Source organism: Scaptodrosophila lebanonensis, unplaced genomic scaffold (genome assembly GCF_003285725.1).
Source record: "Scaptodrosophila lebanonensis strain 11010-0011.00,11010-0021.00 unplaced genomic scaffold, SlebRS2 tig00000136-arrow-arrow-pilon, whole genome shotgun sequence".
NCBI classification, from domain to species: domain Eukaryota; kingdom Metazoa; phylum Arthropoda; class Insecta; order Diptera; family Drosophilidae; genus Scaptodrosophila; species Scaptodrosophila lebanonensis.
Genome location: NW_022060586.1, coordinates 474,924 through 619,102, shown reverse-complemented (window position 1 = coordinate 619,102; position 144,179 = coordinate 474,924). Strand labels below are relative to the sequence as shown.

At 37.8% G+C, this 144,179-nt stretch overlaps 12 protein-coding genes across 37 annotated transcripts; 4 read left to right on the top strand and 8 right to left on the bottom strand.

Annotated features, from left to right (window-relative positions):
- Window positions 1-8,409: 8,409 nt before the first annotated feature.
- LOC115629163 (thioredoxin domain-containing protein 17) lies at window positions 8,410-9,715 on the bottom strand. Its single transcript, XM_030525537.1, has 2 exons — window positions 9,393-9,715; window positions 8,410-8,817 (listed from the first exon to the last, which is right to left on the bottom strand). The coding sequence occupies exons 1-2, from the start codon at window positions 9,532-9,534 to the stop codon at window positions 8,543-8,545; spliced, it is 417 nt and encodes a 138-aa protein (XP_030381397.1). The 5' UTR covers window positions 9,535-9,715; the 3' UTR covers window positions 8,410-8,542.
- Window positions 9,716-12,696: 2,981 nt separating this feature from the next.
- LOC115629172 (follicle cell protein 3C-1) lies at window positions 12,697-13,841 on the top strand. Its single transcript, XM_030525546.1, has 3 exons — window positions 12,697-12,729; window positions 12,806-13,530; window positions 13,600-13,841. The coding sequence occupies exons 1-3, from the start codon at window positions 12,726-12,728 to the stop codon at window positions 13,783-13,785; spliced, it is 915 nt and encodes a 304-aa protein (XP_030381406.1). The 5' UTR covers window positions 12,697-12,725; the 3' UTR covers window positions 13,786-13,841.
- A 726-nt stretch (window positions 13,842-14,567) lies between these two features.
- LOC115629152 (UPF0729 protein GD16342) lies at window positions 14,568-15,461 on the top strand. 2 transcript variants are annotated; one of them, XM_030525517.1, is made up of 2 exons: window positions 14,568-14,754; window positions 14,821-15,461. In XM_030525517.1, exon 2 carries the CDS (start codon window positions 14,831-14,833, stop codon window positions 15,158-15,160), a length of 330 nt encoding a protein of 109 aa, XP_030381377.1. In that variant the 5' UTR covers window positions 14,568-14,754; window positions 14,821-14,830; the 3' UTR covers window positions 15,161-15,461. The 2 variants fall into 2 exon arrangements, with proteins under 2 accessions (XP_030381377.1, XP_030381376.1); XM_030525516.1 differs by having other exon boundaries at window positions 14,572-14,754; window positions 14,812-15,461.
- Window positions 15,462-17,102: 1,641 nt separating this feature from the next.
- LOC115629140 lies at window positions 17,103-20,454 on the bottom strand. 5 transcript variants are annotated; one of them, XM_030525490.1, is made up of 3 exons: window positions 19,363-20,454; window positions 17,455-19,278; window positions 17,103-17,394 (listed from the first exon to the last, which is right to left on the bottom strand). In XM_030525490.1, exon 2 carries the CDS (start codon window positions 19,088-19,090, stop codon window positions 18,134-18,136), a length of 957 nt encoding a protein of 318 aa, XP_030381350.1. In that variant the 5' UTR covers window positions 19,091-19,278; window positions 19,363-20,454; the 3' UTR covers window positions 17,103-17,394; window positions 17,455-18,133. The 5 variants fall into 5 exon arrangements, with proteins under 5 accessions (XP_030381350.1, XP_030381351.1, XP_030381348.1 ...); XM_030525491.1 differs by having other exon boundaries at window positions 19,377-20,454; XM_030525488.1 differs by having other exon boundaries at window positions 20,228-20,454.
- A 3,859-nt stretch (window positions 20,455-24,313) lies between these two features.
- LOC115629186 (troponin T, skeletal muscle) lies at window positions 24,314-33,828 on the bottom strand. Of its 16 annotated transcripts, none has more exons than XM_030525587.1 (10): window positions 33,731-33,828; window positions 30,980-31,027; window positions 29,623-29,664; window positions 27,890-27,913; window positions 26,738-27,110; window positions 25,982-26,200; window positions 25,825-25,917; window positions 25,667-25,747; window positions 25,486-25,564; window positions 24,314-24,786 (listed from the first exon to the last, which is right to left on the bottom strand). In XM_030525587.1, the coding sequence occupies exons 2-10, from the start codon at window positions 31,000-31,002 to the stop codon at window positions 24,530-24,532; spliced, it is 1,191 nt and encodes a 396-aa protein (XP_030381447.1). In that variant the 5' UTR covers window positions 31,003-31,027; window positions 33,731-33,828; the 3' UTR covers window positions 24,314-24,529. The 16 variants fall into 16 exon arrangements, with proteins under 16 accessions (XP_030381447.1, XP_030381446.1, XP_030381432.1 ...); XM_030525586.1 differs by lacking the exon at window positions 25,486-25,564 and adding an exon at window positions 25,020-25,098 and having other exon boundaries at window positions 26,741-27,110; window positions 33,731-33,827; XM_030525572.1 differs by lacking the exon at window positions 25,486-25,564 and adding an exon at window positions 25,020-25,098 and having other exon boundaries at window positions 33,731-33,825.
- Window positions 33,829-49,114: 15,286 nt separating this feature from the next.
- On the top strand, window positions 49,115-52,417 carry LOC115629139 (exosome complex component RRP45). Its single transcript, XM_030525487.1, has 4 exons — window positions 49,115-49,608; window positions 49,673-50,266; window positions 51,973-52,146; window positions 52,212-52,417. The coding sequence occupies exons 1-4, from the start codon at window positions 49,152-49,154 to the stop codon at window positions 52,250-52,252; spliced, it is 1,266 nt and encodes a 421-aa protein (XP_030381347.1). The 5' UTR covers window positions 49,115-49,151; the 3' UTR covers window positions 52,253-52,417.
- Window positions 52,418-54,734: 2,317 nt separating this feature from the next.
- LOC115629123 (histone deacetylase complex subunit SAP30 homolog) lies at window positions 54,735-56,842 on the bottom strand. Its single transcript, XM_030525460.1, has 2 exons — window positions 56,237-56,842; window positions 54,735-56,141 (listed from the first exon to the last, which is right to left on the bottom strand). Exons 1-2 carry the CDS (start codon window positions 56,630-56,632, stop codon window positions 56,013-56,015), a joined length of 525 nt encoding a protein of 174 aa, XP_030381320.1. The 5' UTR covers window positions 56,633-56,842; the 3' UTR covers window positions 54,735-56,012.
- A 6,838-nt stretch (window positions 56,843-63,680) lies between these two features.
- On the top strand, window positions 63,681-90,041 carry LOC115629130 (plastin-2). 3 transcript variants are annotated; one of them, XM_030525471.1, is made up of 6 exons: window positions 80,761-80,873; window positions 81,265-81,450; window positions 85,002-86,112; window positions 87,543-87,821; window positions 87,904-88,157; window positions 89,381-90,041. In XM_030525471.1, exons 2-6 carry the CDS (start codon window positions 81,373-81,375, stop codon window positions 89,585-89,587), a joined length of 1,929 nt encoding a protein of 642 aa, XP_030381331.1. In that variant the 5' UTR covers window positions 80,761-80,873; window positions 81,265-81,372; the 3' UTR covers window positions 89,588-90,041. The 3 variants fall into 3 exon arrangements, with proteins under 3 accessions (XP_030381332.1, XP_030381331.1, XP_030381330.1); XM_030525472.1 differs by lacking the exons at window positions 80,761-80,873; window positions 81,265-81,450 and adding an exon at window positions 63,681-64,526; XM_030525470.1 differs by lacking the exon at window positions 80,761-80,873 and having other exon boundaries at window positions 81,075-81,450.
- Window positions 90,042-92,794: 2,753 nt separating this feature from the next.
- LOC115629133 lies at window positions 92,795-94,234 on the bottom strand. Its single transcript, XM_030525475.1, has one exon. The coding sequence runs from the start codon at window positions 94,182-94,184 to the stop codon at window positions 92,931-92,933; it is 1,254 nt and encodes a 417-aa protein (XP_030381335.1). The 5' UTR covers window positions 94,185-94,234; the 3' UTR covers window positions 92,795-92,930.
- Window positions 94,235-94,361: 127 nt separating this feature from the next.
- LOC115629134 (receptor-binding cancer antigen expressed on SiSo cells) lies at window positions 94,362-95,431 on the bottom strand. 2 transcript variants are annotated; one of them, XM_030525476.1, is made up of 3 exons: window positions 95,022-95,431; window positions 94,806-94,943; window positions 94,362-94,741 (listed from the first exon to the last, which is right to left on the bottom strand). In XM_030525476.1, the coding sequence occupies exons 1-3, from the start codon at window positions 95,343-95,345 to the stop codon at window positions 94,559-94,561; spliced, it is 645 nt and encodes a 214-aa protein (XP_030381336.1). In that variant the 5' UTR covers window positions 95,346-95,431; the 3' UTR covers window positions 94,362-94,558. The 2 variants fall into 2 exon arrangements, with proteins under 2 accessions (XP_030381336.1, XP_030381337.1); XM_030525477.1 differs by lacking the exon at window positions 94,362-94,741 and having other exon boundaries at window positions 94,919-94,961.
- A 1,080-nt stretch (window positions 95,432-96,511) lies between these two features.
- LOC115629143 (monocarboxylate transporter 7) lies at window positions 96,512-99,863 on the bottom strand. 2 transcript variants are annotated; one of them, XM_030525495.1, is made up of 5 exons: window positions 99,764-99,863; window positions 98,210-99,280; window positions 97,171-97,315; window positions 96,989-97,109; window positions 96,512-96,898 (listed from the first exon to the last, which is right to left on the bottom strand). In XM_030525495.1, the coding sequence occupies exons 1-5, from the start codon at window positions 99,845-99,847 to the stop codon at window positions 96,643-96,645; spliced, it is 1,677 nt and encodes a 558-aa protein (XP_030381355.1). In that variant the 5' UTR covers window positions 99,848-99,863; the 3' UTR covers window positions 96,512-96,642. The 2 variants fall into 2 exon arrangements, with proteins under 2 accessions (XP_030381355.1, XP_030381357.1); XM_030525497.1 differs by having other exon boundaries at window positions 96,811-96,898; window positions 96,975-97,109.
- Window positions 99,864-109,531: 9,668 nt separating this feature from the next.
- LOC115629151 lies at window positions 109,532-134,415 on the bottom strand. 2 transcript variants are annotated; one of them, XM_030525514.1, is made up of 5 exons: window positions 134,297-134,415; window positions 129,782-130,638; window positions 111,541-112,981; window positions 109,976-110,167; window positions 109,532-109,913 (listed from the first exon to the last, which is right to left on the bottom strand). In XM_030525514.1, exons 2-5 carry the CDS (start codon window positions 129,860-129,862, stop codon window positions 109,720-109,722), a joined length of 1,908 nt encoding a protein of 635 aa, XP_030381374.1. In that variant the 5' UTR covers window positions 129,863-130,638; window positions 134,297-134,415; the 3' UTR covers window positions 109,532-109,719. The 2 variants fall into 2 exon arrangements, with proteins under 2 accessions (XP_030381374.1, XP_030381375.1); XM_030525515.1 differs by lacking the exon at window positions 134,297-134,415 and adding an exon at window positions 131,188-131,445.
- Between the last annotated feature and the right edge of the window lie 9,764 nt (window positions 134,416-144,179).

Sequence of the window (144,179 nt, the reverse complement as noted above, 5' to 3'; positions counted from 1 at the left end):
AACCATGCGCAGTCTATGCCGCAGCAACGCTGGCAGAACACAAGCACATGTGTTAGAGCAAAGCTCACCTGGCCAAGAAGGACATCTCATCTGGTAAAGCTGAGGCGAACCAAAATCTTCATGGTGGTGGGGGCACTCACGGGACACTGTCCGATTGGCAGACACGCAGTGAGACTAGGCATCCCAAATAATGATTTCTGCAGAAGCTGTACAGACGAAGCTACTGTCCAGCACTGAGCAGGCGTAGATTACTTACTCTAGGGAAACCCTTTTTAAGCGATCTCTCTGAAACAACCAAAATGGAGCTCGCGAGCTTAATACGATTTTTAAATACCACCGAGTGGGTAAGGATCGACTAAACTCTTGAGATTATATGGCATCACAATGGTCCTCAAGCCCCCAGCCATTTCAACCTAAACTAGCCTAACTTAACCATGGTTCCTGTATTAAGACAATGTCCGTTTCGCCCGTTGCTAGACGAAGCAGTACGACAGTACTTGCTGTCTTATTATGATGCAGGTCTATTTGGAGGACCTTCCCTCGCTCTCCTCCTTGAGCGTCGCATCGGCCTCCTCGTTGGCGTCCTCGAGAAGCGCGTGCTCGGTATAGAACCGACCTAGTGTTGCCCCATAGTCGGAATCGGGTGAGAGATCCGTGTAGATCCGCAGTCATGGACGTCAACGTTCATTTCGTCTTCTCTGGCCGGTTTAATCGCATTACTGCTTTAGGCCAGGTTGCAGATGGCTTCAGTATTGACCTTGTAAACATTAAAAACATGTAAACATGTAAAACACATGACCGAATCCAAAGTTCACCCTTCCTTTATATTTATTTAGTTGCTCACGACAATCGTTGTTCAACAATATAACGACCTGTATTTTCCCTTTGTTTGTGGCATCGGCGCTAATGACGTTCCAGCCCTGCGTATCCAAGTTTGGGTTACAGAACTGGAGGATCTTTAGCCGGTCCGCCGGCGCAGTCGATTTTTCCGGGATCCATGCGCGTGCTCTGGGCGGGATGGGATGTCTTTGGCATCGACAACTGCCATTTGTGCTCCTGGATACGCCTCTCGGACCATCCACCTTCGCAAATGATTTTGACCATTTCTTTCCCTGAGTCTTCTCCTTTTTCGACCGTGCATTAGGGTCCTCCCCTGAGATCTAAATCGTTTAAGGATGATGGTCTGACGTAAGTAGGAACCTTATGTGCCTGTCATGTGCAGGAGGACACGAGCATTCGCTTGCTCCCACTGCCTTCAATCGCCACACAGTTAGAGTAGATGCATTTCCTAACGAGGATGTATGTTCTTGTCCTACTTCCTCTTATTACAGAAACATTGTTTTCCGACGCTATCGAAGGCTCCTGGACTAAGGTCACGTCGGCAAAACCTCTAGGGCTAAGCGGAGCTCTGCGGCTTGCTCCAATGCAGTTTTACCGGGAGTATCTGCAGTGCTGTACGAACCCATTATCTCTGGTCGCGCGGCTCTTGTCCCCGTTTCGTGAGCAGGCCCAAATCTTATATACCCTGTACTCAATTATCGTTATAAGCTCCATGCATGCATCATATGTAAGGTACCTCTGAATGATGCAGCATCTTGAGAGAAATGTTTGGAATTCCATCAACCCCTCGCACTTTCTTCAGTTTCGGTCCTCTGCTCCAGGCTTTTATGTCTTCAATTGTGACACTTGTGATGTAGTCTGTGGACTCTCAGGTTTGCACCGATCTGGTTATTCCCACCTCTTTTGGCGATTGAAATTCGTTGCGGAAGCTACTTAGCTGGGTGGTTCTCAGCGTCATCACACATCTCCTTGTAAGAGCTTACGTTCCACTATGGTTTTTTTTGGCAGAAACTCGAAATATTAAGATATTTACCCAACATTTAGTTTGTACGCATATTTTAATACCTCGAGACGACATACCAAGTTTGGTTCAGTTTGGGCCACTATTTCATATAGCTGCCATATAACCGGTATGGCCGATTTTCACTAACTTCAGTATTTTTAACTTTATGGAACCAGAAACTGGCCTATGCATGCAATATATTTTAGTTCACAAAATATAAATAATTGAATATGAGTTTATTTTATTTTTTTGGTTTTTACCCCTCCCCCCTCTTACAGGCTACAGAGTTTCTTTAATGCTGTCCACATTTCAAAAGCTACATAAGCAAAACTTTGCATACGTAATTTATATAGAATCATCTATCTTTGTTTCAAATTTCAATCAAATCGGTAATCGAGTTTTTAGAAAAGTTATTAGCGAAAACATTTCACTCTAGTGCTACGCCCACAAGCACAGCATCAAGCTACCTCATCTTCTTCTTTTTGCTTCCGCTAGGGGCGTATATAACTCAGTGCTTGAAGTTTGTCTGGGTACAGGGTATTTCACTGTCGGGATTGCTCGACTGTAGCGTTTTCTATCACGTCTCAAAATCGCCATCAGCATCAACAATCATGTTAAAAGCAAAACAATTTGTGTTTTTCAGTTCGATTACAAATTGGCATGTGTTTTTTAATATAATTGGAGAAGGATTTTACTTTTACCGATATTAACATAGTATTGTATTCACCTAAGATGCTTACGTTAATTTTCTGCAATATATTCTGCTTAAATGCGTCTTCCGAGTCTTTGTTGCTGCTACAAATGTCAACAATGTTTGCATGCCCAAACAGTTTTGTAGTAGTTTTGCTGCAACAAACGCAATTTTACAGAAAACGTGCTAATTGGGACGAAGTTCTTTAGTAATTCCATAATAAACATATATTGGTTAGTATTTTCACATTTATAACTTTTTGCAACTCTTTACCATTCAAAAGTACTATTCCACGAAACACAGCGCAACTTATAAAGGTTAATTAAAAAAAAAAAAAACACATGAACAACACATGGCACAATTACACGAACACACTTCATCGCTTAAAAACAGTTTTGGATTATCATTTTACATACCTTGATTAACGTTTTCCATTATATAACTTAACTTTTGTTGGTTCTTTTCTTAATTCTGCAAGCTCTGAAAGTTTACCAAAAATTGCTGTCAAAATCACAAATACATGTGTTTCACACAATCAGGTAACTTTGAATGAGCGCCAAGAAAATTGTGTTGCCATATCAGCAGGATTAATTTAATTTTCGCTTAATTAAACAATTTATAATAAAATAAAAATAAAATTTTTCATATTTGGACAACAGCTGCCAGGGCTTTCAGCTCGCTCATGTATGATTTTGATTATATTCTAGAATAAATGCCTATATTTTTGAGGAATTCTTTTATTGATTGTATGTTGTCTATAGTTGGTGATTTTAGAGCGGTTTCTGGTGTAATGGTCATTTGGGATCTGTAAGGCGTCAGGCATTTACTTGTATGTGACTATTTTAGTAGTAGTTCGTGTGTAAGCTTAAATTTAACTTAGGCTTTTAGTTGCGAATTTAATCGAAACTAACAACCAAATTTAATTTATAATATTTGTCAATGTTTATAGATTATATGATGTAAATTTCAGCTGCCAGAATCTGCCAAACGCTGCGGTATCTTCAACACAACAAAGCGGCCTCCCAGTTTTTGGTAGCTTGTCTTGTTTGTGTGACTGTACTTTTTTGTGCTGTGTGTTGTGATTATCGGCTTTGTTTCTTTCATGCATTTTATTGTGTTGTGTTGGTGGATGGTAAAGTTTGCAATGTCTTAACCAAATCTTCATCATCAAAGTGCTATGCTATATGCAACGCGAAACCCACAGAAATGAACAATATTAAGAAATGTTTGGAAAGGAAAGTTATAAAAGATCGATTTGAATTCGGATTGCCACCCCTTCATACTATACATATAGAGTGAAAACTATCTTGGCCAAACACTCACGGTCGGCCAATTTTTGTCCGCCCAAGGGAAAGGGGATACTTAAATACTTTATACATCGAATGTTTTAGAACAAGTAAAAACGCTAAAGTCGGGTGTCCCGACTTTGAAATATTCTGTACATATGTTTAAAATAATTATAGAAAATAAAAAAAATTAAGAAAATTACAAAAAAAATTTGGATCTATTTTACTTCTCTCGGTATTCGATCTCGGTATAATTGCACATATACAAAGCAATTGCGTCTATGTGAGTGTATGAATGTCTATGCGCGTCTATTCGTGTATGTGTAAACATGTTTGCAGTCAACCAAAGCACCAGCATCAACAACAGCCGCGTGCAGCGCTTGGGCAGCAAATATATTTATGGCTATAACTTCTTGTTAAATCATCGGTCTATCATAGTGAAACTTGGCATACGGACACATAATCGCTAGCTGGGGGAATTTGCAGTTTTGAGTTCGAAAAAAATAAACAAACTCGTATAGCGTACACATAAGGCATCTTTATGGTGTCCCTATCTCTTATAGTCTCTGAGATCCAGGTGTTCATACGGACAGACGGACAGACAGACATAGATCGACTCGTCTTGTCACGCTGATCAAGAATATATATACTTTGTGGGGTCTGCCATGCCTCCTTCTGCCTGTTACATTTTCAGCTCCCGCAAACCTAATATACTATACTTTTGTACATTTTATGTACAGAGTATAAAAAGTGTCCGCCGAAGAGACTGTCCGGATGAAAGAGGTGTCCATTAAGGGAGTTTTCACTGTATCCGATTTTTTTTGTATTTTTTTACAGGTATCATACAAACTTGATATACAAGTCTGACAAGTTAGATTCCCCGAAGGAAAAGCCAATGTTATGGAAAGGAAAACAAAATTCAAGCCTAAAAGTGGTGGAAGTGGAATATCAAATGGTGGAAATACTGCCAGACCTACTTGTAGATAGAGATCTTATTGAAAGACTAGCAGGTATTGCCCGTCTTAACCCGGCTCAATATGTTTCCAATTGTATTTATTTTGTGTGTGCATAACCTACCCATATGTTTTCACCTTAAAGGTTACCAGTAGGAAGGCATTTAAGGTATTTAAATGAACATTTTCTGTTCTTGACAAAAAATTGTTCAGTAGTCCGTTACATTTTTGTTCTTGACAAACTATTTCGTTAAACGAACATGACCACTATAACTAATATTTTTTAAAGCTCGTTTTCCCCCCGTTGGAGCTAGAATTTTCCAAAAGCCTTTCTTAGTGTGCTCCTACACTATGATGGGTACTATGAAACGATACTTGAGTCCAAATTTAAATTCACATTTGAGTCTTTTCGTGCCATATTGAGTCAATACGGCCACGCACAAACTCGGAATATGAAACACGGCACTCGTGTCAATGCCGTGCAGCGATGAGCCACGATCAAAAAGCACTGGCACCGATACCATCAAAATATCGAAGTTTGAATGCAATAAGCAGAATATTTAAATAACAAAATCTAATTATTTATTGAGATCAATAAGAACAAATCATATACATACATACATCTGCCCGCAATGCGAAGCAGAATATGCGTAGCTCCGTTATTCGGTTTCTGCTTTACTATCGCTTACGCAGTCGTTGTCTAGCGACGGTAACTGTAACATTTTGGCGTTTTGCCTTTGCAATTAACATTAAATGGTCAAAACGAAAGAAGAAGAGCGAGCTAATGACTTGCAGTTGTTGTTGTTTTTAGAGCATTATTTTTTTTTACAATCAAACAACTGTGTTCGATTGCCCAATGTATACATTAATACGAATGTACATACATGCTATATTCATACACAGGCATACATACATATGTATGTTACTTTTTCAACCGTACGTAGAGAACCGCACACATAGACACGAACTGTTGCTTGTTGTGTGTGTGAGTGTGTGTATGTGATGTCCCCAACTATTTGATATTTGTTGTTGCTGCATAAAGTTATTAATGAAAACCCTAATGCCAAATGCACTAAACAAAGAAAAAATTACTTTTAAAAATGTTATATAATTTTCAATTAATTAACATTTCTTGCTCTGTCAGTGCAAGACGAATGTACATACATACATATGTATATATGTACATATGTACATACATAGATGTGCACATATGTATGGACATTCACACATTAGTGTCTCACATGTTGCTTTGGCTATTTCAATCGTTTGCACGCAACTACACGAACAGCTGTTTGTATGTGTGTATATGTATACTTAGTTGTCCCCAACTGTTTGATATTTTGTATTGTTTGTTCTGCCTGCTTTTGTAAAATGCATATTTTGAAAATCCTTGAATGCAAAGTTGTAGATTTAGTTACGTAGATTACATTATCCAAATTTTAAATCGATCGGACTAAATTTATAACAAAAACTTTTCATTTGAATAAATATTAAAACCCCAATAATTCAAGCTCCAACACAAATTTCGAAAATCCGAATTTGTGCCCCAAGAAAACCCCAATAATTCAAGCTCCAACAAAAAATTTAAAAAACCAAGTATGCAGTTTTGTTTGTATCCTTTAATTGATTTTAGAAACTAAGTTTTAAGTCGATCGGTTGAAAAATGCGGATTTTTCAAACAAACTTTGGAGCTCGTTTTCCCCCCTTTGGAGCTCGAATTTTCCAAAATCCCATCTTAGTGCTCATCTACACCGTGATAGGATACTTGAGCCCAAATTTCAGCATCCTAGCTTTTACCGTTTGGGCTGTGGGCTGTTGACGCGGTTTGCTTTTGTGCCCCAACATTTTTTTTACAGGAAAACTCCCATATTTTAGGCCCCAAAAAATATCAAAAAACCAAGTATACAGTTTTTCTTGGAATTGGAATTGGAGTATACAAACTAAGTTTAAAGTTAATCAGATGAAAACTGTAGATTTTTCATACAAACGTTGGAGCCTGTTTTCCCCCTTTGGAGCTCGAGTTTTCCAAAATCCCTTCTTAGTGGGGACCTAGACTATGAAAGGATAATTGAGTCCAAATTTCAGCTTCCTAGCCGTTTGGGCTGTGCGTTGATCACCAATCATTCAGTCAGTCAGGACAAACTGTTTTATATATATAGATGTGCTATAACATTTCAATCGCTCTGTTCATATTATAATATTAATATTGGGAAATTTAAGACATTCTCACTCACAGCACTTACAACTGCATATTCCTGGTACTACCTTTCACCTACCGTTAATAAAATTGTAATTCAGAGACTTTCAATTATTGAAAATGCTCTCGCGCCAATTGGGGAATTGTCTGAGTCGAGAAATAAGGATATAAATAAAAAACAAAACACGTAAAATTTGTCGTGTCGCAACAAATGAAGATTTGATCAATCATCTATTCTTTACATCAAATCTGTTTTTAACGGGACAACAAAAGTTACCACCTAAGCATAAGTCAGTTTTAAACAAATCAGTTTTTGATCTGTTAGAATGATATATTAAATACTATGCTCCGGTCTACTACAATAAAATATCATACGTCTTTTTATACCCTGTACCCAAAAGGGAAAAGGGCATACTAGTTTTTTGCGAATGTATGTAACACACAGAAGGAGGCGTGGCAGACCCCCACGTTCCCCTAAGCCCTAGGCAGGTCAAGTTTGTTTTTTTATTCTGATACACCCCCCACATTTAATATTATTTGAGTGTGATGTGTCATTTACATGAAGGTATACGTCGCAGGAGGCCTGATTTGTGGGAAGACTTCCCCACTGCGCTCGTTCTTCGTGAACATTTCGGCAAAAAGAAGACGCATATCGTTTAACAACCACCGTATTTCCCTAATTTAGCTCCTGACTTGGGAGGGCTTCTCTGGCGCTTTGCCACGACTGAGGAGATTCAAGTCGAATCGAACGAGATACTAAAGGGCAAATCAGAAAAGGATTTTTCTGACTGTTCTCCGGATTGGCATAAATATGTGCATTGTATGCAGAGGGAATACTGGAATGAATATAAAAATGATGTTGATGAATAAATAAAGATTTTTAAACTTATAACTAACTTCACGGTAGAAGGTTTGTTTATTTGGGATTTAGTTGTTTGTTTGTTTATTAGGAATTTTTCGGAACGCCGTTCGTATAAACATCTAGATCTCAGAGACTATAAGAGAGAGACACCAAATTTTGCGCACAGATGCCTTATATGTAGGCAGTACAAGTTACTTCCAGTTAGTACTTATGTGTCGGGTAGTCAAGTAATGTACAGAGTTTAAAATATACTTCAATATTTATTACAACTATTTTAAATAATTATAAAGTAATAGTAATATGTATGGACCTTACCGGTCAACGACAGTTGAAAAAGTTACAGATCTCGGATCAATTGAATGTTCAATTTCACTTTTCATTATTTATCTAAAGTTACAGTGTTTATTTTATTTTATTTATTTATTTTTTTTTTTTTTTTGAATAATTATACCTACTTGCCATTAAGGCCATTGTACCTTTACGTGACGACTACGTACAAGTATTCTGAATATTTGGAGGTGGTGGTGCAGGCATCATGGTTGGTTTGTGATTTTGATAAGCAACTAAAACCAAATTGTACAATTTAGTCTTTATTATAAAATTTCTCACTTTATATATTATAAAAATACAAAACAAAAAAAATTATTTAAACATTTAAATATGGATATAAAAATATTGATCGGCACTTGCCAAAAAACGTTGAGCTGCATTTAACGTCCTAGTCCGGGTATGCTTGTAGAGCTATCTGACTTGGCTTCCTCGAAGAACATTTCGACAAGTGATGGATTGCCGCACTGGTTTCCGTCAAGACGTTCGACGCCCTTCCAGCGTAGCATGGACGGTATAGAATTAATACTAATAGGGGGCTGTCTGAACTTATTATCTTTCATATCTTTCCAGGCATCTCTGTTCCCAACATCCACAACCAAAATAATAGAATCCGATAAGGCGTGCTTGCGTATGCCAGACAGAATTGTGGGCTCGGCTGCAATAACAGAATGAACGGATTCATATTATCTATTATAACACTTTTATGTCCTGCACCCAAAGGATAAATGGAGAGGCGCATGTACCATATATTACATCGGGAAATTGTCTGCATGTACATATGTACATACATACATACATATGTGTCAAGTATAGAGTTAAATGAAATCAACATCAATGGCAACGGCTGTTGGCAGGGCTTGGGCAGATATGCATTTAAGGCTATCACTTCCTTTTCAATAGACCTATTACATGTTACTTGATATTGGTTCTAATTGCCAAATTTGGGTAAACAGTTCCATGAATTGTGCATTGAATCAGAAAAAAAAGTACAAGCTTGTCCCCTTTCAACCTTAGAAGAACTATTCAAGTTCGTATACTTCATGAGATCGGTGCACTTATACAGACAGCCAGACAAACGATCGGACAGCCCCCTATATCGACACACTGATAAGAATGATAAGGCCTTCTCCTGTATGTGTTACATTTTTTAACTAATAGTATACCCTTTTACTTTTTGGACACAGGACTAAATGGCAGTAAGTTTCGTTGTGCTATCACCCCTTGACATACCATCCACGCAATCTGGACACCAACTCTTCCCCGTCTTGTCCTTTTCACCAGTAAAGTAAAGGTAGACTAGGCTTTTGGCTTCGAGCTTCTTCAGCATCTCCATCGTCTGCTCGTAGCCTTTCGCCTCAAAAAATTCGGGCATTTGTCCTATTGTTTTTTCAGCTTCCTGTAGTTCGAAGTGTGAGGCTCCGGACCGTTGTTGACTTATCGCTCTACGATTTACGATGTGCAGTTAACGATAAGACGCTTCTCCATATACGACTATCCCTGATAGCTAACAATTAGAAATGTTTTATGTGCTTACTATCGCAAATGAAAAGTAGAACGCCGGCAACTTGTGGTTTGCAGAATCAGCTGGCCGTTGGTATTTTATGATAACTGAGGCGGTATTTCCCACCCGCGATGAAAATACATTCTTCACAGATTACGAAATGAATAAGAAATTATGTGTAGTCTTAAAAGTAAATAAATAGCTCAGTAGAACAATGTGTTTTAAATGATTTCCATCCCTCCCAGTGTGTGTTTTTTTATTGTGGTATTTTTGTTATCGTCTACACACAGCTGCAACTTTTAAGTTTGGTTGCAGCATTTGCTAAATAATTGAACGCGGCGTTGCCATCTATGGGGAGACGGTCTACTGCGGAAATCGGCACGGCCTTTGCAAAATTCAAATGGATTTTGCCAGCATTTAACCCCAATTCTCACACTTTTACGTTTTACTTTTCAAAAGCCAAAATAGATGCTGTCAGAACTTCGTTTGCTTTTGAAAACGGTTCTGTTATAGAACATTGTTAAAATCTTGAATTATACTAGTAAGTATGTTTCGATTGGTGTCCTTCGTTAAAGTAAGTTAACCTGTCACATTCAACAAATAAAATAAATAAATATCATGTTCTCTATACGTTTAGAGTATTTCAGAATTTCGTTCATTCTAATATTTGTCCAATGCAATGGTTTTGTTTATAATAAAATAAATGACTCTATCTTGTGTTTTTATGTGTAAAGAAACTTTTTCTAAATTCAACATACTTTTATAAGAGTTCCCTGTTAGTGCAAAGAAAATTTGAAACAGCTACTACCCTGATCTTGAGCAGAAATCAATATTTGAAACAAATTTTAGTTAGACATTTTCATGCTTTTTTCGGTATTAAAGAAAAGTTCTCATCAACGTGAATTTTGCAAGTTTTTCCTTCATCCCGGAGCTACGACCTCATCTAATATTATTACACTACAAAAATAAAATTAATAATTGTACAAACCATATTATTGTCCACTTAATTTGAAGACTAAACAAATATACAATGCGGCCTTTGCATTTTAAATTTATAGTAGAACATGTTGTGTTCGTTTTTCTTAGGATTCCATAGGATTCCATAGACAGCTATGAAGTACATAAAAATCGTGTGCATTATTCATGCAACTTCCCTAAGAGTTGTGCCATTAATATAAAATAAACAAGAGAGTATGTTACCGTTGAGCAAGCTCGACAGTGAAATACCCTACCAAACAAATTTTTGCCGCTCGGTTAAATGCGCGCATAACAGGCTATGGGTGTATTTGGATTTTTAAACGTTGCTCCAATGAGTTGAACTGCTATTTACTTACAAGTATGTCTCCCGTGTAAATATATTCTTTATACGTTTGGTGTATGCAGTAAAAGAAGCCCCAGGAATGTATTGCGTCTGTCCAAAAGCAATTTCTACTTTGTCACGACCTGGTTTAAGCTGGGATCCCAACCTTCGCTTCCCATTGTATTCCAGAAGGCTTTTGCTTTTAAATCTTCCAGCATTAACAATCCCTAGGACTGTTCCTGGTGCAATTTTTCTCCACAGACTGATTATTAGTTATCTTCTTACCATATTTTTTAATTTGTTAGGTCTGGCATTAGACCTATGGCAAATAAAGTTCCCTTAACGTGTCGGAGGCGTTAATAGACTTTATTGTGCATTTATTTCTTATATTTTAAGTAGAAATTATTATTTGTTATCTATATTTATATTGTAATCTATATCGAACATCCATATTCGTTGATGAATTTAACAAAAAAAACGAATTGTTTTTAAATAATAGTTTCCGATCTGAACAAGATTGAACTTGTTAGCACGGTTAGATTCATAAGAACCACAGGGTGGTTGAATTAATGGATATAGATAGAGATTATATGGTAGCACAATGGGCCTTCATAGGCCTAAGTGGGAGGGAGACCTAACCTAACCTAAATAGCAATAATAAAGAAGAACAACAGCAAACACACTTCTGCAGTACTGATTTAAAATTGTTTCGCTTATAACTTTTCTTAAGAAAGATGTACCTATTTGAATATAATTTTAATTAAATTAAAAATTAATTAAATGTAAAACAAAGGTTGGTAATCAAATAAAAATGATGTGTGAAGAGTTTAGTGTATGTTGCTGTGGAATCAAGTCAAAGTCCAAAAAAAAACCTTGCCTAAGGACTAGGAGAGTCCAAATACCATGCTTGATCAATATGCTTTCAGTCGATTTCGGAATTCAGAAATCTATCAAGACGGATGGACAGACGAACGGACATGTGTAGATCGTCATGCTGATCAAGAATAATTATACTTCGTCAGAGATTATTTCTGCTGCCTGTTACAGACTTTGCACAAACTTATGGCTTTTTATAATAGCGTTTCGGGTCATGGTGGATACCTGTTATTTTTAAGCTCCTTTCTCTTCACGGTACTCTCCATACTAACACTTTTTCATAGCTTCACTGTCCCAATCGATATGTCCATCATTTTGAGATTCAACGAGGTCAACTATTTTGTAGATTCTGGGCCTCAATCTCATGTATGTACGAGTATATATTTCATCAAATCATTGCTCAATAATCCGACGTACTAGATCCATTTCGACTGTTATTTTTCGTATTCATAATTGAGCTGAATAAGTGGTTGGACTTGAACTGTGAAATGGAATTATCATATGAGCAGAATATAGGAAATATGAATACATGACACAAACTCTTACAAAAGAAAAAGTGGCATAGAATAATAGGTAATCATGTGAGAATTTAACACTCAACTAATGCCAAGGGTATGCACTCGTACTTGATGGCATAGAAAAAGTTGCAACTCGTTCAAAAGTAGAGAACAGGCCGATAATCTTGCGCCCTGACCCAAATTTGCTGGAACTTGAACTTGATGCGCAAATTGGCGACGCGGCGGTGCCCAGTCCAGTAACGGAGGTCAGTTGCGAGAAAATTGCAGACGCATCACAAAAATTTTGAATAAAACGCGACGCTAAAGATCTACCGCTCCACAGACAGTCAAGAGACGAGATCGACGTAGCAGCAAGCACAGCAAATAAGATGTGTACGGCTTTTGGAAAAACAATCCTCCCGACCAAAGTCACATTCATTTTCCCTATTTTTACTGTTTCTTCTTTTAGTTACCAACAGGGGTCTCACATTCGCGTTGATTGTGCTCGCTGCCTTGGCGTGGCAGCAGCTGGTGGCCAGTAAGATCGCCTATAAGAAGCCCATTTATGGCAAGACAAACTATATTAAGGAGAAGCGATATAAGCTTAAAGGGGATCCATTGCCCAAAAGTATTACGTCCACATCGACGACGACGACAACGACTTCGCCATCATCGACTTTGCCATCATCGACTTCCATAAGCAGTTCCACAAGCACGGCGGCGCCCTCTACAGCGCTGGATGAGTCTGGTTCAGTAGAGTTCATCATAAAGACAACGCCAAGAGCAGTGAGCACAGCCGCGGTGGGATTGGCGGCATCTGCAGCTGAGGCTAGTGGCACAACCACTGAGGCCACTGCCGATGAAGAGAACAGCAGCGGCAGCACCAGTCGTAATGATGATAGTAGCATAACAGCCACAACAGCCGACTTCTTGAGTACAACGCCTAGTAATATGATCAGCACCTTGCCCTTGCCTCCAACGCCAGCAATGGCAGCACTTCCGTTGGTGCAGCAGACACCACTAGGGGACAAACGACCGAGCAATCAGCCTGTGCCCTGCACCTGCGGCGTGTTTCTATCCTCGCAAATACACAATGGTGTGCCGGAAAATCCACTGATATTGAACGAGCTGGATCGCGTGTATCCCTGCAATCCAATCGGAAGAAAACAATGTCAGACCAAATGCCTGGAAGCGGTAAGTGTTCGAATATTTTTATTTATGCGTATTTTGTGTTGCTTCACATTTAACGACGCCCCATTCTAGATTGTGCAACATTTGCCCAACTCGGCGAATATTGTGTGCGGCACACTAGGACACGATTGTCACAAGGAGCGTGCCTATTTGTTCATCAAGAATTGCCAGAATCAGTGGTGGAACACGAATCTGCAAGCGGGACGAGAATACTGTTGCAAGGATGGTGTGCCGTATCGCTGTCCCTTACTGGGTTGATGATTGGTAGCATTACATTGATAGTGTCTATGAAAATAAAGAGAAAACTACCAAAAGCATAGAGTTTTTCTTTACCTTCAAAACTTTTAATCAGTAAACGGCATATGTACAAGTATGTATATGTATGTATCTATGTACGTTCTATTCCTGTTATATCCACACTCATATTTTATTACTTCACTGTGGCTGTGATCGACCAAACCCAAGAATTATCCACAGAGGGACACTAGTACATAGCGTCAAGTGTTAGTTAAATGAAGCTTGTGATCTGTATTCATAACTTCATTTTAAAATAGTTCGTAAACGACTTACCCATGTAGATATACGTATACACATACATATGTATATAGTACATGTGTATTAATACAGGCATCATGAAATTTGTATTTAAGTAGCTATTTTTGTAAGCAATTGGCAACGTAAGCAATAACATTAAGGAATTCAATTTATTTACATCGATGTTTGAGTGTCTTGACTTGGAAGCTAGCCAAGGTAATCCAGGAATGCACCGTGGCACACGTCTAACGAACTGCACCACCTCAAGGTCCTGTAATGGGATACATACACATACATACATGTACATATTCAACATACATATGTAGATACATATATTCAAAACCGAATTGACAACTTTTTTCCAGTTTTCAGGTTTTTAGTTACCCTATGTAAAAACGTATAGACATTTTTCATTGTACTATATATTTTCAAGGCGCCAATTGTCTTCTGTGTAATTCTTTTTAATGCCTTAATAAAAATGTTTTGAATTGTTTCGATTTAACACAAAACTTAAACAAAATCAAAGTCCAACAGTTTCAGTATCGCACAACTGTTTTCGCGCATTGGTCGCACTATATTCGGTATTTAAATACCGTCCTATCGATACATCGAACAGCGCCATCGATAGCCAGCAGCTGACAATGAAAATAAAATAGCAAACAAGAGCACGGAACACGAAACCGAAAATTTAAGGTGAGTTGCTTACTGTGTATAATAGGGATGTTAACACAATATACGCATTTTTATTAGTATACATAGAACTGACAAAATGGTTTGCGTGCCTTGTTTCATCATCCCGCTTTTGCTCTACATTTGGCACAAGTTTGTGCAGCCCATAATTTTACGGTACTGGAACCCGTGGGAGAAAAAGGACGCACAAGGCAATGTGGTTAAAGCAGGACCTGAGTTTCCCTTTGCATGCAAAGGTGGCGTTTGCCCATTTGTTCCAAGTGGCAATAAACCAAAAACGGAGGACGGTGCTCAAGATGCTGCTCCATCATCAACTTCTGCTGAGGGAGGCAATGACGTACCAACAACAGCAACGACGACGGCAAAAGTAGCAGTGGAGGCAGCAGCAGAGTCCAAAAAGCAAATTTAGATTTAGCGTGTGTGCGGTTTTTTTTTTTTTGCCTGGCCTTTTAGTTTAATTACACACATATGTATGTAACAAACAGTGTGCTCATTCCATTTACAACAGCGCCAACATATGTACATACATACGTGCATATACATACATACATGTTGAGTGTGTCCTTGATACCTTGACATGCAAAAACATTCGAGGATATACATACATACATGCATATATGTATATGTATGTATGTAAGCGTAGAAGGCGTTCGTTGGCATGCAACCACATGAACTAGTTGAATAAAACCAAAAATTTTTATACGAAGTTACTTGTACTGTTGTTGGTTCACAATGCATGACCTTCAATAAGCAATTATACATATTTAATGTATATGCGTGGCAGACCAAATATATCAAATACATATATGTATGTATGTATATACTTATATTCTTCATCAGCATGACAAGACCAATCAATCTAGCCCTGTCTGTTTGTCTGTACCCAAAGGGTGAAAGGCTATACTAGTGTTGTGCGAATGTATGTAACAGGCAAAAGGAGGCGTGGCAGACCCCACAAAGTACATATATTCTTGATCAGGGTGACAAGCCGAGTCGATATAGCTATGTCCGCCTGTATGAGCGCAAGGATCTCAGAAGGTACAAGAGCTAGAATGACCAAACTTGGTATCCAGGTTCCCCTGGCAGCCCTAGGCAGGTCAAGTATGTTTTTTTTATTCTGATACACCCCCCACTCCCATGCAATTCGTGTTTTTTGTTTATAAATTCCGTAATTCTTGGAAGGAGGGGGGACAACGAATATTTTTGAGTGTAATTTTGAACAATTTGTATAAGGTACAGGTATACAAATTTTGTCCTTAATCCTTCTGAAAAAGACAAGACTACAGCCTAAGTTTTATTTTTGATCACAAATAATCATTGTTATAGCTCTTATAAGATCATTTCGCTCATACAGACGAACGGACAGACAGGCGGGCTATGTCGACTCGTCTTGACATCCTAACCAAGGATATATGTATTTACTTTAAGGAGTCTGCCACGCCTCCTTCCGCCTGTAACATACATTCGCGTTTGTGAATGAAAATAAAAAACTTAATTCATTGATTAATTAATCAGTGAAAAATTCGCCTTGACTCACTGATTAAGGACATTGTTGAGGAACGCTTTGCAGCACTACCTACTTATATTTAAATGTAACAGCCAAACTTAAAATGTTCACTAACACAGGCGTGCATTCGCCGTACATTCGCCTTTTCGCTTCACGCGTGAGTATTAGCATGACCGCCGATCCGATCGAACGATCAGTCCACTATTAACACAAACTGATAATAAACATAAGTGACAATTTAAACGCATTGACATTTTCGTATTATTCATTCACAATCAGATATGCATATATAAATGTTGTCCTTAATTGTTTTATTTTTGATCAAAAAAATAAAACTCAAAGAATAATCATTATTTTATAAGTTTTATTTATTTTGCTCATCTATAATGATTAATAAAATTGAAAAATAATCAATATTGTGTCATTTTTTTTTAAACACACAATGATTACAGTCCCTGTACCCCAAGGGTAAAAGTGCGAATGTATTGTATGTAGTAAACAAAAGGAGATGTGACAGACTCCCCAAAGTAAATATAATCAAATAAATTTATTTTGAAAGGTAAATTCTCAAGCCTGAAAACAAGCTATTGCGCTATATGCTTTGATCTCTAAGAGCTGCACAATATGTTCTCAAGAGGATTTTGTTACCGGTGCAATATTTGCATATTCAGACTCCAAAAAACGAGAAAGGAATGCTAGAGTTGAGCGGACTAAACTATTAAATACCCTGTTCCCACTCCCAACAAAAATAAAGTAAAATAAATCATTTTAAAAAATAGTTTTAAAAATGTTTTCAAATTTAATCAATTAATTAAATTAAATAAAAACAGTGGAATAAATAAAGTCGGGTGTAAAATACTCTGCCATTAGGTACACGTCCGCCCCGAGCACTACCGAAAACGTAGTTGGTGGGTTGGAACATCCCATTTGGATATCGCGCAAAAAATTCCCACGCAGTTGACCAGGTTTGCTCCTTTGTCGATGAATCAAGTCTGTACGTAGATGGAGAACGTCTGTAAATTTGTGGAACGAAGTGGTGGTTTCCAAATCGGGGCCAATCGCACGATATCCGCCTTCCCTGCCTGACAACTGAGGCTATCAGTTTGAACCGGAGGCCAGTTGGCAATGGAAGGAAACTGTTGTAAGGAAAAAAAGATATTTAGTTTAAACGAGATGAATAACATATACATACATACATGAATGACTAAGTAACTGGAACAGGACTGAATACGAACATCTTACCAGGATACCAGGATACCAAAAAAGCTTTGTACCAGTATTACAGCGTTTGCGTTGTGCCAAGAAGATAAACTGCTCCATGATGCCGACGTTGCTTACAGCCGCGATTGATCTTAAAGATAGGGCTACTGGACGGTTGTGATCCTTTGGACCTTGAGACACTTTCCGTTTCAGGAGTAGGCGGCTTGGAGGGCGTCTTCTGTGCCTTCTTCTCGCCCTTTTTGTGGCGGAAGTCAGGTGATTGCTTTTGGTGACTCACACGCGAGTGCATTGCAGATGGTGTGGAGGGTGCACCAAAGAGGGACATCCGTGAAGATCTCCCTGACATCGGTGAGCATGGTCGTCCAGGTGGAGAGCTATTTGACAGGCTGGAGAGCGCAGGAACGCGCTGATGCAAAAATGTGGGTGGTAGCTGCGACTGTGGACTTTTGAATGGACTCCGGGGCGAGCGGAACGTACGGAATCTGGCGGAAATGGCGAAAGTAATTATTCACACTGGATTGTGGATTTAGCGTTGTGAACTGTATGAATCGAAGTCGGAGTAGTAGCAGCCGTAGCGGGCGTGGATGCAAGTGTTGCTGGGATCGTTGAGAAGTGGATGGATTCGATTCAATGTAGCAGCTACAGCATGCGTAGCTATGCTTGTAGCTGGGATCCTGATGGAGGAGCACCACGATGCAGAAGTGTATTGTGGCGCTTTTTACACGTTAAACAGTTATGGACACTTTTGCAATTTTTCCACTGATGCCCTCTGGCAAAGCAGTTAAAGCAGAGTTTTTGCTGTTTAATGACGGCTGCCCTCTCGTTGACGGACTTTTGGAGGAAACGAGGACAGAATCGGATAGGATGAGTTTCCTTTGAGCATAGCTTGCACGTCTGAGCCTTTATGCCGACCTTAGCTTCGTGTGATGGTTGAAAAAACTCAATTGCCTCTAGAGTTTGGTAGCGATGTATCAGGAATGTGTTCATCTCACGCCAAGTTGGAATATCAGTCTTGCTCTGTAGAGAGTGCTCCCATAGCGAGAGCGTCAGTCTGGGCAACTTTGAGGAACACAAGAAGACCAGCAGGCAGTCCCAGTTCTCTGTGCTAATACTGCAATGCTCAAGAGTCGTTAAGCATCCCTGGATTGTGCTTTGAAGTTCCTTTAAGGCAGATACCGACTCTTGAGCTAAGGGGGAGAGATTGGACAAAATCTTGAGTTGGCTATTGACCAATCGTCTCTTATCAAGACCCTTTGTCTCGACTGATGGGAGGCTGCAGACCCTGGACTGGAAGGCGGGTGCTGGAGCAGTACTAGGAACGGACGCCTTCTCAATCTGCTCAGTGAGCATAGTGGCACACCGCTCATAGACTAAATAGCAGTATTCATATTTCGCCTGCACCGCTTGTATGCCGAGGGCGCTCGACTCCGATTGCTTCAGAGCCCGCTTACAGCGGTGACTCTCTTGAGCGATTTTATCCCACAGGATTCGGACTTCGTCTAGTTGGGCTTTGAGCAAGACAAGCGACGCATCTGAGGCGCACGACGAAGTAATTCGCGTCTCGAATTGGCTAAGGTTATCGGTAGCCGAATTGAATTCGTTTAACGCCATTGGATGTTTTTGGAAAACCTGAGTATTCGGAGTAGTTTTTATTCTACTATTCTTGTATATCAGATATTGGCTTTGCGTTGTGTCCAAACAGTCGTTGATTTCAAACCACACAACCGGAGGTTTGTCCTTTTTATTTGATTGTATTGGAATGGATGGAAATCGACAGGAGGGACGCTGAAATCGGCACACTATTCTTGTAGATAAGTGTGCCAGATGATTGGCATTAAATAATAAATAATTATTTGTAAGATAAATATGTAGACAGCAATCACCTCAGGAAACGTACATGCTCGCGTTGCGAAAGGGTATTTCAACGCACAGCTGTTCTTGGCTCCTCCCCCAAACGCGCAGCAAGTACCGTACTACGATGCGTTTATGTATGTACATATGTGTGTGTGTGTGTGCGTTGGCTTGCTGCAGGGACTGCTTACACAAAGAGCAAGCGCAAAAAAACGGGAACAGAGCGGAAGCGATAAGAAACGCTGCTGAGCCGCGTCGCTGGCTTATGGCTTATTCAAGCGTCGGAAATATTAGCAGACAGCTGAAGAGCACGGCTTTTAGGGACGGGGGAGGCGAGGAAATATAACTAACGTTTTGGTTTCTTTATTTGGGCTATGTAGTATGTATGTACGTACATACATACATATGTATGTATGTATATAAGAATGCAATTTTAGTGCAGCGGCTTCGGAAAGCTGAGAGAAGTAAGACCAAATGCGCGTCGTGTATGTGAAAGCTTTAAAGCAAAGATTTATTTTCGAACTGAAGCGTTTATAAAAGCTTAATAATCGTGAGCCAACAAACCAAGTCTTTGCACTCACACACGTTTGAGCTTATACACGGCCTGGCTCGATTTGGAAATTGGAACTTCGCGCTTGAAACTGCAGTCTGCGCTCCTCTCGAAGGAAAGGAAAAAATAAGATGGCGACTTATATACATATACCTATACGCATATATGTATGTATATATATTTATATACATATGTGTAGAGAATAAGCTACATGTAAGTCACTGCAATTTTATCTTTTCACTCTTGCACTTGCACTTGCAAAACGTTTATGTTTCGGAACGCACTTTTCGGAGTGCGTCAGAGCAACAAATTTGGATATATCTAATTGGTATTGCAGTTTGGAGTACTTATCAATCCAATCCAGTTTCCCACAAAGCTAGCTGGAGCGAGACGATTATAGGGTACCCGGCTCGCAGGACCATGTAATGTGGAGCTATAGTTGCTGGCCTCTTTCCCTATTAGATTAGAAGTCGACTGATGTCGTGTTGTTGATGATGGATGTTTATTTGTTGTGTTGATGATGATATGATGTGGCTTAAGTAGGTATAGTGTATAATGTGTGGTTCAATGTGGTTTGTGACGTATGATGTCAAAAAAAAAAAGCTACAGCTTGCGCTGCAGGTAGGAAACGAACTAACTGCAAGGCGCTAGGGAGAGTGCGAACGCAGCTCAAGGCGGACGCATGCGAGACAGCTTCGGCTGTGGTGGATTTCGAAGCCTGACCTACTTAACCCCTTACTTCTCGCGTCAACATTTATATTGAAAGGAATATCTAATAAGCCTTACATGTCTGAAGAAACAATAACTACTTAATACTTTTTGAGGTCCCATATGTCTGAGACCTGTCCTCGATTCTTGGACTGCCTTTTTGGGATTTCTTCAATTGGTAATTGATATTCCATATTCTTGACTAGTTTCGTCCAGGCAGATGTACGGAGGGAAATATGTAGATACATTTCTCTCGCCGTTTTTATACCCTGTAGGGTAAAAAGGGAAAAATTAAAATACATAGGTTCTTTTCCCAGCCTAACAACACAGCGAACCCCCGCAGGAAATCCCTGATGTCTCTGAAAACCATCGTACTTGAAGTACAATGTACGGATGTACATATGTTTTTACACGGTGGATTGGTTCCTAAAAAGGTAGTGTTATAAAAAATTAATTAATTAACTGACTTAGATGAAATTTGAAACAAAAGTAAAGTTAAAAAATTTAAATGTTGATTAAATAATGCACGATGCATTTCAAAAATAACTTATGCATATGATCAATGAAAAAACTTCAACAAATCCAACTCAGATCCATTTTAAGGCGAAAACTTGCGTTATAATATTGAACGTGTGGTCGACTTTATATGGCAAAATTTTTTCTAGGGGGGGCAACGCCCCCCCCCCCCCCTGCCTACGCCCTTGGTCTCTGAGATCCAGGTGTTCACACGGACGGACGGACAGGCGCACAAAAGGACAGAGGGACAGACTGACAGACAGACAGGGCTAGATCGACTCGTATTGTCATGCTGATCAAGAATATATATACTTTGTGGGTTATGCCACGCCTCCTTCTGCCTCTTACATTTTTTATATCCCGAAAACCTTGTACATTTCATGTACAGAGTAAAAACAAGTAAAAAAGCTACAGTCGGGTGTCCCAACTTCGAAATACTCTGTACATATGTTTAGAATAATTCTAGAAATTAAAAAAATTAAGAAAATTAAAAAAAAAAATTTGATCGATTTTACCTCTTTCGGTATTCGAACTCACGTAAAGGGGGTATAATTGCACATTTACATAGCAATTGCGTCTGTGTGAGTGTATGTGTGTATGTCTATGCGCGTGCAAGCATGTTCGCAGTCAACCAAAGCACCAGCATCAACAACAGCCGCGGGCAGCGGTTGGGCAGCGCTTGAGCAGCGCTGGAGCAGCAAATATATTTATGGCTTTACCTTCTTGTTAAATCGGTTTATCATAATACGGACACATAATAACTAACTGGGGGTATTTGCAAAATTTTAGTTCGAAATTCCAAGAATTACGGGAGTTAGAGAAAATCGTGATTTGCGGGGAGAGGGGGGAGGGAGGGAAATCCAAAAAACACATTTTCTGCGTATTCACATAAGGCATCTTGGCACCCTAGGTCTTATAGTTTTCGAGATATAGACGATTATACGAACGGCGTTACGGAAAAATCCCCATAGGGGGGAAGTGTGGGGCAAAATCAAAATATAAAACAAACTCGTATAGCGTACACACATGAGGCATCTTTTGTGTCTCTAGCTCTTATAGTCTCTGAGATCCAGATGTTCATACGGACGGACAGACAGACGGACAGACAGGGCTGCCACGCCTCCTTCTGCCTGTTACATTTTTCAGCTCCCGCAAACCTAATATACTTCTGTACATTTCATGTACAGAGTATAAAAAGACATCGACCATATGTTATTTTGAATCTTTAGTACAATTCAATAAAGTCGGATTAAAGCCGTGCAACCATATATAAAATTTTGAATTTTCAAACCATATTAAATCAAAACAGTGTAAGAACAGATTTCGGCGCATATATTTTTATACTCTGTACATGAAATGTACAAGAGTATATTAGGTTTGCGGGAGCTGAAAAATGTAACAGGCAGAAGGAGGCGTGGCAGACCCCACAAAGTATATATATTCTTGATCAGCATGACGAGACGAGTCGATCTAGCCCTGTCTGTCTGTCTGTCCGTCTGTCCGTCTGTCCGTCCGTATGAACACCTGGATCTCAGAGACTATAAGAGATAGAGACACCAAATTTTGCACGAAGATGCGTTATGTGTGTATTCTATACGAGTTTGTTTTATTTTTTTGATTTTCCCCCCCACTTCCCCCCTATGGGGGTTTTCCCGATTTTCCATTCGTATAATCGCCTATATCTCGGAGACTATAAGACCTAGGAACACCAAATTTTAGTCCCAGATGCCTTATGTGAATACGCAGAAAATGTATATTTTGGAATTCCCCTCCCTCCCCCCTCTACCCCGCAAATCGTAACTCCCGTAATTCTTGGAATTTCGAACTAAAATTTTGGAAATACCCCCAGTTAGTTATTATGTGTCCGTATGCCAAATTTCATTATGATAGACCGATTTAACAAGAAGTTATAGCCATAAATAAATTTGCTGATGCAGCGCTGCTGCAGCGCTGCTCAAGCGCTGCCCGCGGCTGTTGTTGATGTTGCTGTTTGGTTGACTGCGAAAATGCTTACACAGACACGAATTGATGCGCATAGGCATACATACACTCACACAGACGCAATTGCTATGTAAATGTGCAATTATACACCCTTTACGTGAGTTCGAATACCGAGAGAGGTAAAATCGATCAAATTTTTTTTTTTATTTTCTTAATTTTTTTTATTTTCTATAATTATTGTAAACATATGTACAGAGTATTTCAAAGTCGGGACACCCGACTTTAGCTTTTTTACTTGTTTTATTTAAGTTAAATATATTATACAATAATATACTTAAGGGGTAAGAAATTTTAAGAAAATATTGTTATACCACCTACAATATTAGAGGGGAAGAAGGCCTCGGCCATAATTTGTTTGCAATACCAACCTTTCGTACTTGTAGTTGTGACCTGACAGTAGTCAGGCAAATCAATTATAAAGTAGTATTCGCATCGAGCAAATTTATCAAAGGGGAATGCTGTAGGAAGCTCCTACTTCAGATAAGTAATGGAGTTTCTATAAATTCGTTAGTTGTCGATTTCTAATGTTATTGAACAGAAATTTTACTGTGACATTGCTGATGGTAAACGGCAGTGAAGACAGAGTCTCTGCAAGTTGACGTTATAATCAACATTTTAATTTCTAGATGAGTTTGTTTTGGTGTTGTTGATATTTTCTCCTGTTTCATAAGAAAAAGTGTGTTTGCTTGTTCGCTCATATTTTGAATAAGATCATAATATGTAACTACAAGTATTTATTCCATTCTTTTAATTTTGTTTAAAGGTAATTTTTACGACAACATTTAACTATTTATTCTTCTTCCTCTTCTCCCTCTTAATACTGTTGCTCTTCGTCTTCATATTCCTCAGCCTCCACATCCTCCTCCTCAACGACCTCGTCCTCAACTTCCTCGCCTTCAGGTCACTCGCCAAACCATTGTTGTTTGCAGTTTGGCTGTAGAAAGTATAGAATTAAGGCCATTAACTACTTGTAGTGTTAATTGACATCTATCCTGCAAAAATCATAAGAACATGGAGAACAAAGAAAACAAGCACAGCAAAGCCCGACAACAGACTTTTTTTTGTTACTTTGCTGATGATAAACGGCAGTGAAGACATAGTCTCTGCAAATTTTGATGGGCAATCTACATCGTTTCTCAGTCACGCGAGACAGCAGCAAAAAAAAACTGTAAATATGATGGCGTTATAAGCAACACTTTAATTTCTAGTTGATTTTGTTTTGGTGTTGTTGATATTTTATTTGGAAGAACTATATATTTTGTTTAATAAAAAAGTGTGTTTCTTCTTGTTTGCTTTTTCATTCATATTTTGAATAAGCTCATAATAACTATTTAGTTCATTCTTTTAATTTTATTAAAATTTTTGGCTTTGATTTTCTTGATTAATTTTGTTTAAATGTAATTTTTACGAAAAAATTTATTTATTTATTCTTCTTCCTCCTCTTCTTCCTCTTCCTCCTCCTCTTCTTCCTCTTCCTCTTCCTCTTCTTCCTCCTCTTCTTCTTCCTCCTCCTCTTCATCTTCCTCAGCCTCCTCATCCTCCTCCTCAACGACCTCCTCCTCAACTTCGTCTTCGTCCTCGACGATGTCCTCATCGGCCTTGGCATCTTCCTCGCCTTCAGGTGTTTCGGGCTCACCGGCCTTCTTGCCTGGTCGCTCGCCGAACCATTTTGGCAGTTTGGCTGTGGAAAGTACAGAATTAAAGCCATTAACAAGTGTCGATCGGCATGTGTCCGGCAAAAATCACAAGAATGCAGAGAACATAGAGAACAAAGAAAACATAGAAAGCATAGCACGACAATAGACAAAATGGTTTCTGTTTCTCTTTGTTTCTCCTTCGAATGTTGTCACTTGGTGTCTTCTGCCAAGCGGTTTGTAGTTTGCGGTTGTGGCACTTATACTCGTATTTACATACATTTTTGGCGGCCGGTGTATTGTTCCTTCTTCTCGTTCCAGATCTTCTCGTTCACATCCTTGCTGATCTCATCCCAGCCCTGTATTCATATGTATGTATGTGTGTGCAAGCATATGTGTGGGTGTGTGTGTCGATATTTATAAAACATAGCACATAGTACAAACATAGAAAGAGAAAACAAAAATACAAGGTGACATTTAGTGTAAGTGTGGAACCCAGTTTTATCCTAAATGCGCGTCTACTCGTATCCAAACGCCGACATTATCTCCCGCATATATATTTATGTAGAAATGTATATAGAAACATAAGAAATTGTGGACAAAATGACGTAATGAGCCAGGCCACCTTTTTTGGTGCCTTTGTACGATTCAAAAACATTGAACATAGCACAGAAGACACACATACATAGAAGACATATTTAACACAAGTACTAAGGAAAGATAGAGGTTTGCGCTTTGGCGCTTACATTTTGTGCGTTGCATAAATCTTTCCTGTCTTTCTTGCCATGTCTTTTCTAAGGTTTCCGCATACACCGTATTATAACCCTACGGCGAAATATAGCAAACAGAACGACCCAACTTATAGCATAAGCTATACAATAACAATCCAAAAGAATTGCCTCGACAATCTGACATCTGAATACTTACACCTTCGAAGAGTTTCTTCTTGTCATCGTATGAGCGTGTATCGACACGTCGCTCATATTTGGAGGCGACTTGAATTTTGGGCTATAAGTAAAAATGACAATAAAAACGCGATTGTTGATTATTATTGTGTGCTTGTGCCTAGTGATCGAATGACTTACCGGGTATTTGCCAGTCAAAGCTTCTGGGTCGAGACCCTTCTTCAAGGCTTTGTGCCTGAGCTGTTGCTTCTGTCTTTCCTTCAACTCTTTCAACTGTAAAAGTCGATGTTTAGATAATGGGTACGGGTTTTGGACTGAAAGCCACAAAGTTACTCACATCGTAGTCCTGACGCTTCTGCCTTTCTTCCAAGTCATACTTCTCAGTTTCCAATTTGACAATCAGCTCCCACAATTCCTGGGCCTTCTCGCGCAATTTACCTTCATTGAAGCCTTCGATGGCGAGTGGCTTAATGCGGAACGACAACGAGATCTTCTTCTCCTCCTCCAATTGTTCCTTAGTCTTGTTACGTTCCATGGCAGCAGACGAGAGTCCCAACTATATGCACGTAAAATTTCGTTTTATGTTCAAAGTAGAGACACATTTCGTTGTGTTTTACAGTCATTACAGTCGTTTCAACGTTACGCGTAATTTATCATTAACACGATTGTATTATGTTTTAATAGCACGATTGGTACAGTTTACAGTGAGAGACAAAAGTTGTCACACACGAAGAGACGAACGGATGGAAGACGTAAGGAAGATTCGAATACGTGATTGGTTTGAGAAATTTGAAGTGCAATTACGTGAAGATGACAAAAAAAAAACAACAAAAAGAAATAGAAACGGAGAATTGTTGTTTCAGTAGAGTGTAGTTGTGTTGTTGTTGTTGTAGTTGAAGCAGAATATAACATGTAGTTTGCATGAGGCGAACAACCAATAAAAATAAGAAATGATAAGTTCAAATGAAAAAAATCGACGAATGGAAGGCAATGAACGAAACAAAAAAAAACAAAGAGGTAGAGGTAGAAAAAAGACGAGATGGTTTTTGGATGCGTATCAGTTGGCTGCATTTATGGGATCTCATATAATTACCACGCCTGCCTCCTTCTTGGCAATGGTGAAGTTGGGTCCCTTCTTGTCCTTGTCCTTCATGGCTTGCAGCATGGCCTGGCGCTTCTTCTCGGCTTCCTCGAGACGCATGCGCTTCTCTTCGATTTCACGCTGCTTCTTCTCTTCGGCCTCACGCACTCGGCGCTCTTCCTCCTCCTTTTTGCGCTGAGCCATTTTCTGCTCCTCCTCAGCACGGGAAATCTTGCGCTTAGCCTGCTTCTCCTTGAGTTTCTTCAACTCATCCTCCTCCTTGGCTCTCTGTTTGCGCCATTCGCTGATGTATTCTTTCAGCTGCTCATCAAGATCGGAGCGCTTCTGATCCTGACGCTTGATGAACTCTGGATCGCCCTCACCTCTGCACACGCCAACCGCAGCGAGCACGAGTGGGAATTTGAATGCAAAGAATGCAACGATTAGTAAGGACCACTCAATACATATTCTGTCTCTCAGTTTACTAGTACATAAATAAGTACATACTAGTATGTACATACATATGTATGTAATACAAATTAAGTAGCGCTACAGCCTATTTCTAACAATACATTATACATACATACATACAAAAATAAGTACAGAAGTAATTCTAAAATTAATTACATGGTAGATATTTCGTGTGTTTTAATTTGCATAAGTACTATAGTATAGGTACGCGGATTACTGCAGCTGCTGCTTTTGGCTAGTTAAGAATTTTACAATTAGTGGCCAGCTGTTGGTGCAAGAGCGTTAACGATATCTGTGCTAGGTCCAGATCTGCAGAGCCTTGCAAATCCACTTAATATCGACTGTTTTGTTTTATTCATTTGCGTTGTTGTTGTTGTTGTTTTATGTGCGTTATGTTTTAGACTACTCTCTAGTTAAAAATTAAAGGCAAAAACACAAAAACTTTTTGCGGGCATTGGCATTCTTATTGTCGTTTAGCGCACTGTGGTAAGTTGTGGTGAGTTGTGGTGAGTTGAGCCAAGGCATCATACGTATGGATATGTGTTGAGTAGTGCGTTCTACAATGGTGAGCTTGGGTGAGTACGAGCTTCAAAGCTACGCTCAGAGGTTAATGGGCTCTCTTATAACATAACACTAAGGGTTTAGTAAGTTAATTTTTTTAATTTGTACACAATTCGTATGGCATAGACTTACTCGGCTGGTGTCTGAGGTGGTTTTCTATACGTGAGGCATTGAGGTGGCAACAAACATGGAGGTGGTGTTGTGGTTTTTTTTTTTTTTTGGTTTTGTGTTTCAAAAATTCGATGAACGATACGCAAAAACACATGTTGGGTTATCATTTTTTTTCATTTATATATAATAAATATATATAACAAAAAAGTTTTTTTTTTGTACAAACAAAAATTGTATACCAAAAAAATTTTGGAAAGAGAGAGAAAAATATTTCTGTTTAAAAAAATTTTGTAAAATGTAACAAAACAAAAATATCAAAAACAATAATAATAAAGTAAGTACGTATTTGTTGTTGTTTCTGTAGTTTGTTCTATGTATTATTTCTGTTGCATGTTTTTGTAAAAACTAAAACTAAATTCCAAGCAACGAGTTGTAAAAGCTCTTTTTACAAATGTCTTGTAACTGTTTTTAAGACCGATCTGTTAAATGTTGGTCAACTGAGCAATCAACAAGAAAAATAACGACTTTATACAAAATGATTGAAGGGTTGCTAAACGATTGATTTTGTTGTTGTTGTTGTTTTCATGGAAATGGTATCGGAGCTTGAGTTTGGCAAAATTTTGAAAAGGTAGATTTTGTTGGAAATAAATGTTTTATTTAAACACAAGGATCATTTAGGTTGCCGAAGGGAGCCCTATAAAATAATCTGTTCAACTTCATTTGACTTGATTTGATTTGATTTGGTCCAGCCTTCCATAAAATTTCCATAACTAATCACTCAAATCGATCTAATCACAGCAAGGAGTTTCACATTCTGTAAATGCGAATTAGCATTGACCTCTTCCTTCTAAAACTATACATATGGTGGTTTGTCACTTTATTCATTTTCTGTTAAGGCTTAAAAGTTCTTGGGACAAATAGGAGAATCGATTGTATTTAATTAATCAATTTATTCACGCAATTACTTACTTCCTGCAATAAGAAAGAAAAACAGAGAAATAAAAGAGAGAGAGAGGGAAAGAGAGAAAAGAAACATGATTTACAACTTTTTATATCTTAGATTGCAATATTGACGAACAAAAAGCCAGGCTAGCTACAGGCGAAATTTTCGTTTTTTAAGATTTCGAATATTGCTTTTAATTGCTTTACTTTTGGGCTACGTTATTGCTTTGTTTTTTGGGAGGCGGGAATGGGGGTAAAATAGTTGCTTTCTTCATTATTGCTTTTTGATTTTTGCTTTTTGTTTTTAGGAGGGAGGGGGTGTTCTAGAAAGTAGACGGCAACACATATGGTACATATACAGCTTTATATACACTTGCCAATTGCTTGCTGTGGAATTATACTTGGAGGGATTTTTGGCAGGAAATACATGTACATATGACTTAAGAATGCTATGGATCTTGATTGCTTGGGTAATGTTTCGTTTTTTGTTGACATTTGTCTATTGTCAATTGTGTGATTGTGATTGGTGTTAATAAATTTTTGTATAATTTTTTGAGAAATTATATTTACATAGAAGGAACGATGTGTGTGAACAAAATAAGGAAAATAAAAAAATGAGAATGATGACAGACAAACACACAAAAACATATAAAAACATATGCGTGGGACTGCACATTGACATTTGCATCATAAAAATGAAAGAAATATAAAACCAAAACCAAAATGAAAATCAAAATAACAATGAAAACGAATTTGAATAAAAACAACAAAAACCAATACTGGTCTGCGCATTGGCCACAAAAACTACTTACGTCTCCTCTCTGGTTTCCTCGACAACCTCCTCCTCCTCAGAGCTGCTAGTATGTGCGTAATTAACAAATGTGTGGTTTGTGATTTGGACAAGTGCACAAAAACAGTTTGCAAGTGCATGTGCGTGTGTAGTTTAATAAATCGTTGTTGTTGTTGTTGTTGTTGTTGATGTAGTAGTCATAGGTTGTAGTTTTTAGGAAAAACAGAACGACAACATTAGCAAATTGGTTGATTAAGACAAGATCACATATGGGGTTCAATTCATTTCGTTGTCCGATGTGAGCGATGTGGGCGATGTGGGCGGGGCACAGGTCAGGTCAGGTCAATAAGATCAGGTAAAGTGGAACAGGATCACAGTTATGGGCCATTTGAGTGTTACATATGGTTGTAGTCGTGGCATTTACAATATGTACGCACATAGAAGTAGAAGGGTAAAAAAAGAATAGAGATCAAACACATGCTGCTGAAAAACCACAGTTGCACACACACATACACGCATACTCGTACATAAATACTGTCCAGACTCTAGACGAAGTGTGTGTGTGTGTGTGTGTGAGTGTGTTTGTTTCTGTTCTAATGATAGAAATATGGTGGTAGTCATAGTTATAGTGATAGTTTTCGCACCTTTAGAACTTACTGCCAGCCCCTAAGATAGTAACTAATTAAGATTAAATCTGTATCATGCTAAAGTCGAGGCTATCCGACCTTTCAATGCCATGTACCCAGGTCTCGCAATATCAATTTAAAAAGGGAATCTAAAAGCAAAATGATATTCTATGATTGTAGTATGTATAGGAATCTGAATATCTAGTAACTGGAACTCAACTCAAAGATACTGCATTATTCATCAACTATCCTTTAAGCCGTTAACTCTCTACCGCTCTTATGTGCCTACCCAGATGGTATGATTTTGATTTTTTTTTTTCGGGAATACAGACACAGGGGATAAAGCTACGAATGAACGGAAGGACTCTTTGGGTACAGGCACTGAAGACTCTTTTATTTTCTACCAAAGGTGTGCACACACTGGTAACGCCCACAAGTATGCAATTGAAAAAAAAGTTGTTCTCACATTTAAATCGACACATCAAAAAAATGAATATTGTGGGCAGTTATGGTGGTCTAATTACTTCGTTTTTTCTTCTTCTTTTTTAAATAGTGCATTAGCAAGATGATATTAATTTATAACTATTGAACTGGAAGAAGATTTATAGACAAAAGTAATTCGTTTAAATATTTACATTTAATTTACAATTTGAGCTTGTGTTAGTTGCTTATTATTTGTATTTTAATTAATTAAAGTCTTTTCCCATTTATTTTCATTGGCGCTGCTGTTGCTGGGCTGAGAAAATAACTTACGTGTACTCCTCATCGTCGGACATGGTAACGGTTTAGGGTTGAAAAATCCTGAAAGAGGTCGAAAAGGAAATAATCGTATATAATACTTGTATTTATTGTATTTATTCAGTGTTAATGCTACTATATCTTCTAGCCAATGCAATGCACATGTATTCGCATGTACCATCTAAAATCCGCCAATCTAGAACCTACATACTCGTACATACATGTTTTGCATACATATTTGCCACAAGCAACCGAAATAGCACGCATGGCTTTTGTTGTTGTTTGTGTTCTTATTCTTATTCTAGTTCTTGTTTTTTCGACGCTGCCGTTGCCTTGATGTTACGCTAAAATTAGATCAATTCACACACACACAGGCATCCCTATGTATGCACATGCATATTCGTTTGTACATATGTGTGTGTTTATGTATCCACACATACATACGTACATGCGCCCAAGGAGAGGAAGGCTCTGTCATAAATGAGAAAGATATACATAAATACATATGTATGTCTGTATGTATACACACCGCATAACTTTAAATAGACATCGGCCGAAAACAATTTTGTATAAAAGCAAATATTTCCGCACCATAACTTTTTTGCTTTCAGATTTACATTTTTTTTTTTTTTGCTCTTCAACTATTTAATTTGCCTTCTTATTTGTCTGCCTTTCCTTCGCTCCGCTCTCTCTCTTACTCTCTCCGGCTCTGATCACGCTCTTTCTCACTCCTCCCTCTCTGGCGTGAGTGTGCATGTGTGTGTCTGTGTGAGCCTTCTCTACTCTATGTACATACATACATACATTTTCTTAATTTTTCTGCTGACTTTTTTTTGAAATGCGTTTGGCGTTTGATAAAAATAGACACTCGTATTGAATTTCTCAAAGCGCTCCGAAGCTTTTTCCCCTCTTAGCAACTGCTAAACTTTTTTGTTTTTCTACCTTGGAACTAAATGGGAGAAGAAAAACCAGAGGAAAAGGCGAAAATATTACAAATATGTGTGTTCTTAAGCAAAATACTCCAATATCCATAGAATTCTACGAAGCTCATCTACATACATATAAAATGCATTCTGCAGCTATTTTAGTTGCGCGGAAAGTAGGTCAGCATGTGGTTTCATATTGTTGCAATATTAAATACGTGTATATATATATATTTATATATTGTGTGGTATATATTTATATATGTACAGGCTATAATGCACAACAAACTGCCCGATCTAGACCAAGAAAAGGGATATCGATAAGTGCTACTCCACCGACACCTACAATATAACATACTTATGTATGTATGTATTCCCTCCCATAGAGTTCGAACATGTAAACAAGAAAACAGACAATGTCAATGCACAATAGCTAGAGGTATACAAATATATATAGATATATATATACAATATATATGCATGTATACATTCGTGCATATGTATGTAGATTTGAGACCCCAAAAACTACTATCAACACAAAGGATAAGAAAACTCAACATAACGATAATAATTCCCACCAGCCCAGACTTCTTTCCTTTCCATATTTCGCCCACAACATCTTAACAATTACTCGTAAACTAAAAAACTTCAAAGCTTGTCTTGCCCTTCAAATTACTTTGCTAGTTCCACAGGCACCTTTTCCTCTACTTTATTTGCCAACCGAAGCTCGCCAGCACTAAGTATAAATATGAATACATACTTATGTATATACATAGGTCTGTGTAAACTGAATAAATATATTTGCTAATGTACAAAGAGTATGTATGTATGTATGTAAATGTATGTAAAGCTCAGCGCTCATGAAACTAGAGCAGATTATGCCAGAAGCCGAAAAAGTTCCCTCACTGTCATTTTTGTTTGTTTGTGGGAATCTAAAATTAGATAATTCCAGCAAAGTCTCAGATGCCTATATTGTAGCTTTTGAATCTATACGTATATTTATAAAGTAAATTATCTGCGTGGGTGTGTGTCTGTGTGTGTGTGTGTGTGTGTCTGTGTGTGTGTGTATGTGTGTGTGTATGTGCGCATGCGAACAGATCACGAGCCCAAATTCGAGAAGAGCCCGCACACCTTTCAACGTATTGGCCATTCTGCCAAGGTAATGCACACACACACACACACACTCATGCACACACACACGCACACACAGACACGCAGACCAATACAAAGACACTCCTTGGTAGTGCGAGCTGCTTATTTTTAAAATTTCAGCAAAGAATATTCCTTTAGTGTAGATTTCTTTTTATTTTGTTGTGGTTTTTTATATCGAGATCATATAACGCCTGACTCTTTATGGCGATCTTAGCGGATTTTCCTTTCTTTATTAGTTATTGTCGTTACTGTTGTAGTTGTTGTTTTTTTTTCTTTTGGTTTTTGTTGTTGTTTGAAAAAAAATCCCAAAAAAATGGTTTTAGTTCCAATTGGAAACCTCATTGCACTTTGTAATCGTTAATTGTTTGAAAAGATACATATAATATACATACTAGTATATGTTTAAATGAGAAACCACTTGAAAAAAAAACTAAAAAAATCATTTAAAGATTCACAGGATTATATAATAGGATTTTGTTTGAATGTTGCAGCACATTTATTAGTTGCTGTTGTTGTTTTTTATGCTCTGTACTCTGTACTTTTTTGTTTTATCTTGTTTCTTTTCGTTTTTATTCAAAGTCCAAAGAGCCACGAGGCACAGGATATCCGTTTATTAACAACAAAAAAAATCATTTTACTAGCAGTTTTTCCACTTTGAGGCTTTTTGGCATTGGGTTGTCGGCCAACTTACTTAGGGAAAAAGAAACAAATTGAAATCTCAACTAAAGTCCGAGCAGCTGACGTCGTAGGAGCGAATGCTGCGGTTCGACTAAACAGACTGACGATCAAAAGCGTTGGTACACGTTATGTTAAAGAATTTTACGGAAAATGAAAAGCATTTTCCACACCAATACCAATGCAGTCGCTCCCCCTGTATGTGTGCGCGTATAATATGTATGTAAATATATATGTGGATATATATTTGTGGCGATAAACGAACAGGCGTGTAAAAAGAGCGCTATGTATTAGAAATCGCTGCGATGGATGGGCAACAACAAGTGGCAGGCGGTGGACAGTGGGCGTTGGTGTGGGAGTGGGAGTGGCAGTGGTGGGGGAGGGGGTCGGGGTTGTGATGCCGATGGGGGTGGGGGTGGGGGGGAAAGCAAAGGAAATGTACAACGACGACGATGTTGTTGTTGAATGTGGCGACTACGCAATCAAGCAAAAAAATTGTTGGCAACCATGGCACAAAAGCGCACACCTATGGCCACTCACAAGTGTGTGTGTGTGTGTGTGTGTGTGTGTATGTATACTTGTATAGTATGTGATGATTTGTGAGTGCGAGTGGCGAGAGGAGCCCTGCAACAACAACAGCAACAACAACAACAACAACCACAAAACATAAGCTTTAGGTAGGGCATTCTTAAACAGAGCATGCCAAATTCATGACAACACAGAAGATATTGAGAAAAAGGGGCAATACTATACAATGCAAGGCTCATTTCATCAACTGAAACATACACTTTTTGTATAAACTAGCACTCACACACACACTCACACACAAGCTCACACACACACTCACGCACATCAACCCACGCACACACATTTCCAAAATGAAATTTTTCAATTGGCTGGTACATTATACAAATTATATATAGCGAACACTATATAGACACACACATTATGTGTTGGTGTACGTTGTTTTTGGAATCAAATATCGCTGAACATAAATTTCATAGCCATTAAATTTTATTTTTTTTAGCCTTCCATATAGACGAAGTATACGTATTTCCTTTATGCTTGCATATGGGGATGGTTCAAGCACACACATCTCGAGCTATGAAGGTACATACATACTTGTATATACGATTACTGGTACAATACTATAAGTATACTACCCACCTATGTATCCATTTGACTATTCCAATTACCTTGGTTGAGTACAATTATTTAAGTTTCAACAAATAAAAGAGGCAAACATAAGTGTAAGTGATTCTGAAATAACACTCGTCTCTTAAATGCATTCCAATTCATCAGGAAGCATCCATCCTATTCCGCTATTCCGATATCGCAACTGTATCTTCTGATTGAAATCTTTGGACACACACTTTGAGCGCTCGATTAAATCCCTCTTTTGTTCAGCCAATATTGATGAATAAATACAGAGTTATTTAATAATCTAAAGAAATATCAAAGAAAGTCTCCAGAAATGGACAAATTGAATTTAGCTTCAAAAATATTGAATTACTTATCTTAATTATTCACAACAAAGTGTAAATCTTTTATAATAAGTATGTCATATTCAGTTGGATGTAAAACTATAATATGCACCCACTTCAACAACAAATAGGTCAATTTTCTATATTTCACATTTACATTTATACATTGTTCGATTTCAATTTAAAGATTTTGTCATGCTGATCAAGAATATCTATAACTTGTGGGGTCTGCCACGCCTCTTTCCGCCTTTTACATGTTTTCACCTTGGCGCACAAACCTAAAATACTCTTGTACTATACCCTACAGGTATAAAGTATAAAAAAAAATGGTTTTCTAATAGAAATGTGTATCAAAACATGTAAAGTTCATATAATAATATGCATGTATGAAATACTATATATAAACTTTTAAAACAATTAATACAGTTAATTTTATTATTTAAAACCAAAAGTAACCTTTGGCGTGTTAATTCATTCATTCAATATCCATACTTTGGACTCACTACGTAATATTTATAATTGAAATTTATTAATTATTAATTATATTAGAGGATTACCAAAAATGGATTTGTGTAAATTAAATTGGATTATACTCGATAGTCAAAAGACAGGCCGTATGACTTATACTTGGCTGCTATCCGATTCATAAATTCATTTCTTCTGGGCATATGTCCTTTGGCAAGAGTCTGCACAATAAGCTTTAAGGTTTAAGCGATTAGGGTTTGGCAAGACGGTTAGGTGTATAGACGGAACTGCTCGAGGTTGGATTACTTTCTATATGTCAACTTGTATTGTAAAGGTGCCACAACTGATTCAATGCTTGAAGCGCTGAAGCCTAGCAAACCTCTCAACACGTCACAACCATCATGACAGAACGCATGATTAAACAAATCCAATGCCACCATATAGTTTAATAATTGTCCTCCTTACTTGTAGGACAGATCTTAAGTAAAAAAGCCTTTCAAACCACAACAAATTTAGCAGACTTCAATCGATTTATACCCTATATGAACTACAAAACAAATAAGGTGTAGCTATTAACATGGTAGCAGGCTTTTGGCTTTACCTTTTATTTATGTTGTGTAAGTTTGTAACATCCAGAAGGAAGAATGGTGGACCACGCGTTATATTTATGTGTAATAGGCACGACTCCAAATCCCGAATCCAAAATCCGTAATCGCGATTACTCCCCCAAAGTTATCGTTGAAACATTACGCCGAGGCTTTTCTTTTTGTGCAAAACAAAGTATATCAGATAATTATCATAGCATTTAACTGCTACACTAATGGTCCGATTCTGTAAGAGTTTTTTGAGGAAAAAAAATCGATTTATTTATTTATAAGCCTTTTCCTAGCTATTAGATAACTTTATTATTTTTTCTCATGTTCAAATATATACAACTACGTGTAGTGCTACTTTTATTTTGTTTGTGCTTACAGTCTCACAGTTTCCGAAGATTTCAATTCCATAATATAAAGAGCGGGTCAAGTAGGGCTTAGCAATAAGGTTTTACTGGAAGGGTATGTCGCGACAGGGAGAGAGAGAGAGATGCCTTGGTGCACTATAGAGTCTTCCAACTGCCTCATTTTTGTTTAAGCTTGTAAAAATATTCAAAGTGTTCTCATACCAGATGGCGTTGCATTACTTGTGGGTCACGCAGGGTGACCATGGGTGAAATAATATTTGATTGATTTCGTTTAAAGTATAGATTTATTTGAATTAGAATTAGCCTAGTAGGGGGTGCGTTAGTAAGATTAGTTTGTTTACGTCAAGCTGACTTAAAGGCTTTTATTGCTTACTCTCCTGTTGCTCATATACTTGTAGGAATTGTTTTGGCTGGTTTGCTAACAATAAGATATCGGGGATTATGTGGTTCTTATACCTGAAACTTATCACAAGGACTCCGTATTATCGTGTAGATGTGATAGGAATGAGTTCTGTCGAATATGAGACATGCACTTGGGGCACTCTTAAGAACTATAGTATACTTGTACCTGAGCAGATTGGCTGAATTAAGGCTTGTTAATTAACGTCGACTACATACAAGTATGTAACTGTGAAATAAAATGAACAGCAAGAATCACGATCGCGCTCTCGGCCATTATCTATAGCTAATCATATGGGAAAAACATTCATTTTCTATTTTTTACGTATTTCGGGTCGCTGCGGTCTTTTGCCTTGCTACTGGTGGCCTGCTGGCTTTCTGGCGTTGGGTAAAATTATCTACTTATTTTTTAAATATAGGCACGCATACACATAGACATATCGAGACACAAGCGTACGCAGAGATCTGTATACTTCAGAGGCATATGTTTGAGATATATAAATACAAATGTAAGCACTCACACATACGTACATGTGCGAATGGGGGCCGCATGTTTTGGCCTAGGTATTACGCATAGGAATTGCAGCCAGCCCGAGACATCGGCCACATTACCACCTGCTGCTCCCCAAAGCGTAAAATAAATAAATGAGAATTAAAGAGTAGAATAAAAATAAAACACAGAGTAGAAGACGAGTTATGCTCGAAAAATATGAACCAAGCCAGCATGTTGATATCTCGATTATAGCCGGACTATACTCGTCTACAAGTATACACCCCAATTTATATCTAGATTTTGTTACATAATAATAGCACCCCATTTATCGAGAAAGCTCTTCACCTTTTGCTTCGAATTATTATGCCCTGTACCCAAAGGCTGGAAGGCTATATTAGTTTAGCGTAATTGTGTGTAACACACCGACGGAGGCGTGGCAGACCCCACAAAGTATATATTCCTGATAAGTATGGCATGGCAAGTATGGTATCCAGGCTCCCCCAAGTCCGAGGCAAATCAAATTTTGTAGTCACGTCAAAAGGCGAATTTCCATACCTCCTTCAACAATTTGAAATTTTCAACTCAAATTTGGCAATTACACATGGACAGTGTCCATGTTATATAATATATAATTTATTATAGAACTATACGAAAGAAATTATTTCGGTTTGTATTAAAAATAAACAAACTGGGAAGTGTTTTTCGTCCCATACCCTGTGACTTAAATCACAATTTGTATCCATGTGTATGCGCTGCAAACTATAGCCCCAATTTGTCCGAGGATTCAAATCTCTTAAAAGGAAGCATTCTTTACCTATAGTCATCATTCGCGACCCTATTAGATATGACAACTATGTACATTCTCAAGATCTTTAAGAGAGGTCGTACTTAGCTTTTTTCAAAGGAAGCGGCAAAATATTAAAATTTTGCTTAAATAATGCAGGAAAAATCTTTCAAAAATCCAACTCAGGTTCATTTTAGGGCAAAGGAGTGCGCCCTAATAATGAAGGATTTAGGGAAGGGCAACCCCCCGAATACTCAGTACATCGAACGAAAGTTCTACAGAAAGTGTGCGTCTAAGAGGGGTGTAGATATACTATACTTTTTGTGTAGGCAATTTTCTGTTGGTGCCATCATGACATCTCTCTGAAAGATACATCCCTTTCCGAGACGGACATGTCTAGATCGACCTCCCATACTTCGCACAGTAATAATAATATACTATATGTATCAGTTTTGCCTTTCGGGTACAGGGCTAATAAAATAAAATAGAAATGGAAGTAAGCATCTTGAAAACATCAATTTATCGCAAACCAAGCGCCAGAGTGCCGAGTGAAGGGCGCCAAACGAGCCAAAACCTTGTTTCGAGACCTCAAAAGTGAATAAAAAAAAGAATGGTACACCACATTTTAGGCGTACATACACCCCGTATATATTCATACTATATATCATTCACTACTCAAGCCACAGTTTTCCAAATATCATGTTGAATGGGAATGTTGTTAAAGTTGTCAAATGCACCATAAGTATGAAATTGAAACAATAAACTGAATGTCTTATCTTAGAAAGTGCCGAGTACAGTAGGGTATAAAGTTCGTGGTCAATGACCATGGCAAAGAAAGGTAATACTTTCTTTGGGACAATGGGCAAAGTACATATAGGTGTATGGTTATGTCCACTTCGTCTTAGCTCGTAAGTTTTCTATACACTGTACCTGAAAAGTAGAAGCTACATTAGGAGAGAACGCTGCAGTCGGACAAGGCCGACACTGAATACCCTGTACCCAGCCAAACTTCTCAGTGGCTTTAGACATGTCTATCTGTCTGTTCGCCTGGATATCAGAGACCACAAGAGCTAGAGGCATCACATTTTTCACACACCAAATAAATAAGCGTGTTCGAATAAACAGTTGCAAGTCCTTCTTGCCGATGTTTAGGCGTAATAAATCATCATCGTGGGTGAAACATGGATTAATGGTGAACTCTAGAAACAGAATCCCAATCAAAACTGTGAATTCCGGAGATCCGGCTCCAAAAGAACACAAAACTGTTATTTCGGACGAGAAAGTTATGTGTGTCTTGGGATTGTCGTGTCTTGGGATTGTCGTGGAATTCTATATACACCTAATTGTTTCTTTTTTTTTTTTTTTTTTGAATTGCATTTATATTTCTTTAGAGATAAAGAACCAATCACCTATTTTTGCATATGATCAATGTATTTTTGTACACGGTTGCTTCTGGAACCAATCTAAAGAATTAGGTATACCGGGTGTTATGGAGAAAGGATGCTACTACGCATCACTTTTGGATCAGGTAATGACAGAAAGGCCCCACTTGCAGAAGAAAAATGAAATGCTTCAACACTCTCCTTACTCTCCAGAACTAGCCCCATGATCTTGCCTATGCTTAAAGTTGGGCTTGGAGGACAGAAATTATCATCAGATGTCATCATAAGGTTTCGCATTTCGGCGTAGTAAGCAACCATTTTGAAGAGCAGAACGACGAATTCTCTTTTGCGATGTTGAAGACTTAGCAGAAGACTGAGAGAGAGAAGGGAGTTGAAAAATGAGAAAATAAAAATTTAGAACTGTTGAGATGAAAATAATATTTCATTTTCGAAACATTTTGAATCGAACTCGGATATCCAAGGGTTATCCCTTCGCCCTCATGTCAGTCGAATGCCCTTTTTTCTCTTGTAAGGAAAAGAGGGAGATAGTTAAAAATTGCGATAACAAAGAAAAGGAAGGATTGTTGTTGTTGCGCTTTAAAACAGTAGTCATCAGATACTCGGAGCGAGTGAAGTAGCTAGGAATCAAAGGAAAACTCGTGGTGACTACAGGGAGCTGGCGGATTGGCTACCTATGAGCCATTTTCATCTACCAAGAGGTTAAGCTTACAAAAGCCAGGGATCATACCTACCAACGTATGCATACTATACTTGTATATACAGTCGTCTCTCGTTAATTCGAAGCTCGAGGGACTCTTAAAATATTACGCATTATCGAGTGTTTGAAATATCAAATGGTTCGAAATTTGTGAGAGAAAATAAATAAAACTTCGGATTATTATGTGTTGATCAATAAATATTTATTAACTGCTACTCTATAACAACACCAAACGAGTAACAGTAAATGAATGTTAACTAAACAAACCAGTTCGTGTGTAGTGTGTGTCAAATAGCCAAACTAATCATAACAAAAACAAACTTTGAATTAGAGAGAGGTTCGAATTATCGCAGGTTCGAATTAACGAGAGTCGACTGTACTACTTGTATGTACATATTCTACGAGTATATGAGTAGTCGGCAAGTAAGGAGCATACTGTGAATATTTTCACTCGCCCTGCTTCCTTTGAAAACGTCAAACATAACATCAGTTAGTTGTCTGTGTGTACAGATACAGGTACATATGTATGTATGTACAAGTATGTATGTGAGCAGCATTAAATACAACACAGCAAGATATACATATACCTGTATATACTATATACGAGTAGATATACTATATACATATGTAACAAATACTCATATGTACAAAAATATCTGTGCATGTGTTCGTGCCCCCAACAAAATTTTAATTCGCATCATCATCAGCATCGTCAGCTTTAGAGCAAGGAAAACAAAAGACACAGTTTCTCGGGCATTGGGACTCTATTTTTGGCACATTTGTGGGGGCGAAATACTTATGCGCTCGTCTGAACATTTTGCACAAATATTTTCTTCGTCTTCGCTCATAGCTGACGCCTCATCAACAGGAAGATCCATATGTGCACATGTTTGATGATCTAAATAGAATATGAACCCGAATATCGACAGCTACTTTTTAATTGCTGAAGGTTCGAGTATGCAGCTACTACACTCATATGGACTCCTCCATATACTATTAAGTAGTACATATGTACATATGTATGTATGTCTTTAAAATACAAATTCGGTCTAACACGATTACAAAATTGCCACCATATCTCTTTTAACACGGTGAAAAGCGTCGTTCTTACACGATTTGTCGCTTGATGCGTTAATATTTTTATACCCTGCACGCAAAGGGTGCAGTAGTTTTGTGCGAATGTATGTAACAGGGAGAAGGAGTCGTGGCAGACCTCACAAAGTATATATATTATTGATCAGGGTGACAAGCCGAGTCGATATAGCCATGTCCGTCTGTCTGTCCGTCCGTCTGTCTGTCTGTATGAACGCAAGGATCTCAGAAAGTATAAGAGCTAGAATTACTAAACTTGATATCCAGTTTCTCCTGAGTCCGAGAAAGGACGAGTTATAGTTTTTTTTCTGATTCACCCGCCTACTTCCCCGCAATTAGTGATTTTTTCAGAACTCCGGTAATTCTTGGAATTTTTAAATAAAACTTGGTAGTTACGTCTAGTTAGTGATTATGGTTATGTTTCATCATGATAGGTCAATTATAAAGGAAGTTATGGCCATATACATATTTACTCATGGGCGTAGCCAGGATTTAGTCCAGGGAGGGCAAGATTTTTTTGGCCGATTTTTTACTATCAAATCTCTTCAAAATCAGCAAATGGGCAAATATTAACGGACTGGAGGTCAACCCTAAAAAGTCAAAATGTTTAGTAATATATAAAAAAAAAATCAACACACTCAATCTTGAGCAAGTACGCCTCAACAATGAGCCCATTGCGTATGTAGAGCAGGCAATAAAACTGGGAATAAATATAAACCAAACATTAACTTGGTGTGACCATGTCAATAAGGCAGTAGGTAGATTATATAGCGCACTAAGGCGTCTGTCTTTGACGCAGAATTTTCTTCCTGTAAAACTAAAGCTCCTTATTGCCAAAACATGCCTGACACCCTTGCTATTTTATGGGATTGAACTTTTTGGATACTGCGATGCAGTAAGTCAAAACAAATTAAAAGTAGCCTTTAATAGCATAGCACGGTACATTTTCAACATTCAAAGAAGAGATTCAATAACGACATACACCAATAAAATATTCAATCTGACCCTGGATTAAGCTTAGAACCCTAATCTTCTTGCACAAAATTATTGCACGTAAGGAACCAAATTATCTGCACGACAAAATTGCTTTCACGACATCAAGAAGAACGAACAACATAGTTTGCACTAAATTTAAATTAGCAATCTCGGAAAAACATTTCTTTATTTCTGCTGTTCGTCTGTGGAATGATCTTCCGCATAACCTAAAAACAATTAGCAGCGAGACGCACTTTAGAGTTAAGATTCTAGCACACTTACAAAACATTAACTAAATTAACGTTACCAAAAATTATAATTTTAACGACACACTTAGTTCAGTAGGCAATTTAGATTAAGTATAAAACTATTAAACTATTCAATTAAAAATATATAATTATAAAGAATAATGAAAATGTTTAATGTGAAAACTAAAACTATGATTAAATTGTAATGACTAGCGTAATAATTTAAAAGTAACCGATACTTGTAACGCTAGGATAAGGTTAATAAATAAATAAATTATTTCCACTATACAAAAAACACATGAAAAATATGGAAAAATAGGGACAAAAGAAATTCAAAATAATGAACATTTGAAATTTCGAATGCAATAAAATGAAAAAAAAAACTTGGTAAATAAGAAGATTTGTGATCGTGGAACTAATATAAATTTGGTCCCGTGCGACATCGAGAGTGTAAAATTTAAGAATTTGAAATTATGTTTTCTTACATAAATGATAATTTTTTATATACTCGTATATATAGTACAAGTACATAAGCACGTGTACATACTTTAAAATGATTGAAATCTAGATGAATAACACAGGCTGCGAAAAAAATAAAGTGGTGTGCAAACGGTTAGAAAAATATGTAATTTTTCTAATGGGTGCTGCTCTCAGTTTGAAAATCAATTTATAGTATCAACTCCAGTTAATTTTCTAAAAAGAAGCTTAAATAGATTGGGAGCCGTATCTGGGGTCGGGGCAGTTATCATCATCAGCAGTTAAAATCATTTTGTTTCGACAGTTCAGAACTGAAACTGCATTTTCTGAACTGTTATACCAAAACTATTGCTGCCCGCTTTGCATCCCCCTCGCTACGGCCATGTATTTACTTACATATTTACATATTTAATTTAGTTCAATAATTACAACATTTTTTAAATTATTATTTTTTAAATATTTATACAAATTTTTTCTTTTTTGTGGGAGCTTGTACAGGGTATTTACATATACTCTGTACACAACAAGAGAGAACGCTACAGTCGAGCAAGCCCGACAGTGTAATACCCTGTGCCCAGGTGAACTTCCGTCACTGAGTTATATGCGCCCATAGCAGCAGCAAAAAGAGAAAGAAGAAGAGCGAACTTGTTGCTGCAGTTTGTGGGGGTTGTACTGGCGAGAATTTGTTTTGCTAATAACTTTTCTTAGAATTGACCGAATTGAATAAAACAACAGTAGACAATTATATATAAATTATGTGTGCAAAGTTTGGTTTAGGTAGCATTTGAAATGTGGACGCTATTGACGAAATTCTGTAGCAGGGGAAGGGGGGAAAATTAAAAAAAATAAAATAAACTCGTCCTTTCTCGGACCTAGGAGAATCTGGATGCCAACTTTGGTTATTCTAGCTTTTATAGTTTCTGAGATCCTTGCGTTCATCCAGACGGACGGACGGACATGTCTTGATCGATTTCTCTCGTCATGCTGATTCAGAATATACATACTTTGCACAAACCTAATATACCCTTTTTACCCTACGGGTACAGGGTAAAAAAGTACAAGAGTATAATAGGTTTGCAGGAGCTGAAAAATGTAATAGGCAGAAGGAGGCGTGGCAGACCCCACAAAGTATATTCTTTATCAGCATGATAAGACGAATCGATCTATTTGTATCTGTCTGTCTGTCCGTCCGTCCGTATGAACACCTGGATTTCAGAGACTATAAGAGCTAGAGACACCAAATTTTGCACAAAGATGCCTTATGTGTGTACGCTATACGAGTTTGTTTTATTTTTTGAATTTTCCCCCACTTCCCCTCTATCGGGAATGTCCCGATTTTCCACTCGTATAATCGCCCATATTTCAGAGACTTTAAGAGCTAGAGACACCAAATTGTAGTCCCAGATGCCTTATGTGAATACGCAGAAAATGTGTATTTTGGAATTTCCCTCCATCTTCCCCTCTTCCACGAAATCACTGATTTTCCCAACCCTTGGAATTTCTTGGAATTTTTCAATGAAATTTGGCAAATCTGCCCGCAGCTGTTGTTGATGCTGGTGCTTTGGTTGACTGCAAACATGCTCACACAGACACGAATAGCCGCGCATAAACATACATACACTCACATAGACGCAATTGCTTTGTATATGTGCAATTATACACCCTTTACGTGAGTACGAATACTAAAGGAGGTAAAGTCGATCCAAAAATTTTTTTTAATTCTCTTAATTTTTTTAATTTCTGTAATTATTCTTAACACATGTACAGAGTATTTCAAAGTCGGGACACCCGACTTAAGCTTTTTTACTTGTTTTTTTGCCACGCAAGGGGAGCCACCTTATAAAAAAAAATGTTGAATATGAAAACTGCTCTGATTATAAATGCCAGCCACTTTATTTTAATACACACATACATATGTATGTGTTCTCTTTTTGCTTTTGAAAACTTTTGCCATCTAATAAACCTTTTTATGTTTTTGAAACTAATCAATTTAAATTTATGCATTATTTGAAGTCTAGGAATGTAACCCCTTATTTTGTATGGAGTACATGACAGGTTTAACACGATTTCGCTTAACAAGACGTAACCCCCATTTTAAGCGAGGGCTAGGTATACATACATACGTGCGTACACCCGCAGAAGTATGGAAAGCAATCGTAGTAAGTAGTTGAGTATGCTGCTATTGTGGAAATGAGCCGCTTCTTCACTGAAGGGATCAGGAATCTGTGAGTGTACATACTTGCGTAACTACGGCCGCATAAAGTACAAATAACCATTGACGGGAGTCCAAGAATGCTTTGACTATTTCGTTTTTACACACGATGTCTGAGGCACGGGTCAGTTGTCACCACCTCGCATACCACGTACTAGAGAATGTAGTATCTACTTTCTAGGGAGTGTACTACCAACTGAACATGATACATATGTATATAGTATATAAAAATAGCATCCTTCCCCTGCTTCGCACGGGTGTTTTACAAAATTTTTAAAAATTATAAATTTGCTATGAGTTACTAAAAAAGATTAAAATTATAAGCCTACATTATAAACATTCCTTTCGTAGGTCGATCCCTACTAATTCGAAGGCCTTGAGACTTTTTAATACTTAGTTAACGCGAAAGATGTTTTTACCGGAAATGAAAGCCATATAAATGATCGAATGGGATCATCGGTATCCTCGGTATATGAGCTAGTTCACTAGCTGCTGGGCCGTTGATAATAGTTTCTACACCTAAATTGTCCTGCAATTCCATAATAAGCAGCCTCGTCCCATTGCACATGCTCGGAAGGCTTAAATTTCTCAAAAGCATGATTGGAATTCTGATTTTTAGCTTCAATTCATGTGGCGGCTGTCCAGAAGGATTCAGTGAATTTAAAAATTCCTGTGGGTAATGGACTGTGTTCGATATTATTCACGATGTCGATGGATTTGTAATTTATTATTTGGCTGGCGACTTTTGACTAATATTGCCTTAATACTTAAACTGAGATAATGTTTCGAGTAGGATTGGGAAGTAACAGCATCGTGTTCGGGAATTTTTTAGGTAGTTTTTGTACACCTTGGGCTACCTTATTGGCATTTTAGTAAGGATCCCTACCTTTTTGGAAAAAAAATATAGGCTATGTTAACCGGGGATAGTGTAGCTTCTCAACAGTGAAAGAGTCCTTTAAATCAGTCCAGTACTTTCGGAGCCTTTTCAATTCAAATTAACAAACAATCAAATCTTTGATTGTGCCTCCCTTTTCGTGGTCTGGGTCACCCATTCTGCGCAGACACTTTATCAGCTCCGTATATTTGTATTCACACATAGATCGCCCTTTACGTTGCTTTAGCTCTAATGCTTCTCGTGATTGCATATTTAGACAGATTGTTGAATGACTTTTCCCAGGTCCTCTATGGTAGAGAGCTTTTTCTATGCTTGGTTATGTTCGATAGGTGTATGCAAGACTTGCCTAGCGTGAACTTCTAGCAGTTTCTTTAGCGTCTTCAGTTAAGCGTAATGAGTTAAGGCATAATGGCCTGTAGGCCTTCGGTCGCCTGCCTTGGGCAGGAATACAAGACGTGTCATGCCCAAGTCCACGGGCACATAAAGATACCACAGGCATCCCTCCTTGTAATTCTCAAATGTGTCTGGGTAATTGAAGTCCTGATCTCATCATCAGTACATCCGTACCTCCCGGAAAGGGCGCCTCGATCAAAACGGTCGCTTTTTCTGTTTTCTGTTTTGAATTGACTCAAGAACCGTACACCGCCACGAGGTTCTAAAGCAGCCCCTGTGCCACCATAAGAGGACCTCCATGAATCCTGTTATATACCTTTCCCGTCATATACCTTTCTTGATGTTACATCCCAGACAATACTTTCATCCATTTATTTGGCGAGTTTGAAAAGGCTCTGCATATCCTTTTTTGTTCTCTTAGCTTTGCTCCTGTCGCATTAAAGTTTCGGGTCTTCAAAAACTTCTGTATGGTAATGAATTCGAAAATGGTACGTCAGCACCTTTTGTCAGCCTTAGGTCTAGAGTCTAGACCAATTGAAGAGGTTCTACGTATGTGGGTACCTCCCCGATATTTTATATGCTCACGTTCTGTAATAGAATAAAGCTCTGCCCAGAGTCGGGTCTCTGTAGCAACTCCAGTTATGTCTTGCTTTCAGAACTCATTGAACTATTAGTTTTCTTTTAAACTGACACACTTGGCAGATTAACATTTACTTATCTTGCAATAAACACTTATCAGATTGTTGAAATGTTTCCCATTAATTGCAAAAGACAATACATATGTATGTTTATGTTTATTATTTAAATATACTTTTCGTTCAGACATACTTTTAATTGTTGTGCGGAAATCAAATGAAAAGTAAATGTATGCTTCGATATGTACAAGTATGCTTGTACATTTGTATTCAATCGCTTTCAAATAAATTCGTATAGTTCGTATATTTTTTTAACTATTGGAACATAATGAAGCTTCTCACCGAACTCGTTCTAAATCGTTTATACAAAAAGTGTCATTTCTGTAGCACCTATACATATACATACATACAGAAATATACACAGACTTTTTCGTAAACAGAAACAGTACATATACATACATATGTAGTAAATACATATACATATGAATTTGGAATTTATTGGAAAGAACAAACAGATCGGTGCCTGCCAAAAATAGAAGCTGCTTTTGAAATACTTAGTTTCAACTAAATCAAACATATCGAAAAATAGTCAGAATTTTAATTAAATTAAGCTCTTTATTAAGGCGAGTAAGCTAAAATAATTTGCATTGTGACGCCTTTCATATTGGTAAATGAAATTCAACAGCAACTTCAAATTAAAGTCTTGACACCAAAAATAATTAATTTGTGGGAATGTGTGACACTTGATAACATTTTAAGACTTACTAAATAAAAACATTTAAACCAGCTAAAAAATCGATCTAAGTATACATATGTATGTACAAAATAATAACTACGTAGATATTATTTCATATGTCTGTCCCCTAAAACTAAGACTGTATTCTTGTACGGTTATGGGAAAACAATTTTTAAATAAGAACATTTTAATATTTATACTATATATACTAGATTTGTGCGAATGTATGTAACATCCAGAAGGTGGCGTGGCAGACCCTACAAAGTATGTACATATGTATATATCAGCGTGACAAGAGGAGTCGATATAGCCATGTCCGTCTGTCTGTCCGTCCGTCCGTCTGTATGAGCACAAGGATCTCAGTAGGTGCAAGAGCTAAAGTAACCAAACTTAGTATCTAGGTTCCCCTAAGCCCTAGGATGATCAAGTTTGTTTTTTTACTCTGATGCTCTTGGAATTTAGAACACATTGCGTGCTTTGGGCCGAACAGAGATGAGCCAGAGCAGCAACAACAACAGCTGCGGGCAGAGCATATGCAGAGATTACACTTTTGGCTAAACTTCCTTTCAATTGCACCTATAACACAGAAAATTAGCATAAGGGTACATTTAAAATTCCGAGAATTATATATGTACATATGTATATGTATCTACTTTTGGGGGTCTACCATGCCTTCCTCTATGTGTTACATACATACCTTCGCACTAAACTAGTATACTCTTTCACCCTTTCGGTACAATGTAAAATTATGATTTTGCACTTATGCTGACACTTTTGGCAAATACATACATACATGCATATGTAGGTTAAAGTGATTGCTGGCATAAACGCATTTAAAAGTGTGTTTGCGTTGCAAGAGCAATTTATTTAAGCGCCATCAGGCCATAGAATGGCGCAACTCTGCTCAGTACAGAAATTGCTTTTCGCGCCACCTAGTGATGTTTTCTTAATCGAAATTGAATGAAATCACGAATATTAGTAGAAGATATCGATTTTAGCTATGAATACGATATACGATAACAACACAGACAGCACTAGTGGCAGCACTACGCAAGTTCAGCACGTTTTTAAATGCCGGCACCTAAAACATGTTTTTAAACTCCAATCTCTTTGAACCTGGAAAGTCAAAACTCGAGCGTAACTTTGTGCAGGTCTTGACAAAGCAGAACAATCGCCTAGATGGACGCAGTGCTGACGACTTTCGAGATGTGGAACTCACATTTGGTGCCGAATGGGGCATAGTGGCATTGACAGTGGGCCAAACAAGAGTCCTCGCCGAGGTTACCTGTGAGATTGACGCTCCAACAAGCGCACGTCCAAACGAAGGTGCGTTATTCCTCAATGTGGACATTGATGGTGTATCATTTCTGGACGAGGTCCAGACCACACACGATCAGCGTGTACTCGCTCTGAACTCTCTGCTGGAACGCACATTTCGCAGTTCGCGTTGCCTAGACTTGGAGTCACTGTGCATTGCGTCGGAGCAGCATGTTTGGTATGTGCGTGTAAACGTCAAGGTGCTCAATCACGATGGCAATCTATATGGTAATGCCAAAAACTAAAAACATCGATACAAAGTATAGGTCTAATACTCGTAGTGGTCTTTCAGATGCCTGTACCACTGCCGCGCTAGCAGCCCTCATGCATTTTCGCCGCCCCGATGTAACCTACAATGACAAGCAGATACGAACCTATAGTGAGAAAGAGCGTGAATTGGTGCCTATGCTGTTCCTGCACTATCCCGTCAGCGTCACATACTGTGTATACAAAAGCAGTTCAAAACCGGTGGTCGATCCCACGCTGCTCGAGGAGAATGCTGCTGATTCTGTTATTGTGCTCAGTTTTAATTCATATCAGGAGCTTTGCACTTTAAATGCTGGCGGCTCTGCACCTACCACTGCCCACATTATAATGCAGTGTGCGCGCAATGCGTCGCGTCGTTGTAAGAGCATGGTTCAATTTATTCGCAAAGCCCTGGCGCTGGATACAGAGCGGCGTCAGGCGAAACAACCAGTCGGATTGCTAGAGCTAATGCGCAGTACAATGCCCAAAATAACATATAATCGATTAATGAACGAGGAATCAGATGTGCCTGTGACAAACAATGAACCTGTTAGCAACATGGCCACAGTAGCTACTCCACAACACCAGGAGCCGCAGAATATGATTAAAGAGCAACGCAAACAGAACAAACAGGAGCCAGGTGTGTATAAGTAGTTAATGTCTTCCAAAGGCCAAGAGCATGCGATACAAATTATTTTTCGAAGCAATTTCCGAGCAATGGTTGTTTCCCCAATGTTTAAAACGCATAGAAGCTATACTATCATTTTATTAGGTTAAATGTCCACAGTTCTTTATGATACAGCAGCAAAAAGAAGCCTCTGTGCAAAGATTCTACGTGAAAGCTTTAAAACTAAGAAAGAAGTAGTAAATCAAGGAGGCAGAAGTTCAGGCGATTTGGATGGCCCCGTCCTGCTGATCATTTAGTGATATATAACATATGTTTTAAAGTTATTGCCCTTATATTTTGTACATAGGTTTCCTATTCCTACAGCCACGTTAATTGTGAAAACAATTTGGTAACATAGCAGCCATAAGAACGACTTTTTATTGTTTTTAAAGCTATCTCGGTTTCATATAATGTTATTGCATATTCAAGTTTGAATCAAATCGGACTCCCAATTCATGCAGTTGCCATATGAACGATCGGCCGATTATGCATTGACTTCTTTATTTTCTAGTTATCTGGCGGCTTCATACTTGTATAATGTTACTGCGTTTTGTTTTGTTTGTTGAATGTTTTTGTTTGTTTTTTGTTTTTGTTTTTTTCTTGAATGATTATTGTTATGTTGCATGAGAATTTTGAATAATGTTCGTATTGCTGCACAAATAAGAGTCGTAGGTCCAGACGGGCTTTATAGTGGTGCAATACAATATAACTTTACATGCCAATTTTACTTTTACTTGTTGGCTTCTATGCGATAGTAACCCCTAAGTGTTCTAAGTGTCCGCGAGACCATGGCGCGGCTTAGAGCTCTTCTGTTGGGTTTACTTTTTGCAAATGTATAGTATATAAGAAGCAGGCAGCCCATTCTTAATCAGTATGACAGGGAAAATCCATCTAGCCGTTTGGATTAACGCCTACATTTTGGAAGCAGCTGAACCCACAGTGACCACACTTTCTATGCAGACTCTCCTAATCCGTAGGTGAAATATTTAAGTTAGTTTTTTATAGCCTTTTAACCAAACTAGGTATCCAGATTCTCCTCAGTCCGAGAAAGTACGAGTTTGAGTTCTTTTCGATACATCCCCCAATTCTCAATTCGTGTTTTTTCCATAACTCCCGTAATTCTGGTAATTTTGAAATCTAACTACATCCCGATTGTTATTATGTGTCCGTATGCCAAGTTTCATCATGATAGGTCAATTATTAAGAAAGTTATAGCCATACAAATAATGTCAGCACAAGCTCTGCCTGCAGCTTTTGTTCTTGTTTCTAGATTTAGATTGCGCTTTACTTGCATAACTGGAAAGTATTAAATGTAATTTACACAAGAATTCGAAAAACAACTTCATTTTAAGTCTTGTTAATAGCGTCCTTTCTCATTCTAAATGAGTACATTTTGTAATAGGTCATTAAATTATTAAAATAAAATAAAATCGGATTAATAGACACCATGGATTTTAGGATTGACAATTTCAAGACACTAATTTTCTCATCGATATCGACATGTCGATTCCTGCTGCACAAAAAGGTTATACTTGTAGAAGTACATATTTAATAAACGAAATTTATACAAATATGTGCGAAAATTATTTGCCTGTGTAAACGAGTCTTCACAACCATTACTCAAAAACATTACCAACAATATTTGAAATAACAAAATTTATCTTTTTTATTTTGCACAGTAACTCCTATGGATGATTCTACTTGGCTACCGTCAACAGATGAGGTAAAAGATAAGGATAATCCAAAGCTGAAAATTAAAGAGACTTTGCCGCAAGTGAAGGAAACAAGGCCCAAAGGAAGTAATAATAATCGAGGGAAAGGCAAGGGCGGCAAAAATCAGAAACCAAAACGAAGTATTGGCTCTTCAAAATATAATATATCTTATTCACTACATTGATTTGCCTTCCTTTTCTTGCAGCCGAAAGTGATTCAGAGGAGGAGACCAAGCCAGTCATCTAATAGATCACCAGTTAAAGTATTTTTAATTGCTTAGCATTTAGGGCTTATGAATAAGTCGAAATCGAAGACTATCTTAGACCTTTCTTTTTGTACACGGGTGTAACAATTATAACATTAAAATTATGTGTGAAGAATACATAGTAAATACATACTCCATATCTATAACTGAGAGTATTCAAACATATTAATGTTACATTTTAAATCGGCTTTTCAATTGGTTTTATACGGTTGCACTGCTTCTAAATTCTATAAGACGTTATTTACAAGGCGTCTGGTATATGGTTACAAAAATATGGTAATTCATATACACTGAAACACTGTACATATGTGTAGAATAATTATAGTAATTTAAGAAAGTTAAAAACACACATGTGTAACCGATTCGCACGTCATGCAGCCTCCTAGTGCCCTGTTACATACTTTGCAAAAATTACATGCCCTTTCTACCCTTCGGGTACAGGGTATACAAATAAAATAAACTTGCACAGCGTAAACACATAAGGCATCTTTATGAAGAATTTGGCGTCTCTATTTCTTATAGTCTCTGAGATCCAGATCCACTCGAATTGTCACGCTGATGAAGAATATACGTACACCTAATTCTGTTTTAACACGGTAGATTGGTTCCTAAAAAAATGTAAAAAAAAACCGTGGAAAATAGACATTAATCATATGCAAAAATGCTAAATGGAATAAATCAAAATCGTGCACAAAAGACCATGTAAAAACATAATTAAATTTATATATGTACGTACATACTTTGGGGGGTCTACCACGCCTCATTCTGCCTGTTCCATTTTTCATATATATATGATCTTATATATTTCATGTAATTCGGATTCGCATATATTTAATGCAAAGTTAAATTATCTTCATTGAAATGCGTGTTGTCTTTGATGGGCGATTGTAATAGCTATAAGAATCGTAAGGAATCGCAGGCCACAAAATATAGATGCACCTAATACCATTTTTACACGGTACATTGGTTCCAGAAACAACCGTGTAAAAAAAGACATTGATCATATGCAAAAAGAGGTGATTCGTTCCTTATCTTTAAAGAAATATATCTGAGTTTTTTAATTTTCAAACCATATTATATCAAAATCGTGTAAAAACAGAATTAGGTGTATTTATAAATTAGGATAAGCATGACGAGGTGAATCCACCTTCCGAAGTCAGTCTGCCTGTTCGAATCACTACTCCTCCCATAGTTTAAGGCGTATCGCATTATAACTTTGCCCCAGGGTTTCCTTTTGCCGGACGCATAATATTAGCATATGTCGAGATCATGCATTTCAGATTACTACTATATTTCCTAACCTGACATAGAGAAAATTTGATTTGAAAAACAAGAAAGGAATGCTAAAGTTGAGCAGGCTCAACTCTTAAAATACCGTGTACCCACCACACAAAAAACAAATTTAAAAAAAGGAATTTAAAAAATTTAATGAATTTTATTATATAACTAAATTTTATGTTATATATTCAACACATGCATAGATAGGTAAGTGTTTATGTTCAATTTCAACAGCATACATCTACATCAGAATCATAAATATGTACGTACATATATGCATGTATGTATGTGTGTGTGCAGTACCGTATTAACTTAAAGCGGCAGAGCTTGGGCATCATGATGAAACTTGGCTTACGGACATATAATCACTAGCGAAATGTAAATAAATATGTGAGTTCAAAATTCCAAGAATAAGGTGAGTTAGAGAAAATCACTAATAGCGGGGGAGTGGGGGTGCATCGAAAAAAAACTCAAGCACGTACTTTCTCGGACTGAGGAGAATCTGGATACCAAGTTTGGTTCATCTAGTTCCTATTCTTTCGGAAATCCTTGCGTTCATACAGACAGATGGACATGGCTAGATCGACTCGGCTTGTCTTCCTGATCAAAAATCGATATACTTGGTGGGGTCTGCAACGCCTCCTTTTGTGTATTACATACATTCGCACAAAACTAGTATAGCCTTTTATCCTTTAGGTACAGGCTGTAAAAATAAAGAAGTTTCGATTTAACTGGCCAACTGGCATTGGCTTTTAAATTGAGACTAGATCGCCAAAAAAAAAGAGGCAGACTGTCAGAAGGATTAGCCACCATACATATGTAAGTACATAGCTCTATCGATTCGTATATGTGTGTATATTTTTGCCCCAAATATTTGATTATTCCATGTTTTTTGTGCCAATGCGTGTTACGTGAATATCTATGCTTAGATCTGAAAACCCACTTAATATATAAACCCACCCTTTTTGTTTTTCAGTGGCCCGGCTGCAGCAATTGGATAACACGATTTGCAAATAAAATGAAAAAATATTGTTTATTGCCATGCACATTTCCATTAAAAACTTTTATATTTTAGTTTTTTGCTGACTGGATAATTGATCCAACTTATAGACGAGATTAAAAATTACATGTACAAGTAATTTATGCGCTAATTAATTAATTAAATAGCTACGGCATTAGTATATTAATATATATCATAAATTATAAAAGTTGCATAAAAATTTTATTTACGTAGAATGTTATGAAGTTTTTCTAATTGATTTTTATTATATATTGGCAGATTACATTTGTTGCTGCAAGTATGTATATTTGTTTGATTGCATTTTGGCCATGTGCAGATGATTATTTAAAAAAATAAATAAGACTAATGAACATTTTTGTTGCATACACTTTTTGGTGTTTCATTATAATTATTGAGAATGATTGATATTGCCACTTCTTTAATTATTCTTGTTTTTGTTTACTTTTTTTAGTTTGTTTTTCTCTTGCTGGTGTCGACGCCCACAGAAAGTTTATATAATTTACATAATTTATTATTTCATATCTTGTGCAAGTAACAGATTTTAACAACGATGAAAATGACTACTTTTCTCGGATATATTTAATTAGGCCTGCTTCGAATTCCTTAAGCTCTTCACTTTTCGGACTCACAGCAAAGTTTATAAGTTTCGATATTCAAGGCAAAGTCAGTTCATAATATATTTATTAAATAGTGCGTGCTATTCCGTTGTATCGAAGATAGAATCGGAAGTCGGAATAGGCCTAAATATATATATATATATATATCTTCTTTTTTTTTTTGTATATTTTAAAGCGACTTATAGATTTTACAATTATTTGACCTGCCAGGCTGAATGTCTCAAGACCAATCTAACAATTGTCGCTGATAAAATTGTTGGCAGCACCCGAAATACTTAGCTTTATCACGCCAGCCAAGAAAACGTTATAATTTACCTACTTTGAATTAAACAATTACCATCGTGCCGAGACGTTCAGCCTGGGAGTCCAAAATTATATACATGGTCATTCTCGTTAAAGTATTTTAGGAGCACCAGTAGTGTTGTTGCAATGCGCTGTCGTCGCTATTTGCTGCAGAGATGCGCTGATGTCAACTAGAATATATAGCATGTATTTGTGTGTGTCTGTGTGTGTGTGTGTACGTGATTTGCTGTAGCTGTTGTTATTGGTATGCAGGTGTTTCTGTTAGCGAGTGTTGTATGTTTTGTCTGTTCGACATTTATTTATTTTTTTTTAGACATACATACATAATAGATAATGTCGTACGCTATGCTGACGTATGTACATATGTATGTATGTAGTTGGGCGACGACAAAACCAGAGCGAACGCGTATATTCTCAACTATTCATATATGCATGGATCTGTGTACATAAGTGTGGGAGCAGGACAGCTAGCTACGATGCGTAGCCGGCATTAATAGCGCTGATGCTGCTGCTGTCGCCTGTTCAAGTGGTATCATTACCTATGCCATTTTTTTGATCCAACTTATTGGTGCCGGACTTAACCATATATACAAAGAAAGTTATAATATCCTTCTCCTTGATGGGTATTGTTTTAAAATGCTTCATAATGGTCTGGACAAAAATAGAACAAAAATATTAATAAGCAAAATAATTGCAAAGCGTAAAAGGCACGAGATGCTTCAATTATACTTCTACAAATTACTTACATCGGCTAACTGTGCGCGCTTCATGCCTTGCCTCGTCTGCACCTTAAAGTGACGCTTATAGCGACGTAACGTGCTAACACCTAGTTGGTATAGATCTGGAAATTCGTGCAAATCGGTGTCCGTCTCGTTGCTATCATCCTCGGAGTCCTTGCGACGTCGCTTAGTGCGCACCGATTGTATTCTCTCCTTATGATAATCGCAAATATAAATATGCTGCGCACTGGGGTCGCTGCTTAATTTAAGGCGCTTCTGTGCGACTGTTTTTTGGATACGTTTGCTATAGCTCGCGTAGCCAGCTTGATTGCGACAACGCTCCATGTCATCGATAAGGCAGCATGTTTGGTCCGTGTGGCCGCCACGCGAATCCTCTTCACCGGTGCTAAAGCCGTTGTTCATTGTTCAAGGAGGGAGGTTGGAAGTATGGCTGTTGTTTTGGTCCTGGGCGGCTCTTTTTAATACGGCGCCGGGCGCACTTTACAAGTTTTCCCCAGTTTTCTTCTTTCTATTATTGCACACGCGCGAACGATGAGGTAACAACGCAACAATAATATATTTCTATAAAAACGCAATAAAAGTAAAAGTTTTTGCATATAATGCGCACTGTTTTAATACTTTTCGACACTTTCCTATGTGGAGGTGCTTTATGTGTTCTCGATTTTCAAAGACTCGATTGGCGAGAAATCGATTAGTATGGACTCATTGCAAAAGATTCGATTGGCAGTGAAACTAAAATATATAAATTTATTAAATATATTACTCAAGGTCAAGTTAAATAAACGTCGCATTAGTTTTTTTATCTCCACCAGAATATAATAAATTTAAATGTATGAACTATAAACCGAATGTAACGATTATTGAGAAACAAAATAGTTGGCACCTACGAAAAGTGGCAACTATTCGATTCTGCGATGTGTGACCAGATCGTTTGTACTTTAAATAATTATGAGTCAAATGGTTGTACAAATTAAGAAGTTCCTGACGTTGGTGATTTTTATGTTCGACCGACTAAGGATTTATTATTCAATTAACACAGTGCATTGTTGCACTAATAAAGGACAAGAGCTCGTGTATTCAGAACGGTTTAATATCCAAAAGTCAACTAGCCGCTAAGAACATTATTTCTTATAACTAAAGCTAGCCCTGTACCTCAAACATGCTGACACCGCGCCTCGTGCATGGTGTCTCATATCAGCTGCTTACATCACGGAGCGTTGCACTCTGCAATGACGGTTTTCGGTGTGCAATATCCTCGGACGTTGCTGATCTTGCACTATTATCACGCCAGCTCTGCTATGTCGATTTGGCAACTTCTTTATCGCTGAGTGGTCGTGTTAACTCCTCCCCCACTTAAGTGAAGGACGTCCTCGGACTTCTTATAACCATCAATGACAGCCAGGATGTCTTGTTGACTTCGAAACGCCTGACGCTTCTTGTAGAATCTGAAAGAGGCGTAGCAACAAACCAAAAAGGTACTCACAGTCAATCCAGATATTATGGGCTGCTTTATCAGTTCCTTCTCGATTTCGCCAATGTAATGCGTGTTTTCGAGACTCAGCCTTTGTTAGTATGGTAGGCTTAATATCTCCTGGTGGGCTGTTATGTTGACCAACGTTGACGCTGCTGGGCCAGTAGACTTGTTCACATAACTCTTCAGGTTACGGTTTAAAGAACCATTCAAACAGACATCTTCGTCGAAGGTAAGGAGGAACATGCCGGATACAATTTGCACTTCGTTATCCCTAGTCTTGATAGCCGCTGTTTCGTCGTTGATGATGATGACGCCGTCGTCGATGATCGTGAATGGCTCGAGATGGCTGGGTCGAGTGGTGCAATGGGCCGTGCCACCAGAGTGTAGTTGTTGAGCGCACGTAGTATAGTAGTAGTATCTTCTACAGAAAGTTGTTGTGAGCGCAGCGCTGCAGTTTCCGATTGGAAATATTTCATTCCCGCAATCAGCTATGATGTCTTCGTCAGCTATGTTAAGGATGGTGTTATTGTGTTGTACAGGGTACAAGAGAATCTTCTTACATATTAATATATTTGGCTTAGGGTATTTAATTAGAAAATGTAACAAATCATTACTTAGTATAACTCTGATTTGGACTACTTCCATCAAGTCAGTAATGGCTATGTTCGTAGAACGCTCATTGATTACGTTATTTAAATCGTTAGTGTCTAATATTGCTGGGTTAATAATTCCAATCTTTGTGAGTGTAACAGATAACATTAAAGTTTCAAGTTCCGAAATTAATATTATATTCCCCGAGAGCAAAGTTTCGTATACTTGTAAGTGTTCTGTGTTTATATGGCTATTCTTTGAATTCTTTATTAGCATGTTTACTGTGTCTGTTAACTTATTTAGCTGTCGTTGCGTTTTTGTATTAATATTTACGTGCCTATTTGCAAATTCAATGAGCTCCTGTTGTATCAGTTTCAATTTTTCAAAGTCGTTCTCGTGTGTCGTATGTCCGAGTCTAGTATCTGTTCCATGTGTGATTAAGGAAAATGATTCCTCAACTTCTCTGTTTCGCCCATCATTTCCGCGTACATTGTTAGATTAGTCGAGTGTTTTAAATATTGGAAATCTTTCCAAATTGTCGTGTCTCCGTCCATGATTGGTATGTAGTCCGCGTTCGAGTAGTCAGTCAGTTTAGCGTTTGTCATTGTGACAAGAAGTAGCATAGTCCAGATCCTAAGTAAAAAAGGAAACCCATATTATAGTTACCTTATATTATCCTTATGAACCACCCTCCCTTTAATCAAGACTGTGGTCCCCAAGTCTGCTTCTACCGTTTCCTCGATGTACAAGGATGTCAGTTTATTTCCCAGTCTCCTATTTGATCTTACGAGGACTCTGTCTCCTACTTGGAAATTTCTATTTTGTCTTACTTCATTTAACCTTTGCATTTGTATATTCTGTGCTTTAAGGACTTTATCTCTTATTTCTACGTCAAGCTCTGGAGGAGAAGAATGAATCACATCAATAGGTCGTTTGTCGGTAACTGAATGTATTGTCCGGTTGTATTCTATAGTTGCCTGAAGTATTAGTTCGGTTGTATCGGCAATATTTCTTCCAGCTCTCAGACATCTTGCGATTTCAACAAGAGTACTATGGAATCTCTGTACCTGTCCATTCGAAGTGCTATGAAGCGGTGGTGCGTTTACAACCTGAACGTTAAATCGATTGTTTAGAAGTGATTTTAATGTTTCTGATTTTATGGAAGGTTCATTATCGCAATATATTGTTTTAGTGTACTTGTAGAAGTTTTGAGCTGCAAGATCGCCGGTTGTATGTTTATTATTGTTCTGGAGGCGATAGGTTGGACAATCGAAAACTTTGACAGCTTGTCTATACAAGTGAGGAAATATTTCTTGTCAGTTGAAAATATGTCGACGTGCAATATCTCGCCCACACGCAATGGTATAGGTGTCTCTCCAAGTACCTGCTTCTGAGGGTGCCGATCATACTTCTCTTTTTGACAAATTCTGCAATTTGCAACCACCTCGTTTGCAATTTGGGTCATCTTGGGAAAAAAATAATCTTGGAGAATCTGTTTTACGTTTTCTTGAGCGTCCCTATGAGCTCTATTGTGCTCTGTGAAAACTATTTCTTTCTGCTCGCCCTTATTCAAAATATCGGTTACCATATGTTTTGCATAACGGAATGTCGTCGTAGGGTATGTTTCTATTAGTTTATGTTGAATGAATGCTAGTGTTGGTAGTTGACAGAAAATTGCGTTTACTACGTCCTTCTTGACTGCGTCACATACCCTCTGAATTAACGTTTCTCTACTTGGGAAATGTATGAGGTGACGAGTTTTCTCACCAAGCATAGTAACAGTCCTATCTGAGGCAGATCCACCTTCTTCTATTACTATTTGATTTCGAAAGCAGTTGACTGGTTTGTCTGTTGATTCAACTGTGTGAGTGACAACTCGCTATGTATCGTTGCAATATCGGACTGTGCATCTTCCTCCAAAGCGTAGATGCCTTGTCTTGACAATGCATCTGCAACGCAATTTTCCTTCCCTGGCTTGTAAAATATTTGAGCATTATGCTCGTCTCGGTAGCAGGGAGTTGTGCCTAAAATATTAACTTGGTCGTACACTACAAGGTCATCATTAATGTCATCTGCCTCTTGGTTTGCGTCAGTCTGGTATGCAAAAGTGTCTGGGTCCGGCAGAGAGTCATCGTGGGTCAAATGATTCATTCTTTGGTGTTTTGGTCCCGAAAACCTTGCAGTTCCACTGTTTGGTCTTTTGTCGGCCTGTCCCTGAGTGTTAGTATTACCCTGGTTTTGATACCTGACCTGTCTAAACCTTGATGAATTGTCTACCTCCATTGGCTGTGGTTGTTCTTGTCTCTGAGGAGGTCCGTTAGGAAGTGCCTGACGTTTACTAAAATGGGGGTTTTTTCCAATATGTGTTATTACCGTTTTCCCCTGCCGGCACTCTGTCTCTGCCTTGTTGCTCATTCCTTTGGGCCCTTTCCTCTATACTTCGAGCATAGTTACTGGCGAACGTGTAGTGTTCGTGATTGGATTCAACCTCTTGGGCCAGAGCCAAAGCGGAAGGAAGATCTTTCGGTCCTGCCGAAAACAGAACGTTGCTCAATGATTTCTTAGTTCCTGAAATGAACACTCGTAAAGCGTCCATTCTATACTTTTCATTCAGTGCGACAGCTATGGTGTTGTCGTAAGTCATGATCGTTTTGTTCGTTAATAAGGTGAGTTTCTTTTCTACTTCGTCATAGTACTGTAGGAGTGTCAAATTTCCCTGTTGGAGTGTCGACATTTCTTGCTCTATTAAATATATGGGGCGTTTGTCCGCATACGTAAAGTCGAGTCGATTTATAATCGCTTTAAAATTCAGGGGCGTGTCGAATGATGCTAGCACCATGTCCGCTGGTCCCTTAATCTTGTTTCTCATTATATCTAAAGCCTGGTGTGTTGAACTACCGTCATATTTCTCGTAAGTTTTATAAGCGGTGTGTGCCGCTTTCCTCCATAAGACGTACGTCTCATGTTTTCCTTCGAAGTCCGGCAAAGATTTCACAATGTCTAATGTTTCACTGCACTTAATCATTGCACGAATTTCCGCGTCCCTGTATTTTTCCACTTCTGGAGCCCCAACACAGACACTGCCTAAACGTTGGTTCAGATCCTGTATCTGTGCATCAAAACTTTTTTTTTGAGCGGCAAGTGCATTGTTGACTGCCGCTTCTATTACTGTCTGTAATTGCTCTGAAGACACAGCCATACCTAACTCTTTTTCGTTTTGGTTTTTTACACGGACCTTACTATCAAGTTTTTTTTAATTTGTCCAGCAAATCTATGTCGCTATCACACATAAGTTCTGTCACTACGCAAGGATTGGTATTTTAACTTTGTAACAAATTTTATTATATTCTTCTTTAAATTTGAATTGATTTAAACAAAAATTTTTCAATCTTTTTTTGTATTTATTTTTTTAGTTTGTAAATTGTCAATGAGCGATCTACTTACATGCTCTTATCTAGATCTAATTCTACTTGTAGTGTTGCCGCCGCCGTCGGTGTTGCCGTTGCCGCTTCTGTTGGTATTGTTGCCAGTAGAATTTCCTCTTTATTTTGTTGCTGCCGTCGGTGTTGACGCTGTATGTTGCTTCAGTTATTGTTGTTATAACAATTTTATTTAAATAATTTGTTATTTAATTTTTGTTTTCTGCTGCTGCCATCGGTGTTGACGCTGTATGTTGCTTCAGTTATTGTTGTTACAACAAATTTTATTTTTTTTATTTATTATTTAACTTTTGTTTTCTGCTGCTGCCGTCGGGGTTGACGCTGTATGCTGCTTCAGTTGCTGTTGTTGTAACAGTTTTATCAAATTAATTTATTATTTAATTATATTATATATATATTATTTAATTATTTCTTATAACTAAAGCTAGCCCTGTACCTCAAACATGCTGACACCGCGCCTCGTGCATGGTGTCTCATATCAGCTGCTTACATCACGGAGCGTTGCACTCTGCAATGACGGTTTTCGGTGTGCAATATCCGAAACCCAAAACAATAAATATAATCATTAAGATATCAATGTGTTTTTTAATAGCAGCGTTTAAGAAATTTTTTAAATTGTATTTTAATTCGCGCCCTTTCAAAAATGTAATTGATTTGGCGCATTTCATCGATAAAAATAACCAATCGAGTTTTCTTGTGGCTTTTGTGACGTTTTTTTGAAGGCCCCACTAAGAGGTTACCAAAAATTGTTCTCTTACATTGCGCATTTTTCCTTTCAGCTTAGATGATCAACTTAAGCTTCGTTACACGCAGAGCTGTCAAAAAATTGATTCTGCTCTTACTCGATTTATTTGATCTTTTTAGCCAAAAAATGTTAGAAATTACATTAAAATAAAAATTTCGATTCCATAAACAAAAGAACAACAGATTTAATTGCTTTCAAAACAAAGTATTAACCGTAAGTAACAAACAAACAACAAAATGCATTAAATTATTTAGAGAATAAATCAGAATGCAGAAAATTCAAATATAATCAATATTATTAATCCAACCAGAAAAAAGTAAAATCAAACAACAACAACAGCTGCGGCCAGAGCTTACAAATATGGCTATAAGTTTTTCAGCATTGAGCAATCTTGATAAAACTTAACATGCATACACATAATCACAAACTGGATGTACTTATCACATTTGTAATGTATTGTATTTTTGATATAAAAAAATATATAAAACTTAACGAAAATCCATTATCTTATGAGCTTTATTGTTTTGTTCAGAAATAATGATTATCGGTTGAGTTGTAAAATAAATCATTATATTGTGAGAGAATGAGAAACATTTAAAAAAAATGATCATTTTGTGATTTTTGTAACAGTGCAAGGAATTTTTCGAAGACAAAAATCTGCCAATCTTGGATTTATTGTATAAAATTTGACGGATCGTTCCTATAGCTATTTAATAGAACTGGTAACAGGCAATGTTTCATATCAATAAAAAAAATATATCTAAATAAATAAATAGAACATGAAATCAAATTTTAGAGTAGCACCGCCGTAAAAGCTGTTATACAAGTAGAGCTGCCACACACTTTAATTTATAGAATTAGAACCATGGCGCGAATCATAATCGCGCATATAATAAAATGTTATGCTTTTTAAATCTAAGTATAATACTAACTTTTAAATTTGTTGTAAATATTGTACATAATATTACTACTATATAGCATATATGTAAAAAAAAAAACGCTCATCCGTACAAAAGCTCAGTATTATACAACTGCGAATGGTCCAGTGGCACCTTTATTTAATGTGTGCAGTGTGCCCATCACATATAATACTGAAACCTTGTAGGTATTTTTTAGGTTTTAATAACTAAATACAATACTCATTTAGAGCTGAGCTGCATTTGCGGGTCGTTGTCGCGGTTTGATCAACAATTATACTTATTTACAGTCGTTGCTGTTCACACATATGTAAATAACGAAGACGCAAACACGACAACCGGTTAACAGTACCGCCTAACATTAACGTATAAATTAATGTAACTTCATTTAGAGCGTTTAAGCTGGTCTTGAAATACCAACGTGTCTAAATCGTATACATATACATACATACATATATAAGTAAAGAAAACGATTTTTTATCTTAAATCAATTCTTACTCTTATATGCTAAGTACAACAACAACAACAGTGTGTTTTCCGAAGTTGTATATATTCATGTGTTTTGTGGCTTCACAAAGCGGCAATAACAATCGCAGCATTGTAGAAAAAAGTATCACAACAATAAAAGCAATAAAAACCGTGAAGAAAGTGTCGCCTTAGTAGAAGTTGCTTCGCTGCCAGCAGACCACAAGACAAAGTCAGCGCCAACTCCCCCCTGCTAACAAACGAACTCACCACCAAGCAGCGGCAGAAGAAGACTGTAGCCGCCCCACGACGCGCCGAAAACAACAAATACAATAACCACACGCACGCAACGCGTTTTATTTGCAGTTTTTTTTTGTACAAACACAATAACAACAATAACGGTAGACGAGCGCAATAAAGTGAAATTGCTCAGTTTATAATTTATTTAAATAATAACCAATCAAACAATAAGAAGAATAACAATTAAGAAAGTGCGTCCAGCGGCAAAAAACAAAAAAAAAACGAACAAAAACAACAACAAAACAAACAACAACGGCCGCCAACAACAATAAAACAAGCACACAACAAAATGGCATTTCTAAACAAATTTGCAAAAAGTTTATCCATTGATGAAAAGGCTGAGATAAAAGAGAAATTTACAGAAGTAAGTAAAAGTGGAAAATTCAATAAACAAAATAGTTCCTGCTAAATCGATAATTGCATGTTCATAGTACAGATGTGCGAGTATGTACTGTATGCTAAGATTATTAAAATTAAATAGCAATTGCATGAGTCACGCCGCCGCTGGCAGTCACAGTCGAGATGGAACTGCGTAATGCCGGTGCATGTGGGCGCGCATTCAGGAAAGCTAACGTCGCAGCTTTGTCGACAATGGCCTTCAATACACACACACCTGCAAAGATACCACCAACCCCCACCTTCATCGGCATCGGAGACCAGTGTTTTACCCTGTTCCTGCCACTACTACTGACTAACGGTAAAGGCGTAGAGTGGGGCAAGCATGCGACTGTGCATATATGTACTTGTATGTATCTACATACATACATACATACATCATACATATGTACGTATGTCAGAGTATGCGCACGGTAAAAAGGCGAAAACAAGTTCCCTGGGTGGTGGCCACGCCAAAGTGTCTCGGTGTGCGTGCACTCGCAATCACATGCAACACCACTCGCACCAGCAGCGCAGCGCAGCGTCTGCACAAAAACGCATGCGCTGCATCGTGTTCCTTGGGGGTGCGACTGCGGACTGGCTATCGACGCGCCCGTCGACGCTGACGCATAAACTGCTTGTGTATTTCTGTGAGCTGCTGCGTTTGGCGCTTCTTACAGCTCAGTCTTCTGACACTGCTTCTGCGTTATGTGCCCAATGAGTAATCAAATAACCTTAAAGGCAAAACAGCAGTAACGGACGCTTCTTTCACTTCATAAGAATTTCGTATGAAATTCGCAAAAATAACACATACATATGAACATATGTATGCTACTACTACATACATATTTGAAAAAGTGTGCAGATATATATGTATATATGTACATACATACATACATATAAATGCTTTTAGCAGTATGACAACAACGGCACGTTAAGCCTGAGACAAAAACTGGTTTCAGCTTAAAAAAGAAAATCACAGACACACACACACACACACACACACACACAGGCATAAGCATTAAAAAACTACGACTCAGCAAGCTGAAAGCTGTGAGTGTGCGTCTGCAACAACATCCAACGTTGGTGCTGATGTTTTTGCCGCGCCGTCTCTCGTTCTCATTTGGTTCAAGGGGCAATAACAACAATTATTCAAAACCATTGAGAGTTCAATTTTTATACCCTTTGCACACATGTATGTATGTATGTGCATACATACATATCTATCTGGTATGTAGTTAAATTGTACATATGTGTGCAAGTACGTCTGCATGTGCATACTTACATACTTATGTATGTACATATGTAAATATTAATACGTGCGTTCGATTGGTGTTTAACAGTTATTCATGTCTTGCTTGTTTTCGTGAATTGTTTTTCACTGTAAGCACTGTCATTGTATTGGAACAATAGTACATGTTCATGTTCTAGCTTTTTCGTCTTCGCCTGTGCACACACATATGCATATACATACATACATACACAAATATGCATAGATAATGTTAATAAGTGGTACATGCAGCAAACAATGTTGCATGACCTGTAACCCCACTAGTAGTAACAATAGCAACGACAATATTATTTCTAGGAAACACCAGCCAAGAACAGCTCAACATTCTTTAAAGATATTGTTTCAATAGGAACACTGGATTGATTTATTTATCAATTAGAAAGGTGTATGATTATACCATGTATCCAAAGAATAATTCGGTATACAACAATCTCGGGAAGTGACCAAACTTCTTATAGTTCATAGGCCCTCATCAAGGAAGTTGGTTCATCTCTGTATTGCACACAAAAACCATAGACAGACAACGTATGCAAGTTATCCAAAACGTTTGTATCCTGATAATGATACAACAGCTAAAACAATTTCATATTTTTATTTTTGAACATTGTCTTCTTCTAAGTCAACAAACTTCTTCCAACGATACTCCCACCTCTGATAAAAATGTCTTTCCCCTAAGCACAACTTTCAGCTTAGCGAATAAAAAGAAGTCCTTTTGGGGCTAGGTCCGAAGAGTAAGGATGATATGTGGAAGATCAAGTTAAGTTCGCTTGGTTGATCCGTGAACATCCCACTAAAGGCGGACGGCCTAAGTACTTAATTTACTTTACAGTTGGTATACCAGGGGCTCCTGAATGTTAATATGGGACAGTTGTATTCGAATCGAACTTTAAAAAAAATGAGTGCATTTGAGAAGGAGGGTCGTTCCAGAAGTCTCTGTTCCGATAATTGAATATTGAAGTTATCAGTCAAGATTCTCGTAATCTTCGATCCATTATACTCGTTCTATTTGAGAATTTAGCATTCTGCTATCGCCAAAATTCAGTTCCATTTCCGATTTTAAATACTATTTTCTCAGGCCCCGCTTTACTCTCTTAATAGTCTTCAGACAGTGCTCTGGTTGCTCCAACGCTGCTAGCTGCTATTGTTCGACAGTCGTGAACAGTTGGGCGACTTTAGCATTAAAATGCATGGCAAGCGAAACAATTTTAAGCACACAAGGATCAACAATGAACCACATATAGTATGTTGACACAGCACGTGGATCCACCACTCCCCTCTGGGTAGTTTGAGGATCCATATTCTGTAGGCATTGTAATCGCAGATGTGGGCGTCCATTGTCAAGTCAAAATCAATAGTACAATACTGAAAGAGAACCGCCACTTGGAACGTAGCTTTTGTTATTGATGCTTTAGCAGCATTGGTGTCGTTGTTGATTTTATTAATCGGTAGCGTGTACAGGCGTCGAGATAATTTAATACCATGCTTTCAATAAATGACTAATTCTGCTGCCAGCTTCTTTATTTAGCCTTTAGGCTAGTTCCGCATTCAATTGTTGTCTGATTTACCTTGCCTTAGCTTGACACGGCTTGCTGTTTGTTTTTGTAAGCCTTAACAAAACAATGTTGCCACATGCATATACAGGGGTGTTGTTCTAGAGATTTCGGCTTCAGTTGTTTTGGACTTAATTTTTTAAACTTCGACCTAATAGGCTCTATAATATACCTAATATACCCATTAGGATTGTGCAAAGTATGCAAAGAAGGAGGCATCTCCGACACAATAAGGGGTATATATTCATAATCCGCATGGCGTGACGAATCGATCAGTCCGTCTGGATGAAAACCTGGATTTCGGAAACTTGGTTTATATAGACGCTCCTGGTTCCAACTTTGAAGAAAAATCGACTATATACCAAATTGGTTCGTCACATCATGCGAATTATTTATATGCCTATAAAATGGGCCTTCTCCTGTCGTGATATTTTTTCGCTAATGTATTTCTTATGGTCATGGATAGAATTTGAAATAGAGGTAGAATACAAATTTTTATTTACATAGCTTTGGAATTGTGTTGCCTATGGATTAGGGGAGACGACATACACTCCAATACTGTATTGCTCTCGTTATTCCTGGAACTTTATGCCACAATTGTGCTATTACATGTGCCAATTCTGACGGAACTTATAGCCATGATGTAAACAGAGAAACAAACCCAATGCAAATTAATGGAATCAAAAAGGATATGTTGCGAACATACATTTATTGTTTAATTATTGGTATTTAATACTATTTATTTTAAAAGCCTAAATAAAATGGATGAAATAAAATTAGTTACAAGTGGGTACAGGGTTGTAAGCTTCGGGCTCACGAAACTCTAGCAGTCTGCTCTAGTTACCCGTCGGTTACAGGGTATACAAATAACAAGCTGAACAGAAATATGGTAATCAGAGGTTGATTTATTGGAAGTACCAAGAGGTTTTTAAAATAAAAATGCAACCGCTAAGACAATACATGTACGAGCAAGCGTGCCTCATTAAAGTTGAATCACTTCAGGGGCAAGTGTTTCATAGCGACACTTGACTGTATGGAATTGTGCACAAAGCAGTGCTTTTGTTTTTTGTCTGCTGCGTGGGAGTGTCAGCGTTAATTGCGGCAAAGCCTCGCATTTTAAGTGCCCATACTCAAAAATATTTTTATGGTTTATCAGGAGGAGTGTGTAGGCTGCTTGCATGTTGCAAACGAACGATACATAAGACGAATGAAGGAGACAACGTAGGAGCTGCCATATACTTGTAATTTATTTCTCCGATGGCCGCGCTCTTTATTTGTTAGCTGTCCCGCTTTGCCTCTGGTGATAATCGTTGGGAAGGAGGAGTTGGGGGGTAGGAAGAAGCCGATAGCGATGCCACTGTACACGTACATGCAACAATATGCAGGCAACATTAAGCGGCGCATAAATGTGCTCATTCACACACAACAAACATTGTTGTTGTCGTTGTTGCTTGACTTTTTTATCACCGCCACTGCCGTTCGCCGTCGCTTTCAAGTGCAATTGAAGCGCAGCCGGCAGCAGCTTATGCACTTAAAATTACTTACACACATTCAGATAGATACATGGATATACATATATAAGTACATTCATATGTATGTATGTGCTGGTACTTTACATTTCCATAAATCGCCTCTCTTTTCGTCTGTATTTGATTTGTCTTAACTGTGCGCTTATTGCAAATATTTTACTAATATAACAGGCAGAGGGAAGTATCTCCGACCCCATCGAGTTAACGAGTATATGTATGTAAATATGTTCTTAATCAGCATAATGAGACAAAGCGATCTAGACATCTGTATGAGCGCCTGTATTTAATCCAAAACGAGTTTGTTTTTCTTCCCGTTTATTCCCGACTATTTTACCATTAACATTTTAACCATTAACCACTCGCCGTATTCCCCGTATTCATATGGCACCGTGCGACTTCTACCTTTTCGGAGAAATGCATTTGCCCATGAAAGGAAAGCGTTATGCAGACGTAGAGGCCATTCAAAAGGCTTGCACCGGTATACTAGCGGCCATACCGGCCAACGAGCTAAAACACTCGTTCGACATGCTTTTGGATCGTGCAAAAAGCTGTATTGAAGCAGAAGGAGACTATTTTGAATAAAATAAATTTATTTTGCCGAAGAAACCATTTGTTCTGTTTTTTTTTAAAGTCCTGTTTACTTTGGAACACACCTTGTATGTCATACACTTATAGCCCGGCCTGTTACATACTTTGCACAAACCTAATATATCCTAATATATCCCCAAGGGTACATGGTATAGAAAAAAGAAAGAGTAACAGAGAATGCGTTGCACACAAAGACCAGTTTGTGCCGCAGTAAATGGTCATACTACTATATGTATGTATGTTCGAAAATATTCACAATAGAGCCGTGAATGAATGAATAAATGAATGTGAATATGTTTTTGAATTAAATAGCAAACGCGGATTTGTCCAGTATTATGGACAGATGTGACATACGCATTTACGTGTGTATACAATTTTGTTTTATTGTTTTATTAGTCAATGTCCTTCGGGCGAAGCAATTTAAACTTCTTCGTTTTTTATTATTTTGCGTTCGCATATCAATGTCCTCGTTACGAGTGTGGATTCGAAATTGAATGATTTTAATACGCATACGTACATGTGTACATATGAATATGTACATACTATATGTATGTATGTATAGTATACATGTATGTGTGTGTTCGTGAAAGTGTGGTGCGTACGTGTGGGCTGAGTTTTTTGAACTTTTGCCAGTTGCCTTTGTAGGTTGTTAATATCTTGTATGTATAGAACAAGAATTGCGACTCATTTAACATTTATTCATTGTTTTTTTGTATGTGTGTATGAATATTCACTTAACAGCTTGACATGTTTATAAAACAAACACAGGGGGAAGGCAAATGAGTGTTTTACCGGTTTATTTTCGATAAGTGCTCAGGCGCAACGGTCTGTTATCATCCGCTCTTATGTGTGCGTTTGGTATTTCATTAATTTTATTTAATTTTCTGCAAATTTGTCGTAATGAAGTGGTGCCTCCCACGGCTACATTTTCACACCCATCCATTCACACGTGTATCTACGCACTCATACAACAGCATGTCACGTGCTGCTTCTATTGTGGAGTTGTCTCGCACTGGCTGAAGCGTAAAAACTAACATCCACACATACATACATACACACATATGTATGTAGACACGAGTACAAACACACAGAAACCAAACATTTACGCCTTTCAAATAAAAGTACTTTATGCTTCTACTCGTACATATATACTTGTACAATGTTTGCCACCTGTTTTCTTATTGGCCACTTGCTGTTATTGTTATTAACATTCGGCAAGCGGTGGTCATGTTAATTAACAGTGGTATGTTAATGGGCAGAGGGGTACTTATCTTGCTCTAACTGAAATAACTGTTTGATTTTGAAAAACACGCGTGCAATGCTTAATACCCTATTTGTTGTAATACTTACAATCCGGTCATGCAATCCCTTTGGTGGAGAAATTGAGGACAATAACGGGAATGTTCTCGCCACTGTACTTATACCAACTTACTAGCCTTTATTGAAGGCTATAGCTTCGAAACCTGCACCAAAACACCACAAAAAACAGACAGCCCAAGGTCGCTAGAAAAAAAACCTCCCACAACTTGTTTTATTAACCAGGATACTTTCCATTGTCATCGTAATGTGTATACTATTCATGTATATTTTACCAGCAAAGCGAGACATAATCCTACTTGCGTATTATGTACGACAAAAAAAATTTGCAATTAAAAAGAGCAACGATTGCCACACGACAAGCTCATTAGTATTTGATTCATATAAAAAAAACTGTTCAGGCTCACACTATAAGTGGACATCCACCGAAATATGTATGTTGGCTTTCGCGCCTCCTTAGGCCACCTAATGTGCTAATAATAGAACGAGTTATTATTTGGGTTTTCCAGATTAAACTTTTCGTCGCTTAATCGATATTTTACCACTCATCCTGCCCACATTTCCATGACTCTGCAAAACTCAATCTTGTCGACTTACTTGTATGTATGTATGTCTGGGTATTAACTCGGATTTGGACAAACACGCATAGATACAATTCCTATGTAAATGTGCAGCTATACAGCCTTTACGTGACTTCGAATAATCGATACAACAAATTCTTGTAATCTTACAACTTTGTTTAAATTTCTATAATTATTCTACACATATGTAAAGAGTACATATTTCAAAGTTTAGCTTCTCCACTTGGTTCTATCATTAATTTTTTTAATTTCTATAACTATTGTACACATAGGTACAGAGTATTTTAAAGTCGGGCATCCGACTTTAGCTTTTGTTGTTGTTTTGTCTGTGCTTATTGCTAAATTCTACACAATTATCGTTGAGCTAACCTATCATAACAATAGAAGTATGGAAATAAATATGATTAAGTACTGTGTGAATACTGCCAACGGAACAGCGAAAAAAAAGGCAAAGAAAGAATGCTCTACAGATATTTTCACATACAAGTAATGTCAAAACATTGATTCATTCGTTATCTGGCATTATTCTATTTAATTGTAAATTATGACTCATAGCCTGTGTGTGGATCTGCAACTGCTACTTGTAAGTCATTTTGCGAACAACCCTTATGCTAATTATCAACTTTTGAGGTGTGTGTGTGTGGTCAGACTGTCTGTCTATTGAGTAGCCTCTGTGGCTGACTCATGCTAAACTATGTTTGTCTGTATGTACATATGTATAGTATGTAGTACTTATACATACATATGACAAATATGCGTATCATATTTCATAAAATGTAATCAGTGTGAACCATGCCTTAAAGTAAAACCCGAAAGCCCTGTACTTGCGCGTATGGACACACACCCACACTTTTATAGTATAGATAATAACTGGTTATATGTACATAGATATGCGTGTGTGTGTGTGTGTGTACGTTTTATATTGTGTTGTCCGGTCTGTTTGTAAATCGACCGGCGGATATGTGTCACTACTGATTATACAATTTACTCAACTTTATGTCGACTGAACGCCCGATTCTTGTTGCTGGAAATATTGCAAATTTCTACATAACAATTTACAACACACACAACAAACAGTTGAATATGTTTTACGTGCCACAAATTTTAATTGACACGACGACGGCGACGGCGACGATGACGACGGCGATGATGACAACGACAACAACTCATTGATATGTTTTCACTTGTCACCCAACAAAAATGTCATTAACTAAAACGAAAATATTGGAAATTTGCCAAGTGTGTTTCAATATCAATGACTAATACTTAACTTGAGACTTGTTTTACCCTGAACGCAAAGGGTAAAAGAGTATACTAAATTAGTGCGAATGTATGTAACATGCAGAAGGCGGTGTGGAAGACCTCCAAATCTATATACATACTCGTATATTCCTGGTCAGTATGAGAAGATGAGTCAATATAGAACTGTCCATCTGTCCGTCTGTATAAACGAAAGGATCTTAGAAAGTGCAGTACCCAACTTGATATATTGATTCTTCTAAGTCCGAGAAAGGACAAGTTTGTCCCCGGAATAGATAATTTCCCATAACTCTGGTAAGTGCCTATGTCTCCTGATGTCAATTTTGAATGGACTAATTGCCACGAATGTAATCTCTGTCCATGCTCTGTCCATACATATTAAGTTCATCAAATCAACAATTTAACGAAAGACTGATCGTCATCTCGTGTTCCTATTCTGGTGACGGAAAAATGGCGCTCTTTTTGAACAAGCTGCAGTCAAACTAATCTGCAAAAGTAACCTTACTTTTTTGCGTTGTCTTCCGGGCTCTACAAATAGTTAATAATCGTCAGTTTTACATAGTTAACAACCAAAGTAGAGTGTAATTAAGATATGCATAATACAACAACGTAAGTGATATAACCGCAATCATGTTCCTATTCAAGTGACGAGCAGTGTACTATGTACATATGTATCTTTGAATATAGAGACATGTACATACATATCTTCCACCGCACTGTTAATTAACATGTTCCAAATGTTGTTGACTCACGTTTTCCAATTCATTCGACGGCGTGGTATTGAGGTAATGTTGTTATTGTTGTCGAGGTCGCTTGACAGCAACAAAAATAACAACAGCATCAACAGCCGCGACAGCAAACTGCATTAACTTTAGACATATGGAATAAAGTAAAGTTGTTCTTGTTGTTGTGTATGGAAACAATTAATGCGGGGCAAATAGGCAACAGGCAGGGTTCGTGACAGTCATGTGGAATTCGAAATTTGTAAGTGAACTGAACTGGTCTGGTTTGGTTCCAACGAAAACGAAAAACCGGTTCAACGAAAGTGAAACTGCCAAAATGAAAAACTACTTTTATACAAATAGGCACATAAGACTTGCTTGGGTTTTCAACTAATTTGTTATTACAAATACCTGTATACAACTATATACCTATAGTATACGTATATGTATAGAAATGTGCAAATACGTTTTTTCTTATGTGACAATGAACCGGGAGGAGCACAAATAAATGTGAGAAAAAATATGCTGGCTGGTCGGCTGTTTCGGCCAACTATTATCTCGGAATTTCATACTTCAGTCGATCGTGAGGCAGTCAGTTGCAGTTGCAGTCACAGTCACTGTTACAGCACTTACGTCATCATCGATTATAGAAATGATTGGTCGTGTCACGACTACAGATTGTTTGGAAACGCCGTTATAAAGCAAATCATACAGCGGGCACCACATGCCTATTCAATTGCAAATTGCTAAAAAATATTGAGCTATTTAGTATGAAATATGAATATTTCCTTCCTATGTATACTATATATACTATACTATACAAATTCTATAGGGCTTAGGTTAATGTGCCCAGAACACACAGGGCAGACATAGTTCCCTTGGCACGAGACCTTATCACTGGCATTGCTTGTTGTTTCATCCACGCCACAAAATTAAAAAAAAGAAGAGTTATATTAGGTTTCTACAAAGTGAAAATGTAACAGACAAAAGGAGGCGTGGCAGAGTCCACAAAGTACATAAGTCGAGTCGGTGTTTTTAATTAATTGAATTGTGGTGATTCGCTTTCATCGTCATTTCCAGCTGCTCCTTTTTCGCTCATCTGTACCCAAAGGGTACAAGGGTATATTAGTTTTGTGAGAGTGTACATGGAACACACAGAAGGAGGCGTGATAGACCCCACAAAGTATATATATTCTTGATCAGCATGACAAGCCAAGTCGATATAGCAATGTCCGTCTGTCTGTCCGTCTGTCTGTCTGTATGAACGCAAGGATCTCAGAAAGTATAAGAGCTAGAACAACCAAACTTGGTATACAGATTCTCCTGAGCCCGAGAAAGGACGAGTTTATTCATTTTTCCCGATGCACCCCCACTCCCCCCTAAAATTTGGTAGACACATCCAGTTAGTAATTATATATCCGTATACCAAGTTTCATTATGATAGGTTGATCAGAAAGAAAGTTATAGCCATATAACCAGGCCCAATGCACACATATGTACAAGTACACCAACACGAATAGACACGATTCTGATGTAAATGTAAATGTGTGTATGCATGGAATTAATTTAATTTAATTAATTAATTTAATTCCTTTTTTGTGGGGTGGCAAAGGGTATTTAAAAGTAGAGCCTGCGCGACTTTAGCATTCCTTTCTTGTTTTGTTTTCAATTTATAATTTTATTTATTTACGAATGAAACACTCACAAACAGAGTAAAAAGTAACTGTAAAACAAATGAAAATGAGTAGAAATAAGCCAGAAAACGAAGGTTGATCGCGTTGAGGAATCGGCACGAAACTTCACAGGTGCACCCATTGGACTATTTTTAATATTGCCACAAAATTTGATCAAAATCGGCAGAGCGATTTCGGAGCCTATAGGGAGTGTACATACATACATACATACTTCCACTTATATATATATATATATACATATATATATATATATATATATATATATATATATATATATATATATATATATATATATATATATATAGGTACAGAGTATTTCAAAGCCGGGGCACACGACTTTAGATTCTCCATTTGATTTTGCAATTTTTGCGAAATTACTTTAATTAAATCTATTAACACACTATTTTTAGGCACAAATTATCTTTAAAAAGGTTGAATACTACATAAATAGCAAGTACCCTCCCTTGAAAAAAGTGAACCAGGTTTTTTCTCGCTTGTACTTTGCGTTCAAATACTGTCCCAATTGTCACAGTTCACATTTTATGTTTTTTGTTGTGCTATTTCCCGCTAATGTTGCATCTTTCAGTTATCGTTGCATATTTGTATCCATAAGATACTCCTTCTTTTGTGATATAGTCGTAATTAGGCTTCCTCCGTCTTCCATTGCTAATTAGTCTAGTTGTAGAAACCGGATAAATAAGCAAACCAAGCACTGCTGCCAACGAACATCGTCTGCAATAAACTTCCCTAAAGCGGCAATGCAATGAACAGGAACAACAGCAATAACACGAACGAAAGTACCCAACAATAAAATATTTATAAGTATACATATAAGTATTTATCATAATTGAATTATATTGCTGTGCTGTCATTTTCTTTCTGTTTCATTTGAGCCATGTTTGCAAAAAGACGATAAGCACGCTTAGCGGAAAGCCCTACCAAAGAGCTGAGATATTAACATTTCTTTAACCCACATGAGACATTAACAATCAACTCAACTATTTCGTGTACTTAATACACAATCGCGGCATTATGTGACTATAGTGCATTGCAAATTTTGTTTGCTTAGCCGAATCACGCAAATATACTTACATACATATGCACATATACCATGGAGGGCAGTCCATGTATACAAGTATATATTACATATGTATATGATATTATATTATACCTATGTCATGCACTGAGGAATTGACGTTTTCAAAAAGAAATTTATTGATTGCGAATTTTTATGTAACTAATAGAAAATAGATAGTTTATGGATTTGTTAGTTTATTTAGTCCGATATACTTGTATGTATATTTAACTTGATATTAGCATTCTACTCGTTTAAATTGAAATATTTTGTAGCTTAAAGTGATGGAATGTCTGCATACACTTTGTGTTCCCGAGAGTTTGTAATTTGCATCATTAAAATTTTGCACATTGAATGTAGTTCATATTATTATCAATTCAATCAATCGTAAATGAGTGTTATGGCTCATTCCGTTACATACTCGTAATTGCATTTCGTTGCCCCCTTTCACAACACACTACTTGATTATTTAAAACTGTACTCCGAATGGCTGCTAGAACCAAACACAAAGATTGTACAAGTATGTAAATATATATATATATATATATATATATATATATATATATATATATATATATATATATATATATATCTATCCGTGCTTATCTATCTATCCGTATGCCTGTGTCCATTTGTCTGTCCTCTATATGTGTCTCAACAATTGGACCGATTGTTATAAGTTTATTACAATATTTTTCATATCGCTCCCGCAAGCTAGATAAATTATAGTATTTGATTTGCGAAAAGTGCGAAGTACCATACCCCTATAATAGAAAAATAAAATTGGTCATTACTAGGTAATTATTTGTCGCACACGTATGAAATCCGGTAGCTACATATGTACTTGTATATGTAAAAGAATAATGTTTATACATTAATTGAATAGAGTGGACCATCCCAACACCCTAGAGACAAACAAGATAGAACGCTACAGTCGAGCAAGCCCGACAGTAAAATAGCCTGTACTCTCCACAAAAAAGAAAAATTAAAAAAAAAATTTAAAAAAAAAAAATTAAATTATTAAAAAAAATTAATGAATTAATTAATTAAATTAAATTAGAATATATGTTTATGTTTAGTTTTAACAGCATACATTTACATCACGTACCTATGCGTGTTTATATGCGTGTATGTATGCAGCACAAAGTTGAACCAAAGCAGCAACAACAACAACAGCTGCGGGCAGCGCTGCCGACAGAGCTGCAGGCAGCGCATGAGCAGCGATTTTACTTATAGCTATAACTTTCTTCAGAATTGACCTATCATGATGAAATTTGGCGCACGGACACATTAGTACTAACTGGATGTACCTACCAAAATTGATTTCAAAATTCCGAGAATTACGGAAGTTATAAGAAAAAACACGAATTGCGGGGGAGTGGGGGGGGTGCATCGAAAAAAACTCAAACTCGTACTTTCTCGGTCTTAGGAGAATATGGAAACCAAGTTTGGTTATTCTAGCTCTTATACTTTCTGAGATCCTTGCGTTCATACGGACAGACGGACAGACAGACGGACAGACGGACGGACGGACAAGGCTATATCGACTCGGCTTCTCATCCTGATCAAGAATATATATACTTTGTGGGGTCTGCCACGCCTCCTTCTGTGTGTTACATACATGCGCACAAAACTAGTATAGCCTTTCACCCTTTGGGTACAGGCTATAAAAACTGTGCACACACATGCCTTATATGTGTACGCAGCACAAGTGTATTTTTTAAAACAATTCCTGCTTCTCCCACTCCCAACTCCCGTAACATTTCAGAATTTTCCTCCTTCTCAGCACTCCCCTGCAATTAGTGATTTTCCATAACTCCCGTAATTATTGGAATTTTTCAATCAAATTTGTCAAATAACCCCAGTTAATGATTATGGGTCCGTATGCTAAATTTCAATCATAAGTCAATTTGAAAGGAATTTATAGCTATAAATGTAATCTCTGCCCAAGTTCTGCCCGCTGCTATTGTTGTTGCTGCTTTGGCCAACTTTGTACTGCACATGCTCACACACAGAAAGAGGCTATATTAGTTTTGTACGAATGTATGTAACACACAGAAGGCGGCGTGGCAGACCCACAAGACAAGTCGATAAAGCCATGTCCGTCTGTCTGTCTGTTCGTCTGTATGAACGCAAGGATCTCAGAAGTTACAGGAGCTAGAATTACCAATCTTGGTATCTAGGTTCCCCCAAGCCCTAGGCAGATCAAGTTTGTTCATTTGTTCCGATGCACCCCCCTCTCCCCCGCTATTAGTAATTTTGCACAACTCTCGGAATTCTTGAAATTTTGAACTCAAATTTGGTAATTATATCCCGTTAGTAATTATGTGTCCGTTCATCGTGATAGATCAATTATGAAGAAAGTTATAGCCATACATTTAATCTCTGCCAAGCTGCCCGCAGCTGTTGATGTTGTAGCTGCTCTGATATAACTACAAGTATGTACTGCAAACACGCATAGACACGATCTTGATGTAAATCTATGCTGTTGAAATTGTAATTAAATTTTTTTAATTCATTTTTTTTTTGTAGGGTACAGGGTATTTTAGAGTTGAGCCCGCTCGACTTTAGTATTCCTTTCTTGTTTTTTTTTTTTTATTGATTGGCCACACTATGGCATTCTGACATCTTATCTCTACATAAAGCTTTAAATATTTCCACTTTTGTATCGCACACAAATTTATGATCAACAAAAAAGACAAAAACAAGGTATTTGTACATAATTCACTGACTGATATAATGACTATTAAAAAACTAATTACATACGTTTTAGTAGCGTGTTTCGCTTATCATTCTCCCTCAGTTTTCGCTCATGCTTACTTCATGGGTAATATTACCAATAGTACTTGCGGTACTTGAGCTGAGTAAGTGGGTTGCGACCATAGGATTGATTTAGTATACTGTAGTATACTACTTATGTACATATACGTACACTCAGGAGCTTCAATGTGTAATATTTACAGCTGATGTGAAGAGAAAGAGTTGTCAGCTATAAAGTAGGATGAAACCGTTATTATTTATACCTTAGCAATTATTAACCATATGTATACTTACTTTTGTACTCCCGACAAATATAACATAACTGGCAATTTTTAAATGTAAAAGCAAAAGTACTTAAACATAAAATATAAATTCTTAATCGGTAGAGCAGTGCAATACAGGTGCGCCAATTTTTAATATTCTTATCATTATGATTTATAAGGCGTCGTACCACAATGAAAACGAGAGTATCCATTTTACCCTTTAAGTGTGGCATGTATTTTCTACAAATTGTTGTTGTTTTTGTTTATATGCAATGCTAAAAGCTATTAAATGATCTGATATCATCATAACCCGCACCTATCCACATACTATATGTATGTACCTATTGTCGTATCTTTATTGATCTTGAAGGCGCTTTAGAGCTCGACAACCCTATTACACTGCTCAATAGTCGCGTAATCTGATATAGTTAGCCGATATTGTCGCCACTAGGTTTACTGAATTGAATCGCATTTATGTGCATGCATACATACAAGTATATACGTACATATGTATGTTTGTATGTGGAACAATGTGTCGTTGATATTGCCAATGAGTTGTGGGTTGGCAGGCTTATCAGTCACCACCCATGACATACCTAGCTCCGTACATACATACATAGATAAATACATACATATATATATGTATATATGTCAGCCGACTGCTTCAATGTCACAAAAAACCCGATGGAGTGCTCTCATATGACTTGCGATCGATTTTGTCACCAATATAACAATGTATGCTGACGATATGTGTACATATATACGTAGGTATGTAAGGCACATACATACATACATATATGTATGTACGTGCACTTATGTACATACAAACAAATTCACATGCATAAGTCGAATAAAAAACTTTTGATTTTGTGCAATTTCTAGGGTTTGAGCCAGTTGCCACGTTTGCAGCTGCGAATGCTGCAATCCCTACATACATATGTATGTACATATGTACAAGTACATACACATATGCGAGTATAAGTAAATATGTACGAGTATGTATGTGTGTACATATGTGTGTTTGTGAAATTTAATTTGGTTTTTAAGTAAATTTCTTGGCCCATTAGCAGCGCAAGTGTTTTTCCAATTCTGGCAGGAAAACAAATCATGCCGATTAACCAGCTGAAAATAAATGAAGCAATCGGAGCAATCGCTGAGTGGTCTGACTAAACTTAAAGACATGACTAAGTACAAATATGCAGGCGGTACTTGGACAATGTGTTCCCAAAACTGGCCTCAAAGGCGCCCCACAAACAAATTCGCAGACCAGTCAGCATTATGGCGCCCATGTGCTCACGTTTAGGTAGCAACTGCTGATAAGAATTCTCAGTTCGATTTGTGTGGCACCGAGCACTTCAATACTATACATATACATATGTACATATGTACATATAGTACATATCTATGTTTGCATGTGTTTGTGTATGCGGGAGTACTCGTTAGGTACGAATGGGTTCTAGGTTCCGATAAAAGAAAATCCACGGAGTAGCCGTCATTGGTTTTGTATGGTTTGCGGTAATACACCTCATATATAGGGCGTACTAGGCCAGGCGCTCATTTAGTTTAGTTCGCCCAGCGTTTGAGTAAAGGCGCTGCATTCGTGTCCTATACATATATACATACATACATACATACGTAACACTCCTTTAGATTTCTTCAACGCTCCTGACAAACTCACGCGCGCGGTTTCTCGTTATCCATAGCTTGTAAGTTCTTATCTTGCTTGCTCTACTCTCTCAGGCGCGCGCGTTCTCTCCCTCTCTCTCTCTCTCTCTCTCTCTCTCTCTCGTTTCTTGTTATCGTGCGCACCTCCATATTCCACCTGTGGCTTCGCAAACAAACGGTACATGCTTTGAAAATCTAACGGTTCACTCGCTGAAGGTTTTTCTTGCTGTGCACACGCTTTTTCTATTTCTTTCCACAACTACTCCTAGTTCCTTTCCCGATCCGATCCGCTCCGATCGCGCTTGCCGAGAGTGTGTGCGTGTTCCAATTGTTGTGTTGTTTGTTGTTGTGTTGTTTTCACGCGCCATCCCGCCCGTCCGATCGAAACTTAAATATTTTATATATTTTGCCTGTTGTTGTTCTTCTCTTTAGTTTGGCGTGTGTGCTAAGTATTAACAAGAAATTAAGCGCCTAAATAATTACACAAGTCTTTGTTGTTTCGTGGGACACGCAAGAGAATCGCAAACAAAAAACACAAAAATGTCTGATATGATCAACATAGAGCAGCATCAAACAATTGAGGAGTTTAAGCTGAATTTGGAGGAGCTTTTGCCCAATGTAGGTGCCAACTTAAAATCTTTACATATGTACATACATACATTTATAAGTATGCGTACACACATTACAAGAAATTTGTAATTTTATAATTATTGCTCATACCACTCTGCACTGACGTAATCATTAGCTTTTTGTCGTTGTGTTGTTAATGGTTTTTTGTTCGATAACATACATACACATACCCAAAACATACATACATATGCACATACTCGTATCTACATGGCTCATAATTTGCATTCGTAATTAATTCCAGATAGGGCAGTCATTCTTTCAATGTGGTTACATGTATGTACATATGTACATATGTATGTATGCACAGGCATCCTTAGATATAGTTATGTGCATTTATACATATACATATGTATATAAATCTACAGAAATCATTTGCAAAATACCAATATCATTTTAAAGGAACATTTCTTTCTTCGCGCTAATTAGAATGAAAGCATAAATCCATAAACAGATTTATATGTACATATGTACATACTCGTTTCTACATACATACATATGTACATATGTAAGTTCAAGCTATTTCGTACAGTTTTCGAATATTAAATCGCTAACGCCAATCAACTTCTACTATTTATTTACCACCTGCCTCTCTTTTCTCCTAGACTGTATAATTTAATAACAGATATGCATACTCGTATGTTTGTATGCATGTATGTATGTATGTAGCTTTAGTTGAGGCCTCAACAACTCAACTACAACACCTTTTCAGATTGCCGCACCCACTTGACCAAAAAGTATATACACATACATATGTATATTAATACACACCAATAAATAAAAAATGACTTCCGTTAACTGTCAATCGCTATCAGGTGTTTTGGTCATATGTTGCCAATTTTGATGATGTTTGTCCTAATCAATTTATTCGCGAGCCGCTTCCATCAATAGCAAAGTTCATTCGCATTCTTTACATACAAACGAATACACATACGAGTATGTACATACATATGCACCTATGTATATCCGTAGGTCCCGAATAAAATACATATATGGAATGTACTAGTATATGTAATGTGAACGTAATCTGGCTGCTATTTTCGATTTTGTTGCCATTTTAGCAGTTACTTTATCTTATCGACACGAAATGAACCAACGACCGAACGAGACACCAATACCTTACAATCTATATGCCTGTGTGTCGTATACAAATATGTACCTATGTATGTACATACACACACGTCCATATACTATACATACGGTATAAGTGTGTACCGCCGTCTGATGGAAATTTCTCATTGGAACTTTGCGTTCGCTCGTTGTGATGTACAACATGCATTTGAACCTGGCATCCATTCGTACATCTGCAGTTTAACAAATTTAATCAAATTAGAAAAAAAGGAACAAACTCCATCTGCCTAGGGCTTATGGGAACCTTGATATCTTGCTGAGATCCTTGCGCTCATACTGACAGACGGACGGATCGACTCGTCTTGTCATACTGATCAATAATACATATACTTTTACGGGTCTGCCACGCATCCTTATGTGTGTTACATACATTCGCACTAAACTAGTACACCTTATTCTGTTTTTACACGGTAGATTGCTTCCAGAAAAAGTCGTGTAAAAAATGCATTACCCTTTGGGTACAGGGTATAATGATCGAACTTGATCAAAATATACTAATTATATGTATAGGCAGAAAACTAATTGAACGATGTCTCTCCTATTAGTCGTGTGTCCCATAATCATGGTAATCAATTTTCGAAATGAAGTCGTTTGTTCCTTCATATTAAGATTCTTGACTTGGCGCGCGGAAAACTCAATCATTTGAAATTAAAGATTATGTCTCCCTATTTCCTTGTAATTTGGAATCTTACAAAAAGTACATAGCCATTCGCGAATGTCCTGAATTCACATTAAAAAGTAATACGAATGTAATTAAGAATTTGAGAGTTTTTTAATGTTGTTTAAAAATATAGAATCCAAAACTTATCAAGAAGAGGTATTTTTCTCTATCGTTTTCAAACGATGGTTTTTAAACAGCTGTCGCAATGAAGAATGCAAAAAAGCAAAGAATTTTCAAGATATAAAAACAGAACCTGTAGTAACAGCCGCATACCGTGCTTTGTGTATGTATCGGACTACACATACACTTTGTCCAATTAATATAGAGTATAACGACTATACAAAGAGACCGTTATCGTATAGTGCCCGACGACCGCACCTATACGCTGCTTATCGGGGAAAAATGAAAAACATCGCATATTTCTGATTTGGGTGGCAGATTTGGCCCATTTTGTGGCATAATTGGCCATAATTCAAATGAATTTTTATGTGCGGTGGTTGATAGCTTGCTCTTACCTTGGCACAACTTTTTCGCTGATAGTCGTCAATTGACGCATGAAACTTCATTATACGATACCCAAGTAATCGATGGAAACTTGGCATATGGCTTGTGCTTGTGCATTGTATATACTTACTTGTACATATACACGTACATACACATATCGTACGTTGTAAGATACATATGTATCTATCCTATACGCGCACGCACATAATACAGTGTAGTATAAGCTAAATCGTTGGTCGATTAATACGAGATGGTGGAGTGGGGTGTTGTGGAATGGCTTCCCTGTCATTCAGATACGTAGCGGCGGCTGTTTAGCATTTTGGCATTCGAAGTGATTTCCGAAGGTCAGTATTGATGAGTGTGATGATTCACAGATGACTAACTGACTGATTGACTTAACCCGACTGATCTTGTGCCCACATCATGCTGGCCTAAAAATAGAAAATGCAAATTTTCCTGAGAGTAGCCCCATGGATATTTTAGTACGCATACGCGCACACCTTCCGTATCTGTATGTGCTTACGAGTGTCTACTATACGTGTACATACGAGTATTTCTATTTTGGCAACAACAAGAAAGCAACAATTGTCATGCTATTATTGGTAACGAAGGGGCTGACAAATGTACCAGAGTTGGATCAGCATACAAGTAACATTCGAGAAGACACCAAACACTAAGTTTGTCTCATCAAAGGATATTAAGACGAGGGAGAAAGCTAGCAAGCGGGGTGGCTAGTTCTAGCCTCAACCGCTTCAACCCCTTCACTTTACGAAACCTATTGTTATTATATTTAATTATTATAGCGAAATAATGTTGCTCCAGTTTTACGCCCAGTTTGTTTGGGCACAGGATATTTCACGGTCTTCATTCTACATTCCAAAATAAATATACTTACACATTTATTCTGTGCTCTGTTTGCCGGTTGATTTCTATCGTCAAAAGTATAGTAAATACATTGGGGTCTTTCACGCCTACTTGTGGACTTCGTCCTTGAGTCTGATGTGAAAAATGATCATTATTAAGGCAATCTCTGGGTGTACCTTTGACTATAGTTGCAAGCTCTTTGAACTCATTTCATCTTATAAACTCATGGTATTTAAATGTCTTGAATGAACTGCAATATCTTATAAGTAGTGGTACTTTTTTCATAAATATCTAAAATGAAAATAATTTATTAATAGGGAAAGTGAACCGGTTTTATTTCTAAAATCATAAATAACAAGTTTTTTGTTGTTATATATTGCAGTTGGATTCCAACAAGGATGGATTCATCGACCTTCACGAGCTCAAGGATGCCCTCAATCAGGTTGGGTTCAAGTTGGCCGGCTATCAAGTGCGTGAAATGATCGACGAATTTAAGAGCAAACAACGCACCGCCCATCAGGGCAAACTTAATTTGGATGAATTCGAAACCTTGTGCTTGGACCTAAAATCTAAAGATGTGGCAAGTACATTTAAGACGGTCGTCTCGAAAAAGGAGAATCTTGAGACGCTGGGCGGCATGTCGAGCATCTCTTCGGAGGGCACCACGCATTCGGTACGACTGGAGGAGCAGCTGGCCTTCTCTGACTGGATCAATTCGAATCTTGGTCATGACAAAGATTTGCTACATTTGCTGCCCATCGATAGCGAGGGGAAGGGCCTATATCCATCGATTAAGGATGGCATCCTACTGTGCAAAATCATCAACCACTCCTGCCCCGACACAATTGATGAACGCGCCATTAACAAGAAGAACCTGACAGTCTATCGCGAGTTCGAGAACCTGACGCTGGCGCTGGTCTCCTCGCAAGCTATTGGGTGCAATATTGTGAATATTGATGCCCACGATCTGGCCAAGGGAAAGCCGCATTTAGTGCTGGGCTTGCTCTGGCAAATCATCCGCATTGGTCTGTTCAGCCACATCACTTTAGACAGCTGCCCAGGACTTGCGGGTCTGTTATTCGACAACGAGCGTCTGGAGGACTTGATGAAAATGTCCCCGGAGGCCATATTGTTACGCTGGGTCAATCATCATCTGGAGCGGGCGGGTATTTCGCGTCGCTGCACAAATTTCCAATCGGACATTGTCGATTCAGAGATATATTCGCATCTGCTGAAACAAATTGCGGGTAACGATGCAAATGTCAATTTAGATGCCCTGCGTGAGACAGATATGACACAGCGGGCAGAAATTATGTTGCAACAGGCGGCTAAATTGAACTGCCGCAGCTTCCTGACGGCCCAGGATGTTGTCAATGGCGTGTACAAATTAAACTTGGCCTTTGTGGCAAATCTGTTCAATAACCATCCTGGACTGGATAAACCTGAGCAAATTGAGGGACTCGAATCCATTGAGGAGACGCGCGAGGAGAAAAGTGAGTACTTTTAAAGTTATTTGGAACAGGGTTTTTTTTTGTCAAATGGGGGACTAGCACCCTAGGACAACAATAGAAAATATATTAAAATTGAGCTCCGAGCGTCCGACCATGAAACCACGTAGGAAGTCCAACCAAGAATCTTTTTTAATCTGCGCCAGAAATGCGCCGATTTAAGACTTGGAGTGTGCTTCTAATAATCATAGTTAGAAGTAAATCTACGTCGTATATAGTATACTATATTTATATTGTAGTGGCACTATATGCAACTAGCCCTCGCATAACACGACTACTTTTAATACGACCTCGGTCTAACACGATTAAAATTTGCTACATTTTCTCTTTTATTTCTTTTAACTCGCTGAAAACCTCGTTCTTACATGATAGAAGTTGAGAAATATTTAAAAAAGAAGCGTATTACTTTAACTCACTTTTTTGTTAGAATATGTCCCAGGACGTGCAATAAATACTAGCTACTTATATCTGAATGCATAATAAAAGTTAACACTTTTAAAACATAAGGATTTCGGATACAACTAAAACTGACTTCATCGATGTATTCAGTGCTGGAAAGAATATTCCTATTGGATTGAATTGTTGGTTTATTTTATCTATAAAAGAGCTTAAGGAGGCAAAGTTGAATGGATATTGGTAGAAATTTTGACCTGCGGTTGTTTACAATCACAAAACACTTTCTTTTTTTTGTGAAATGTTTAGCCCAAAAATGGGTTCTAACTAGATTATATGCCAAATTGAATGGTTTTTCAATTTTATATTAAGCTGCTTTAACATTTTTTACACTTAAAAATAGTTTCCGTTTTAATAAGATTTATCTGTTCGTGATAAATATTCAACCGTGGAGCAACATTTTGTAAATGTTTAACATTTTTAAATCTCTAAAACAGTGGAAAAAAATTAAACAGTAGAAATTTGTTTGCGCATTTGTCGAAATCTAGGAACGCAACCCCATATTTTGTATGGAGTCCATGTCTTGTTTCGCACAATTTCGCTTAATACGAGGTTTTCCCCGAGTTCGACGAGGGCCAATTATAGTATTATAGCATCAGAATCTTAATAAATGGATAGCTTAAGTCGAAATGCTGTAGATCTTGTTATAATCAATATCATGTACACCTAATTCTGTTTTTAACCGGTAGATTCGTTCCAGAAACAACCGTGTAAAAAACGACTTTGATCATATGCAAAAATAGGTGATTGGTTCCTTATATCTAAAGAAATATATATGAATTTTTAATTTTCAAACCGTGCTATATCAAAATCGTGTAAAAAAAGACCGTGTAAAAACAGAATTATGTTTAGATTCTTTTGAAACGGTGAAACGGTCACCTCGGACATCGTCCAGCATCATTAGATAATTAGATTATAGGCCTTATAAATGAATAACATGCTTCAACTCCTAACCTTCGCAGCGTATCGCAACTGGATGAACTCCATGGGTGTCTCACCGCACGTGAATTGGCTGTATTCGGACCTGGCCGACGGTCTGGTCATCTTTCAGCTTTTCGATGTCATCAAGCCGGGCATTGTGAATTGGAACCGTGTGCACAAGCGTTTTACACCTTTGCGCAAATTTATGGAGAAGCTTGAGAACTGCAACTATGCTGTTGATTTGGGCAAGCAGCTCAAATTCTCCCTGGTTGGCATTGCTGGTCAGGATCTCAATGATGGCAATGCGACATTGACTTTGGGTATGTGTTTCTTTTCTTATCGAGCCAAAAGAGGTCGAGCTTATCAGCTAATTTATTTCATTATTTTATATGAAACCCACAGCACTTATCTGGCAACTGATGCGCGCGTATACCTTATCCATACTCTCACGCCTGGCTAACACAGGTAATCCCATAATTGAGAAGGAAATTGTACAGTGGGTGAACACTCGGCTGTCTGATGCGGGCAAGCAGTCACAACTGCGCAACTTTAATGATCCAGCCATAGCCGATGGCAAAATTGTCATTGATCTGATCGATGCCATCAAGGAGGGCAGCATTAATTACGAGTTGGTGCGCACCAGCGGCACAGAAGAGGTAAGCACAATCGGTTTCAATCTAAAAATACAAACAAGTTCCATAAATGACACTCTACAGTTATACTTGTACATACTTATGTAGGTGTTATCGACCATACTGCAGTAATGAATACATATCCCATATAAGTACCATCGATGTAATGATTTTAAAGTAACGCTTAGAACAGCCCTTTGCAAGATACTTTCAAAACCGAGGCACATTATCCCACTCCACCAATAATTACAAAAAATCTTTCCTTTCTGGGTGTAAATCCTGTTTAATTTGTAGGTCATAATCGTGGCCTTTAAATCAGTGGCACCTTTTATTAAACACATTCAAACCTTTGGTTTTTCCACATCATTCGAAGATGCTTCGAAATCATACCAGAAATCATGTACAATGTTGCTTGTGCTTCTAAGAATTGGAAAAAGGGCCTGTAAAAAGAAAACTTCCAGTTGGCGGAATGAGATTTGTCCCCTTTTCAAATTTTTTAGACGTTTTTTGCGATTCAACAACTAACATAGCTGGCTCATATGGCATTCAAATATTTTTTCGGATTTAATTTTCAGTAAAAAACACTTATTTTACAGCATAATACCTGTTACTGCTTAAATCTAAAAGCATATTAAAATATTTGTGCGATTATTAAATAAATAAATGCCAGCGCTGCCGATTATTTTGGCAATTGCTTTGACTCTCTGCTGTGTATATGAAATTCACATAAATAGTATTGGGCGTATAATTCGTTATTATAGAGAATGGAACAACATTTTTGTCTAAGCGCGTACTACAAACCAAAATGTAAAATTAATAATTAATTTAAAGTAGTTTCCTTTCTGTCATGATTCAACTCGCGAACCTACAAAGGTACTGTTAGATCCCACACTTTAATTCCATGAAATGACTTTTTATTAAAATGCACACGCACTCGGTAATTATTTGCGATCTCTCGTGCCAACCAATTATCGTATACACCCATAAAGAGGCTTTTCAGAAGTTAGATTAATTTAAATGATTTCAAATGGAAGAAAAGTGAATTTAGAAGTGATATAAACTCTATCAATAGCACGCCTCCTTTTGGGTTGCTTCGATTACCTAATTAGAATATTTCTTCATTGAACATTCATGAGATTATAACGTACAATATAAATAATCTTGTACATGCTTTGCCATAAACTTAACAAATATACACTTGCATCAAATAAATATTTATCTCATCTACTTCGATTTTGTATTCGCAGGACAATTTGGCGAATGCCAAGTACGCCATCTCCATGGCGCGCAAAATTGGTGCCCGCGTCTACGCCCTGCCCGAGGACATTACCGAGGTCAAGCCGAAGATGGTTATGACTGTGTTTGCCTGTATGATGGCATTGGATTATGTGCCAAACATGGATAGTGTGGAGCAGCAGAATCAGAACAACCACAACAACAGCAACAGCAATTGATGAGGCCCTCATGTGGCACACAGCCGGAGCAGCGAAAACTCAATAATATGTATACATACAAGTATACACGTATATATTATTACAATGCATAACAATATTATTGAAAACAGAGGATAACTATGTAAACAAGAAGGCGTACATTGTATTTGCTTATTAATTAACTAACGTTTAAAAACCTACCGCGGCGCCCCAAACAATTATAACTACAAAAGCCAACAACAAAAACACGTGTAATGTCGCACTTAACATTTTGTCCTTCTGACACTTCTTAATTGTATTTTAATTTAATTTTTTTTCGTACTGTAATTAAGAATGAAAGCTGAATTGGAAGGAAGCAGCACATTCTGTGCCGTACATATTCTGTATTAGCTATATCTATATATTTATATATGTATTATATATACATGCATTTCTTTCGTAACCTTATTTTATAAATAACGGTTTGCTTTTTGTATAAGTGTTTTTTTTTTTTTTGAAGCAAAAACTTATTATACATAAATTGAAAGTGAAACGTGTGAAGAGTGTTCGCATAAATTTAAAATATATACAGTATGTGCATGTGTATATATGTTATTAAATCAATTATATCATTATGCGTTAGTGTATATATTTTGAATTTATGCCATCCATGCATACACACACGCACCCACGCGCAATTGAAGAGCAATTAGTGGCCAACAGAGTGAATAATAGATCGAGAAAGTTACCTTCAATCGCTTGTACTTGTATGTACATACATATATTTATATACTTTGTAAGTCAACTGTTTGCGGTTTTTTCTTCATACATTTTTTTGTATAAAAACGTGTGTGTGTGTGTGTGTGTGTATGTGTTTATTTTTGTCGATGTGCGGATGCCTCTGCACCAATTAGAGTAGGACGACGCCATTTCGCAGTCGAAATGATAAAGGGCGGCGGCACACACGGTGTTTAGTGCAATGAATTTTAATGTCGAGGAAACAAAACAAAACGAAAATTAACCACATTATGTACAACTGAATAAAAAAGTATATGAATAAAGGAGAAAACAAACAATAAACTGAAAAACAACAAAGCCAAATTCAAGTTTCTTGCGTCATTTCCTCTTACCTTTCCATTTTTCGAAAACCAGAAATGTACCCTCGATCGCCTGATCGATTGGCGGGCTCCAAGGAGAATCAAACTGGAAAATAGGCGAAAGTAGTGTCACACACACATACATGCACTTATATATGTAAATAGGTGCGGAGGTACAAAGATCATCATAAAAAATAGAATCGCATTTCTGTTTCATAATAAGTAATTCAGACTCGTTCTACTTGTATATTTACATTTAAAGGACACCTCCTTTATCCGGACACTCTTTGGCGGACACTTTTTCTAAAACATTCGATCGGTGTATAAAGTATTTAAGTATTCCCTTAAGCGGACAAAAATGGGCCGACTGTGAGTGTCTGGCCAAGAGAGTTTTCACTGTATTTCGTATACAATTACGTGTAACCTTACTCATCAGGATAATGTCGTCGCTTTAACTAACCTCAGCACAGACCTTTCCTTTTGAGAATTCACAAGATTCTTCCGGTTTACAAAAACCCATTCATTGATCCTTTCACATTCATCATCATTCATTCTTTGAATTGAGAACACCAAATATTTCTGAATTGTAAAATTAAATGAATAACGCCTGCATGTTAAATATACAGTAAATGTATGTTTGAACCTATAAACAATGTATATTTTCTATTTACTATATGTATTGTGCACTTGCATAAGTTGAACAAATATCGTTGTAGTTATCGTAAGCCCAGCAAAGACGGGCGAGTCTGGTCGAACAATACATATGTATATTATACTCATAATATCATGTACTCGATCCTTCATATTCGATTATCTTCTTTGTCATAACGACTGGTTACCACTTTCTCTATACAAATGAGATTATACTTTTCCTACATAAACGCTCTCATACAAATATTGTTTATTATATTTATATTGTCTGGGCTTTTCAATCTCGGTAGGATACCTTCCAGTAAAAGAAATAATTAAAACTATGGAGGGAATCCTGGTTGGAAATGTCGTCTCCTTAAATTGCCCACAAATGATAACTTCTTTAATATTACTTACAATATTAGTTATGTACTATTATGATCGGATTTAGTACCTATGGAAATTAAGTACAAAATAGCTTTTTATTATCATGGGGGTCAGTCCATGTAGTCGCAAAAAAACACCAGCACATGGTGTCAGCACACGACACTAGTATTACAGATAAGTTTGAGTTGAGTTTGATCTGAGATTGAGACATACTTCCCTGATTTTGATTCAGATTTCAAATATGTTGACCGTAAAGATATGCAGACCTGAGAGCGGGGGACTGTATCAAAGAAAAGACATAAAGTCCAGCTTTTCATTCATGTTTTATGGAGTTCTGACGAAACTCTGACGTGGCGGAAGGAGGAGCGAAATCAAGAAAAATAATTAATCTGTAGGGATTGGGAGAGTCTACACACTGAGTTGGATCAGTATCGCCTCAACCGTTTCCGCAATCTAGATAGACGGGCACGCCTAGATCGAATTGTCTCGTTATACTGATTATTTATTTATGATTATGAATATATGCACATACATACTGCATAGCGTCGGAGATGGTTTCTACTCCCTGTTACATTACATGAACACAACTACTAATACATATGTACTTGTATACCCTTTTTACCTTTCGGGTACCTGTACCCAGGATATAAGGTTGTATCCTGTTTATGTCTAAAGTATTATGCAAATTTAAAATGAAGTACATAGTATCATAATATGTATTCATGTGTCTTTCAATTGGAATGCTTGTTTTACAGTAACACAATTAAAGAGACTTGACTCCTTCGATATAAAACTGATAGCAGAAATTTTGTAAGTCTTGTTTTTCTTTCCACATACTACATATAGTATGTATACATATATGTATGTATACACATATGATATCAACAATTTAGTGAGTTGGAGTGTCGTCAAGGGTTTTTATACTGATGTACTGAAAATAAAGATAAATTCTTCTTTGCAAAGAGTGGGAGAATTCTTTATTAACATTTAACTTCATACACAGTTTTTATACCCTGTATCCGTAGGGTAAAAAGGGTATATTAGATTTGTGCAAAGTATGTAACATGCAGAAGGAAGCATCTCCGACCCCATAAAGTATATATATTCTTAATCAGCATGACGAGAGAAATCGATCTAGACATGTCTGTCTATGTATTTTAACTCCGACAGTAAGACGAAACATTCACAACAAAATGTTCATATAATAAAAAAAACTTTAAATATATGAAAAAAAAACTTTAAAAAGTAACCCAAGTCTTAGGGCAATCTTTCTAAATACCGCTCCGGCGATTCGTTCGCAAGACTTTGACGACTGTTCGGCGATGGCGCTGACGCTTCATCGGTATTATTCTTATATTTCGCGCCACTGCACCCGCAACCGCTCCCGTACCGAACAAATTCGGGTTATAGTTTTTTGAAGTCGCTAGGGGCGTGGGCCTGGCTGTGCTGCTTTTACCATCGTTTTCGTGATCACTAGCATGCTCATCGTAGGCATAGGTTACAGTTCGCTTGTATATGCGCTGTTCGGCATTGTGAGATTTCCGCAGCGGTTTGGATGGTGGAGTCCGCGGAGGCACTGCATCCTCATGGGCATTATAGCAGCGGCGCATCTTTTCCCCATCGCTGTCCTTGCACTCATAGCAAACACGCTGCTTGTGGAGGCTTCGCACGCATAAGCTGCTCTCAATAGCCATTGGCCTCTGCAAGCTCCGCGCCTCATCGTTGTCACCCTCTGAATCGACAGAATCATCGCGATAGCGTTTGTATTGTGTGCCACTGCCATAGGCATATCTCTGAGGTTCGCCCTCGTGCGAGTAACTGCAGGTCTCACTGATCTCATTGTTGCGCAACTCTCGGCAAATCGTGCACAGTTGCCCATGACGTAGGATGCGCTTGCAGTGCTGTTGATCACGATCCTGAGCCCGATCCCTGTCCCTGTCCCGGCCCTCTTCTCGTTGCTTCGTCTTTTTTACCGTGCTAGCATACGGGGCTGATTCGTAATCATAATCAGTTTGCAGCTGAGCAGGAAACTCCTTCTCTACGCTTCCACTGTGCAAGCTGACATCCAGCTCTTTGCTACCATCATCCTCGCCATTGCTGTCGTGTACACGATCAAAATATTGTCGCACAAACTGCTCATAGTTCCGCTCGTAGTCATCTCCGTCGTCACCGTCATGTACCTCTCTGCTCACCTCACCACTGTGACTGTCAATCTCCTCTGCATGGTCCGCGACATCATCAGAATCCAATTCCACGTCGTGATCTTCATACTCATCGGCTTTGCGGTGTGCCGTTTCTTTAGAGCTTGTGGCGTTTGTATGCCGTTTTGCTGGCAATAATCGACTGGCGTTAGTCTCTCCACCATTTGTAATGTTATCCACTTGTGTTAGAGAATCCAAACGTTGCAGTAACTTGCCTGGCGCAAAAGCTTCCCAGTAGTTAATGCCTTCATTGTAGCCAGTTCCATGGGAAGAGCCTGCCAAGCAGAGCAGCAGTCCAACCATCAGCGTCAACGGCGCGAACATCGTTTAAAGCTAAATTCCCAGTGCTAGCCGCCTTTTTATGTTTGCCTGTGCCCAGTCGTGCATAAAAACGATTGGCAATTGGAACGCGAGCGAGTGACCGCAGCCGCAGTGCCAGGAAATGGTTAGCGGACAGCTTGGGCAATTGGCCACTGGTACAGTGAAGTGTGGATGTGCGAGTGAAAGGCAAGATGCAGCTAGTGCAACTTTATTGGCTAGTGCTTTGTGCCACAATCCATGAATAACTTAAAAGTATAAACGGTCGTCTCAACTAGGAGCAAAAGTTAATCTAGAAGGGAATTAAAAATGGAACAGTTTTTGGAAAACATAGGCCAACAGCTGCTCCAGGATCAGTTATTTTGATCTGCGACGATAGGCTACGTGCCACGTTGCACATCACTGAGACGCTGGGCTCCAATGCTGAGCTGTGGCGCCTTGCTTATGGGCTGGCGCTGATGACGCAGCTCGCGTCGTTTCTCGCGTATAATTTGCTTTGTTTGGGATGTGTCTAGCTCCTCCCAGCCACCCGCATTGTCGTCCACCCAATCTTCTAGATCAGCCTGTGGGTAAAGTTAAATTACTCATTATATTGAAGCGTCGCCAAGAAGTTAAAGCGAACCATACAGTGGAGCTAATTGGCACCGTGTCCTGTGCCTGCAGTCTTGAAAAGTCAGTTTGTTGGCCTGATACTTGCCCAGTGCCCGTGCTCACTGCATCGGCTAAGTAATACTTGAGCTGTGGCTTAATGTCTGGCGTCAGTTCCTACAGAAGGAAGTATTTCTTTAAAGGTGTGTGCATGTGCAGATTCGATAATATGTAGTTAGGCAAAATTAAACCTACGCTAAAGAAATCTGGCTCTGGTTCTTCTTTCGGCGGCGTTGGCGGCTGCGCCATGCGCTGTCTATATTGTTCAATGTGCTCCTCGACAGTGCGTGGACTGTCATCCCAGGAGTTCCAATCTCGCTGATCCAAAGTGCCACCTCGGTGAGATTGCTGGTGTGTTGTTGCAAATTCGCCTCGCTCTACAATGACGTTGACTGCCTGTAGCTGGTGGTCTTCATTGTTGACATGACTTAGTTTGCGGCGCCGGGAGAAGCAACACAATGCTCGGCGACACAATGTTATGATGCCCAACAGCAGCATTTTTATTTGTTGTAACACCATTTTGCTGTGGATAGGCCCAGATAACAAATGTGAAGAAAACTAATGAATTGTCTGTTCAGCACAAAAAGTAGCTAACGTAGTTGGGTATGCAGAAAAGAAGCAAAATAAAAAATGTGTGGTGGCCAATAGCCATGCAATGACAGCTGTGCGTGCTAAATAGTCACTCCCACAAAAGCTCAACTCTATAGAACGCGTAACTCAACGTATCGATAAGAGTGTGTCGATAATACGTTTCGTAGCAGTGAGAAATAAAAGAGAAACAGTTAGGGGATGTCCAACGATATAAAATGTCGATTCTTCTACCAATTTCGGATTCTGAGAAATTGTGCGCGCTTTTCCGCCAATTAAAGTGCTTTTCAAATATATTAATACATACATTTGTTAAATTTAAATTTAACATCAGAAACAGGTGTGAAATAAACCATACCACCGCTTGGCAGTATTATTACAAGTTGCTTTTTGCGATGTGAATGGTTATTTTTCGCAATGACATTACTAGTCCTGTTTTTATTTAAAAATGTTTTTATTTGTGAACAAACCTGTGGTTTGAATGGTAAAAGGTAGGTGAACGACATACATATGTGTATAGATTTTGCAGTATTTCGACGTTATATGTACAAGTGTTTTTCAAATATATTATTCCATACATTTGTTAAATTTAAATTTAACATCAGAAGGTGTGAAAGAAACCATGCCACCGCTTGGCAGTATGATTACATGTTGCCTGTTGCGATGTGAATGGTTATTTTGCGAAATGACATTACTATTCTTGTTTTTATTTCAAATGTTTTTTATTTGCAAACAAACCTGTGGTTAGGATGGTAAAAGGTAAGTGAACAACATACATACATACATATGTGCAAAGTTTCTGCAGTATTTATGTTTATATGTATGTTTATAGTAGGCCTCTTGGTAAAATTCTGTACAATGTGGTAACGGCGGAGAAAAAGCGTAATCGCAGTCACCCAAGGTCAACGATATCGGATGCAACTCGGCTTTGAACTATTCGATCATGGTTTGTATGTACCCTATATGTATACATATATACATATGTATGTATGTATACACACATAACGGTCGCGATATAGTTTTTGCTTTAAAGATCGCCATTTATTGTCTTGGTTTCGAGTGGTGCGCGTGTGTTCAGTGTTTAGGTAAGTGCGCAATTTATTTTATACATACATACATACATATGTATGTATCAGTTTATTTTTGTAGTATTCTGTAAGTGATGCGCTCATGTATGTACATATGTATATAGGCATGTATGAGTCCTTTCTACTGAGATTTGATTTTTTTAGTGCGCCAGGGTATTATTGGCGTTTCCATTGTGCTCGCACACATTATTGCGGTCGATCGCCGTTCGCCGACGGAATTTAACGTATAAGACTTCCAAAAGCCAGGGTATAGCGCAAAGTGCCATGAAAAAGTTTAAGATATGAAAAACTAGTATGTAATCCTTTGTGCTGTCGCGTATATAGCCTACAATAGGGCCGATGAGAAACATAATGTTGCCTTGCATAAACATGAACAAACCGTACCCGCTGGCAAAACTGTAACAAAAAAGGAATGATTATGTATGTACGTGTGTGTATGTAGGTATCTACATATGTATGTATGTATGTGTACATTATTTGACTAACCGTTCCTTCGGCAAATAATCGGCAAAAACCAACGGGAGCGGAACGTGTACCCAAGTACGCAGGAAACCCATGACAGCTGTGATGCACGCCATTCCCAAAAATTGTGTAACGCCATTGAAAGCTGTAAGACATTCTAGTTATACATATGTACATACATATCTTTTAGTTGCTATGATATATACCAAATCGTGCGAAAACGGTAAATAGGGCGCCGGCTAAATAAATGTAACGGGATGGCACTTGAATGCATATGGCGGTGACGGCCAGAAAAACGCGCGACGCCAAGTCGGCGGCGGCGCCTATAGCGATAATATTGGCGGCGTCGGGCTGCAAGAAAAAGAACAAGTAGACGGTTTAAGCGGCTTGCGTCCAACGCACGGGCTGTATATGTATGTATGTACGTTCGTGATTTTCATATTTCGTACCTAACAAGTACAAGAGTTTGTTAGGTTTGCGGAAAGTGGAAAATGTAACAGGTAGAAGGAGGCGTGGCAGGCTCCACAAAGTATATACATACATACATACATATGTATGTATGTATGTATGTACATGTATACATATGTACATATGTATGTATATGCTTGATGTGTGTATGTATGTATGTATGTTATATGTGTCGTGGTAGACTTCACAAGGTGTGCTATGTATATTGTGACGATGTCCATCTGTCCGATCTTTTGGTTAAAAATGTACTTCTTCATATATGTATTTATGTATTACATGTATAGAAAATTGTTTTTAGACGTTCTATAATAACTCCTGTGGTTCATGGAGTTTCGAAAAACAATTCTGGAATCTTATTCTTTTATTTATGTGTGTGTGCCACTTTCTATCATAAAAACACCGTTTGAAGTTATAGCCAGAAAAGTTTATCTGTGCCCTGACTCTGCCGGTAGCTGTTATTGGAGCTGTAATTCAGTTGGCATTGATTGTGATTGTAATTGAGAAACTAGTATTTGCTATTAAGATTAGCTTTTCCATCAATATTTTCTATGGAAGTTGTATAATATTGAGACTTGGTTTTGTCTCTATGGCTAAAAAGCTAAAAAGACGAACAGTGCGATTGATGTTAAATATCATCAGTGTGCCCATTAAAACCAAGATGGTTTTCTATTACGGAACATATCTTCAGGTCTTACATTTTAAAGTTTCTAAAATAACCGAACTAAACACTCACACTTTTTCAATTACATTCAATTTGAAACAATGCTGCATACGTACCTTCGTGTAACCCAACTCAAACAGATAAATGGGCTGGAGTGTAAAGAAGGCAATATCGGAGTATAAGGCGAAGGATGTTCCCAATGCCATATTCACATAGATGGGATTCTTGAGCAACGTTAAATCCAGAAAGTCGACAACTGTGCGCATGCAGCTCTTTTTCGAGGTCTGAGGAGGCGTTGACGTTGCTGGAGTGGTTGACGTGGCTAACATAGCTGCTGCACTGGCAGTCGATGGCCGTCGCGATGCCTGTAGACTGTGCATCATTTGAGGCGAGGCATCGGTAACTACCACCGGACCTGACCAATTGCCCAGGCTGGTGATGCTGGAGGCTCGACTGGAAATAATCTTCAGCGCGTTTTCATCGGCACGCGAGACACGACGTGAGCCAAATTGACTGCGACAAGATGGTGTAAGGTGTTGGTGAGGCTCCGTGGGCGTCGCAGTGAAGTGTAACTCTGTCATCGGGCTTAGTGGCGTCTCGGGCTCCACATGCACCGCTGGTGGCGGTGACTGCTGCAACCGCAACTCCTCAGCTGCAAGCGGCACTCTACGCATGTGCCACTCCACAGGCTGCATGAGCAACATACCCAGCACAGCGTGTGCATTAATGCCGGCCAACACCATAAGACAGCCTCGAAAGCCGTAGTATTGGTGCAGCTTCTGCATTGCAATCGGATACAGCATCGAGCCCAGGCCAATTAACGATTGGGCAAAGCTCATCCAAAGCACACGATTCTTAACAAAGTAGTTGTTGAAGGTTGTGTATGATGTGGGGACCATTAAGCCAAAGCCAATCCCCTGCACCAAGCTGAAGGCGAACGTTAAATGCATTGTAGACGTCGCGAAAATCTGCAGGACGGAACCAAGGAAGTAAAGGATACCGCCGGTCAGTCCGACTGCCCGCAATCCCCAACGCCGGAAAAGTGAACCAGACAGTAGTCCAGCAAAGCTGAGGGAGCAGAAGAAGGCACTGGTGATAAAAGCTACCGCGCTTGTCTCTGCGCCAATACTCTTGAGAAAGTCGCCGAAGACCAGGCCAAAAGATGGCAATGAGGCCAACGCGCTTACCTGCATATGAAGATTAAAGGTACTTGAATTAAACACTTATCATGAGTTTGATGTGCCTTTTTCGATGTACATATAGTATTCAAAAGAGGGCGTTGTTTTTCCTTGTATGATATGTATGTTCATTCCGTTCACATAATTACTTAGAAATTAATTCAAAGTTTTGGGTTTTATGAACGTCGTATAGATCCATTGATTAGTATACCCAGAAAGTTTTTTAAAAAAAATCGACCTAATCCGTCGTCCCTTTCGTTTACGATTTGTAAAATTGTGAAGTCACAAAAATTCTTCAATGCAGTTACAAAAGGAAACTGAGTTTGAAGAGAATAGAACTAATTGTGCTGCAGATGCCGATCATGAATTGTACCCGTATTTGTTCTTATGTAGCTTTAAAATCGTGCGCATGAAAATAATTTTTTGAACTACTTGCTCACACACGTTGCTCACACAAAATCATTTTTTAGGTCCAGGACACACTTTACTTACAAATGGCATGGCCATGCCTATGCAAACGAAGATGCCCCAGCCGCCGTCAGGAGCTTCCATCTTGAAGGACTTGGTTGCTGTCATTGTGTTGCTGCCGCTCCTACTGCTGAACGGTAAGTGACTGTCTTTACGATTAAATGAGCAAAAACCATATACCCAGTACCCATATAACTTTCGCCAGTAGCATCCCAATTAAGATAGTGAGAATATATACATATATACTTTTTTATAGTTTCCTAAGCCGAAACGAAAACATGGTTTCCGATAAGATTAGTATTTGGCAAGCACAGCATTCTGGATCTGTGGCAATACTTGTAAGACATGCTAGATTACTCAAGATAGTCAAATACTTGTACATCTGTAGCTGATGATGGTAGCGAGAACGACCACCTCCCATCTAGTTTTCAATTGTTTGTCATTCCTGCTGTGCCATGTAAACAAACGTTATTGTGGCACTTCACACTTGCTACTGTTCAGTTTTTATCTGATAAACGATCCTTTTGTACTCTCACAATGCTGTGGGTAGCTCAAAGCTTCTTTGATATTTGCTTAAAACAGAGTTATGGAAAGATTTGGAAAATTAATATAACATGCAAATACTTAAGCGTATTTATTTTGAAACCACCCATAGGGGTCAGACAACCAGGTTTGCGCTTAGAATACAAGTATGGCGTTTTCCAAATTTATTGCTCACCTACAACTACATCAGAAGAGTGCGTACAACAATCAGCGCTGATAAGATAAATCCACGTGTTATTTATGGAAACTCAAGGTGTCTGGTTTTCCTAGTTTTATGATTTATGCACTTGTAAATTTACTTTTCACGCAATATACGTAAAGCGGATGTTGTTAGTGCCAAATTGTCGCCCCTAGATGAAGGCAATTGTCATTATCATTATCAAAATAAGAACATACATACGTGTACGCAATTTTTACATTGCCATCATCAAAAGTGAATTTTATTGCGCTCTTAAAGACGTTTAGTTACAACTCCTGTCATTTTAATAATTTCCATTCCATATTGTTTGTAATCGCATTGTTGTAGAGATTAGTTGTCCGCATCCCAAGCTTAATGTGTTAACTACACTTTCGAATTGTGGCCATTCATGTATTATCTGGCAATGCAAATGCAATGCCAATAAACTGTGGCTATGACTAAGGTGCGTAGCATGCGCATAGACTTTTTATACCCTGTACCCAAAAGGTAAAAGGGTATATTAGTTTTGTGCGATTGTACATGGAACACACAGAAGGAGGCGTGGCAGACCCCACAAAGTATATATATTCTTGATCAGCATGACAAGCTGACTCGATATAGCCATCTCCGTCTGTCTGTATGAACGCAAGGATCTCCGAAAGTATAAGAGCTAGAATAACCAAACTTGGTATACAGATTCTCCTGAGCCCGAGAAAGGACGAGTTTGTTCATTTTTCCCGATGCATCCCCCCACTCCCCCCTATTTACGTTTTTCTATCACTCCCGTAATTCTTGGAATTTTGAACTAAAATTTGGTAGACACATCCAGTTAATGATTATATATCCGTATACCAAGTTTCATTATATTTCATATAGGGTGATTAGAAAGAAAGTTATAGCCATATAACCAGGCCCAATGCACACATACATACAAGTACACAAACACGCATAGACACGATTCTGATGTAAATGTATGTATGCTTGTATGGAATATTTTATATTTAATTTAGTTAATTAATTAAATTTAACTAATTAAATTAAATTAAAATTAATATATTTTTTTCTTGCTCTTGCTTTCTTGTTAATTCGTAGTACCAATGATTAGATAAGAAAATACTGTACAAAACTTTCAAATCGTTTAAACTTAAAATTTTGTAAATAAAATAAAATATAGTTCTTAGGAAATAAATAGGTGTATATGTGCATTTTTACATCCTGTACCCAAAAGGGTACACGGATATATTATTTTTGTACATGTAACACACAAAAGGAGGCTTGGCAGAACCCACAAGGAATATACATATATTCTTGACCAGGGTGACAAGACGGATAAGATGTAGCCATGTCCGTTCGTCTGTATGAACGCCAGGATCTCAGAAAGTATAAGAGCTAGAATAATCAAACTTGGTATACAGAATCTCCTACGCCCGAGAAATGACACGTTTGTAAATTTCACGATTTTCCATAACTATAACTCATTTTGGAAACTACGAACGCCAAAGGTCGAAAAACAAGGGGGAACGCTACAGTCGAGCAAGCCCGACAGTGTAATATTCTGTACCCAGACAACTTTCCGGGACTGAGTTATATGCGCCCATAGCAGGAGCAAAAAGAGGAAGAAGAAGAGCGAACAGCTTGTGGACGTGGTACTGGAGTTGTTTTTAGAATTGACCGATTCGGATGAAATTTAAAACAAAACTATAGAATTATATATAGATTATGTGTGTATTTGGTTAATGTAACTTTTGAAATGTGGACAGTATTGACAAAATTCTGTAGCGTGGGAAGAGGAGGAAAAATTCAAAAAAAAAAAATAATAATAATAAACTCGTCCTATATATAGTTTATGTGGTCGGAGATGCTTCCTTCTGCCTGTTACATACTTTGCACAAACCAAATATGCCCTTTTTACCCTACAGGTACAGGGTATAAAAATCTGCAATGTTCATTTGATTGGCTTCAAATCTGATTTGTATAATCTATAAAAGAATTCAATCATAATCTTTATATATAAAACAGTTTGTCCTGACTGACTGACTAACTGATTGATCAACGCACAGCCCAAACGGTAAAGGCTAGGAAGCTGAAATTTGGACTCAAGTATCCTTTCATAGTCTAGGTGCCCACTAACTCGAGCTCCAAAGGGGGGAAAACAGGCTCCAACGTTTGTTTGAAAAATCCGCATTTTTTAGCCGATCGACATAAAACTTGGTTTCTAAAATCAATAAAAGAATACAAAGAAAACTACATACTCGGTTTTTTAAATTTTTTTTTGGAGCTTGAATTATTTGGGTTTTCTTGGGGCACAAAAGGAAACCGCGTCAACAGCCCACAGCCCAAACGGTAAGAGCTAGTAAGCTGAAATTTGGGGTCAAGTATCCTATCATAGTGTAAGTGTGCATTAAGAAGGGATTTTGGAAAATTCAAGCTCAAAAGGGGGGAAGAGTAGCTCCAAAGTTTGTTTGAAAAATTTTTCAACCGATCGACTTAAAACTTAGTTTCTAAAATCAATCAAAGAATACATACAAAACTGCATACTTAGATTTTCGAAATTTGTGGAGCTTGAATTATTGGGGTTTTAATATTTATTCACTATTTCAAATGAAAAGTTTGTGTTATAAATTTAGTCCGATCGATTTAAAATTTGGATAATGTAATCTACGTAACTAAATCTACAACTTTGCATTCAAGGATTTTCAAAATATGCATTTTACAAAAGCAGGCAGAACAAACAATACAAAATATCAAACAGGTGGGGACAACTAAGTATACATACACTCACACACACACACATGCAAGCAGCTGTTCGTGTAGTTGCGTGCAAACGATTGAAATAGCCAAAGCAAAATGTGAGACACTAATGTGTGAATGTCCATACATATGTGCACATCTATGTACTTGTATGTATCTACATATGTATGCATGTACATTTGTCTTGCACTGACAAAGCAAGAAATGTTAATTAATTGAAAAATATATAACATTTTATAAAGTAATTTTAACTTTTTGATCATCTATGTACATATGCCTTTTAATTGCAAAGGAAAAATGCCAAAAGTTTACAGTTACCGTCGCTAGACAACGACTGAGTAAGCGATAGTAAAGCAGAAAACGAATAACGCATATTCTGCTTCGCATTGCGGGCAGATGTATGTATGTACATATTCTGTTTATTGCATTCAAACTTCGATATTTTGATGGTATCGGTGGCTTCAACTATCGAAAGTTTTACTCTAGCAAATTGAGATGAGAATTGTCAGTGCTTTTTGATCGTGGCTCATCGCTGCACGGCATTGACACGAGTGCTGTGTTTCATATTCCGAGTTCGTGCGTGATCGTATTGACTCAATAAGGCACGAAAAGACACAAATGTGAATTTAAAATTAGGATATACTCTTATAATTCTTTCCCTTTTTTGCACACAGTCTATCTTACAACGTTATATTGCGCCGTTATATTGAGCCAGGTTATGAGGGGGGGCAATACCTGCTAGTTAAATATATTTTAGTTAATTAAATTAATTTTTTAAAATAATTTTTTAGTTAATTATATTTAATTTAATTAACTAATTTACCTTTTTTTAAATAATTTTTTTTTTAATTTTCCTTTTTTGTGGAGAGTACAGGCTATTTTACTGTCGGACTTGCTCGACTGTAGCGTTCTCTCTTGTTTTAAATTAATTTTTAAAATATTTTTTTTAAACTCGCAACTTTAGTAAAAAGCTTGAACCGAAAAAAAAGTTTTCAACAACAAAAAAGACATTAACAAAAACAAAAAAAAACAATTATGTAAAGATTTTTATTTAAAAACAAACAAACGAAAGGTATACATATTTTAAACATATATAAAGTATAAAATATATATATTTAAAACAAAATTAAATATTAAATGAAATAAGCTTTCATTTAGTAATGACACAACAGAATAGGAATTTTTTTTTATTTATTGATGAAATTCGGCATAGAAATAAACAAACAAGTAAAAAAGCTAAAGTCGGGTGTCCCGACTTTGAAATACTCTGTACATATGTTTACAATAATTATAGAAAATAAAAAAAATTAAGAAAATTAAAAAAAATTTGATCGATTTTACCTATCTCGATATTCGAACTCACGTAAAGGGTATATAATTGCACATATGAGTGTATGTATGTTTATGTGCGTCTATTTGTGTCTGTGTAAGCATTTTCGCAGTCAACTAAACAGCAACATCAACAGCAGCCGTGGGCAGCGCTTGAGCAGCAAATATATTTATGGCTATAACTTCTTGCTAAATCGGTCTATCATAGTGAAACTTGACACACTGATACATAATAACAAACTGGGGGCATTTCCAAAATTTTAGTTCGAAATTCCAAGAATTACGGGAGTTAGAGAAAATCGCATTTGCGGGGGAGAGGGGGGAGGGAGGGAAATTCGAAAATATACGTTTTCTTTGTATTCACATAAGGCATCTTGGACTAAAATTTGGTGTTCCTAGGTCTTATAGTCTCCGAGATATAGCGATTACACGAATGGAAAATCGGGAAAACCCGCATAGGGGGGAAATGGGGGGGAAAATCAAAAAAACTCGTATAGCGTACACACATAAGGCATCTTTGTGCAAAATTTGGTGTCTCTATCTCTTATAGTCTCTGAGATCTAGGTGATTATACGGGCGGACGGACGGACGGACAGACAGACAGACAGGGCTAGATCGACTCGTCTTGTCACGCTGATCAAGAATATATATACTTTGTGGGGTCTGCCACGCCTCCTTCTGCCTGTTACATTTTTCAGCTCGCGCAAACCTAATATACTCTTGTACATTTCATGTACAGAGTATAAAAACAAGAGAAAACGCTACAGTCGAGCAAGCCCGACAGTGTAATACCCTGTACCCAGGTAAACTTCCGTCACTGAGTTATATGCGCCCATAGCAGCAGCAAAAAGAATATATATACTTTATGGGGTCGGAGATGCTTCCTTCTGCATGTTACATACTTTGCACAAACCTAATATACCCTTTTTACCCTACGGGTACAGGGTATAACAAGATACAACGCTACAGTCGAGCAAGCCCGACAGTAAAACAGCCTGTACTCTCCACAAAAAAAAAAAATAATAACTTTAAAAATTTAATAAATAAAATTAAATTAATTTATTAAATTAATTAAGAAAATTTATTTAATACATACATATAAGACATGTTTATGTACACTTTTACATTTACATCACGTGTCTATGCGTGTTTATAAACGTGTATGTATGTAGCACAAAGCAGCAACAACAACAGCAGCGGGCAGCGCTGCAAGCAGAGCATGGGCAGCGATTTTATTTATGGCTATAACTTTCTTCAGAATTGACCTATCATGATGAAACTTGGCATACGTACACATAAGCACTATCTGGACGTAAGCTACTAAAACTGATTTCTAAATTCCAAGAATTACGGAAGTTATTAAAAACAAGAGAGAACGCTACAGTCGAGCAAGCCCGACAGTGTAATACCCTGTACCCAGGTAAACTTCCGTCACTGAGTTATATGCGCCCATAGCAGCAGCAAAAAGAGTAAGAAGAAGAGCGAACTTGTTGCTGCAGTTTGTGGGGGTTGTACTGGCGAGAATTTGTTTTGCTAATAACTTTTCTTAGAATTGACCGAATTATATAAAATTGAACAACGGTAGACAATTATATATAAATTATGTGTGCAAAGTTTGGTTTAGGTAGCATTTGAAATGTGAACGCTATTGACGAAATTCTGTAGCGGGGGAAGGGGGGGAAAATTACAAAAAAAAAAATAAACTCGTCCTTTCTCGGACCTAGGAGAATCTGGATGCCAATTTTGGTTATTCTAGCTTTTATAGTTTCGGAGATCCTTGCGTTCATCCAGACGGACAGACGGACGGACGGACATGTCTAGATCGATTTCTCTCGTCATGCTGATCAAGAATATATATACTTTATGGGGTCGGAGATGCTTCCTTCTGTATGTTACATACTTTGCACAAACCTAATATACCCTTTTTACCCTACGGGTACAGGGTATAAAAAACACATCAGAAAACAAAAATATACTTGACCGGCTTAGGGGAACCTGGATACCAAAATTGGTAATTCTAGCTCTTGTACCTTCTGAGATCCTTGCGCTCGTCCAGACGGACGGACAGACGGACATGGCTAAATCGACTCGGCTTGTCACCCTGATCAGGAATATATATATACTTTGTGGGGTCTGCCACGCCTCCTTCTGTGGGTTACATACATTCGCACAAAACTAGTATAGCCTTTCACCCTTTGGGTACAGGCTATAAAAAAAGCAAATACAAAATAAGTATTCTTGCGATTTACAAAAGCAGAAGCCTTTTACGCTCACACCATTCATATACCCCCAGTTAGTGATTATGACTTCGTATGCAAAGTTTCATAATGATAGCCCGATTTAATGGGACGTTATAGGCATATATTTACTATATATATTTGTTGTTTCTGCTTTACACAGGCACACGAGACATTCACAGACACGCATATTTATTCTACACATACATTTGTATAGAGTATTTCAAAGTCGGGATGCCCGATTTTAGCTGCTCTACTTGTTTTAAAATTGACTATAAACAAATATTTAAAAAAGAATTCGGATGGTCCTTAGTTAAATAATTTATTTTGCAAGCTCGCGTGGAAAGGGACCCATCGCGACGCGTCGATGGGGTCGGAGCAGTTATCAAAATGTTTGTATAGCAGATAAAGAAATCCATAAAGTTATGTGGGATCCATGTCTGATCAGAAATTAAAACATGAATGGAAAACCGGGCAACAAAGAATTCCGCAATAAGGCCCGAGCTTGACTCAAGTACTCTACCGAGTTGAGTATTCCTCTGCTAGTAGGGTTTTCATAGCTCCCGCAATTGTTGCAATTTTTACTCAAATTCGAAAATTACATACTTGGTGCTTATGTATCCTTATGCCAAGTTTCATCGTGAAAGGAGGGGAAGTTATAGCCATCGATGTATTATCTGCCCTAGCTCTGCTCGCAGCTCAATTCTTTGCTACATACATACATGCATATGTATGTACATACAGCCACGCATATACACAAACATGACACTAAAATTTTGTTTAATATGTGTCCCGATTTTTTATTTAAACTTTTGATTAAATATAAATTTGTATACCCTGTACCCAAAGGGTAAAAGGGTATATTAGTTTTGTGCGAGTGTACATGGAACACACAGAAGTATATATATTCTTGATCAGGATGACAAGCCGCGTCGATATAGCCATGTCCGTCTGGTTGTCCGCCTGTCTGTCTGTATGAACGCAAGGATTTCAGAAAGTATAAGAGCTAGAATAACCAGACTTGGTAGCCAGATTCTCCTGAGCCCGAGAAAGGACGAGTTTGTACATTTTTATAACTCCCGTAATTTTAAGAATTTTGAGCCCGTATACCAAGTTTTATCATGAATTATGAAAATTATGAAGAAAGTTATAGCCATAAATAAAATCGCTGCCCATGCTCTGCCTGCAGCTGTTGTTGTTGCTACTTTGGTTCAACTTTGTGCTGCATACATACACGCATATAAACACGCAAATTTATTATATGCATGTGTTTAATATTTTATATTTAATTTAATTAATTAACTTTTTTTAAATAATTTTTTTTTAATTTTCCTGTTTTTGTTTCCCTGTAATTGTACTATGTACATGAAATGTACAGAAGTATATGTAACAGGCAGAAGGAGGCGTGGCAGACCCCACAAAATATATATATTCTTGATCAGCGTGACAAGACGAGTCGATCCAACCAACCACTGCCAACCACTTTAAAGAGTTATATTGCAAATAAATTTTGATTTAGATCAGTGAAGTTATTGCAAAGGTTCTGCATTCTGTCGCCCAGGACCAAAACATCGATATTAGCGTTATGATCAAATAATTAAAAAAAATAGAAACATATCCGGGTGAGAGAGAGAGAGATCGAGAGGAAGAGAGTGAAACAGAAAAAAAGAGAGAGAGGGATAGCGACAGCGATTTGTCTTGATTAATAAAGAATATGAGTTTTCATTTAAATGTTAGTCTTAATCAAAATCGGCCTTTTAGTTTTCAAGTCAACGCCATTCTTTGTGTACTTTTATGGTTATAAGGACATGCCTCACTTAAAAGGCAATCCAAACTTTTATTCAGTTCGATTTGAAACTTAATATAAACACAAATCGTTTGTATTTTGTTCGGCACATTGGTAACAATAAATTGCTTAACTTTCGTCTAATATATATGTACAATTGGTACAAGTGTTGCTGTAATTTTTGTCAGTGTTTTTAAAGTTCTGCGCCGCAGCTCAATCGAATATTCAATAAAAACCGAGACCCTATTGTTACTATCTTGTGCGATAATATTATAATAAAAAATATCAGATCAGAAAGTGTAAACGCTAGTCTGACCGTACCGTATTTTCGTTGCAGATAGTGAAAATAGGTCTGTGGTAAATCGCCTTTTAATTTTAAAGATAGGTACCATACCACCATACATGCAGGCCGTTTCCGAAATCCGAATCCGATGATCAATTTTCAGATATTTATCGGAGTTTAATGTTAAGTTGCAGATCTTCAGATCGATTTTAGAACCGGAAACTGCCTGATGAAAATGTGTATGTACTCGTACATAAGATGTGTTTAGGTATAGTATATATAGGTAGTATTAATAGTATATTTAATGGTTTCAGCTTTTGTTTCATTTTTCCAAAAATAGGTGCATTTTAAAGTCATTTGCTGTCTGCTTCTATGCACATCATTAATACATGATTTAAGTGTATATTTCTACTTTAGCTTACATAACTATCTTTGAACTATCACATACAAGTTCACTAATCAAAAAACAGAGAGAGAGAGAGAAGTTAAGTAAACAGAGGGAAATGTTTGCAAGTTAGTATACGATTTCTAAATGTATATAATTTGTTGACATTGCTGTTCTTTTGTTGGATACAGTAACGTACATTTCAGCTGGCATTACTTTTCAGGACCAAAATAAAAGGCAACAGTAATAATAGAATAATTTTTCAATTGTTAACTAGGCAGAATTTACTAAACGTAATTCTATATATAACGGCAAACATAAATACATATGTATACATATGTATAATATATATGCACCTTTATGTATATAATAATGTGTGGTGTTGTAGAAACGTACATCTGCCATCTGATTTTTTTTTTCCTATTTCAATATGATTATACAAGCATATAATTTTGACGGTTTGGGGGTTTCTTTCTTTTTTCTTTTAGTTACAACTTAACATTCGTGTCCTGCGCCCCCGTTGTATTTGTTGTGGCAACTTGTGTGGCGTCCTTGGTGCGTCGACGCTGCAGAATAAACTCCCACAGATATTCAATCCCCCATGCCAATGCGCAGAGCATTATGCAGAAGCTTTGCGCGTGTATGCAAATTGGATAGCTGTCAGTGACATCGCGAATGAGACCTATTTAAGAAACAAAAATTAAATTTGAAAATAGTGATGTGACAAACTTGTCTCAGACTCACCAATCAACGGACCAAAGCTGATGACAAAAAGGGCCTTGCCCACCAGATGCCAACCAAAGGCCGAGGGCAGTTTCTCCAAGGAACAATACTCCGAGACGGTGAGTGTGAAATTACTAAGAGCCGAGCCGCGGAAAAAACCACATATCGAGAGCCAAAGCATCAGTTGTGTCCAGTCCGTTTGCTCGGCCATAACTGCAAAATAAAATATGAACATGCATGTACATTTATGTTTAAAAATCCTTCATCCAAAATTACCCATAAACCCATATATAAAGAGCAATTTACCTAAATGGGGCCGAAACTGGGACCCTTTCTAGAAATTATCTCCCCACATATTTAAGGCATTATGCGATATGTCTGAAAGAACTTATTTTACCAATTTAAATGAGTGCAATGCACTCCCCTTTGGATAAGGTGCGAAACGTATCTAATACCTCTGCTGATCACAGGACTCGGACAGACTTAGATGACAACCCAGGTATCTATTTTAGTCGCCTGATACCACAAGTGGTGACGATCTATGGTGAAATTCTAAGCCCGACCACCAAATAGGGGTGCATGATATAACTAAAGCCAATGAACGGATTTTCAGTTCTTGGTATATTTTACCAGCTAATATAAAAATACTGGCAATCTTCTATTTTCTCGTGACCATAATAATTTACAAGATATAATTGGACCTAACTAATTCGGCTAAGAGTGCCCAAAGGGTATAAGGTTATACTAGTTTAGTGCGAATGTGTGTAACACACAGAAGGAGGCGTATATATTTTCTGGATCAGTATAACAACAGTATAACCCGAAGATCTCGAAAAGTATAAGAGTTAAAATAACCAAATTTGGTTATTAGATTCTCCTCATCCTATTATTGTTTTCAATAGCTCCCGTAATCTTGAATTTTTGTAATCAAATTTAACAATTACATCCAGTTATTGCTTGCCCATGCCATCATGTAAATTTCATCATATGCCAATAGTCAAGTAAGTGATTTCTGCTCCAGCCCGGGATTGTGTCACACACATAGCTTATGCGGTCCTATGGGCTTGTATGCATGCAGTACAGTGTTAATCAAAGCAACATCAACAGATGCGGGCAGAGCATTGGCAGAGATTACACTTTTGCTGTAACTTCCTTTCAAGCTCATCCATCATGATGAAATTTGGCATACTGATACATAAACACTAACTGGGGGTGCTTGCCATCTTTGGATTGAAAATTCCAGCAATTACGGGAGTTATGAAAAATTCCCTTATAGAAGGGCTGTGGTGGGAAGGGGTGTAGGGGGAGTACGGGTGCATCAAAAAAATAAAGTAGAACACATATAAGGCTGTGTGTAAAATTTTGTGTCTCTAACTCTTATAATCTCTAAGAGCCAGGTGTTCATACGGACAGACAGCGCTCAATCCACTCGTCCTGTCATGCGGATCACACACTTTTGGGAGTCTGCCACGCATCCTTTTGTGTGTAACACATTCGCGCAAAACTAGTGTACCTTTTTCCCTCTAGGTACAGGGAATCATTTCTAAGTAATAAGTGAATGTATTTCATAAGCTGACAATACTTACTGGAACGCGTGATGGCCACAAATATGATGGATACAAGAAAAATTGTGCGTTTCTTGATGGTCGTACGATCGAAAATCGGTGGAAGCACAATACGGGCTGCAATGTCCGTTATCGCTGTTATGGACAGGCAGAAGGCTACATCTGACTTATCATAGCCGAGATTTGCGAAGAAAAATGGTGTGACCATTTTAAAGTTCATTTCGGCAACGTAGAAAATGGAAAGTCCAAAAAGTAGATTCAGGAACATCTTATCCTTAAGCATTGCAATGTCTAGTAAATCGGCAAAGCGACGCCAAAAGCTTGGCTTCTTTTTCTTCTTCTCCTCATCCGCATCTGTGACGGCCTGAGCCTCGGCCTGTTTGTCGAGTTCGGTGGGCTTCATTTTGATAAACGAATCGCGATGACCGCCAAGCATGCTGCCCGTGGCAGTACCTACGCGTTTCAGTTCCCGATCATTTTGCTCGAATTCATCGTCGCCGGTGTTCAGATGAACTTGCAGTATGGAGCCGGTAAAATCCATGTACGATAGATTTGAAGTTACCGAATGCTTGCGAAAGCGAAGCTGCGTTGCATTGACCTCGGCCTGCGAGGGATACCCGCCACTGCCAGGATCACCACCAGGATTTGCAGATTGTACGCCGGCCAGGGACATGATGCGTGGAAACGTCGGGCGCTTGGGCAGTCCCAAACGGGAGCCAATCATTGTGTTCATTGCCATTTCTGAATAGTTCTTTCGCATATTTTGCGGCTGGTGTAGGTGGTGCTTATGGAAAAGCAGAGTGTTCATTTCGGGCAACGCATCCTCCTCGGTGCCATCTTCCTTGATAACCTTAAATTCAGGGGCGTGGGTGCTACCCATCAACTGTGGCTGTGGCGTTGGCAATGCCGATATGGTCATCATTTCTTCATCTTCCAGCTCCTCCTTCATATGCCATTTCACAGGCTGCAAGAGCACTGACCCAACGGTGGCGTTGAGAGCAACACCGGCCAACAAGAGCACAGCGCCCCGAAAGCCATACGCCTCGAGTAAAATACGCACCAACTGTGGCATTATCAGCATTCCCATTGCTGTTCCAGCCATCGAGAGGCCCACCGCCTGCCCACGCTTGTACTTGAAGTAATGATTGAGCGCTACAAAGGCGGCAGATGTGGATAGACCCACTCCGATGCCGTTTACCACACTGTATGTGCCTAGAATGTGCGCCATACTGGTGGCGGGCGAGGTCAACGCAAGGCCTAGGCCACAGAGCAGTGAGCCCGCAATGGCCACTTTTCGATAGGAAAACTCCTTGAGCAGTGGACCCACGAACAAGCCCGAGAAGTTCATGCACACATCCATGGCACTGATTATCACAGAGGCGCCAGTAGTACCCACATCAAGATCCTTTAGTAGATCGCCAAAGAGCAGTCCGAACGAGGGCTCAATGGAGCGTGTGGCCAGCTGTAAAGAAAGTGAGAAAAAGGGAAATCGTTTTCGATTTGTTATTTTTGTGTGTTTATAATGCATAAACATAAGGACATTAACTTATGTACTCAACTTTGTCTTAAACGTTCCTGAATTACTCTCATCCATACAATGCGGATATGTGTTAGGTTTCTTATATTAATCCACCACACCATCCCACAAGCTATTCATACTTATAATTGATCAGTCGCAACGACCAACCTTTACGTGAGTTCGATTACCAAATCAGGCAAAATCGATCAGACAATTGTTATACCTTGTACCCGAAGGGTAAAAAGGGTATATTAGGTTTGTGCGAAGTATGCAACATGCAGAAGGAAGCATCTCCGACCCCATAAAGTATATACATATATATTCTGAATCAGCATGACGGGAGAAATCGATCTAGACATGTCCGTCCGTCCGACTGTCTGTATGAGCGCCTGGATTTCGGAAACGGCTGAACGCACATAAACCAAACTTGGTATGTAGACGCCCCTAGTCTATACGAGTTTATTTTACTTTTTGGAATTCCCCCCCCCCCCCCCCTTCCCTTCCCCCGCTACAAGATTTCGTCAATACCGTCCACATTTCAAAAGCTACATTAACCAAACGCAAATTTATACACACATAATTTATATAAAATTATCTAGGTTTGTATCAAATGTGACCGATTTGGTCAATTCTAAGAAAAGTTATTAGCGAAAAAATTTCACTCCGGTACTACGCCCATAAGCTGCAGCATCAAGTTCACTCTTCGGCTCGTCTTCTCACACTGACAAATAAAATATAAATGCTTTTGGGGGTTTTATTATTCTAAATATATGTACAAGTACAGAGTATTTCAAAGCCGGGACACCCGACATTAGCTTCTGCACTTGTTTCTATTGTCTACATTCACTTTAAATGTTTCTAAACTAACTTTTATGCCTGGTTCATAATTGTAAAATTATGGAACAATTAGCTGTGAGGTAATTGCCACAATTTACACAACAACAACTACGCATTGTCGACCAATTGGTGACCTAATCTAATGTTTTTTACAAAGCCGCGTGATTTATCGGCAAATCAACAAATCGAAGTATTTAGCAGGGGCAATATACTTATGTACAGACATACGTACATATATTGGCATTGGCTTTGCAAAGCAAAAAGGGGAACCGTCATTGTTTTATAGTGTGTGACGTCGCCGTCGTCGTTGCCCATTATCAGTGCTCTGCACCATTATAATTATATGGGTCTGTAGATTATAAATGCGGGCAAGTGGACAGCCTTTAATATACAAACATACAAACACACTCGCACATACAGACTAGTCTGTATGTAGAATTCTATGTCACTATCAACGCACTTCACATTTGTGCACTTCATAATTGTGCAATTTGTCTGAAGTCTACAAGTATATGATGTGGATGCACATAGTACGGGTACTACTTGTATTATCATGCCCTCGAATCGAGCTTGAAGCATATGGGCGCGTATGGAAGAACGTTTGAGGTTTTTTTGCCAGCCTTTATCAGTTATGAAATTGGATCTTGGTCCGCTCAGCCGTTTTAATGTCCATACTAAGTACATACATATACTTGTATATGTTCGCTAAATTGAATTGCTCGCCTCCAACATTCTCTCGGGCCTATGTTTGCTTAATTATTGCATCATTGGTGTGTGGCTAAGACCGTCTTCTTCCATAATTACATTACGTTTGAGGTAAAGAGGTAAGAGTAAGAGGTAAAAAGGTGTGCTACAGGCTGAAGGAGGCGTGACAGACCCCACAAAGTATACATATATATTCTTGATCAGCATGGCAAGGAGAGTCGATCTATGCCTGTCTCTCTATCTGTCTGTCCGTATGAACACCTGGACCCCAGAGACTATAAGAGATAGAGAAACCAAATTTTGCACAAAGATGCCGTATGTGTGTACGCTGTGCGAGTTTGTTTTTTGATTCCCCACTCCCCCGATAATGGGGATTTTCCATAACGCCGTTCGTATAATCACGTATATCTCGGAGACCATAAGAGTTAAAGACACCAATTTGTAGTCCTTAGGTGCCTTATGTGAACATGCAGAACATGTGTAGTTTGGAATTTCCCTCCCTCCCCTCTGAGAATTTTTGAATCAAATTTGGCAAATACCTCCAGTTAGTAATAATGTCTGTATGCCAAGTCGCATCATAATAGGTCAACTTGAAAGGAAGTTATAGCTATAAATTTAATCTCCCAATCTGCCCAAGCTCTACCTGCAGCTATTGTTGTTGCTGCTGATTTGGCTCACCTCTGTACTGTACACATACTGACATGCATAGACTCACATTGACACAATGAGTTCGTAAATGTACAGTTATACACAACCGTTACGTGAGTTCGAATACCGAAGGAAGTATAACCGGTCAACAAAATTTGTTGTATTATTACAATTTCGTTACTTCTTTTATTTCAAGTTTCTTAATTTTGTCAATGTTCTATAATTGTTCCAAACATATGTACAAAGTATTTCAATGTCGTGACACCCGACTATAGCTTATCCACTTTTTTATGGGAGTCTGTACAGAGTATTTAAGACTTAAGCCCGCTCGACACTAGCATTCCTGTCACAAAGATTTCCCAAAAATGTATGTATTTGCATTTAATTAAAAAGATAAAAGTCGAAATTTAAGGTTTTTGTATGACATTCTGGTAACTCATTCTTCTTAATTTGAATACCCTGTAGCCGAAAGGTGGAAGGAGGGCATACTAGTATGGACGACTGGATACATAGTTTATCATCATGAATCTACAATAAGTCTGTCCGCCTACTTTACCGCCTGTTTGGCCATCCGGAAAACATGGAGAATTTTCCAACTAAAACAGCTTGAATAGCAAACTTGACCTTGAGACTGGTCATATCCGTGCAAACCATATGTGGTCTTATCGAATTATCACTATGGACGGCCCCAGCACATCATTTCATCGCACTACACTAATATTACTGCTAATTTTGAGCTTTAAGACAGTCGATATATCGAAAAATATTGACACACTTTTAGAATTCCATATTTCATATTAGTCGACCATAAACATATAACGATTTTAGTGATGATTTTGAAAGCTGAGGGCCTAATATTTTTGGATTTTTGAGTTTGCTATGAAAGTGATGCAATAACTGACACTCTGTAGCACCGAAAATCCAAATCCGGTCAGCCAACACAATTTCATGTAATTTTTGGACATTTTCCTGAGTAACCGCATCGGAGGGCCTGCTACTAGGCACTTCATCAGTAGTGAAGTTTCGGCCACCACGAAACTCTCGAAACCAATATTTTACAGTATAGTCTGAAGGAGCATAAGCCCCATAATATTTGTCCAACTTTTCTTTCGTTTCCTTTGCTGTTTTCTGTCTCAAAAAATAATGCTTTATCAGAGAACGAAAATCGTTTTTTTTTCCATGGTCGCCATTTTGCCAAAAGCATCAAAAATTATCAGCTGTAAAAAAAAAACTAAGGGCTCCATCGAGCCGAATTTTACTAAGCATACCTAAATATGAATGGACTATAAGGCCCCATAATCATTTTATCGATAGTAGCGCATTTTGGTGGTCAAGGAGGTTACTTTTCACCCCACTTAGTATGTATGATTGGTTTGGGCTACTTCAGCTACAATTAAGTTTTCTTAAAATGAGTGAAATGACATTTTACGAACATACATTTGCTTCTGAGTTTCGAACCAAATCATAACTGAGAATGCAAAACTTTTCCATTCAAAATTAAACACAAATTCCGAGCGCAAGTATTCGTATTGATAGAGTTCGCATTTGATTTATCGCACCGTTTGCTGTTATATCTGAAGACGAAATCGAATACATGGTTTACTAAACTTAACAACATTCATTTACCAAAAGAAACTGATCAGTCACATTACTGATCACTGATCTGTTAAATTACTGACCGCTGCTCACTAGTATTCACTCTTTAATGTACTGTACCCTCAGGGTAAAAAGGGTATATTAGGTTTTTGCAAAGTATCTAACAGGCAGAAGAAGCCATTTCCGACTCCATAAAGTATATACATATATATTCTGAATCAGCATGATGAGACGAATCGGTTTAAACATGTCCATCCGTCTGGCTGAATTTAGAAAAGGCCGAGAGCACATTTAACAAATTTGGTATGTAGACTCTCTTAGGCCCTAGGCCTCCCTTAACGGACACCTCTTTTATCCGGACACTTTCTTCGGCGGACACTTTCTAAAACATTCGATCGGTGTATAAAGTATTTAAGTATCCCCTTAAGCGGCAAAAATTGAGTTAGTTTAGCGCGAATGTATGTGAGACAGAAAGAGGTAGAATAACCCAGATTTCCTATTTCATGGTCATGTAATGTACTGTCCTTTATCGATTGGAGTCCTCATGGGAAAGTACAGGTGAAATGGTTTTACTGTTGCAACACGTTTTACTATGTTTTGTCTGAGAAATTAGCCGATCGATTTTTGAGGTGTTAACGTCTACTGTGCAATAATGCTCGTATTATTAATGCCTTTTCTACTTGTGTCACGTCTCGGTTAGTATACCCATTAGGCTTCGTGCTACATGCTATACGGTTTTATGATCATGATCACATTCTCAGTCCGAGTGTACACGCTAATTGCTTGATTATTGAGAATATCAATAACACTAATGAGAACTGACGAAAAGTGACTGAAGAAGAAGAAGCAAAGAAAACCAAGAAGCACGCGCTCACAAAGTGTTACAAAAATAGCAAAACTGTTGCTTACCACGATCTGGCCTTGCGAAATCGTTTCGAATCGAGTGAAGGGGAGTGCATAGGTTGACTGTGGGTGGGTGTGGGGCCCACTATATTTATTTAGCTCTATTGTTCGTGTGACAAACACTGACTGTGTTTCAGTTTTCTACAACAAGAAAAAATCGCATTTTGTACTTCCCGTTATATATAGCTGTTATACTCTGTAAATAAAATGTACAGGAGTATATTAGGTTTGCGGGAAGTGAACAATTTAAGAGGCAGAAGGCGCCGTGGGAGGCCCCTCAAAGTAAATATATTCTTGATCAGCATGGCAAGACGAGTCGATCTATGTCCGTCCGTCTGTCCGTCCGTATGAACACCTGGATCTCAGAGACTAAAGAAGCAGAGCAACCAAATTTTAGTCCAAGATGCCTTATATGGATACGCAGAAAATGTGTACAAGTATTTCAGAATTTTCCTCCACAGGCACTCGAGACACACACAACCACGCAGAGACTCACACAGACACTATTCTTATGTATGTAAATGTGCAGTTATACACCCTTTCCGTGAGTTCGAATATCGTAGGAGGTATAATCAAAAAATTTTGTAATATTACAATTTCGCTAGTTGTTTTTCCATTATTTTTATTTGTTTTTAATTTCTATAATTCTACACATGCGTACAGAGTATTTCAAAGTCGGGACACCCGACTTTAGCTCCTCCACCTGTTTAATGCTTTTTTATTGTTGTCGCTACATTTTGTTATTCGCAGTTGTGAACGATTGCACAGTTTTTAGCAAAAACAAAAAAAAAAAACAAAAAACTGTTCTAAATCACATTTTAATTTATATTTATGGCCATAGACCGATGTGTTATTGTAATTGAGCAGGTTGTTATTAAGGTTTATTGTTTTACTTGCTGCTGGGGCTTGTGCTGATTAGTAAATTTACCGGTGTATCAATATTATTGTTGTTGTTGTTGTTTTCGTCGTCAGTTGCTAATTTCACGCTTTTCTATTTTAGAACATTTTGTGCACACCCAATGTTCAACTACCTACTGCTACGTGAAGTTAACAAAACGAATTACATACGAGTATGTACATACATATGTACAAGTACATATGTACATTTGTAGTTCGGTACACATGCACACACACGGATTTGTTGAATATAATTAAACTTAGTTTTTTCAGTTCATTATCACTGCGACCACTTCGCAGGCACGTTGCCTCTTGTGAGGTGCGCGTGTGCTTTTGCTTCACCCTCTCCTATGAGTGTTATTTGAAGGGAAGGGAAGTTAAGGGAAGGGGAAACAGAATTCTATGTTCGTTTGCTCTTCACTAAGTACAGTATTGACGACCCGTTTTCTCGCCCTCATGCCAAAGTGCTTCACAGTCGACAAGTTCCATTGATTTCCGCTTTCTTCATCCTTTTGTCAGAGAAATAATCGAAAACAAGCATGCAGTGCTAGAGTCGACTGTGTCCAATTTCTATTTCAGAAACAACAACAACTGCTGGCAGAGACGATAAATACATACATAGCTAAAATTCCTTGAATGTGGACAGATAACCACTAACAGAATATGGTCGTCAAGTGGTGGAGAATTACGGATTTGTGGGACAATCACAAACCGCTTGTGAAAGGAGGAGAAAAAACACTAACTTGTCCTGCTTAGGACTTGGAGGTTTGCCTCGTCCTGTACTTTCTGAGAATCTCTTTCGTTCAAAGAGACGGACAGAGTTAGAAGCTCAGCAGTTATAAGCAATTGTGTGCATTTTAATGTTGTATATAATTTCCAGACAAGAATGGCGGGCTAGAGACGGGCGGGCCGAATACACTCTTCCCAATTCAATAATATGCAATTTTTTTAAATTAAACTAAAGACAAATAGAAAAACAACAAATATAAATATACCCACATCTGCCTGTCCGTGTGTATCATGTCGGAATTACCAATCCTGGTATTCATGTTCTCGTAGGCTACTAACAGGAAAAGTTTGTTATCTTTTCGCTGAACCCCACTCTCTTGGTATTGTGATTATCCACAGCTCTTGTATTTCATAAAATGTTGCACACAATGTTGAAAACGCACATGTGTGTGTCGTTATGTCTAGCTTCTTCGCAATAGGTCCTACTACGAACGTACTCTCTGTCCATCCTTTCCAGCAGCTGTACTTGTAGTTAGCAGCTAGTTTTTTCTTAAATATGCTAACATCATAATTAAGATTTTGCATATAAGATTGATTTCTGTAACCACACAGCGCGCTGTAAAAAACTTCACACCTTTACTATATTCTGGACTACAGAAAGTATACAAGTCTGCCCGAGTGTCCGTCTATACAGATAGAGTTAAAAGTTAGAAAAACCAGGTTTTCGTATTCCCTTGATCTCTAAGCAAAACAAGTTGTGTTGTTTTTCCTTATACACGAACCCCGTTTCCTTCCACCGCGATTAGTGTTATTCGACAACTCCCGTATTTCTGGGAATTTTTAACCTGTATTCCACAATCACGATTTGTTGATTTTAATTTTATTTTAAAAGTTCATTCTACTTTAATAACTGGGTAAGGGAAGGTGGGCGATAGGTTAATTTCTGCCTCCAGTACATAGGACCGATATTTTGATATACTCTTCAACTAAGGCATTTCATTTCAAATGACTTTAAATGCTCAACTTTTTCAAAAGGCTTTCATTGCATTTTTATATGCTTATTATTATTATTATTATTCGTTTAATGTTCCATTATTTCCGTCGATTAAAATGCTTTGTGTTTCAACTGGCAGGCCAGGCAGCTGATCGACAGTAAATAAATTTGAATTGAATTCTGTGTGACTGTCGCAGCAATTGAAGCAATTAATTGTGAAGTACATTTCATTACAGTAAAATATCATGGCGACGGGATGGGGGGGAATGGGGAGCCATCTCTACAGGCCTGCCAAAGCCTTGTCCAAGGCATGCCGCCGCATGGGCTGCCAAACATTTCAATTGAAGTCGACTCAAGTTGCGTTCGATGAAAAAGTATAAAAATACATATAAAAAATATCAAGCTGCCGAACAGAACTGGACTGGGCTGAGCTGAACTGAAATTGAATTGTCAGGGAACTGGCGGGTCCCATTAGGCGAGGCTGCGGATCGAGTTGTCGTCGTCGTCGTCGCCAGTTGGCCATGCACTCGCTTTGCGCATGATCACAATCATGTGATTTATCCAACAGATATACGAATGTACTCGTATGTGAGAGCCATGTTGATGCAGCAAGATATAGTCAGATGGTTGTTGTACATACATTCGAGTGTGTAAGACTCGGACAAAGAGAGCTAAATTAATGGCTTGGCAACGAAAAGGTTGAGCAGGAAATCAAGAGTTTATAATACATCTTTAACAGTCACGTGCCATGCCAATTAATTGCTGCTACAATTGATGTTGTTGTAGTTGTTGTGTGTGGTTGTTTTATTTGTGCAGAAACCTGATTGACCGCCTCGAAAGCAGCACCATCGTCATCATCATCATCATCATCATCGCATCAGTATTGACTATGACTATTGACTTTGATTAAAACTTGTTGCAGTTACACACAAGCCGATGCTTCAGCTTTTCAGATCTGCACAATGCTGGAGGAGCGAATTAGGCGGCACGTGCAAAGATGTTTGTTATTCCTGATGTTATTGATGTGTGGACGATGATAATGGTCAAAAGTCTGGCGCGTGCTTTTCTTATTGATGCAAACACGAAAATGCAAAACAAGTTTGCGGAACGCAAATTTGTCTTTCGACATAGAAACATATTTAAATAAGGTGCGCTAAAAGCGTCTTATTGTCCGCTGCTATTAAACAACAATAAGTCTGAATTATTAAAGCGGTGTTATAACACACACCTACTATATCACAAATAATACCTGTACGAGTATATGGATGAAATTTAGTTTTGATAACTCCTTCCTCACCTTCTGTCCCCCGTGGTAGTTAATCAAATCAATTAGCAACCTTTCGAGCCCACACTTTTACCCGACTTGGCACGATTTTAGCAGACTCTTGTGAATATTGATATTTTTCACATTTTTCTGGGTATTTGTTGTTCATACTTTAACAAAAACAGATCTGACTTTATTGTATGTCCTGGTTAAGATCTCTTGCCACCACATACAAATAAAACATTGGGTCGTTTTATTCAATCTGAGTTATACAACCTAAAATTAAAATAAATGCGGATTTCAACTAAAATGGATTAAGCCTCAATATGGGGAACCAGAAAGAAATCCATCCGAAATATCGGAAAATTGGTTGCCTCGTCTCTTCTCGGATCAAGAAGAACCTGGTCCCCAAGGTTTGTCTATTCTATCTCCTAGCGTTCATATAGGCGAACGTACGCTAAATAGCTATGAGTATATCGACTTGCTTCGTTATACTGCAACAGTAGCTATGAGTATATGGAGGAACATTTGTTTTTCGCCATTACAAGCAACATACAACAACTCATACCACCTAGTATTTGTGCATTGCTTCAAACTCTCATATATTCCGTGAATTTTCGTTTATCTGAGTAAGCAAATACTCGTATATTGATAACAGAACAGACAGTCAATCAGTCGTAAACTTTGGATGGCTTTGATTTGGTTTTGCTTTCGTGTTCGCTTTTTTTTTTACTACTCGTCAAAAATTTTGCGTAACGTCCAATAATACTTAAGGTATCACATGCTAACAGGAGTTTAACTCAATTTGATATACAGTGAAAACTCTCCTGGAGTGTCCGCTCAAGGGGATACTTAAATACTTTATACACCGATCGAATGTTTTAGAAAATGTCCGCCGAAGAGTGTCCGGATAAAAGAGGGAGTTCATTAAAGGAGTTTTCACTGTACATAGTCACCAGACCACTTCTACTGATACTTATATACATACATACATTCACACACACACACACACACTTTCGTATAGGGAAATACTTACATACGATATAACGACGCGGACAATAGTGAACGCCAATGCTATAAATACATGTTCCTATGATGTCCATAATTGCAAAAAATCTATTGAATTTTTCCCTGTACAAAAAATGTACAAACCTATAGTGTATTAGGCTTGTGAGACGTGAGAATTGTAAAACACAGAAGGAAGTATATGTATAGTCCTGATCTGCATTAAACAACGAGTCGGTATAGCCATAGCTTTTCCACATGGCTATGAAATTAAGACAGCTGAAGTCACCAAACTCGGAATGGCACTTGTCCAACAAATTTAGATTTGTGCCAAACCGGGTAGCATTCGATTCCTCGAAAAATAGAAAAAGCTATAGAATGTATATTTAATTATGACGAGGTTTTTTTTTTTCAAATAAAACTAAAACATGATCGCCTGTCAAATTCGAATTGGTTTAAAACGTGTTCATTTTTCCAAAGATTTCTAAATACAGAAGAAGGTTGTAACAAAAGGTCCCACTGGGATATATTCCATGTTTCTTAAATTATTGTGACTATTACTATATTTACACTATAAGTATTTACTATTTCCCTTCAAGAATATGCTTCTTTTTAAGCCCTGTGCCCGTATATATTATACGGATATATTAGGGGTATATTACGTTTGTGCAAAGTATTCTGCTTGTTACATATCTCCGACCAAATAACTTAATGCCGGAAGTTTGTCTGGGTATAGCGTATTTCGTTTTTATTTCGCTAATCGTGAGCTTATACTAAATTGGTAAATACAGTGATTCGTCCGTTAATTTTTTTTGTTGTCGTAGTAAATCATAATTTAATAAATTAATCCATTTGAAAGCTTTTGCAATTTATGTTTTATACGAGTCCAATGTGGATTCGACTCTTGTATACCCTGTACCCGGTCAAGTGGGGAGCATCGAGGAAGAGGAATCCGTCTGCACTTTACAGCGGATATATAAAGTTGGATAAATCTACAATTTATCTTCGATTAGTTGTCACACGCCAAAAAACATTTTTTCAGCCGACAATTTTAAAAGCTTACGAAAACAAAACGGTCAGACGGTACGCCCATCCCTCCCCGGCAGTCCTTGTCCTGACTGTTCGCTTCCCAGGCACCTGTTTGCACAATTGCAAATGTGTAAGTACCCGTATTTACGAGTTTATTCGGCTACCGGTGTTATTTATGTGGACTGTTATGTAATCATGGCCACATTATTTCATTAGCGATTATGTACGTTTTTGACTATGCAAATACATACAAGTATGTATAAGTATTATAGGGCAGCCCGTGCTCTGAAAAACAAAAGCCTGCGCGATAAATAAGTAATAAGTATATATACAAGTATAGTATTTTATCAGCTTATGAAATGTTGTGCTGTGGCCTTTATCTTCATTACATTAGAAAAACTCACTCTTGTTGACAAATGCCATAATGGGATGCCTATGTGGATATATTATTTCATTTTTAATTAAAATTCAAAGGCGAATACTATTGCTATACATACAAGTATATACATATTTGGTCTTTTGTATTATTTCATTTTTTTGCCGGACTATGAATGACGGATCTATATAAATCAAATTTGTAACAAATTTACTTATTTATAATAAAGGCACAAAGCGATGGAAATATGTATGTACTATATTTCATTTTAATCATTATGGAAATGCAAATGGAGCTACAAAATTGATTTAAAAACAAGTGGAGATGGCTGACTTGGAAACAGTCTTTACATTGTGTGTGTAGAATAATTACAGAAATTAAAGTAAGATTGAAGAAAATAGAAAAAAGTAACAACCACTCGTCTTGTGACGCTGACGCTGATGCTGATCAAGAATATATATGTATACTTTGTGGGGTCTGCCCCGCCTACTTTTGCCTGTACAAGAGTATAAAAATGCTGTGATCTTAAGAGCCTAGAATCAGTATACTATATATGATTCTACTAGCCGTGTAACGAATGTAACGAAGTGAAGTCGTAGAACTCTTATCAATTCTTTTCAATATCTGTAAACTGAATCCGTTGCTTTGAACTTTTTTAAGGAAGTAAATTAAACAAGGCAAAATGCGCTATTAATTATTTCTAGCCACCAATAAATCATTTATTACTCCTACTTGCAAGTAGAATTTGCTGTACCTAGTAGTACGGGTATATATACGCACTTTTCATGGTTTGTGCATATGTATGTCACTATTGGCTATAGGGTTCAAGTGCTCGTAAATGATTTAAATGTGATTAAAAAATGTAGCAACGATAACGAAGCAAAGCTTTGTGATTAGATTGTTGCTAACACACTCGCATAAACAAATCGGCTGATTTTGGCATATATCACTACGAATTATAAGTACATACATTACTTTATTGTTATTATTCAATTGTGGCTTCAGGTTTTTCTTAAAGCTTAAGTTTTTCCCCGACAGTTTTGCAATGATTGTTATTTAATAAAGGCTAGCCGAATTTAAAAATGTACACACATGCACACCTGGACTGAATAATAGGTGTGGGCATATTTCTTATACTCTGTACATAAAATGTACAAGAGTTTATTATGTTTACAGGAGGTGAAAAATGTAGGCGTGGCAGACCCTACAAAGTATATGTTCTTGATCAGCATGACAAGCATGCGGGCAGAGCTCCGGCAAAGAGAATATTTCTGGCTATAATTTTCTTCATAATTAACCTATTGTAATGAAACTTGGCATACGGACTCATCACGGATATATTTGTCAAATCTGAGTACAAGATTACTGGAGTTGTGGAAAAACACGAATTGCGGGAGAGTGCGGGGGTGGATCAAAAAAAAATCAAACTCGTACTTTCTCGGTTGGAGTATACGAAATTAGCAAATACAGCAAAAGATCTTTGCTTTAAAATATTTTCTTACGTGAGGATTCCAAATGGAGTCATAACACAAAATAAAGGTCAAACTGTCTTGTAAGCCTTCCCATTCTGTCTCGGTCTTAATCTCAAAAGGACATTTTATTTGCAGACAATTGTACAATTAAATTATGGTTTAGACATAATACATACTATCTGAAATCAACAAATACAGCAAAAGATCTTTGCATCATAATATTAAAATATTTTCTTACATGTAGACAGGCGGGCAACCTATTATGGTTTTGCTTGTAATCCATACTAAGTAGGTTGCTTGCTTGACTTCAAGTATGAAACAACAACAACTGAGCAGCAAAGCATGGGCAGACAATACAGTATTGCTAAAACTTCCTTTAGTTATGAGAAGTCATTCAATATAAAACAAATAGGGAAGCTGAAGTCATGGTCATGGCACTATTGACTGGCATATCGGAGTCATAACACAAAATAAAGGTCCAATTGTCTTGAAAGTCTTCCCATTCTGTCTCGGTCTTGATCTTGAAAGGACATCTTATTTGCAGACAAGTCCACAATTAAATTATGGTTTAGACATAATACATATATAATATCCGATATTAAAATATTTTCTTACGTGTAGTTGAGCGAGCAGGCTGTTATGGTTTTGCTTGTAATCCATAGTAGATTGCTCGCTTTACTTCAAGTATGAAACAACAACAACAACAAGTGAGGAACTAAGAACTTGGACAGACATTACATTATTGCTAAAACTTCCTTTACAAGTAGTTATGAAAAACTAAAACTCAAACTCGTGCTTTCTCGGACTTGGGAGAATCTGGATACCAAGTTCGGTTGTTCTAAGCTTTATACTTTCTGCGCTCATACAGATAGACGGACATGGCTATATCGACTCGTCTTGTCACCCTCATCAAAAATACATCTACTTTGTGGGGTCTGCCACTCCTCCTTCTGTGTGTTATATACACATTCGCACAAAACTTGTATACCCTTTTACCATTTGGGTACAAGCTATAAAAAATTAGGAAAATGTACTTCCCTTGGTATTCGAACTCACGTAAAGAGTGTATATTTGTACATTTACACAGGAATTGTGTCAATGTGGGTGTATGCATGTCTATGCGAGTCTATTCGTGTCTATGTCAGAATGTATGTAGTATAAAGTTGAACCAAAGCAGCAACAATAACAACAGCTGTGGGCAGCGCTTTGGCAGAGAGAACATACATATATGGCTATAACTTCCTTTAAAATCGGCCTATCATACGGAATCTTAATCGCCACCTTAAAGTATTTGCCAAATTAGAGTCCAAAATTTTAGAATTACGGGAGTTATGGAATATAGCTAATTGAGTTTGAGAGGGGGGAGGGAAATTCAAAATTACAATTTTTCTGCGTATTCATATAATGAATTTTGCACTAATATTTGGTGTCTCTAGGTCTTATAGTCTTCGAGATATAGGTGATTATACGAACGGTGTTGCCGAAAATCGAACTCAATAGCTCCATATCGGCACACCCGGAAAGTAAAAGACCCCATCAGCTCTATATTACGGATACATTTAGAACCAGCTCTCGTAAGAGATATCGCTGATTTTACTCTTAAACAACTAAAAGTGGCTTTCTGGAAGTCAAACATAAGTCGAATTCCGAAGACGCACTTCCAACCCCAAAAACAATCAAACAACCATAAATACTGAAATATGCATCTTTCCCTACTCTAACTCAAGATCATGCTTACATAGACTGATTACTGGAACTGCTCCGGTGGAGCAATTGTCATGACATTTATGCTGCATGTTGGTATCCAACCATCTAGTCACTTATGGATGAGGCCATCAGAAAACGCCCTATTCCAAAAGGCATGTTTATTTTGGGACGTACATTGTAGTACACTGATTCCGATCAAAATTCTGGTTATCCGCTTCACCATAAATATTAAAAAACCTTTAAATACTAAATTTGGTTGTGATATCGAAAAATGGCTTAATATATATACATATATATTATTACGTTTATTGTTTTTGTTATTATTAATGAAATACAAGATATTTTAGATCTGGACGAGTAAGTCAACGATTTTTACCTATGTTTCATACTACTTAGCTTGTTAACTTGACACACACTACTTGACAAGTGCAGAAAACATAATTGTACAAATAATACTAATACATATAGTAAATAAAATAAACGGACAGAACCTTTTTGAAGAAGCTTGTGTGAGCCTTACATTAAATAATACTCTTTCAGTATTTCATTTGTTTTCTATAGTTTGTACTTGTACGTTCATAATCAAAAAGTTTTTAATTCAAACAATTTTGGTCAACCCTGATCGTTATTTTTATACCCTGTACTCGTAGGGTAAAAATGGTATATTAGGTTTGTGCAAAGTACGTAACATGCAGAAGGAAGCATCTCCGACCCCATAAAGTATATATATTCTGAATCAGCATGACGAGAGAATTTGATCTAGGCATGTCCGTCCGTCCGTCTGGATGAACGCAAGGATCTCAGAAACTATAAAAGCTAGAATAACCAAAGTTGGTATCTAGATTCTCCTAGGTCCGAGAAAGGACGAGTTTATTTTTTGTTTTTTTTTAATTTTCCCTCCCTTCCCCCGTCACATAATTTCGTCAATAGCGTCCACATTTCAAATGCTACCTAAACCAAACTGCACACATAATTTATTTATAATTATCTACTGTTGTTTAAAATTTTATTCAATTCGGTCAATTCTCAGAAAAGTTATTAGCAAAACAAATTCTCTCCAGTGCAACCCCCACCAAACTGCAGCAACTAGTTCGCTCTTCTTCTTCCTCTTTTTGCTTCTGCTATGGGCGCATATACCTCAGAGTCGGAAGTTTACCTGGGTACAGGGTATTACTCTGTCGGGCTTGCTCGACTGTAGCGTTCACTCTTGTTATATGCATAAGTGGTACAAGTAGGTGATTAAGTTTAAATCCAGGATATTTCGTTTAGTCTCACAAGATTAGAAGGTCAGATAAGAAGGAAGATAAATGATCAGTATGATGAGTCGAATTGTTTGTCGCTTCTATGAGAACTAGTTTTCCCCATAGGCGTCTAATTTGCGGAAGCATATCAAAGCTAAGATACTAGTTTGCGTGAACCTATAAACAAAAATCAGACTTAATGCAATATTAAATACTAATTTCTAGGTTATACTCGTAGAACAAAGGTATTTACTCAGTTTCTGGCTTCAATATAATACGAAGTTGTATGAAAAAAAATATTCCCAATGAATCAATTAGTTTCCGATTCATTTCAAGATCAAGAAGACCTCCAATTTATCTAAGAGAAACTATGCCTTCAATTCCGAATATTTGTGATTTATTTTATTTAAAATGTAATTTCGCTTGAAATGTTCTAATTAAAAAATATTTGTATGCCCATTGGCTCCTTTAGCGTACTTGCTATGACAGTTATGAGATATACAAATTTATACTCCAAAATGCTCCAAATTACTTACTAAGTCCTGAAATGAAATACAAGTATGCTTTGGAAATGGAAAAAATCGTGTCCATTATCTTGTGAATAACGATTATGCATAGTCCGCATTGTGGCTGTGCCAAGTCAAACTGGGCAATGGACATTTTGAAGTAGACTATCTTCAGTGGGTCTATATCGCTGCAAAAGATTATGGTGTTTTTTTTTGCGTAATCTGCCTGTAGATAGATAGATTTATGCGATGATGGTCAGTCATACACAGGAAACGAACTAACAATATGAGATTCCTGTTAGCTCCTTGAGCTATGCCAGGCCCATTGAATTTCTCAAGCTAATAAAACAAAGCTAACCAGGAAGCGTCCTCAAATGTTCATTTTAGAAACAAATATCAAAGAATGTGTTATATGGAATAAGAAAGCGGGATGGAAAGTTTTTATCCAAGGGGGGATTTTGTTTTTTGAGTTTCTCTTCAGAACCTCTTTTATTAATTCTCGCATAAAGTACATATATTTTAAAATTTGAGATAAATACGTGACTAATTAAGGATTTTGCGAATAGAGGGCTTAATCATGTCACATTTGAGAATAATTTAACGAATAGTTTAAGGTACAGTCATATTACTTGTGAAGGAAGAATACAATATAGGAGCGGTAAAAGATAAAAAATGAATGCCATGCCGCACCTAAGGCTGCGTCAACCTCAGGATATAAAGAAAGCAATAAAAATGAAAAAAGTTGTTCATTTATTAGCTAAGTCATGATTAATATGTATGTATGTAAAGTATAAATGTAGTATGTGCATTGTTGTATTTATGTATAAGACTTACGTTGACCAAACTAACGCCGAAACATGCAACCCATCCCCAGCCACCGTCAGGAGCTACTTTTTTCGGTGGTTTTGTTGTCATTATGTTGTTGTTATTGCTGTTGTTCTGTGTCCGGTTCTTGTTGTTTGTGTAATTTTTCGGAGGGTCCCCTGTTTGTTGTTGCTCCGCTCTATTTCTGGGTTGTTCGGGGTTATAGCAGCTTTGCTTTAGCGAAATCCCTTTGTTGGCCTTTTTTTGTTGCGTCTTCGATGTCTGCTTTGGTCTCTGCTTTGAATTTCAGGTGTATCGTTGCTGTCTGCTTTTATATAAGCAAGTATGTATTTATCTGTACATATATATGTTTGTAAGTATCTGCAGGCATACAAAGCTAGCCATGTGACTGGTGTGTTTCTCTTCTTTCTTTTCAATAGTCGTACATAAATGTGTATATTGCGTATAGATATTTATTACGTTTAGTTTGGGTCTTGCTATATACTCTTATTTTCGCATTTGTTTTGATTTTTGGTAGCTACTTGTTTATTTATTGTTTGCGTTGTATTACCAATTTTCCGTTTGTTTTTGGTCAGATTTGACTGAATACAAGGTGGCGTTGCATATTGTATGAATGTTATTGTACTGATACTGCGTACATATATGTACATACATGTGTATGTATGTATAATAGTATATTGTATATTCTTCTGTTTTTTGTCGCAAAAACACGTAACATAAAAAAAAAAACACTTGAAAAAAAAGAGGGAACAAATTGGGTGTGTGTTCCTCAAAAGAGTTCTTCGCGTATTAGACTCATGCCAAATGGCATTCACTTTTTAGATTTCTTATTTTTGTAGCTGTTGATTTAATTTTTGCGGGTTTATCTAGAAGTAAGCAGAAATTGTTCAATTTAATTTTTTGGGTGTTTTATCGATTTATTGGTTTTTCAATTTGTATTTTTTTAATCTTGCTATTTTTATTTATTATTTAAATTGTATATTTTAAAGAAATTATTTCAGGAACTAAAATCCGACTATATCGATATCAGTTTTTTAATTCACTTTGATGAGCTCTGCTCTATGTACATATGTACATATGAATTTGTTCCGGTATTCAATTTGTTCTTATTATAATTTTGGTGTCGTTCACATGTATATAGACGCCCCAACAATCAAAGTCATTGACTTACATATGCATACATGTACATGCATGTATGTATATCCAAAAAGGCTTTGTGTTGCTAATGTTTTCAATATTGTTTATCAGCTGTTTTTTTTTTGTATTTGTCTGTATGTATGTAAACCATTGATGGTGATTTACAGTTTTGCTTTTCTCTTTATCAAACCAAAAATATATTTTTAAGAACTAAACTGAGTTCGGAGATTGAACCCATTCTTAAACATCTGCTTCTGTTCTGATCTTTTTCTATTTACCTATAAAAAACCAATATTTTTTAAGTGTTTCCGAATGTTTTATTTTCAAGGCACGTTCGCAACCATAGACAAAGTAAAAACCACGCAAATTTTGTCTAGGTTGGGCATTATATATAAGTATATACGTATATATATATTTTTTTTAATTTTGTAAATTTGCTCCAGCTGTTTTTACTGCCTGCCTGTCTTATGACTCTCGCGCGCTCTCAACGCCGTCGTTTCTCTCCGCGTGGTCTTTGTGTTTGTTAGCGTGGTCGATATTTCCCCCGCTATTTATTGGGTTTAGGCCCGCTTTAATTCGAAGAGCTGTGCGCGACTGTTCAATCGATACTAACTGCTGCCTCGCTGCCTGGTTGGCTCTCGGCTCGCACACTGACGCTGACTGCTGCGTCGTCGTTAAGCACCAACACAATGAACGTTTATGTACTGCGTTTGTGTGTGTGCGCGAGAGTTTGTGCGCCTGCCAAGCAAGATCGTTGCCATTAGCACGCGGGCGTCTGAGCGCATTAGAGAGCAGAAGTCGCCGACAATCTCATGCCGCTCAAAAAATATTTACTGTGCCTGGTTGCCTGCATATGCGTATACATTGTGTGGAGTAGTTGCCAAAAGTAAGAACGAAGCAACATACATATATGTATGTACATACATACATATATGTGGCATAGAACAAAAACACGGTTATGGTCAATTGCCACGGTCTGTATGCCCTACTATGTTCGTACTATGTTTATTTTGTTAGAAAATATTTGTTGTTTTTGTTTTGCGTTTTTGCTTAGCATTTCGTTATGCCCACGACTGATCCAATAACCGTCACGTACAACTAAATTCCCAATGTGCAAAAAGAAAAAGTTCCATCTCGATAACCCTAAAACTGTGTCAGACAGAACGTTATGCGACTTCGACTCGTCTCATAATGCTGAACTTATAAATATGTATGTAATATATGTAGAGATGTATGTATGTGCGTACTTATGTGCCTACATATGTATATGTATGTACATCTATAGTCAATCTTTAATCAAAACAAAGAGACATACCCTTACCCTTACATTTTTAAGTGCAGTATATAAAAATTAACAACGACAACAGGCAACCTAGACACCTAGCCTTTCTTCTGGCTAATTGCGTTGTTTTGGTCAGCGCTACGCGTTTCTTTGTTTGTATTCTTTGTCTTGGTCATGGGTGGTGCAACGTCAACGATGGTGTTTACTACGTCATTGGAGTTGCATTTTGAAAGTCATCTTGCAAAGGTGCACTACTTTGAGTTCCTTCATTCTTGCTTCCGTTCGTTGCCTTGCAGTTAGTCCCTGTCGTGCGAAATGTTCGCTCTCATACTCTCCCTCCCTCTCTTTGTACAATGCAAATGCTAACTTGTTGCATTTTTTACTTGCAATTGACATACACAAAGATATGTGAACTTGTATGTATGTATATGTATGCATGCATGCATAAATGTGTAAGGCGAAGAGAGTCGTTGGCGTTGCCAGATGATGTTTGTTTCTTTTTTCAACGTTTACTTTTATACTGCTATAATCCTGTAGCACCAACACCAAAAAATAACATACGAAACCTGTATATGAATATATGTATGCACAATCTGCTTCTTTTTTTTTTTTAATATATGTATGTTAGTATGTGCTATGCATATATCTAAACATAGACACATAGATACATACATGCATACATATACATATACATTATGTTTGGGCAAAGTATGTAACAGGCAGAAGGAAGCAGCTCCGACCCCATCAAAAAATATATATTCTTGATCTGCATGACAAGACGTGTCCGTTTGTCCGCCTGTCTAGATGTACACCTGAATTTCAGAGACGACTGAACCCGCATTCACCAAAATTGGCATTTATTTATTGGGCACATGTAATTCAGAGCTCAGGACGTTTCTCTGTCGGGTTTACTGTAGCGTTCTTTCTTGTTTTTATATTGTTGTGGAACCTAACTTGGCAATGAAATTTCGTGCCATTCGAATTTCTCGAGGAAAAGCTACCATGCTCTGATGAAGTAGTATGCAAAGTTTCATAAATATTTCAATAATTTACGCGTAGCTTTGTAGATATGCTTTGTAGACACTATGTTTCTAAAACAACTTTAATGATCAGGATGAGTTCTTGATCAAAATAACATGACGAGCCGAGGTAGCCTTGTCCGTTTGTGTGAGCGCAAGGATCACTGCAAGAACAAGAGTTAAAATAACTAAACTTGGTATACAGGTTCCAGACCAAGTTTGTCTAATTTTTCCTGCTATTCGTGATTTTTCATAGGTCCATTAATATTTGGAATTTCGAACTGAAATTTTGTAATTACATTTATGATTATGTGTCTGTATACCAAGTTTTATAATGTCAATTATCAAGAAAGTTATTGATACATAAATTGGATTCTCAGCCCTGCTGTTGTTTTTGTTGTTGCTTTGACTAGACACGATTCTAAAATTTGGTGACTCTACCTCTTATAGTCTCCGAGATATAGATGATTATACGAACAGCGTTTCCGAAAAACAAAAAAATAAAACAAACTTGTAAAACGCACTATGTAGGACATTTGTGGTGTACCCAATAAATAAATTCTAATCAACTTTCAAGGACAAGGGGACTTTTATTCTGTATGCCTTTGATAAACAGAATTTTTCTTTTTTCATGAAGCAAAATGTAAACAACACTACAGCTTTTTCCTTCGACCAAAAGTCTGTCTCGTTATCTCTAAATTACATGTACTATATGTATCCAGCTAATGAATTAAAAGTCTAAGTATTTCGATATCTAGTGTGCGCGAATCCTAGGATGACTTGATGTCAAAGGAAATGGATCAGTAACCAATATTTGTATTTACTTCTATTTAAATGAATGATGTACATACATATGTATACAAGTACATACATACATGTATGTACATACGTACATGCGTGTAATATTTATTACATGTGTACTAAGTATGTATGTACATGCGTGCATATAATGAAATATGACGTTTTGTGGCCCAACTCTTCTGTTTGAGCTAGCTGCTCTGAATTTCGCGATATCACACGGCTAACTGCTTTGGCCTGCACTGGCACACAAAAATTCCAGTACGTATGTATAAACATTATACATACATATGTAGGTACTATGTAGGTGCACACACTTTTTAATTTCGATTAGCTGCGGCAGTAAAGTTCAAGTAAAAGGCTACAAAGGAGACTGCGACGCGCGCAATGCAACGACAACGTCGCCGGCGACATTGAGTGCGACGTGTGACATGTGAAATGAGCAACTGAAATGGAAATTAACATTGAAAATGAAAATGGCACTCGCATCGGGTTCCGGTAGCGGTAACAGCAAAAGCAGCAGCGCGACGGCGTCGGTCACTCATCAACTATTTGTTGTTCTCTCGAAAAGGAGAGTATAACAAATTTCTCACATTGTTTGCATCCCGCGTTACATACATACATACATGTACGCGTACGCATGTTGCGCACTAAAGCTTGGCGGAATTAAGCCAAAAAGCTCGCTTTATGGAATTTAACCAATAGCTTCCTTGATTTTCGATAAACATGTATTCTAAATAAGAACTACTATTAAATTTATTTTTTAAATATTACCTAGCAATTTGTGATGGGGAGCCAACCAAAGAAGTAATCGATATTTACACTTATTTGTATGAGCAGTTTTGTGCACAATAATATTTTAGATAATATTCAACAATGAACTATTTGTATTATAAAGCTGAAACAGACAAGATCGATTTAATATTGAAACTGGGTTTGTTGAATACAAATAAATATTCGAGGGAATGTAAGTTTCGTCGTGCGTAGAAGGCTGGTTTATTTTATTTTAATTTTTTACAGAAGTGCCGCACACACAGAGCTTTGACTACGTACATATGGACATATGTATGTATGTATGTACATGTGTACATATGTATGTGTCTGTCGCTTTTTGTCTGCGAATCTCTCCTAGGCGTCACATCACATCCACGGCGGTCGATTGGCGACTGCCTATTCTATTTCACTGCGGCCGCCGTCACTGCTGTTGTTTGTCATGGCCGACTCTGTTACGTGCTTAACATGAAATTGTGGTTGATAAAGAATCGATAATGGGAGCAGACAAAATTGTTTGTGTGAATACCAGCCCAGTCGTCCACTATTCAGAACAAGTCGGGGTTGTACAGTTCAGAACCTACTTCCTTCCTGCTTTGATTTACTTGTTGCGCTTGTCGTCGGCTTCGCCATACACATACATACATATGTATGTCGTCATAAGACCTTTGCATGCATTGCCAACGTGCCTACATATGACATAAGTATCAACCATTTAACACTCACACACCCACACACAAGTTTTTAAGTCGCTATCGGCATATATGACCAGCCACGCACGCGGAGAGCTTTTACTTGAAGAGAGCACATCAGGCGCTCTGTTTTTTGTTAGTGCTGTCAACTTAAGGGTGGTTGGTTCTGTCTGTCCGTCAGTCTGTCCATCTGTCTGCGTCTGCCTGTGTCACGTATGGTTGTGTCATTCTGTCAATAACAACAGAACAGAACTAAATGCTTTACGTGGCAGCTTGGCTCAAGCTTTTGCCCTTACGGACGTACTGAAATAATCGAGCCAGCCTAGCAGTATGGATGTGGTGCACAAATCAGCGCGTAGGGTCTTGTATTAGACAAAAACCAAAAAAAATAAAAAACACATTTTGTACTTAATAAAATATACTAATCGATTCAGATTAATCCATTCTTATGACCTCAAGAAATTTTACCGATACCAATACATTTCACAAACCGTGGGAGGAACGAGAGATGTGGGCTTCCTTGAAAGTAGATAATTCTTGTAAACAAATAGGAAAGCTAAAGTCAGGTCAGCAAATATTTTTATGGCTATAACTTCCTGTTTAATCGGTATATCATAATGAAACTTGGTATACGGACACATAATCACTAACAGGGGGTATTTGCAAAATTTTAGTTCACAATCCCAAGAATTAGGGAAGTTATGGCTGGTCACTAATTGCGGGGGAGAGGGCGGGAGAGGAAAATTCCAAAATATACATTTTCTGCGTATTCACAAAAGGCATCTTGGAGTAAAATTTGGTGTACGTAGGATCTCAGGGACTATAAGAGCTAGAGACACCAAATTTTGCACAAAGATGCCTTATTGTGTGTGTACGCTGTGCAAGTTCGTTTTATTTTTTACCTCCCGCAAACCTAATATACTCTTGTACATTTCATGTACAGAGTATAAAAAGTTTCCTTTATAATAATTTAAATATATGATTTTCTTCTCGTCAAAATAATTGTGCCGACCAGTGTAAGTCCGTCCAGCCAGACTCGGTCAAATGCTTGTGCGACGTCAAGAAATATAGCTGTTCAATATTTCCGTTGTTCAAATGCAGTGCGAATCTCCAAGCTTTGAGAGAATGGTTAGTAAGCTTATTGGGCCGTGGACGATGGCTGCGTTTTATCTTTTCCCATTTTAGGAATCATCACTACGATCGAGTTTTTCTACTCTTTTGGGAAGTATCCAAGTCTAGATTTGCATTGAAAAGCTTGCAGATGCAAGAAACCGCACACCTAGGCAGTTCGATGATCATTTTCGGAGTTATTGAATCAAAACCAGGTGATTTTCCGGGCTTTAATTGCTCTTCAATAACTTTTGCAATTTCAATCGGATAGAATTCCATTGGCTCAGATGGCTCTACAAAAGAGTTTGTGTTAGGGTTTGGCTGGAACATTTGTAGGTGGGCAGCAAATGCACTCGCTCCTTCTAAGTCTGATCGGCTGATTGCCTCGGCGTTTTTATACTCTGTACATGAAATGTACAAGAGTATATTAGGTTTGCGGGAGCTGAAAAATGTAACAGGCAGAAGGAGGCGTGGCAGACCCCACAAAGTATATATATTATTGATCAGCGTAACAAGACGAGTCGATCTAGCCCTGTCTGTCAGTCTGTCCGTCTGTCCGTCCGTATGAACACCTGGATTTTAGAGACTATAAGAGATAGAGACACCAAATTTTGCACAAAGATGCGTTATGTGTGTATTCTATACGAGTTTGTTTTATTTTTTTGATTTTCCCCCCACTTCCCCCCTATGGGGGTTTTCCCGATTTTCCATTCGTATAATCGCCTATATCTCGGAGATTATAAGACCTAGTGACACCAAATTTTAGTCCAAGATGCCTTGTGTGAATACGCAGAAAATGTATATTTTGGAATTTCTCTTTTTTCTCGATTTTCTCTAACTCCCGTAATTCTTGGAATTTCGAACTAAAATTTTGCAAATACCCCCAGTTAGTAATTATGTGTCCGTATGCCAAGTTTCACTATGATAGACCGATTTACCAAGAAGTTATAGCCATAAATATATTTGCTGCTGCAGCGCTGCTCAAGCGCTGCCCGGGGCTGTTGTTGATGTTGCTGTTTGGTTGACTGCGAAAATGCTTACACAGACACGAATAGATGCGCATAGGCATACATACACTCACACAGGCGCAATTGCGCAACTTCCGTAATTCTCGGAATTTTGAAATCAATTTTGGTAGGTACATCCAGTTAGTACTAATGTGTCCGTGTGCCAAATTTCATCATGATAGGTCAATTCTGAAGAAAGTTATAGCCATAAGTAAAATCGCTGCTCATGCGCTGCCTGCAGCTCTGCCGGCAGCGTTGCCCGCAGCTGTTGTTGTTGTTGCTGCTTTGGTTCAACTTTGTGCTGTATACATACACGCATATAAACACGCATAGGTACGTGATGTAAATGTATGCTGTTAAAACTGAACATAAACATGTATTGTAATGTAATTTAATTAATTAATTCATTTTTTTTTAAATTAATTTTTTTTTAAAATTTTTTTTTTTAATTTTGTTTTTTTAATTTTTCTTTTTTGAGTACAGGCTATTTTACTGTCGGGCTTGCTCGACTGTAGCGTTCTATCTTGTTTTTTTAATTTGTTTAATTTTTTTATTTTTTATAATTATTGTAAACATATGTACAGAGTATTTGAAAGTCGGGACACCCGACTTTAGCTTTTTTACTTTTTTTTTTTTTTTTTTTTTTTGATCTCCTGGTCCTGGCCAGTATGTGGGCTTGCCTGGAGAAACGTAGTCAAACTGTTGTTCTCCTTCAGGGCTTACAAGCCGAGATACACAATGCGTGTGCTTAGCAATATAGCAACTGCAATAAAACGTCTGTTGAAGAATCTTATAAATTGGCCCTCAAAGACCGAACAGCGAGGTGGGCAGTAGACTGCAGCCAGAATCCCAGTACCGCTGCTTGATTGCACATTTACAGATGTAGATTGAAAGTGGTTTGTTTCCAATCTGTGCAAGAAGTGGTGTTTGATTCGGCTTCTAAGTAATATGCCTTTACTGTATAAGTTCAACTTTGCGTTGTGAAACGCCATTTGCGTTCCACAGGATATGCCAGTAGCGATGCTTGTGGTGACTAATGATTGTAGAGCTGGAGGTTTCGTTTGTGAAGGAGTGTACAAATTCGAAGTGAATAAAACTATTTTCTTACTTGTAGACGGGCGAGCAAACTATTATGGTTTTGCCTATAATCCATAGTAGATTGTTCGCTTGACTTCAAGTATGAAACAACAACTGAGGTGTTCCGCAATAACCACAATTCCAAATGGAGTCATAATACCAAATAAAGGTCAAACTGTCTTAAAAGCCTTCCCATTCTGGCTCGGCCTTGATCTTGAAAAGGACATCTTATTTGCAGACAAGTCCACAATTAAATTATACCGAAATCGACAGCACGAGATCGTTGGATCATAATATAAAACAAGGAAAAAAGCTAAAGTCGGGTTCCCGACTTTGAAATGCTCTGTACATATGTTTACAATAATTATAGAAATTAAAAAAATTAAGAGAATTAAAAAAAAAAATGTTTGATCGATTTTACCTCCCTCGTTATTCGAACTCACATAATTGTGTCTATGTGAGTGTATGTTTGCCTATGCGCGTCTATTCGTATCTGTGTAAACATGTTTGAAGTCAACCAACCAGCAACAACAACAACAGCTGCGGGCAGCAAATATATTTATGGCCATAACTTCCTGCTAAATCTGTGTATCATGATGAAACTTGGCATACGGACACAATCACTTACTGGGTATTTGCAAAATTTCGAAATTCCAAGAATTACGGGAGTTACAAGTTGTCATGGAGAGGGGGGAGGGAGGGAAATTCCAAAATACACATTTTCTGCGTACTCAGATAAGGCATCTGGGACTAAAATTTGGTGTCACTAGGTCTTTTAGTCTCCGAGATATAGGCGATTATACGAATGGGAAATCTGGAAAACCCCCATAGGGTGAAAGGGGGGGGAATCAAAAAAATAAAACAAACTTGCACAGCGTACACACATAACGCATCTTTTTGCAAAGTTTGGTGTCTCTACCTCTTATAGTCTCTGGGATCGAGGTGTTCATACGGACAGACTGACAGAGGAACTGACGGACAGACAGGGCTAGATCGACTCGTCTCGTCATGCTGATCAAGAATATATATACTTTGTGGGGTCTGCTACGCCTCCTTCTGCCTGTTACATTTTCAGCTCCCGCAAACCTAGTATACTCTTCTACATTTCATGTACAGAGTATAAATATTTTCGTACGTGTAGAAGAGTGGGCGGGCTATTATGGTTTTGCTTGTATTCCATAGTAGATTGCTCGCTTTACTTCAAGTATGAAACAACAGCAACAACTGAGGAGCAGAGCTTGGGCAGACAATATAGTATTGCTAAAACTTCCAAATGGAGCCATAACACAAAATAAAGGTCAAACTGTCTTGTAAGCCTTCCCATTCTATCTCGGTCTTAATCTCAAACAGGATATTTTATTTGCAGACAATTGTACAATTAAATTATGGTTTAGACATAATACATACTATCCGAAATCGACAAATACAGCAAGAGATCTTTGGATCATAATATACGAATTTGTCTTACTTGGAGACAAGCGGGCAACCTATTATGGTTTTGCCTGTAATCCATACTAGGTTGCTCGCTTGACTTCTAGTATGAAACAACAGCTGAGCAGACAATACAGTATTGCTAAAACTTCCTTTAGGTATCGAAAAAAAGTCATACAATATAAAACAAGTGGAGAAGCTTGACTGGTATATCGGTATTCCACAGTAACCACAATTCCAAATGGAGTCATAACACAAAATAAAGGTCCAACTGTCTTATGAGCCATTCTGTTTTGGTGTTGATCTAAAAAAGGACATTTTATTTGCAGACAAATCCACAATTAAATTATGGCTTAGACATACTACTTATAATACACACTATCCGAAATCGAAAAATACAGCAAGAGATCTTTGGATCATAATATAAAAATATTTTCGTACGTGTAGAAGAGCGGGCAGGCTATTATGGTTTTGCTTGTAATCCATAGTAGATTGCTCGCTTTACTTCAAGTATGAAACAACAGCAACAACTGAGGAGCAGAGCATGGGAAGACAATACCGTATTGCTAACACTTCCTTTAGTTATGGAAAGTCATACAATATTCATTCAATATAAAACAAGTGGAGAAGCTGAAGTCATGGCCATGGCACTATTGACTGGAATATGGGTGTTCCACAGGAACCACAATTCCAAATAGGGTCATAAATAAAAAAATAAAGGTCAAATTGTCTTAAAAGCTTTCCCATTCTGTCTCGGTCTTGATCTTGAAAAGGACATCCTGTTTGCAGACAAGTCCACAATTAAATTGTGGTTTAGACATAATACACACTGTCCGAAATCGACAAATACAACAAAAAGATCTTTGGATCATAATATATAAAACTATTTTCTTACTTGTAGATAACGGGCAACCTATTATGGTTTGGTTGTAATCCATACTAGGTTGCTCGCTTAACTTCAAGTATGAAACAACAACTGAGGAGCAGAACATGGGCAGACAATACAGTATTGCTAAAACTTCCAAATGGAGTCATAACACAAAATAAAGGTCCAACTGTCTTGTAAGCCTTCCCATTCTGTCTCGGTCTTGATCTTGAAGAGGACATCTTATTTGCAGACAAGTCCACAATTAAATTATGCTGAAATCGACAAATACAGCAAGAGATCTTTGGATCATAATATAAAAATATTTTCGTACGTGTAGAAGAGCGGGCAGGCTATTATGATTTTGCTTGTGATCCATAGTAGATTGCACGCTTTACTTCAAGTATGAAACAACAACAACTGAGGAGCAGCTCATGGGCAGACAATACAAATTTTTTTTTTTTCGTTCTGCAGTCTTTATTGAATCTCCGACTTTTTCATAAGGGACTTGCAATAATTAATCAAAACTTATTCTAATTTATTTTACAATTATTGTTTAATTGTTAAACGGCCCTCGGGAAGAAAGTCGGTCGCTGGGCTGGTGGGTCGTTGCGCTGAAGCCGACTTTGGCTGCACACTCGGATTAAGGTTCTTGGAAGAGGATTTGGATGTGAATCGAGTCTTAATTAATGTTTTGCTTATGTTTCTCCAATTTCTTCTCTTACGAGGTTGATATGCAGGTCTCTGTGATTGCTTTCGTTCCGGAGGTGTCCCAGAGATGGTTTGGAGAATTTTGGACTGTGCTTGCTCTATAATGTCGATGTTGCTTCTGCTTGTTTTGCCCCACAGCTCTGAGCCGTAGGTCCAAATAGATTCAAGCACGGAGTTATAGAGTAGGGCTTTATAGTCCAAAGAAAGCGAAGAGCGAGCGTTTTGTGAGCCAGTGGACATTGCTTGCCTTAAGTTTCAGCTGCGTCATCTGGGCTTCGATATGCTTACGCCAAGTGAGCCGCCTGTCTAAATGAACGCCCAGGTATGTTACTTCATCGGCTTGTGGAATGTGTGCGTTGTTCACCACATCTCACAGCGAAGACCCTTATGTAAAGGTACGACTCGAGCAATTTGTGCATATTCTGAGGCAGTAGCTTGGTTATTTTGTATATACACTGAGCGGGACAATTATTTCGACGACTATCGGTGTTTCGAGTTTTAAGTTCATAGCAACAACAATATGTACGAAAAATATTTTGTCTATTATTCTTCACACCTTTCAACAATTGACAATGTGAGTAGACTATGGGTTCAGGTATGACGTTTTATCACGTGATACTCAAATAACTTTGCTGTTACAGTTTTTGTTAACCTTTTAACATTACATTAATCTTAAACTTGATGGAAGAGTTATCGATTCTGAGCAATTTTTGGTCGTCAGTCAATTTGTGCGGAACAAACCGTGTGCACACACCTTTCGTAAGCCCAAATGTTCGGTCAAAATGCGATAAATCGATGTTTTGGAGATGTTCAATTCCATTTCCACCAATTTCAATGATGATTTCGGCTGATTTTTGATGAACTCACGCACAGTTTCGATGGAATTTTCGGTGATCACGAATTTTGATTGTCCCACATGTTGATCGTCATTTATGTTCTCACGACCACTTTGAAAACGTTGAAACCACTCGTGCACTCTGCTACGGGATAGGCAATCATCGCCATAAACTTGTTTCATCAATTTCGGTAAAAGTTTTACCAATTTTAAAACAAAATTGAATGTTGGCTCTTTGTTCGAAGCTCATTCTCGCACCGATAACACAAACATACTGGCACTTACTTGTAAAACGCAATAACTTCACTTCCAATCGATGAAGTTTCATGAAGTTCTCACTGGACAATCGATAAAGATAGCAGATTCTAACGCACCATTCGACATATAGATAGCGCCACCAGGGGGCGCTAGATGCAAAAAGTCCTGTTTACTTTGGAACGCACCTTGTACATCCAGTTAGTGATTATATATCCGTATGTTAAGTTTCATCATGTTTGGTCAATTGTGAAGAAAGTTATAGCCAAAGTCATAAATAAAATCGCTGGCCGCAGCTATTGTTGTTGCTGCTTTGGTTCAACTTTGTGCTGCATACATACACGCATACTTGTATAAACACGCAGAAACACGATTCTGATGTGCAGCTGTGTTCAAAATAATAGAGTGCTTTCATACAAATTTTGTTCGTTCAAAAAATGTATTAAATGGTGTTTTAATGAACTTAAAATAATTTGTATTATTAAGTATAGTATATTAACAAGTAAATCATAAAGAAATAACAAATTCTGGTCATATAACAATTTAAATAATTTTTTTTTCCAAAACTTTATTAATTTGGTCGCTCAAAATAATAGTAGTGTTCCATTTGTTGGCCTCTTTTTGTCCCAACTGATCCAAATAATACGGTTTTTATTTTAATTACTCATATTAGGACTTTCTAAATAATATTAGTATTTTGTAGCATAGCCTCCGTGTGCAAGAACTGCAGCACATCGATTTGGCATGGAGTCGACGGGATTGTGACATCTTTGAGGAGGAATGGAGCTCCAAGCATATCTTAATTGGTTCCCAAAGCTGTGCAAAATTAGTTGGTTTACGCTTGGCAACTTCTTTCTTCACGTCGTGCATCGTACACAGTACTGCTGGAATACCTAAATTAGTGGCATTTCATCACTGGCATATGGCAGCATAATATTCTGCATTATATGCACATAAAAGTGGCGATCCATGGCATTCCGGATCCAATATAAGGCCCCGCGCCGTAATATGAAAAACTGGATCAGATCATAATACGAGCTCCTCCGTATTTTACGGTTTTCGTCGTGAATCGAGGGTGCCATTCAGTGTTTGGTGGCCGCCTAACATACTGACGAGACCCAGTTCCACCATAAAGCGCGAATTTTGATTCATCTGACCATAAAATGTTTATCCATTACTGCACTGGCCAATCAATGTGGTCTGGGGCAAATTTAATTCGCTTGGCCAGATGTTTTTTTTTTGGGAGAAGGGGCACTTTCCTTGGACTCCGAGCTGCCAAATTATTTTGCAGTAGGCATCTCCGTATTATTTGTGTACTAGTATGGAGATTTAATTCATCTCTTATATCGGTAGAGCTCGCAAATGGGTTCTGCCTAAAGTATCTCACTACAAGGGTCGCCAATTTATCTGACATAGC

Excerpts from the sequence above, each read along its gene's own strand:
- LOC115629123 (XM_030525460.1), bottom strand. The coding sequence starts at position 56,632 with ATGAACAACGGCTTTAGCACCGGTGAAGAGGATTCGCGTGGCGGCCAC. Across the intron at positions 56,142-56,236 it reads AGCGCGCACAGTTAGCCGAT|ACCATTATGAAGCATTTTAA; the intron begins GTAAGTAATTTG and ends ATTTTTGTCCAG.
- LOC115629139 (XM_030525487.1), top strand. The coding sequence starts at position 49,152 with ATGTTTTTAAACTCCAATCTCTTTGAACCTGGAAAGTCAAAACTCGAG. Across the intron at positions 49,609-49,672 it reads TCACGATGGCAATCTATATG|ATGCCTGTACCACTGCCGCG; the intron begins GTAATGCCAAAA and ends GTGGTCTTTCAG. Across the intron at positions 52,147-52,211 it reads AAATCAGAAACCAAAACGAA|CCGAAAGTGATTCAGAGGAG; the intron begins GTATTGGCTCTT and ends CTTTTCTTGCAG.
- LOC115629133 (XM_030525475.1), bottom strand. The coding sequence starts at position 94,184 with ATGTTCGCGCCGTTGACGCTGATGGTTGGACTGCTGCTCTGCTTGGCA.
- LOC115629143 (XM_030525495.1), bottom strand. The coding sequence starts at position 99,847 with ATGACAGCAACCAAGTCCTTCAAGATGGAAGCTCCTGACGGCGGCTGG. Across the intron at positions 99,281-99,763 it reads TAGGCATGGCCATGCCATTT|GTAAGCGCGTTGGCCTCATT; the intron begins GTAAGTAAAGTG and ends CTTCATATGCAG. Across the intron at positions 96,899-96,988 it reads GATTATTTGCCGAAGGAACG|TTTTGCCAGCGGGTACGGTT; the intron begins GTTAGTCAAATA and ends TTTTTGTTACAG.
- LOC115629172 (XM_030525546.1), top strand. Across the intron at positions 13,531-13,599 it reads AGACCAAATGCCTGGAAGCG|ATTGTGCAACATTTGCCCAA; the intron begins GTAAGTGTTCGA and ends GCCCCATTCTAG.
- LOC115629186 (XM_030525571.1), bottom strand. The coding sequence starts at position 31,002 with ATGTCCGACGATGAGGAGTACAC. Across the intron at positions 29,668-30,979 it reads TCCGACGATGAGGAGTACAC|CAGCTCTGAGGAGGAGGAGG; the intron begins GTAAGTTATTTT and ends CGCACATACTAG. Across the intron at positions 25,748-25,824 it reads CTTTGACTGGCAAATACCCG|CCCAAAATTCAAGTCGCCTC; the intron begins GTAAGTCATTCG and ends TTTTACTTATAG.
- LOC115629134 (XM_030525476.1), bottom strand. The coding sequence starts at position 95,345 with ATGGTGTTACAACAAATAAAAATGCTGCTGTTGGGCATCATAACATTG. Across the intron at positions 94,944-95,021 it reads CAGAGCCAGATTTCTTTAGC|GAACTGACGCCAGACATTAA; the intron begins GTAGGTTTAATT and ends TTCCTTCTGTAG. Across the intron at positions 94,742-94,805 it reads CGGTGCCAATTAGCTCCACT|GCTGATCTAGAAGATTGGGT; the intron begins GTATGGTTCGCT and ends CTTTACCCACAG.
- LOC115629163 (XM_030525537.1), bottom strand. The coding sequence starts at position 9,534 with ATGCCCGAATTTTTTGAGGCGAAAGGCTACGAGCAGACGATGGAGATG. Across the intron at positions 8,818-9,392 it reads GTGTCCAGATTGCGTGGATG|CCGAGCCCACAATTCTGTCT; the intron begins GTATGTCAAGGG and ends CTGTTATTGCAG.
- LOC115629151 (XM_030525514.1), bottom strand. The coding sequence starts at position 129,862 with ATGACAACAAAACCACCGAAAAAAGTAGCTCCTGACGGTGGCTGGGGA. Across the intron at positions 112,982-129,781 it reads TCGGCGTTAGTTTGGTCAAC|CTGGCCACACGCTCCATTGA; the intron begins GTAAGTCTTATA and ends CTTTCTTTACAG. Across the intron at positions 110,168-111,540 it reads TGTGGCCATCACGCGTTCCA|TTATGGCCGAGCAAACGGAC; the intron begins GTAAGTATTGTC and ends TTTATTTTGCAG.
- LOC115629152 (XM_030525517.1), top strand. The coding sequence starts at position 14,831 with ATGGTTTGCGTGCCTTGTTTCATCATCCCGCTTTTGCTCTACATTTGG.
- LOC115629130 (XM_030525471.1), top strand. The coding sequence starts at position 81,373 with ATGTCTGATATGATCAACATAGAGCAGCATCAAACAATTGAGGAGTTT. Across the intron at positions 86,113-87,542 it reads GGAGACGCGCGAGGAGAAAA|CGTATCGCAACTGGATGAAC; the intron begins GTGAGTACTTTT and ends TAACCTTCGCAG. Across the intron at positions 87,822-87,903 it reads CAATGCGACATTGACTTTGG|CACTTATCTGGCAACTGATG; the intron begins GTATGTGTTTCT and ends TGAAACCCACAG.